At 37.3% G+C, this 107,885-nt stretch overlaps 22 protein-coding genes across 22 annotated transcripts; 9 read left to right on the top strand and 13 right to left on the bottom strand.

The window, feature by feature from the left end:
• Window positions 1-3,148: 3,148 nt before the first annotated feature.
• Window positions 3,149-4,690, top strand: EAE97_010315 (uncharacterized protein; the record flags this gene model as incomplete). Its single annotated transcript, XM_038880830.1, has 1 exon — window positions 3,149-4,690. The coding sequence occupies one exon, from the start codon at window positions 3,149-3,151 to the stop codon at window positions 4,688-4,690; it is 1,542 nt and encodes a 513-aa protein (XP_038728224.1).
• Window positions 4,691-10,511: 5,821 nt separating this feature from the next.
• EAE97_010314 (uncharacterized protein) lies at window positions 10,512-12,529 on the top strand (the record flags this gene model as incomplete). Its single annotated transcript, XM_038880829.1, has 7 exons — window positions 10,512-10,554; window positions 10,614-10,778; window positions 10,851-11,446; window positions 11,510-11,773; window positions 11,837-11,998; window positions 12,055-12,141; window positions 12,192-12,529. The coding sequence occupies 7 exons, from the start codon at window positions 10,512-10,514 to the stop codon at window positions 12,246-12,248; spliced, it is 1,374 nt and encodes a 457-aa protein (XP_038728223.1). The 3' UTR covers window positions 12,249-12,529.
• A 2,892-nt stretch (window positions 12,530-15,421) lies between these two features.
• Window positions 15,422-16,900, top strand: EAE97_010313 (uncharacterized protein; the record flags this gene model as incomplete). The annotated part of the gene is made up of 1 exon (XM_038880828.1): window positions 15,422-16,900. The coding sequence occupies one exon, from the start codon at window positions 15,422-15,424 to the stop codon at window positions 16,898-16,900; it is 1,479 nt and encodes a 492-aa protein (XP_038728222.1).
• Window positions 16,901-23,931: 7,031 nt separating this feature from the next.
• Window positions 23,932-25,326, top strand: EAE97_010312 (uncharacterized protein). Its single transcript, XM_038880827.1, has 2 exons — window positions 23,932-24,278; window positions 24,333-25,326. Exons 1-2 carry the CDS (start codon window positions 24,140-24,142, stop codon window positions 25,058-25,060), a joined length of 867 nt encoding a protein of 288 aa, XP_038728221.1. The 5' UTR covers window positions 23,932-24,139; the 3' UTR covers window positions 25,061-25,326.
• Window positions 25,327-26,615: 1,289 nt separating this feature from the next.
• On the bottom strand, window positions 26,616-28,479 carry EAE97_010311 (uncharacterized protein; the record flags this gene model as incomplete). Its single annotated transcript, XM_038880826.1, has 3 exons — window positions 26,616-26,843; window positions 26,904-28,013; window positions 28,069-28,479. The coding sequence occupies 3 exons, from the start codon at window positions 28,477-28,479 to the stop codon at window positions 26,616-26,618; spliced, it is 1,749 nt and encodes a 582-aa protein (XP_038728220.1).
• Window positions 28,480-30,240: 1,761 nt separating this feature from the next.
• On the top strand, window positions 30,241-32,825 carry EAE97_010310 (uncharacterized protein). The gene is made up of 4 exons (XM_038880825.1): window positions 30,241-31,059; window positions 31,116-31,216; window positions 31,274-31,443; window positions 31,529-32,825. Exons 1-4 carry the CDS (start codon window positions 30,494-30,496, stop codon window positions 32,636-32,638), a joined length of 1,947 nt encoding a protein of 648 aa, XP_038728219.1. The 5' UTR covers window positions 30,241-30,493; the 3' UTR covers window positions 32,639-32,825.
• Window positions 32,826-33,621: 796 nt separating this feature from the next.
• EAE97_010309 (uncharacterized protein) lies at window positions 33,622-35,552 on the bottom strand (the record flags this gene model as incomplete). The annotated part of the gene is made up of 2 exons (XM_038880824.1): window positions 33,622-35,340; window positions 35,394-35,552. The coding sequence occupies 2 exons, from the start codon at window positions 35,550-35,552 to the stop codon at window positions 33,622-33,624; spliced, it is 1,878 nt and encodes a 625-aa protein (XP_038728218.1).
• Window positions 35,553-37,779: 2,227 nt separating this feature from the next.
• EAE97_010308 (uncharacterized protein) lies at window positions 37,780-39,622 on the bottom strand (the record flags this gene model as incomplete). The annotated part of the gene is made up of 2 exons (XM_038880823.1): window positions 37,780-38,629; window positions 38,688-39,622. 2 exons carry the CDS (start codon window positions 39,620-39,622, stop codon window positions 37,780-37,782), a joined length of 1,785 nt encoding a protein of 594 aa, XP_038728217.1.
• A 1,083-nt stretch (window positions 39,623-40,705) lies between these two features.
• EAE97_010307 (uncharacterized protein) lies at window positions 40,706-41,984 on the bottom strand (the record flags this gene model as incomplete). Its single annotated transcript, XM_038880822.1, has 3 exons — window positions 40,706-41,476; window positions 41,660-41,791; window positions 41,868-41,984. 3 exons carry the CDS (start codon window positions 41,982-41,984, stop codon window positions 40,706-40,708), a joined length of 1,020 nt encoding a protein of 339 aa, XP_038728216.1.
• Window positions 41,985-42,785: 801 nt separating this feature from the next.
• Window positions 42,786-46,260, bottom strand: EAE97_010306 (uncharacterized protein; the record flags this gene model as incomplete). The annotated part of the gene is made up of 3 exons (XM_038880821.1): window positions 42,786-45,835; window positions 45,886-46,160; window positions 46,229-46,260. 3 exons carry the CDS (start codon window positions 46,258-46,260, stop codon window positions 42,786-42,788), a joined length of 3,357 nt encoding a protein of 1,118 aa, XP_038728215.1.
• Window positions 46,261-50,841: 4,581 nt separating this feature from the next.
• Window positions 50,842-52,184, top strand: EAE97_010305 (uncharacterized protein; the record flags this gene model as incomplete). Its single annotated transcript, XM_038880820.1, has 5 exons — window positions 50,842-50,985; window positions 51,040-51,144; window positions 51,192-51,580; window positions 51,640-51,707; window positions 51,763-52,184. The coding sequence occupies 5 exons, from the start codon at window positions 50,842-50,844 to the stop codon at window positions 52,182-52,184; spliced, it is 1,128 nt and encodes a 375-aa protein (XP_038728214.1).
• An 885-nt stretch (window positions 52,185-53,069) lies between these two features.
• On the top strand, window positions 53,070-54,410 carry EAE97_010304 (uncharacterized protein; the record flags this gene model as incomplete). The annotated part of the gene is made up of 3 exons (XM_038880819.1): window positions 53,070-53,440; window positions 53,509-53,986; window positions 54,069-54,410. The coding sequence occupies 3 exons, from the start codon at window positions 53,070-53,072 to the stop codon at window positions 54,408-54,410; spliced, it is 1,191 nt and encodes a 396-aa protein (XP_038728213.1).
• A 2,556-nt stretch (window positions 54,411-56,966) lies between these two features.
• EAE97_010303 (uncharacterized protein) lies at window positions 56,967-57,566 on the bottom strand (the record flags this gene model as incomplete). Its single annotated transcript, XM_038880818.1, has 1 exon — window positions 56,967-57,566. The coding sequence occupies one exon, from the start codon at window positions 57,564-57,566 to the stop codon at window positions 56,967-56,969; it is 600 nt and encodes a 199-aa protein (XP_038728212.1).
• Window positions 57,567-59,123: 1,557 nt separating this feature from the next.
• Window positions 59,124-60,793, bottom strand: EAE97_010302 (uncharacterized protein; the record flags this gene model as incomplete). Its single annotated transcript, XM_038880817.1, has 2 exons — window positions 59,124-60,472; window positions 60,670-60,793. The coding sequence occupies 2 exons, from the start codon at window positions 60,791-60,793 to the stop codon at window positions 59,124-59,126; spliced, it is 1,473 nt and encodes a 490-aa protein (XP_038728211.1).
• A 1,283-nt stretch (window positions 60,794-62,076) lies between these two features.
• EAE97_010301 (uncharacterized protein) lies at window positions 62,077-63,045 on the bottom strand (the record flags this gene model as incomplete). Its single annotated transcript, XM_038880816.1, has 1 exon — window positions 62,077-63,045. The coding sequence occupies one exon, from the start codon at window positions 63,043-63,045 to the stop codon at window positions 62,077-62,079; it is 969 nt and encodes a 322-aa protein (XP_038728210.1).
• Window positions 63,046-63,389: 344 nt separating this feature from the next.
• On the bottom strand, window positions 63,390-66,032 carry EAE97_010300 (uncharacterized protein; the record flags this gene model as incomplete). Its single annotated transcript, XM_038880815.1, has 2 exons — window positions 63,390-64,748; window positions 64,809-66,032. The coding sequence occupies 2 exons, from the start codon at window positions 66,030-66,032 to the stop codon at window positions 63,390-63,392; spliced, it is 2,583 nt and encodes an 860-aa protein (XP_038728209.1).
• Window positions 66,033-66,576: 544 nt separating this feature from the next.
• EAE97_010299 (uncharacterized protein) lies at window positions 66,577-67,938 on the bottom strand (the record flags this gene model as incomplete). Its single annotated transcript, XM_038880814.1, has 1 exon — window positions 66,577-67,938. The coding sequence occupies one exon, from the start codon at window positions 67,936-67,938 to the stop codon at window positions 66,577-66,579; it is 1,362 nt and encodes a 453-aa protein (XP_038728208.1).
• Window positions 67,939-68,231: 293 nt separating this feature from the next.
• Window positions 68,232-70,601, top strand: EAE97_010298 (uncharacterized protein). The gene is made up of 7 exons (XM_038880813.1): window positions 68,232-68,610; window positions 68,665-68,745; window positions 68,821-69,253; window positions 69,305-69,544; window positions 69,608-69,973; window positions 70,023-70,147; window positions 70,206-70,601. The coding sequence occupies exons 1-7, from the start codon at window positions 68,461-68,463 to the stop codon at window positions 70,239-70,241; spliced, it is 1,431 nt and encodes a 476-aa protein (XP_038728207.1). The 5' UTR covers window positions 68,232-68,460; the 3' UTR covers window positions 70,242-70,601.
• A 456-nt stretch (window positions 70,602-71,057) lies between these two features.
• EAE97_010297 (uncharacterized protein) lies at window positions 71,058-72,510 on the bottom strand (the record flags this gene model as incomplete). The annotated part of the gene is made up of 3 exons (XM_038880812.1): window positions 71,058-72,301; window positions 72,354-72,436; window positions 72,491-72,510. The coding sequence occupies 3 exons, from the start codon at window positions 72,508-72,510 to the stop codon at window positions 71,058-71,060; spliced, it is 1,347 nt and encodes a 448-aa protein (XP_038728206.1).
• A 572-nt stretch (window positions 72,511-73,082) lies between these two features.
• On the top strand, window positions 73,083-74,324 carry EAE97_010296 (uncharacterized protein; the record flags this gene model as incomplete). Its single annotated transcript, XM_038880811.1, has 4 exons — window positions 73,083-73,126; window positions 73,194-73,372; window positions 73,431-73,528; window positions 73,869-74,324. 4 exons carry the CDS (start codon window positions 73,083-73,085, stop codon window positions 74,322-74,324), a joined length of 777 nt encoding a protein of 258 aa, XP_038728205.1.
• A 3,077-nt stretch (window positions 74,325-77,401) lies between these two features.
• Window positions 77,402-78,470, bottom strand: EAE97_010295 (uncharacterized protein; the record flags this gene model as incomplete). Its single annotated transcript, XM_038880810.1, has 4 exons — window positions 77,402-77,814; window positions 77,894-78,217; window positions 78,285-78,387; window positions 78,438-78,470. 4 exons carry the CDS (start codon window positions 78,468-78,470, stop codon window positions 77,402-77,404), a joined length of 873 nt encoding a protein of 290 aa, XP_038728204.1.
• A 3,727-nt stretch (window positions 78,471-82,197) lies between these two features.
• On the bottom strand, window positions 82,198-83,792 carry EAE97_010294 (uncharacterized protein; the record flags this gene model as incomplete). Its single annotated transcript, XM_038880809.1, has 2 exons — window positions 82,198-83,331; window positions 83,382-83,792. The coding sequence occupies 2 exons, from the start codon at window positions 83,790-83,792 to the stop codon at window positions 82,198-82,200; spliced, it is 1,545 nt and encodes a 514-aa protein (XP_038728203.1).
• Between the last annotated feature and the right edge of the window lie 24,093 nt (window positions 83,793-107,885).

The raw sequence follows: 107,885 nt of genomic DNA, 5'->3' as shown, positions 1-107,885 counted from the left end.
AGTTTGTGTTGCTTTTTTTGTTGCGGGATGTGTGTGTTGTTTTTATTGGAATGGATGGATGGATGGATGGATGGGTCGATGGAAGGCTGTGGTGTAAGCGAATTTTTGTGTGCTGGTGGGTGTGGGTGGTGGTGGTGGTGGTGGTGGTGGTCAGGTTTAGCTTACCTGTACGGACGGATAGATGTGTGAAGAGAATTTCCGCCCCCCGCTGTGAGATATTCCGCTCCTGCACCGAGGTACGAAAACAATATTCATGTGACAATTAATTAATTATACTTGTTTCATTGTTGTATCCAACTGTTGCAATTGGCTGTTATTGGCTTTGACATCAATGAAATAAAACATGACAACAACACGCCCGAAATTTCAACTATCCAATACAATCACGTGGTTCAATGGACGATTAAAATTTGGGAAAGTATGAAAAGGAAAGGTCTCTAACGATTTAAATAATTTTCCTCAATTATTAGATGTGCAACAAAACAGTGATTTTCCAACCTAAATCACGAGGTATGATGTCGAAGGCTTGAAGAAAAACCTGAATTAGATCTTGTCACTAAACTTAGCGAAATATACAGATTTCAGTTCGGCATCTCTCTATTAGGCAAATCGGGACGATGAACCCTTCTCAAGATTGAGAAGAAAATATTAAGACTTTGAGTGGTCCCGCTTGATTGAACAGTACACGATTTCTCGAGAAACTTCAAAGCGACTCAAGAATCATGAAGCCAAAGCCTCATTCATGGTCTGGAACCTTTTGAAAACTTCAATCGGTTTATGTCCAATCCCGTGACATTTAGAGGCTCGGCGAAAAATACGATCTGCAACAAAAACAACAAAGTATGGAAGAATATCGGATGGGATGAAGCAAACATCGTGGAGAGAAGTTTCAAAATGATTCTTTGATTGTTTCGAGTCGATTGTTTGCATTGGATTGCAGGGAGAGAAACACGACTAACAGGAATGGTGGAATGGTGGAATGATTGAAGAGAGAATATAGTCGTGAAAGATACTAGGCTAGGTACTTGGTGAAATCACAAAGGCTACTCCATCAATTGAGATCAACCAAAACTACTGAGACCATCGAGTATAGAGGCAAACTATCAATATCATTTTCCCGTGATCAACAACTGTGGAAGGATGATCAAAACACCAGATCGTCAAACTCAGAGTCCCAAATTCGAAATATTGTCAGATTAGATCAAGTTAATTCCATCATATAATCACGAATGACCCGAGTCAAAACCACAAGCTAGGTGAGTAGCTGGGTTATGAACTTGGGTGTGATCTCCGGCAAGCTCTTTGTTATCATCATTCAATATCTGGAGGGTTTCAAAGGAATGTATGGTTGAGGGTGAGGTATCGTCGCTTGAAGATACAATGGTACATATCAAGGGAGTACCTATGGATGAGTAAAGGGCGACGTGCTTAAAAGTTCCGACTCATTTTCGAGAACGAAAGCTGGGAAACAAAAGATGGCCTGATCCGATTTATCGTAGGCAGATACTTTTGAAAAGACTCGGTGGTTTCTCATAATGGTGTTTGTTTCCACGGGTTTGTTCAGTAAGCCACAGTTCTCGACGCGTTTTTCGTGTAAGCTTCGAGATCGAAATGCCAAGATTTGAAAGACTGTTGTGTAATCCTGGATGTTTCTCCTGTTCTCGAATGATACAGATTGGTAGAGTTCGTAGAGTTTGTAAGAGAAAGATATCAATTTCCGTGAGTTAGGTGCATCAAAGTTAAAAGATTGACTTGTTGTTCAAAATACACACCCGTCTGTCTAGATGAATGTTTTGTGATGTAAACATTTTGATCAACAATAAATTGAGCCGCGTTTTCCACATGATATTCTGAGCAGAGGATGATTATGATACTAATCCTATTCACAATTAGTCAAATTTCTCATCCTAGTCATTTTCAAATTGTGTACATAAATGACCACTTCAACCCGGCTCCAAAGCTTTTCATTTCCATGCACATCACATATCGGATTCGCATATCGCATAGCATAGCACATCGCTCGCACATTGAAGAAACTTTACCTGGCTCGCTTCCATTGTTTAGGAAATTTTATGGAATGTTCGGAATGCTCGACCAATGACATTCCGAAAAAAATATATGAATTTGATCAGAGTTCATCCATCTACGAATTTGTCCTTTTATTCTTTCATTTGAACCAATCAATTTATTGTGTTGAATAATATACGAAATTCTTTTCGACTTCTCCTTTGAGCTATTGTCGTTTACCAGCCCAGCCTTCCTCGGTCTTCCTCTCTTACATACTTCCTCTTTACTGTTATCGCCTCACTCATTTCACCGCTCTACGATAAACGAACTTTGAAATCTCATCACAAGTTGATGAAGGAGAACCTTGAAAGTCTTTGATGAAGAAATCACTATCCAATATCTACCAGGAAAGAAAGGAGGAAGAGAAGAACAAAGGAGAAAGAATACGCACGCACACCTTCATCAATCTTTTCGCCTCCTATAGAGAACCGAGGTCCTTTCCTTCAAATCCAAAAGGTTGATACATGATAAGTATCAAAAGAGAGAAGCTCCAGAGAAGACTGATTGGCCCAAAGCTATTTCTCTCCTACTGTTTGTACTCGTAACTCGAATGAATTGAGTTCATCAAACAAACGAGATCTATTTCTTTAGTTCAGTACAGTTCAGTACAATATAGTACAATATAGTACAATATAGTACAGTACTGGTACCGGTATATATATACGGTGTACCTACCTAGGTATATATACATCTAATAAATCTTCCAGGAACCAGCTCACGGTCTGGTCCGTACTAGATACCATTCACAGTGGCAGAAAACAAGAGATCTTCACATCGATAATCCTTAACAAGAAGGCGAAAGGAAGACACCAAGATTTATTCTTTCATTGACTTCCTTCCTACTTTACAATCATTGGTCAAACATTAAAAGTCTTTTTCCCTGGTTATCGCTTTCCACCTTCCACCTTCCATCTTCCACCGTGTTATTAGCCTTGCATCAAATCGGATAATCTAACCTTCTTGACCTCTTATTTTACTTTACCCTATACCGAAATTATATTAACGTCGAAAATTATTCCTTTGAAAAATTCATTAAAAGAAAAAGAGAGAAATTAAGAAAAGAATACCTGGCTGGGTAAAAATGGATTCAACTTATACACCTCAATCGCCCGATTTATCAGGTTTCTTACCACCTGATGCCAATCCCAATAAACGTCAGCAAACCTTTCATCCATTCATCACTTCATCGGGAACATCATCATTATCATCATATGCACCTCGATCGCCGGGAATTCATCATTTTGGTAATGGCACTATAGGAACACCAACATCATCAACACCAACACCAACACCAACATCAACAACATCATCAAGACTTTCTCAACCAATACAACACCTAAATTATCCCCAAATTCAATCAAATCAATCACAGCAAGCACATCATCCACGATTCACTGCCAATAATCCGGGAAATTTAATGAATGAATTTCCAGAGTATAATACATTTCATACCACAAATCAATATATGCCACCAATTCCCGCATTACCACCTACACATTCTTTCGGAAGTCAAGGAACAAATTTAACCACTATTGGGACTCCTCCGACTACTGCGACAACTCCAACCACGGCCACGGCTCCACAATTTTACTACCCCTCTCATTCTCATTCTCATTCGGATTCTCTTTCTCTTTCCCATTCTCATTCTCATTCTCATTCTCATTCTCATTCTCATTCTCATTCTCATTCTCTTTCTCTTTCTCTTTCTCATTCCCACTCTCAGACCATCAAATCAAATTTGGTCAATAATAATAACAATTCACCCATCATTACATCTTCTTCTTCTTCTTCTTCCGCTTCTTCTCATTCACAACCACAACCACAACCACCACAACCTCATTCACAATATCTCGATCAATTTCACAATACCGAAGCGACATTATCTACTCAATCCCCTTACGATCATCGCATCCCTTCACCATTCACGCTGGGCAATGATCCAGTAGAGATATATCAGTACAACAATAACCCTCAAAATCCTCTCTATCACGAATCATATACAAATCAACTGGATACAACAACGCGACAACCTCGTCAATCACACGTCAAATCTCAACCCATTACCACCGCTTCATTCAATCAATCTCACACTCCTCAATACCAACCCAAGATGTCTTTCGCCATAGCACCTCAACCCCCCGCGGCTCCTCCTTCGAATAAAAATCCAAATCCAGATGGAATAGAAATCCGCACAAAGTTCCCTGTCGCCCGCATCAAACGTATAATGCAAGCCGATGAAGAAGTAGGCAAAGTCGCGCAAGTTACTCCGGTCGCGGTATCGAAAGCGTTAGAACTATTCATGATATCGTTAGTACAAGGCGCGGCAAAAGTGGCGAGGGAGAAGGGAGGAAAAAGAGTTACGGCAGGTTGTCTGAAGAGAGTGGTGGAGGAAAATGATCAATTTGATTTTTTGAGTGAGATTGTGGGGAGGGTTCAAGAGGTTGTGCCGGCGGCGAAGGAGGAGAAGGATGGAGAGGGAAAGAAGAGAAAGGCATCGGCGGCGAAAAAGGAAGAGGGGAGTGACAGTGAAGTGGAGCCGGAAGTGGATGCGGGTGAACCGAAGAAAAAAGGAAGAGGAAAGGGAAAGGGAGGAAGAAAGAAGAAGGTTGAGGCTGAATCTTAATGAAGAGGTTTCCGCCAAGAGGAAAGAATAAAATTACAAAATAACCAGTGTGCGAAATCAATACTTGGGATTGATAGAAGATCAATTTGCTTTTAGCTGGATGGATGGCTGGATGGATGGACGGACAGGCAAATGGGCGTTGGATGGGTGTGGCATATATATATCATACAGTACATAAATACATGTGGCGCTATGCGGTGGACTTTTCGACCTTTCGACATTTCGATTTCGATAATTGAAGAGGACATACTTGTGCCTTGTGCCTTGTGCCTTGTGATGCTATGATCTAGCGGATCAGCACACATGATTGATTAGCTAGAGCTATCTAGGTTGGATTTATATATTATACAATTCTTCACTACTTTATGTTTGGTTCGTTTGAAGTTTTTTTCTGGTGAAGTTATGTTATTGTTTTTGTTCTCTTGCTTCTTTGTATTCAGATTGATTTTTATTGAGTATTTGCTTGGTATTTATATCTCGTTCTCATTGCCTCCGAAGAGAAGGGGAATAGCGACTCTGCATCACTTCTCGAACCTGAAGGAAGAAATCAATACACTTTAAGGAGCTAATCAGTGAGTTGCAGGTTTCTTTTCTCTTTTTTTCTTTCATTTTTTACCTTTACGATGTCTGATGCTTTGTTTGTGGTTCTTGATGAAGATGGGGATGGGATGAGGGTGGGATGGGATGAGGGAGATCTGGATCTGGATTTCGATCTGGGATTTTGATGGTGTTGATGTGGATTTTGGTGTTAGGGTGAGGGTGGGTGTGAAGTGATATATGGATGAACGCATTTGCAGATATGTATATATATATATATTATTTGAGATTTGAGTTGAATGATAATTGGTAATTGGGAAAAGGGAGGAGGGAGGAAGAAGGGAGGGAGTAGAGGGAGTAGAGGGAGTAGAGGGAGTAGAGGGAGTAGAGGGAGTAGAGGGAGTAGGGGAGCTACATACTCTAGAAATTCGGATGGGTAAGAATATGGGTAAGGTTTGAATGAACACGGATGGTTGGGAATGAAAATGGGAATGAGAATGGAAAGATGAGGGTGAGGGTGATGGTGAGGGTGTTTGAGATTGAGATTGAGGTTATAGTCAGGATGGCGAGGAGAAAGAGGAGTAAAGGAAGGAAGGAAGGCTTAGTTTGGTTTGGTTTGGTTTGGTTTGGTTTGGTTTGGTTTGGTTGATTGATTGGAGAGAGGTTCAAGAGGCCTGGAAATGAGACGAGAGGATTGGTGCTTTGCGATGGGGAATTGACGCAGGAAGTAGTGACAAGTATTAGATTGGTGATGATGATGATAGTAGAAATATTAGATGTGATGCAATGTGATAATAGTAATAATTACTAATGGGAACACGGCAATGAAGATATTTAATCCGCTAGAAATGGTGATCTGATATCTTGATGGTTGTAGATACCTATATCATATTCTAATAGATTGATTTATTTCGTTTACATCATATCATATAATATCATTACTTCTACCTTCTAGCTTGAAATAAACCGCGTATAGGGAAGGTTATCTTTACTGAAAGTAATGAAGAGTGTGATTCATGAGTGTGTTTAGCTACTTAAGTTAAGTTAACGATTGTGAAGAATACTACGGTACGCAATCCTAGGTCTTCTAGTCCGTTGGGGTTATAATTTCTGTTGATCTTGATGGAGAGTGTGATGGGAGTGAGGTTGGTGTGAGATGGTGTGATGTGGGTTAGTGAATGGATTGAGACTTAGAGACCCAGAGTGTGAGGAAAACAGTTGTGAAGGCGCTGCATGGAATGCTGAGTGGTAAGCTATAAATCATACAAGGCTGGTAGAGTGGATTCGTCATGGAGTTTGCATGTGTGGAAAGTGAGCACGGAGGATATATAAAGAAAGGAACTGGGGGATCTAGATTCTTTTTGATATGAAGGGGAATAGATTTTATATGGAAGATTTCTCATGCTGCGAAGTGTGGCGATGAGATCTAAAGCATTTGTTAACATTGTTGATTTGAAATGGCATGGGAGTTTATGGGAGGTGGGTGTGGAAGGAGTGTCTGTATGAAATGAGATGAGATGAGATGAGACTTCGGTGGTAGTGGTGGTGGCAGTAGATATTGAGTGGCCAAGATAAATTAATCGACAATAAAAATAACAGCAGATAGAGAATATCATTGAATCATGCTCACACGGTACCCATTTCCTACTATTGATATCATTTTAATTCACTTTTCCATGTAAATCATGCTAAACTTCGAAGGAAACTTGTTTGGGAAGTATAGATGTTCTCATCAAACTGGTTATCCATCCATAACTTCAACGATCGCTTGGTCACCAGATGCCGAAGGTGGCGTTTCGTGAGCTCGGAGACTTCTGCGGAGATAGAGCTGTGGGGATTGAGAGTGGGATATATTTCAGAGATAGATTTGAGGACAAGGTCGTTGGTGATAGGGGGAAGAGGGGAAGGTGGTAGATTTGTGACAGCGGGGATAGATAAATCGATAGTGAGAGCTAGAGACAACTAGACTATTGACTATTGACTGCAAAGTCAATCCATATATTTCGACAGAAGTAGAGTCAAATATTGACCGTCAACAAACTTTCCCTACCACCCAAACCATTCATATCTTCTTCACACCTTTCGCCTCCACCCTCCAAGGATCAAACAAATTGTGAGTATCGTGTATACGTTCCTCCATATCCACAAGGTCCAGACATTGAAATGGTCTGTTCATTTTATAAGACTTGCATTTATTTCTGGAGTGAACACTGCAGGTGGCTGATATTTGTACAATAGTGTGGATTGTGGAACTTGAAGAGATGTGAAATAAGGTTACGGATATGTTAAGCGAATTCTCAAGCGGATGTCTATCATCTAGTACAATGTTAGTCGCAGAATGAATACATTGAGTCATTACTTACACACCTCACGCCCGAAATTTTTGGATTGTAGGTATAAAATCGTCTTAATAGCATTCTTCCACTAGTGCGCACAGATTTGCAGAGGAAATAGAAGCAGCAAAGTGAAACTTCATTGCCAAGGTATGGGGGTTGGTTTGAGAAGTGTGGAGTTGTCATGCCAGGTGTGAATATCGAGTATGGAGGGGAAAATCAAGTGGATATGATAATTTGATTAGCTTCCGTGAACAACAGGAAAATAGATCGGCGATGAAAACTTTTCGGTGAAGATGAAATGTATTTACCTAGTCTCTTATCTAATATTGGCAATGAGACTGAGAGAATTGTTATTGAAGCAGTGAGGATCTCACCGAGAAATTCTGGTTCTGGAATATGAGGTTAGGGGAATAGACGGTACTTCATCTCTCCGCTTTTGAATACAAATCCCTCGTAGTAACACATTGCTCATTCATTAATATTCGGGCTGGGACGATCTAATTGTTGACAAACGGAATAACGGGGTAAAAGATGATTTACATTTCGGGCGAGGGAAATCTGGGGAATCCAATTCTACTATACAAGTAGATGAGGCAGTATATTGAGCGTTGGAGTGTAGAATCATGGTTTTTTTCTCCTTTCATAATAGATCGGTGAGAGTATTCACTTGTAATGACTTAAATGCCTACAAATTGTTGTGTATTGGCGTCCGTTCCATACTACACATTATTTGGTTCTCACATAGACTCCTGGAAATTCATCTAAAATGTGAATAAATAGGGACTCTCATGGTAATATCCAAGCATCAAACCCCCTTCAAACTGAGCGACGTGCCTCCGTATGTACCAAAAGATGTCTACCAGAAGCAAGAAGGACTTTTTATATAAGGCAGATAGATCTAAGGAAGAAAACTTGACCATAAACGATGTTTAGATATGGCGAACTTATCAATGAATATTTATGGCGGCGAAAAGGAAGGCGGGTGGTGAGCGACAGTAAAATATGTTGTAGGAATCAAAAATTCCACTGCGTTCTTCCTTGCGATAGTGACTATTTCTCTCGACAATAAGGGTTTAAAATATCAGAAGTCAGTTGTTGAAGCACCTGTGAAGTATTCCAGACAAAGCTCACACACAAATTCATTCCGCTATTCAATGCAGTGCAATCAGTTCTTGTCAAATACCAGTTCCACAATGCTACGAAGTAATCGTCGAGCGATGCAAGTTTAATTTGGAATGAAATCATTGGCCACTACTATTTATATTGAGTTTATAGAAAGGGAGTAGTGCTGAGCCCGAAGTTCTGCGACTCTGGATAAATGTGACTACTCAATTATAGAGGTTTACAATATGCGCAAAAGTTTCCTCTCTACGAGGACTGAGAGCTATTAACTGGAAGGTATCACGCAACGGCCTAGAGCTACATAGATTACAACAACATCAGAAATGCCTCATAAACCATTCTCCAAGTCAAACTAACCGCATTGTCCTATTTTCTAATTCGCAATCGGTCAACCGCCCTACCCCACCAAATTTCAATAGTGAATCTGTCCCTTTGATATACAATTCCAAACAATTACGTCCTCTCAATGAAACATCCTGACTGATGGTGCAGTGGTTAGCTTGGCTGGCCACCTTGAATTGCTTCTGTAACTTCGACTTGGATGTTCATTGCCACAGACAACGATTTGCAAGGTTTCTGGGTCTCACTTGCCCGGGAGTGAGATTTCTTTTGCCATGTTTGTCAGTTCATTTTTTTTTCATGACTTTTTTCCCTGAGAAAGTGTAGACTTTTAGATGGTTTTTGGAAAGAAGATTTGAGCTTTGGAGCTTTCAAGCTACTATTTCGTCTTTTATTGTAATTTTTGGTTAAGTGATGATGAGTGGGTCATGAATGAGAAGCGAAAAGTAAGAGCGGAGTTTAAGGGGAGTGAATATGATGAGATGTGGGGCTAGCTGTGGCTTTTTGTATATTGAGAAGAAGATGTGGCAGATATGATTTTGATAATAGGTAAGTAATACAGATTCATCGTGAGATGCAAACAGCCAAAGGGTATCGCGAAAAGGATGTAAAAAGCTGAGTTTCCGTGAAGGATCTTCACGTCAAGCTCTTCGTGCGAACACCTCACAGTATCATAACGACCATGACCAAATTCCGCAAAATATTTGGTTCGATGATTGACCCTTGCGCCACAGTTAAACTACATGGATAAGAGCGTTTTCTCAAGAGCACCGTTGTTTGATTAGTCTCGAGATATGCAACAGATTACAAGACCCAGAATCTCTCATTCATATATTGCAGATATGATAAAGACTATCCACATGAAGCTTGTGCAGAAAGCCTTTCTGGTACTTGAGTAAAATCTCAAAAGGTATTTCGCCCTGTGAGGGCAAGATTGTAAAGTTTCCGCATATGGTGATAGCGCTGTCATCGTTAGCTAGCTGTATCCTTTATTTGACAAACTAAACGGTCTTGCGCTGGTCACGATTCTTATTCCTTCAGTCCGAAATTTGATACTCTCGGGTACGATACGATCTTCATGTACTGAATAATCCCAGGCGCAAGGTTTGAGATGACTGGGATTAAATCGTGGCTCATCAGACGACCTATGCCTAATTACAAAACCATGTGATGTTCGTAGCTTACAGTGCATAAAGCGTCCGCAGATTAGCCTGTCAAATCTGAATCTATATGTTCAAACTATAATGATGCCAACCTTGGAACCGCTTAATAAACGTTGGCCTCTTCGTAGATCAGAAGCGTTATTGAAAGTTCGTTTTCGGAAACAGCGCTCGAATATTAGTCATGCGCATCTTGACGAATTGTACCCCGAAGGGCGTAGCCCCACTACATGTGCAGTCAATAGATTATATATCTCATCACCTCATCATTAATCATAAGATCTTTCCCAAGCTCCCACGGCATTATCTTCAATTCAGTGCTTCAATATGGGATCTCAGACCCCCGAGGAACATCAACAAATTCCCGATGGTATGATTTTCAATCGCAAATTATATAATCAGAAATCGAAAGCTGACTTCGGAATCTAGCTTCTAATTCCGCCGAGCTCAAATCAGCCAACCAAAATCCGAAACCTTCTAACAAGGGTTCAAGCTCGGCTGATTTGGATCGTGGAATTATTGGTGACGATGATGGTGATGATGATAATGATGGTGTCGAAGAAAGATCTGGGGTGAATGGGCTTTTGTCTAATGGTGAGTTGCGATTTTCCGATCGGCAATCAACCATAACATTGACCTCAATAACAACTAACTATCTGTGTACAGAAAAGAAGAAGAAAAGAAAGAAGCCAAAGAAGAAGAACAGGCAACCAACGGAGCTTAAACAAACCAATCCACCACGTGTACTTGTTTCTAGCTTGTTTCCATCAGGATTTCCAAAGGGAGAACTTGTGCCATATGAGAATACGTCCCGTGTTACGGACGAGGAATCACGTTTCAATTCACGTCTCTGGGATGAAGGTTTTCTTGACGATTATCGTGAAGCTGCAGAGATTCACCGACAGGTTCGTCAATATGCGCAAAAAGAGCTCATCAAACCAGGAGCAAGTCTTTTGTCAATTGCCGATGGCATTGAGGATGGAATTCGTGCATTGTCTGGACATCAAGGATTAGAAACTGGAGATGGATTGAAAGCAAGTATGGGATTTCCCACCGGGCTCTGTCTTAACAATGTTGCAGCCCATTGGACACCAAACCCGGGTGGAAAAGATGTCATCCTGAAGAATAGCGACGTACTAAAAGTAGACTTCGGAGTGCAAGTAAATGGTCGCATCGTCGATTCAGCATTTACTGTCGCTTTCGACCATACGTACGATAATCTCCTGGCTGCTGTGAAAGATGCAACCAATACTGGCATCATAGTGCGTCACATCATTTGAAAGCATTAACTTTCATCCGGAATACACAAGCTAATAGGGTAATAGCACGCTGGTATCGATGCAAGAATGAGTGATATCGGTGCTGCTATCCAGGAGGTCATGGAAAGCTACGAAGTGGAGATCGGAGGAAAAGTTTTCCCGGTGAAATCCATTCGTAACATCACCGGTCATGACATCCTTCGATATCATATACACGGCGGCAAGCAAGTTCCCTTTGTCAAGAACAAGAATCGAGATAAGATGGAAGAGGGAGAAGTCTTTGCAATTGAGACTTTCGGTAGTACTGGGACGGGTTATCTACGAGATGATGTATGTACTGCAGTTGGCTTTCGTTTCTTGATCTCTTGAGGATGTGTTCTAATGATATGATAGGTCGGTATCTATGGTTACGGACGAAGTGACGATGTCACAAGCGCCAATGTACAGCTTTCGTCCGCCAAGGCTTTACTCAAAACCATCGACGCCAATTTTGGAACCTTGGTATTCTGCCGCCGCTATTTGGAGCGTCTTGGAGTCAAAAATTATCATCTCGGGGTATGTGACTGATCGTCGCCGTTATGCGCTGAGAGATTATTAATGACTGTGCATAGATGAGACATTTGATAAACAATGAGATAATCGAGTCTTACGCTCCACTTGTCGACGTAAAGGGCTCATATACAGCACAATTTGAACATGTAAGAAAATTCTTGCAGAACTATCTTCTAAAGCTAACCATTGGTCCCAGACAATTCTGCTCCACAGTGGTGGTAAAGAAGTTATCAGTCGTGGCGACGACTATTAGGCACTGGCATTTTCACTTGCGATTGGATCTTTCATTTACATACTTTTCATTCTTAAATAGAACTTGTGTATTCAACATACTCCTGTTCGCTTACTTCCAGCTATCATATCCATGTTCGGATGTCGGTCATTATCTCTAGCATACCTATAGCCTTTGTTTTCCAGACTAGCTAAAGCACAACTGCGCTATCCACACATCGTCTCTATTTCTCTTCTTTCTCAATCTTCCTTTTGGCCGAACACCCACGGTAATATGGTTGCTATGTTCATGAAGTTCGGTGATTTGGTGAAGTTTGGTGATTTGGTTAAGTTTCATGATTTGGAATGATGCTGTCACAACCCCCGAGCTTTGAAGTATTTCAAATCTTTTAATCCCATTTCCGGACAATGATAAAGCTATCTCTAAGATGTCTCCACTTAAGGATCTAATCTTACAATGATTAACTTGTTTTCATACTAGCTTTGCTCACATACAATCAATACATCTAGATCCACATCTACTATCTATGCCAAGATCTCCATACAAGGGTTCGCTACTCTATCTGCGTAATCAAAAACCAGCATGCACTAGACCCTGCCACACAGATCTGTAGAAATACCGACAAATGTGTGCTGATGTTATGGGACAGGGTCTTGCACAGCGATAGCGTGATCTAGAATGTTCACAAGCAAACTGCACCTCGCCGTAGATCATCCTTCATACACGACTCACGTGATGTATAGGATGTATAGTGCCGGTGTGTAGTACCGAATAGGAACAGTCCTTGATTCGAAGGATGGTGTCATCCTTGTTTAGTGTGCAAGGTTGATTATGAAGCAAAGGCTGACTGTGGGTACAATTTATGTGCATATTACTAGTTGGGCTTCTTTTCTCCAGAATTATTTTCTAGTTTTCTCACTGTCCTTAGTTTTGATCTTAAAGTTAAGCTTAAGCTTAAGATATCGACATCTATAACACCATTTCGACTTTTCACGCTGAACAGCCCACAAAGATTCACATAAGTTCCAGTAAAGGTGGTCAGACTTGAATGATTGTTTTATTCAGCGGCAAGTAAATTCACTTTGCGTCTTTCATGTTTGATGATTCCGAGCTTTTAGGAATTCTCGTCTTAACCAAACTTTTCGAGTAGTTTGCCATGAGCGGAGACAGCTCGTGCTTCCGAATCAATAGGTCAGGGCAATTCATTTGATGCCGCGATGACACGAAATTACGATGCATTGGCGTCAACACTTTTAGGAATGTCGCGATATTGATGTACAGGAAAGTGAACAAGATTTATCGTTGATTGTTCCCGATTCATACACTTGCACTTCAAGCTTGCGTGTACATCGTCTGAATACCCAGGTCTCTAAGATCTGCCCTGATATTGATATTTAAAATCTCGGTGCCGAAATAAACTCAAATTGCGATATACCCCACGTCCATGATGTGTAGCTCCCACTCCCTTGGCATATATGAGGTAATGACATGCCTGTTGTCAAATACTTTTTTCTTCAACTTTCACATGGTGTTACATGAGGCCGAGAAAACACCTTTAAAACAAGAAATACTTCACCACTTGCAACATGTGAAGATTGTTAACTGCAGGAACAAGTTAGATAACCAACATGTTTGTTATGAATTGGAAGGTGGCTTGCGAATAGGTGGGTCTTGGTCTCTATAAACAATGTGGTCGTTAGAAGTGCCGAAACGATGCGCGAAGTAACATCGTGATAAGATGATCCTCAAGTTGGAAGGTAAGCGCGCGAGTTGCAGGGTATAAGCTTTTGACAAGGGTTGGCAGCGAATGCTTAAAAAAGAACATGCTCCACTTCACAAGAAAAAATGTAGTTCTAAATGCATCGAGATCAACAAGTGTAATAGAAATGGATGTGAGGGGTCGTGCGAGTTCTTACTTGTTGGATAATTCAGTCCTATGAATTCAAAACTAGTTGTTTCGACGCAAAGATCAGATGTTATTGAAGAGCCCAAGGAAGGACTCCGGAGGCTACAAGGTTGACATCCTGCATGGTGTTAACTCCCCGGTAACCTCTTGACCATTATCAGTTGGGACTTCTGCTTCAAGTATTTTGGTTTGGCGTGAATATATGTAGATTTGCCTCTCGTAACAACGTATGATTGTCTTACGCTGCAAGAGCGGACGTAGAAACAAAATTGAAAGGATTCAAAGGAACGTCCAAGCTCAATTGGCAAGCATTATTTAACACAACGGTGAAATTTGTGCTCGAACAGAATAGAACAAGTGCTGCTTGTGCCTTACGCACATGTAAACCAGGATCATGTGCAGAGGTCCGACTCGGTAGCGCAAGGGAAGTTCCTCTAGTATTTATTTTATTTTTTTTGACTCGAGAACAACCCTTTGACGGAGTTATTTGTTATACTAGACCAGGAGGAAGTGCTGGCAAGAGCTCTATCTCCTTCCTACAATTCGACCTTGTAGCTTGGCATTCAAATGAGCAGAAGGAGATAGAGATGGAGATAGTATCTATCGGGCAAAAGAAGCTCCACTTCCGCAGCACCACTGCGATATGAAACTGGATACTATAGACAATGGATTATTGGTTGATATGACGTGGTGAGTGGCAAGAAGGAGTTACTGAACTGGAGGGTAGCATTGTGAGCACGTTTTCACCCAGTCTCGACGGGGGTACTCCTTAAGGTGTTCGATGAAGATATCAATCTCGTACCACCATTGTATAGAATGATAGCAGTATCGGAGAGAGCGAAGGTGGAGATCAACTATTGGGATTGGATCTCATTAACTCCTCTCATCCGAATCATACTTCATTGTACATTCTCGTCGCATGAGACTTCACTAGCCCCTAGTGAAACCCTTACCCTGCTCCATTTGGACTTCCTAATGGAGCGTTCGGAGTCCTCCTTTTCGGACGGAAACCATATTGACTAGTTCGTCATGGCCTGCTCGAGGACAGACCAAAAACTTTATATATACTCTCATCTTTCGAGCTATTCAACACATCCAGTTCTCTTTAGAAGTATCAGATCTAGCACTTGCTTTCCAGATCCAATTCATTCTACGCCTGCACTTTCCAACGTCTGAATCCAGCAAAGACGTGTTCTATTATCTTCTCTCGAGGACTTCCTCAGTGATCAATTTACTACAACTCAAAAACTTCCTCTACCATTAGTTGTTACATCAACAGATTTGCAAGATGGGAGAACCAGAAAAGATAATTGAGTCGCCAGACAGTCGTAGTCTGACGGACTCCAGCGATACTAGCGAAATGAAAGAACTACCACCATCGCCATCCTCTCGCAGTATAGCAGAATCGGATAGTTCTGGAGGCTCAAGCCTGATGAAAGTATCTGTGGATCCCAAAATTCTGGAAGATGTTGCAAGACAATCTGCCACACCTATCTTGAGGTTTTATCGTTTCATCACCTCGGAATATCGACTTTTATTTACAATCGTGTTTTGTCTCAATTTGGGAGGCGCCGTGGGATTTCTGTATGAATGGGCTACAAGTGGAAGACCGAGTCAAACAACAGCTGCTCTAGCAACCTCAATCAACCTTGTTGTCGCAATTCTCATTCGGGAGGAGCATGTCATCAATATTTTGTACACCATTTTTGCATCTGCGCCAAGGTCATTTCCTCTATGGCTTCGCAGACGTATGGGAAAGATCTACCACTTGGGAGGTCTTCATTCCGGATGTGCTTCTGCCGCGACATTTTGGTTCATTCTCCTCTCTATTGAAAGTAGCTGGAGGGGACCATACAACGCGGAAAAGATCATCTTGCTCATTATCATCTACATCTTGGATATCCTTCTCATTTCAATGATCGTTATGGCTCATCCATCTATTCGTGCAAAACTTCACAATAGCTTTGAGATCATCCATCGATTCGCGGGATGGTCAGCACTCGCTTTGCTATGGACTCTTACCGTACTCACTAGCGATCTTCAGCGACCAGCAACTCAAAAACTATCGAAGGCATTACTAGTGAACCCAAACATGTGGCTTCTCGCTGTTGCCACAGGTAGTATCATTATAACGTGGCTCAATTGCCGAAAGATCAAAGTTCAATCAGAACAACTGTCAACTCATGCATTGCGCGTGTATTTCGACTATGTTACTCCTTCCCCAGGAACAACTATCCGTATATCCAGCAGTCCTCTCTTCGAATGGCATTCCTTCGCCACAGTCGCAGATCCCAAAAGAGATGGTTTCTCCCTCATCATCTCGAACGCAGGTGACTGGACTAAAAAGTTGATAAACGAACCACCAAAGGAGATTTGGGCTCGTCGCACACCCACATGTGGTGTTTTACGAATCGCTCCCATGTTCAAAAGTATTTTGCTTGTAGCTACCGGTTCAGGAATTGCACCATGCTTACCAGTAATTCTTGCACAACAAACCCGAATTAACCTCTTTTGGTCAACTCGAGACCCATTGACGACTTATGGTGATGAAATCGGCGCCATTATCAAAGCACTAGGACCTAATGCATACATCCACAATACGACAACAATGGGAAGACCCGCGACACTTCCTCTTGTGATCCAGCAGTATCGGGATACTCAGTCGGAAGCCGTTATTGTAATTTCAAATCCTAAATTGACGATTAAACTTGTACAGGATTTGGAATATCTTGGAATTCCAGCCTTTGGTCCTATCTGGGACTCGTAGAAGGACTGGACGTTATCAATTCCGCACCTCCGCGCCTCTCTCCAGCCACCCTAGTACGACTGGATATCACGATAATGAAACAATGAGCTGTGAATTTCTATTGATTAATATAAGCCCCGGAGGAGGGCATTCTTTCGTTTGTTTTGGCGTTTGTTGAATTTGGTCCTCCTTTTCATACGATATACGACTTTTGCTTGGGCTCTGAATCTGTTTTAGACATAGAAGGACGGAGTAGGAAAAGTACAAGTACACGTTAGTCAATTAGATCAATAGAATAGATTATCCTTATCGCTCGTCTTGACGTCTGTCCAATACTGTGCTGTTTTCTGACAACCTAATACCGGAGTTTCGATACTGGATTGGCCTTGTCTTCCCGTCATATGTATGCAGCTACCTAGGTAGGTACCCATCTTTCTTCAACGCCATCTCACAACGGCAGGGAAGAAATCTAAGCCAGTGATCACAGAGCAAAATTACACGTGCGCCACATGCGTATATTTGAATTTCCAGACTCGAATACGTGAATATGTGTATGAAAATAAGAATGCAATTTAGATTTATGGGGTGGCCACTTTTCCGTGCGCATTTTGTGAAGTTGTGAAGTTGTAAGTTGTGAAGTTGTGAAGTTGTGAAGTTGTGAAGTTGTGAAGTTGTGAAGAAGAAAAAGATGTAAAGGAGATGGAATTGAGACCAGGCAGAAAGAATTCATTATTGTGGCTACCTGATCCCACCATGTCCGCTAGTGCTGCAACTCAAGGCCAGGTAGACTCGTGGGACTATGTACGCACGGGCCATATCATGTCGTGATGAAAACATTGAAGCTCTCTATTCAGCCTCACACCTCACTCGCATTGCACTCACATTTCACTCCCACTGCATTCATAACGAATTATCACGTCTCTCGCCGTTAGAGTTTGCTAGAGTGGATTCTATATCAAAAGTAATCCGTTGGTCTTAGCACTGGAGAAGGAACTAAATCGCACCCAAAACTAAGCGATGATCGCGCAAGAAAATGGGGCGGCATTGCAAGATACTTATCCGGATAGTACGCTCTCCAGATTCAGACGATAAGACTGTTTGTCGAAGTTTGACTAGCTACCAAATGAATGGTACGGAGTAATGGAATAATTATTTGGAATCGACCTTTGAGGAAAATGTATGGCATGCAAGCCATCGATCCTGAGAAGGATCCTAATCCTTTCCTTGCACGTGATCCAACTCGTCAGTTGTGGGTCTTCCCCCCCTGTTTATCGCTTCTTCATGGAGCTTTCGGAGGAAGATAGTAGATATAGATAGTAGATACAGCGGAGACAGCGAGAATACATCTTCTATCAGAGCCGAAACCGAGTATCCTTGGCTGGCTGGTTACTTGCGGCTTGTTTCAGGCGCCGAGCATGTACTTCCATATGTACTTCTACTCAGTGTATGGAACGTTTTAAAACGGACTGCTGAGATCGTATGATTTCTTGTGGCGAAGACAGCTGCAGTCATAGTGGGTTCATCTTCAATGTCGATTATTCTTCTCCGGAGCAAAAACGTACTGTATAGCTTACGTTCCACTCTTCTCGTCATACATTACCGTTTCGACATCCTTCAATGAAATCAAGTACAAAGTAGGATTATCGTCAATTCTGGCATGCCCTGAGACCGAAACTCCATTAAGTCGCTGGATTTTTGACTAGGTCACCTATCATTGGGCATTATAGGAATTATACAGCAAGTATTATGATTCGCTGACAGTGTAACCTTGCACATAGCTTGGGTCATATTATTCTTCCATCTGAAATCTCGGTATCGAGACTACAGCTCATGCCTCAGTCTTCAAATGATTGCGACTGGCAAGATCTTTGAACCTGAGGAACCACATCAATGGATATTTTTCACTAGCGTGAGGAAAGTCTCAATAAATCAAAGTCTTGACAGCGTTGATCGTCTTCAAATTTTAGTGTATTCATAGATTCCATGAGAAGTAACTGACTTCTCACTTGCGATTTGGAGGCGTCTCGGATTATTTGGCCTCACATATCCATATTCTGTATATCGTTGTAAACGAAGATTTAAAAATTGAGTTTTGGTTTAATATCGTATGGTTGTTTCCCTAGATCGTAGTTCAATTTCCTGCATAAATCGATAGCCCTGTGAAAGCTTAACACATTTTCTTGGTCGCATCCATTGTAGATCTCACTTTACATCTTGCGGTCGCTACTTTTAAAAAGTTCCATTTTGATTCATCGTTAGCGACGCGCAGTGCGCATTTTCCTCAATGTTTCTAGTCTTTTCTTCTCGTCAACATCCATTTTTCGGTGAGCATACGAGCTTCAAGGTCAACTCCCTTTCATGCATATTGACTTATTTCGATTGTACGTATGCTTGTCAAACTGAGTTTTGTGAACACCACAGATGTTGATGGTGCTTTGAATATCTGGTTGCAACTTCGCACATATCCAGCTCAGGTCGTCGGCTTCTTTGGAATAATACCAGGCGTCAGTGTTTTTACCTTGGATTTTTAATACTCAACGCTAAAGATTGAAGCGGGCGAGTGATGGATTGTCTCATCATGCGATTGAGCTATAAGCATGTAGAAAAGGGTTATTAGAAGCTTCGAATTGATCTAAAATTCAGCAAACTGTGCGTACAGATTCACAGCGGCGCTGACAGTGTTCAATACTATGTTTTAAAGCAATCGAACACTGTTTTCGTATACGAAGATGTGCTGGATCAGCCGAAGTGATCTACTAGAGCTTGAAATCTTAGATACCAATATGGATTATTTTGTAAATCCTACGCGTGTATTTAGATACCATGAATAGTCAAAGGCCCCGACATGTTTTGGATGGTGGCAATGATGCAAGCATACCAATCGCGGTATAAGGTCTCTTGAAATGCACTTTGCAAGAAGGTACTGCAAACACTAGATCCCGCCACCTCTGTGGAGTCAAATCATTTCGCTCAACTCAGTTTAATCCAAAAAGCTTACTTTAACACCACTTCAGCTGTCGACAGCAGATATGTATAAGACCTACCCTAGAAACTTAGCTTTTGGATACTATCACCAAATAAGCTCAATGAGTCCGGATATACTCTGACTTTTCTCTCCACAATTTTCTAGCCTTCTAGCCCCTTTGAGATGGTCTCTATCTGAAAAATCATGTTCGCTGAACTTGCACACGGTGAAATTGCTTGGTACCAATGATATCTACACCCTCCCAAGCGATTGGAAGAAGTAATGGCTATCAGAACGGCAATTTTAGAATCTGAATTTCGACATATCAGAATTTCTTTCAGTAGATGCGGAAAAGCATTTGATATTTGGGCAGCCGAGGAAAATTAGCTTGGTAAAAATTGATTCGTGATGATATCGGTCCTTTGGCAAGAAGTTAGTATATTTTTATAATGCTCACTTTCTGTCTACACAAGATATCTGCACATCACGAGAATTCAGATAAACTATCTACGCACGCATGTTTGTATGGCAAGTTTCATTCAGAGAATTATGTACGTCTATATTCGCGGCTCTTCATAGCGCTACTACAAGTACACCATCCATTTAGGAATATTCCTTACATCCTTTGCTTGTCTCAACGAGTATTTTTAAAACACTTCACTTTCCTTTTGCAACGTTTCACTTCCCAAAGATCACTTTTCTCGCGGACATAGCAGCTCAAATCAGCACAGTATTGCACCACAATAAATATAAATTACCCTATCTTTCTCTCATCACATCGTTGATATCCAATCACGCAATCCCCCTCACACATGGCGTGATAGACGACATGCTCAGCCCTATAGCCCTACGATAATTACTCCAAGTATTATCCCAGTTTCCTACGTCTCTTAATTCGACGTCCATTCTTAAATCTCGGAAAGGGATAATGTATTTGAATAAATGTGTTACATATCTCGAAACTGAATGTCTATATATTCGACAAACCATCCTATTGTGTAACCACTAGACATGACATCAAATTGAACTCTAGCCTCTGATTTCTCCTCGAACTTTGCATAATTCCGATCACTCGTCCCTGTACAATCAGCCTTTTTTTTTCACCTCTCAAGTTGACCTTTCAACAGTTTCCCGGCATGATTCCAATTCTCGGAAGTGCTAAACCAAAAGAAACAGAGCGCAAACATCGGGAGTTTACCAGCCAAAAGTTTAGCCTTGGGGAATGAATCAAATATGATCTGTCAATGAGGCATTGGTAACCCTGCTCAGGTAGTTGACGTCTACATTTCAACATATTAAAGCAGTAAATCAATAAAAACTACGACATACGGTAAACTACGTCAATGAAGGTACGGATGGTATCCCTTCAGAGAGCGATCTTTCGGGAAGGGAAAGATCAGTCTCATAGTCAAACACATTATCATGCCAGGGAGATTAAAATGTAAGAGAAGAATTGTAGTTATGAAGCCGGCGAGTGATACGTTTGAAGTGCCCAAGGAGAAGTGGTGTCCCTGGATAGAGTAAATATATCAACACTGCAACGGGAAAATCTGCGTACCGACTTCAAAATACTTGATAATACAGTCATAGCCGCGTATCATCACTCGAATGTATTTTGATTTCCTCATTTTGGACCATATCGAGCTGTCCTCGATAAAATTTTAATCATTTACAATGTGCAAAGTTCTCCCTCCCCTCCCCACCCCCTCCCCATTCCAACTCAGGAGCCAGCGAGCCTCGAATATCCTTATGAAACGTACCAAACACGATAATCAATTGGAAGATTACAATCTACCATTCTCACAATCTACGGCAACCCTAGGAATTACTTCACATCATTACCATTCTAATTCCCCGACATCGGGAGTATACAAAAATATGCTCCATTTCCTCCAAGAATCATGCCGAGTGGGCCAAAAGTATAATGAAGCTAAGATTAGTATATTAACGATCAGCCCGAATGTCGTTATCCAAAGCTTGGAAAAAGTACTTGGCTCCTTGGTCGACGGTTGTGTTTCGCTCGTACCTATACGCGCTTCACATGGTCTGAGAAAACCCTTGATCACTGATTCATCCGTTATTTCAATCTTCGATGATCGCGGGAGTTGTGAGGTCGATGTAAATTGACAGTTCTTGGCATCAATCTTCTTCTGCTGATAAGGTTAAGACAGACCTTGATGGGGTTTGATTTTCAAGGTTGGACCCCAGGTCCTCACGTTTCAGATGTGACCCTCAAATAGAATATCAGATGATGATGCTGATCGACCGTTTATATTCTGGTATCCACAAGACATTCGGAAGACTGTGGTAAAGTGTGATTTACTCCGGATGTCTTGGAATTTGTTATGCTCTCATGCCATTGAGCAGTGAGAAGTCTAGAATTGAGAAACTCGAAGAGCTAAACCGGGGAAATGTATTTAATAAACAGAAGGTCAAAATTGCGAAACGGAACACCAATACATAAATAGACATCAAACGTAGAACACTTACTTGAGTATTTCGAAAATTCACCTATCAGCCCCCAAATACATCGAGATTAGAAGAGGAAGCGGAACTCAATTACATTAAGAATCCGATCTTTACCATTTGAATCGTTGACAGATTTCGTAACGCCCCCCTGAGTCGTAAGCCAAGCCGTCATTCATATTGTATTTCCCCACTAACCTTAAATGAGGTTAATCCCCTTCGACGAAACATCAAATATCTTATGAATATAATAACAACAATAACAATAACTATAACGATAATATATGAATGTTCAAAACCGGTAAGATTGTCTCCGTGATATTGACATGTACAAAGTAAGAAGTTTATTGTCTGCCAGCACCCGATTAATAATCCCAACATCCCCGATTCTAACCTCAATAACATTGTAACAGATTAATGAGATATCCAACGATTCCTCGTCAAAATCTCTGTCTCTGAAACTTTTGAACTTTGAAACTCCAAAGCTAACATAAGATCATCAACAAAAGAAAGCTTCTCTGGTCCGATTAAATGCTCGCTGATATTGATACAAATCAAGGCATGAAATTAGATCCTTGAATATTACCTAAGGTAGAATAGTCATGATTCATGATCAAGCTTTCAAGTATCCTTTCCCGAAGCCGGGGGTGAGCCATACCAACCGGTACTTAGTCTCTTGGCGATTCGAGAGAGAGAGAAAAAAGATCGAATCCTTGATGAATTTCTCCATCCTTTTCTTCTGGACGCGTACGGACTCCAGAGTTGAGGAAAAAAAGACCACATGGAATCATGGAATTCACATAGATCCACTTTTTGTTTAATGAAGAGAGACCTCAGCTATAATTGAATGGGTTCTGAGTCCTATCACTGGGTATCATGAGCGATGAATTTCGTTTGGATTATCAGGAGAAAATGCGTATGGTACCATATTAGCAAATCATTCATGTATTTGATACGCGCTCTTGAATATCTTTTCCTTGGATGAGTTGTACAAATAAATGATCAAGGGGCCAAATTGTTTCTTAATGTTTTTTTTAAGTTTTTGAGGCTCATATAATTCGTACTACGGAAAGAGGGATGTACGTACGAATGTTACGCGCAAGTAGACGCTCTACCAGAATATCCTCCATCACAAGTCACGACATCCTAGTATTTTGTTTTCTCCTTTCTAGCTGGCAGCTTCTGCTTCCTGGTAATTATGGCTAGACCAAATGCCAAACAACGGTAGAGATAGATAAAATATCAATTCAAGGATATGCACGGTTGTCTACAGCTTCTAGTGAAGATAGTCTGGAATTTCCCTCCAGAACTCACAGACGAACGCGCGCTTCCCGTCAATCCAATATTCATCCCAATCTCCTGAAATATCCAGCACCCCCACATTTCCTCCCTATATCTCTCCACCTATAGTCCAGACAAGATAATCAAGCCGCGAACCTCCAATGTTACATGTTGAGATTGTGGTATGGTCCAACCGGTCTATCCTGGCTAGAAGGTCTGTCTACGTAATTCTAGAGGTCCCTGTTCCTGAAAATCCACGAGAAGGGGTTGATATGCTATTATGGATCTACCCGCCAGAAAAGACCTGGGCCTTAAACCTTCTTTATCAGATAGATATAGAGGTTCGTTTGTAGGTTTATTTCTTCTAGAATTCTTTTTTTTCTCACCTCTATCTGCTTTTACATCTTCTCTCACTATCTCTCTCTTGTATCTCAGTCTGCTTTTCATTTCTTAAGATACCCATTTACTCGTTCTTTGAATACATCATCTATTTCAATTGCTGTACAATACCATTTTTTCACATACAAATCATATCACATCTCTTCACAATGGCGAACTCACGTCTCTACACACCAAAACCTATCACGGATATCTTCACTGCAGACACCGATATCAACCGTCGCAACTGCCGCCGTACAGTACCTATGAAAGTTCTCATTCTCGGTCTGGGTAGAACCGGAACTGCATGTTAGTATTCTATTCTAGAATTAACCTCTTAACAAATACTAACAAACCCACCAGCAATGAGAGCAGCAATGCGCGAATTGGGCTACGTAGACACCTATCACATGATGTCAGCCAGTATCGAGAACCCTCCCGACTGTCTCCTCTGGCGCGATGCCTTCGACGCCAAATATCACAACGGCCCCGCCTTCACGCGCGCAGACTGGGATCAGCTCCTCGGCCACTGCCAAGCTGTTTGCGACTGGCCTGCCGTTGCTTTCGCTCCCGAACTCATCGCCGCGTACCCCGAAGCTAAAATCATCCTCACAAACCGCGACGTCGATTCCTGGCACGCATCTACTCTCAAGACTGTCAATTGGCGCGTCAAGGATTGGGAGCTTGAGAAGTTAAAGGGCTGGAGTTGGGCCGCCAGCATGTATAAACCCATGTTGCAGGAATTCTTCGATTGCTTCTTCAAAGGCGATTTTGAGAACCAGGGAAAACAAATCTATACCGAACATTATGAAAATGTCAGGAATATTGTAAAGGCCATGGGCCCAGCTGGTGAGGGAAGATTATTGGAATATAAGATCACGGATGGATGGGAAAATTTGTGCGAGTTCTTGGGAGAGGCAGTTCCCAAGGATAGACCATTCCCAAGGGTGAACGATAACAATGATTTCATTGATCGTTCGAGGTGGAGAAACAGATGCCAATTGATGAACGTCTTGTTCAGATATTTCTGCATTGTGGTTGGGTGCGGATTGGCATACGTTTGTTTGATGCGCATTTGGAACATGTTGTAGATCAAGATTCAAGGGGGATGATGGAGGGGTAGCGGAGAGACTTCGGAAAAGAAGATAGGAGCTACGAACAGGTTAAAAAAATCGGGATTGGGAAAACGGCTTGTATATCTTTACATCGAGCATCATCATTGGGTTTTGGGGTTCTGGCTAGAACAATACATACAATACAGGCTTGTATATGGTATATTCTAACTTTCTATTTTGTTGGGTCATTTGTTTGTTTTCTGTATATAAGTGGTAGCATACCTATATCCCACCTTTCGAGGTCGTTTCAATTTATTCTTTTAAAATATGAAAAGTCGGTTCGATGTTAAATTATCTCATTTTAGATATCTTTCTGGTAGGTATCATATCTTGCCGTCCAGTATCGAACTTGTGTAATATGTACCTAGCCTAGTAGCTACCCAGGTACTTGCACACTAATAATTAGCACAAATACAATCGCTTCGGACCACTAAACTCTCAGCTCCGACCCAAGCCAATATTTGATAAATACACTCCGTACTATTTACACAAATCAATAATTAGCATTAGCATTAGCATTCATCACAACATACGGATCCATGCACCCATCACTCATGCATTAGATTAGGAGAACCTCGGATCTTATAAAACACTATAAAGCCCGTCCCGAACTGCAAAATTCTGACAAGTGGACACATAACACACCAGCACCTATCCTTATTCGTAACGTCTAGGGTAAGCCTAGAAAAGCGATGCAAAAGATCGATAAGATAAGATTTGAATCACTTCTCGGACCCGAGAAAATACGAGGACGCCTCAGACGTCAATTTCAATTTCGATCTCGAGATGAAATAATAAACTGTGTAAACAATCACATCTGAATGAACTATACTTGTATGCATAAATATCGATCTATCTACGAACTAAGTACCTAGACATATCTTCCCAATCAAGTATACACATCGTTCATCGTCCATCGTCCATCGTCCATCGTCCATCCCCCATCTCCCAAACCATACTCATACCACTCATACTCATTTCCTATCCATCCAACAAAATCGCATACTCCATATTCCATATCCTACCGCCAAAATGACGCGGCCAGACGACGAATAATGGAATATACTAAACCAACAAGAGCTCACGATTCGTGTTTCCTGGTGTTTCGTCTGTGCTTTTCACATGCATGAGTCGTTCTGTTTTGGGCATGGATTTCCATTGTGTGCGATTTCTGTGTTGGAGGTAATTATAATGGGGTATGGGTATATGATAGGATAGGATGTGTGATTGCAGTCGATGTTGGGCTATTAATGGTAAGGAGTGCGATCACGGTGTATCGGATGAACATCGTTGGAATGAAACGGTGCACCAAGTGCGCAGGTTTGAATTATATCGCGATTTGAATTTATCTTCAAACGGGTATCTATGTAAACATATGCAATGGTATCTCTAGCTCTCTCCCTTTGGAGAGATGACTATACAAACAAGTAAATCTTCGAAAAAAAGATGTGCCCTATATACAGAAACAAATTCCCAGCCAAAACTCCCCATATGTTCCCAATAATATTCGCCCGTTCCCAAAACCCATGCGCTACCCAGATAACAATGGAACCCCCAAGCCCCTAAGCCTCCACCTCAATAAACTAGTTCCCCTCTTCTTTCTTCTCCAAATCATTGCTTCTCTGATTCCCACCACTAGCCCAGTGACCCCCCCAAACGCCATTAATGTGAGCAATGGCCAACTACTCGACCCCTCTAATCTCACTGGTTTCAATGACCAAATCTGCATACCAGTATTAGCATTAAAGATTTTTGAAGTCTAACAAAAGAGATGAGTCAGCCTTACCTGTTCCAAGTTTACGTCCAAAGATGAACTTACCCCCAATAACTCTTCCTCTCCCGTGACGTTATTGTAACTTCCTATTCCCTTCACTCTCAAAAATCTCGGATACAAACGATGAATTTCGAACTCCGTCTCAAAAGTAGTTTTGTCGGCATAATCCAGAGTCGTCCACTCTTCCTCTTCTGCTTCAGACTCATCGGCTCCTTGTAATAACCATCTCGTGACTTCCGTTGCTCCATTCCAGCTCACATAAAAGCTCAACCAATCATCTCCATTGGTCAATATTCGCACGTCAGGGTCAGTCGTCGGCCATCCATGCCAATCGAATTTAAAGGTTCTATATGATTGGACTTCTCCTGCGCCAAAACGACTTTGCGGTCCGAAGTGTACATCACAGATCGCGGTTCCATTGGGATCGTATTCAGTGAATGCGCCCGTGTTTCCATAACCCATGATTACATGCCCATCTTCGAGCATTTGGAAATTTCCTTGTGAGATGGCGTGGACACCGTTGGGATTCATGTATTCACGAATGACTTCTACCGTCATGTTGGTTTCATCGAGCGAGACGAGGAGTCCACGTGTAGCATTTCCGGGATGAGCATCATCTCCTGCGTTGTCGAACAGAGAAATGGCGGTGCGATTGTGACGCCAGCGAGCATCATGTTGATATGCGAAATTGGTAGCTAGACCCCCAGAAAGATCCGTGAACATGTTTTTCTTGCCTCCTAGAATCCAAATAATATCCCCATTTGTCCCATTTACGTAGGTGAGGGAATGAAAATATCTGCTGGAAATAAGATAATTGCCTTTGGAATCCTTGTCGATACTGTTTATATGAAAGAAGTCGAAAGCAGAGTTTACTCCTCCATTTCCCGCTGGCATTTCTCTGTATGTATCGGAGATCGGATAATGATCTGCCGCTCTCCATTGAAAAAGGAGCTCTCCGGAGGCCAAATCAATTTCCTGTATAACACAATCCCAAACATATCCTTGTGGTATTCCAACGTATGATAAATCAGTTACAACAACATCGTAAATGGTAATCAAGGCTGTACCATTTTCGGTGATGGTGAAGTCGTGTAGATCGCCTGCGAGACCGTTTGCTGCAACGACGTGGTGAACCTCCTTGTAGTTCTTGTCGAGCTGCGCAAAGTTAGTTAAAGCAAAAACTTACAGATACGAGAGAACTTGTACTGACCATATAATAAATTCCTGCACCATGTCCCTGCACAGCATCTGTTCCAGCCCAGAATGTCAAATACTTTTCCCCCATGTAATCCTGTACCTGAAGATTGTAGACTTGATCATAACCTCCCTTGGTCCAAATCAAATTTCCTGCTGAATCCAAAATCATTGCACCCGGTTCACTGACAGAACTCCCGCGAGGACTAAATACCCAATACAGATCATTTCGGCATAATGAGCTCGATCGCAAAATATTCAAACGCGGGGAAACGACATCGGTTGACATGTAGGTACGGACTGGATAAGATCCATAGCTGCCGGCATCAAAAGCATCGTCACCATGGAGAGCACCCAATCCAGCAGCAGCGAGGACGGGTAAGAAGGAGGCGAGAAGAGAAAACAGCAATAATATTTTCAACCCCATGGTAATCTGGTGGAAAAGAAACAAGAGAATAGAAGAAAGTGTGACATTTGCTCATGGAAGTATGCAAAAGAATGAATAATGATACACAAAAGGAAGTGATCGGATCAAAACCTACTAGGATATAGAGGGCAACCGGCAAGCAGAAATACTTTACTCCATCGCAGCATGAAAAGCTGGACAAGTCCTACTATGTGTATGTGGGTCCGAAGGGTGATTAGAACTTTTGTTAATTGCGAAGTGGAAGTTAGACCTTGGAATTCAGGAGCTTCAAAGCTTGGATCCTGTTGTATGAGGAAGACATAATGCCATACATCAGACAGTAGTCTTGAGGATGGTGCGTATAGGATCGCGTACAAGATCGATCTACTAAGTTAGTAGAAAGGAACATGATTGAAGTAGAGCGTACAGCGTATTCCGTAGATATACGCATGCATGCTAGCAATTGGGAATTCGTAATGGATTGCTCGGAAATGTCATATTAGGAGTAGCGTTGGATGGAATATAGATAGATGGGTCCCGGGATTCGAGCGTATGTGCACTGGGAAGGGAGTTTCGAGGAGTCAAATGTGAAGGAAAAACTTCTGGAAAGCAAACAGGGGACGTGAACACGGTGGAACCAATTACGACGCGCCAAGACTTTTCGGATGGGCGCTTGTCTTTTCGCGCTTCTCATCACTGCCATTGATGGTTTCCAGCTATCATGTTGCCGACGTATATATCAATTGCTACAAGATAATCAATTTGATGTATCAGGTGTGCTAAGTTCCTCCCATACAAATTACAAATGTCTATCAATAGAAGAAACACAGTTAAGCATAGAAGCGTGGTTTGATGTCCTCATCCTTATTTAATTCTCATACAAAGTTGCCCATCGTTTCACATAAAACCATCTTTTGGATTGAGTAAATTAGTATCTATTTCAGACAAATTATAACGGATACACGTCAAATGATCGCCGTGAACAACATCCCCAATAATTTCAACCCAAGCAGTGGAAGGTTTCTTGTTCTTCGGTCCCGGAAGCAACCACTATCATTTGAATTGAGATATTCAACCTTCATAAACTTCCATAAATTGCCCATTGCACGTTAGATAGGAGAGAGGTGTGTCTTTTTCATTACCTATGGGGTTATAGTGGGGATTCTTTTCGAATAAAATCTTAGTGCCGCGTAAACACTAATAAACACTGGCTACTGAGGACTAATAAGCATTGAACATTGGAACACCGGCCAACCCTTGAACTTCTTCCCGATCATCTGTGACACTTTCATTACCTTGCTACTGACTTACACTAACGGAGACCCTTGCTTATCTGGTTTTTCTTATGCTTATCCCCTTTGGACTTGGACAAATATCAAACAAGAACTCTTGAGTGGTGATCCAAAAAAAGAAGAAACAAGCCGAGAACCAAAGGCCTTTGCGAAAATGCAGAGCCATGGGAGGCTTGGAGAGTTGGTCCTTGGATGCAGGAACTTGGAATCTCAGGTGGATCACAAAGGCAACCAACCATTCTCTCGCTCCATGAAGCCTCACCTAAAGAGTACAAAGCTATGGGGCAAGCTTAATTTTGAAATTGACGATGGTGTATATCCCATACGCACACATTTTCACACCACTAGCAAGGATAAAGTAAGTATAGAGTAAAGGGAATTTCAGACTGTCCGCGAGGAAGAAGGTTAATAATAATAACCTCCCGAGTAGAGGAGGACGTCCGAAATGGTTGATTGATGAAGATCGAATAACAGAATTTCTTTTCTACTACTTTTGACATGTACTTTTCTTTTTTGATCCATCTTTCCTTTCCGTTCTATCCTTTCTTTACATTCATTTGATAGCTTGGCAGAATTCTGGACCGAGCCCGCTCCATTATTTTCCATCCAACATATTTCTCTGCTCTGGTTGAGTTGTTGACTTGTACCATCCGAATTTTGGCTTGTTGATTCTTTTCTTCTGTATTTTGGGGTTCCGTTCCGTTTCATTTCATCATCGGTTTTCAATTTTGGTTTGAAAATTAATGACTATGTCGGAAAAAGCCAATATCCCAACACCTCTATGGTCACCGGCCTTGCCCGAGCATAGAGGAGGGATAAGTGGGTTTCATCGCAGACACACCTCTCTCGTCCCTCCATCCCCACGTGAGGTCTTTGATTCACGACCTAGTACTGCCTCTGAGCCCGATTCAGAAGCATCTGGTCCCAAACCACAAGCAGTGACATGGATGTCACTACCTCGGAAAGATCAATTAGCCATCCTCTTCTTCTCTAGATTGGTAGATTTCTTACAAATTGCTTCATTGCAAGCTTATATGTTCTACCAGCTGAAGAGCTTCGATCCTGGCTTGTCTGATGCTGCTATTTCGTCACAGGCGGGGATCTTGCAGGGGTGTTTCACCGGAGCTCAGGTCTGTACTGCGGTGCTATGGGGTAAAGCCGCTGATACCTGGGGGAGGAAGGTGGTTCTCATGATTGGGTTGGTTGGAACAGCCATCTCATGTCTGGGATATGGCTTCTCGACGACGTTCTGGCAAGCGGCTTTGTTTCGTGCCTTTGGTGGTGCTATCAATGGTACTGTTGGAATAATGTTAGTTCATACATTCTTCAATCTCAAATCCACAATAGCTAAACTTTCTCAATTAGACGTACCATGGTTGCAGAGTTCACCAAAGAGAAGAAATATCAATCTCGGGCATTTTTGCTCTTGCCTATGAGTTTCAACGTGGCTGGTATATTGGGCCCAGGTATGTTTATATATATATTGCATCAATCACATCATCATGTACTAATATTGCTCATAGTTATGGGTGGATTACTTGCAGATCCAGCAATGACACTCCCTGGTCTTTTCGGTGACCAAGCTGCATTCGGATTTGAGTGGCTTAAATCATATCCCTATGCTCTTCCTGGTATTCTCAATGCCGTCTTCTTAGCAACTACCGGCGTCATCGTATTCTTGGGTCTAGAAGAGGTACGTGCTCTTGACGTGGGATACATCTCCATGTGTCCACCCCCGCATGTACGGATACGGATGCTAACCTGCGGCTTCATCTTAGACTCTTCCTTCAGCACGTGGCCAATTTGATTACGGAATCGATTTGATGAATCAGATCAAACAATCAATAGGCGTTGGAACTATTGTTGCCCCGATTGATTATTCTCATCTTGAGACCTCAACTAATAGCCTCGAGAACTTCGAACCTAAATTAATTACTCGTCCCACCGCAAATAAATTGCCCTTTAATCGCATCTGGACCAAAAACGTAATCTTCACCCTGATTACCGGCGCATTCTTTGATTTCCATCTTGGAGCTTTCACAAATATCTGGTCACTTTTTCTCTCTACTCCACGACCTACTTCCAACGATTCACGATCTCTTCCCTTTGTATTCACCGGAGGTCTCGGTATGCCTGCCGCAACAGTCGGCTTTGCAACATCCATTCTCGGCGTCCTTGGCATGGCTCTACAAGTTCTTCTCTATCCACCTGTGCACGCAAGACTTGGTACCCTCCTTTGCTTTCGATTTTTTCTAATTTTGTTCCCCATCGCTTATTTTGTTGCTCCGTATTTGGCCGTATTGCCTTCCAGTACTCTCGCACCTGCGCCTGCTGCCGGGCCTGCGATCTGGATTGGAATTTTCTTTGTACTTTTACTTGCTGTTTCAGCGAGAACTTTTACGCTCCCCGCTACGATTATCTTATTGAATAATTGCTCGCCTCATCCTTCCGTTCTGGGTACGATACACGGAATTGGACAATCAGTCTCAGCGGGCTTCCGCACAGTGGGACCGGTGGTAGGTGGAATTTGGTATGGACAAGGGTTGGAAAAGGGAGTTGTGGGATGGGCATGGTGGGAAACGGCAGTGGTGGCCGCGGCGGGATGTGTAACAGCTATGTGGGTTTATGAGGGAAGTGGACATGAAATATTCTTGGAAGGGGAGGAAGATGATATGGAGGAGGTGGAAATGCAAGGACTGATGAAGGATAATCAGAGAGAAAGAGAAGAGGGAGTTTTTGCCGAGAGGCAGGGGTTGATGGGACAGATGGGTGGGAGTACCAGCTTGGATCTGAGAGATTTGGTGGATGATGGGGTGGAACGGGGAGTGATGGCTGGAAGTAGTAAAGGGGTTAGTTTAGAAGTTAGGAGGAGCTTGGCTCTGAGGTAGGGTGGTGATTCCCAATGGCTTGGATATGGCTGGCGTACAGGCGTTTGTGTTTGCGCATCATGGGAGAATAAATACCACATATTTGTGCTGAGCATCAAAAGGTCGGATAGGCGGATAGCGGATCCATCTCTTATTATGTTATCTATGAAAAGTTCTTCGACGAAAACATATTATTAAATTCCCACGCTATGTATTTTTTTCAAGAAATGTGACTGACTGAATCAAAATTGCACATGCTCACCCTACAGACAACTATCAAGATTGATGGGATTTCCGCAAGCATTGATCATTCCAAAACAACTGATTGAACACCATCATACTCCTGAAAAGATGGTTGCTAAACAAAGATTTTAGTACTGATTAAAATGCATTGATTGAAATTGTGTGATCAAGTGATGTACTGTTACACATACAACATGAAGATCAAGAGGATTGAAAGGACATTCGAAAGGGTAATCCTCGGAATTGTCGGAAAGTTTGAAATCTTGTTCCGACGTCATCTCTCCATCTTTACTTTTCAACAAATTCAACTAAATTCGCATTGTAATACTTTTTATTCTGGTTTCTATCAATTGTGCATTTTACACTAAAGAAATCCCATTTCGGTTCATCATTATTCAAGCTTCTGAAGATTCTCAAGAGGAAAGACAGAGGAGATTTCCTTCTGTGATTAGCTTTCTTTCCTTCATCGCAAAGAGCTTTCTCTGTCAATCATCCCATATTATTCCTCAAGTCAATCAATCCATCAATCCATCAATCCATCAATCCATCAATCCATTCATTTACCAAGGCCACCATCCTTCAATTTCTTATCAACTTTTAAGTGATCTCGGAACAAAGAACGTAAATACAAAAGAAAGAGAAAAGGAGAGTCAGTAAAAGCTCCACGAGAAAAGTTTCTGTTTGAATCCTCCAACGCCTTTAATGCTTCACCGCAGTGATCATGTAGTCATGACTTCGTTATCATTACGCCAGCGAATACTTTACATCCATCCTCCAAAACTATTGTCTTTGTCAACCCGTTGGATTGAAGTTCCCGCAGCTGTTGTAGTGTAAGAGACGTTGTGGTTAGCATCTGTTACTGTGCCTGGTACAGGTGCTCTCGCAAACGGAAACCTGCTTTGGAGCTCTCTTCCTCTACCAATGCTTCTTTGTCTAGCTCTCTTCACGGATTCATTGTATTGTCTCAGTTGTTCGTTTCCACCAAAGATGCCAGAGATGCTTCCAGTTACATGGGCTGTTTGACGGCCCTCTAGCATTGCCAAGGTGTTGTCGCGTTCCGCGACCGTACGCAGAGTATCAGCTTCTACCGGGGAAGGTGGGATAGCATTGTGCGCACGACTTCTTGTTCCAGTTGTGGCACTAGAGGTTGGTTCGATCCATTGCTTTGGACTGTTATCGATGCTGTCATTTGAAGTTGCATTGGGCGAGGTAGAGCTGTTTGAGGGAGTAGAGAATCGTGATGGTGGTTCGACCCATGCCTTTGCTGGTGTTGTAACCGAGTCATTTTGAACCTGAGGAAGCGCGGGCGCGAGAACTTGCGAGTTAATGCCATGCGGCCATGCTGTAGTTGGCGTAGAAGGGGATGCGACTGCTCCGTGTAGTTCAGAACTTTGGTTTGACAGATGACCGTCAAAATTGAACCACCGTGGCAATGATGAATCATCAATGCTCTTTTTGACATTTGAAAGTTCCAATCCAGGTGAAGCATTTCCAGTGGCATTTCTTCCATACAGCTTCAGGTCCCTATCTGGAGACTTTGGTGGGATTGGCGGAGCCATAGATGTGTCATTCAGGGGTTGATGTTGGTGTACTGTTGAATCTTCATTCTCAGATAATGTTGGATCGCCTGGAAGTTCTGCTGGCCTAGGACTGGTGATGAACTGCAACTCATGCTCATAAGATCTTACCGGTCGTGATGGTGTTGATGAAACTGGTACTGCAGCTCCCATCATAGCTTGCTTGATAGCACCAGTGCCCAAGGTCATCTTGTCGCCGAAAGGCCAAGATGGCCACAACTTTTTGTCCGTCAAGCCCAAGGTATCTAAGACACTTAAACAATCCTGTCGTGAATTTCCTACTTGGCATGAAACCCTATTTCCTGTGTTTAAGCATTGGCTATTACCATCATAAATATTTCCTTGTCTTAATGCCATGGAGTTCGACGCGTTATTGCCTTTCTTCTTCAAATTTCTTCGGCGTAACCACCATGCAAGCAAACCAAGTGCAGCGATAGCGAGGATGGCGCCGACGATAGCAGGCACTATAATTGCCACAATTGGAACCGACTTATGGGAATTGTTGTTTGGCGGAGTTGATACCAATGTGCCAGTTGCTATTGCCGATGATGATATTTTGGAAGAGGTCGGTGCAATACTTGGCTTACTTGTCGAAGTCGCCGATCGAGTGGAAGATGCTGTTGGCCCAGTGCTTTTGTCAACATTGTTCGAGCTACTAGATTCGACAGTACTTGAGCTATCAGTCTCAATAGTGTCTGAGCTATCAGTTGTCTGTGGGATGGGAAGGCTCGTAGTGCTGGTTGATAATGTTGCAACAGTTGCAGCAATCGATGGAAGGTATGTAGGGTATGCAAATTCAGTTGCAGTTCCTCTTATTGGAGACTCATTTTCTGGATAGACGGTATAAATAACTACCAGTGCAGAAGTCAAGGTGACAGGAATCTGGTCAGCTGGAGTCACAAACTAAAACATCTGTTAGCATTGAACACATCGGTCTGTTATCTCGGGCAAGATACTTCTGAGGATGTTACGACAATAGGAGTGGGCGAGACGGTAGTATACGACGTAAGAGTAAGAACGTTGATGCTGATACTCGAACCTGAGCCATCTGCCATGCTCAAAAAAGAACACAGGCAGATGATCAAAATCGTCAACATAACTTGCAAGTGTCGCATCTTGATACCGGGCAGCAGAGTATACCGAGTTTTATTGAGATTCTAAGAAGTTCAAGGTGGGTGTTGTTGGCGTGTGGTAAAGGACAGAGAGAATTTATCGGCAGAATGCGACCGCTTGAAAGTGATGACCTTCGGCAAGGTGAATAAAACGATTTAAGAACGCAGCCGAAATCGATTATATTCGAGAAAAGATGTATGGTGATTTCCAGAGTATAGAAAACGACAAGGTTCTGGAACGCAGCCTTGCAGAATTGATGAGAAGTCCAGGTCAGGCGTCAAGGTCAATAAGAGGCAGCGTGTAAATTCTAAATTGTATCTCAATATTATTTTGAGATTATGGAAAAGTTCAAAATGAAAATTAAGCTAACTCTTTTGAACAGGCTAGAGTCTCGGCGTTGAGAAACAAGTAAGTCGTTCAAGAGTTTGAGTGATGCTGCTCAAGGTTTGATGTTGTTGTTATCAAAAGTTCATTCAGACCACATATGTTACTTAGGAACTTTAGTTTAAAGAGATGATGATGGGTGTCTGCGTGTACCCTTCTGCTGGTGTCCAGATACCTTCAAAACTCAGTTGTATATATGAGGCCAGCTGTGAATGGTCTCCAAGAATGCAATTGTACCCTTACCTTGAATTATGTTGTGTTAGATAGTACAAAGGACGCTGAGATCGAAAACAACTTGGAACAGAAGATATGCTCGGAATATGGATTCACTTCCCTTGACATACATATGATAAGATGGAATCTGATCTGTGAATCAGTGACTTATAGTTTTCATGAAGGGATATGAGCAGATGATAGATGAACTCCTCAATGACCTTGGGAATTCTGTTCTTGAACTTTGTCAAAGTATTCAAGTAATTTGTTTGCTTGTTGAAGATCACAAGCTTCTGATCTCCTCGTGTCCTGATTTCCTGGTTTAGGGAGTCTTGATCCTCGTTGAGTTGAGCAATTTCTTTGATGAGGAAATGATGCATAAAGCTTGTATTAGTATATTCTTAAACTTCCTATACCCTTTATCTCTCTGGTGAAGTATGAATTCCGTGAGCTGGTTGGCTGAGCATTACCAGATTCTAGCTCCCCACAAAACAGAATTCACTGTGATGCATAACGTTCTCCGGAAGCTGGGTAAAATTGTAAAGTTTCATATGTGAATGTTAGGGTTCTCCAGATGCTATATTAGATCTGGAAAATAGATAAATGATACTCGGTTTTGGGACCCCCTACCTTGAGTACAAAAATAGATATGGTGGAGTGGTTGGAATATTATTCACAGAGGTAGGGAGGTCATTCGGAACTGCAACATGTCGTTCCAGTGGAGCAAAAGTTCGAAGATGATAGGAGGGGAACGCGCTCTGAGAAGCTGCTTTGGGTTATTTTGAGATGGTATACCACATGATTAGCCAGGGCTTGTAGTACTTGGGTCACTATCTGGATATATCAAGGACCCAATGGCGTAGGAAGAGATTGCAGAGGTCTGGCGATCGGTGAGTATGTCTTGCGATGGAAGTGATACAGTTAGTTCTGAAAAATGATGGTTCATATAACTCAGTCCCTGGTGTGGAGTCATTAAAGTGAATCTCACTGCAGTAGTAAGGCACTCTCCTCCTTGTGTTGCACATCTCATTTCGCCTTATCCGACTAGTGCAGCGGGAGAATGGCGAGATACGTGGCAAGATCAAGAAGTCTATCCGGATACTTCCTAGTAGTCTACGCCAATTTCAATATAAATGAAGCATGAATGATACGATCTTCCTTAATTCCTAATCTTCATTCATAGATCACGCCATTGTTCATTTCATCTTCGCACCTGTTCCAAAACCGACATGTCGTGGAAACATAAACCATCAGGGTGGAGCTGCGATTCGGTTATTCAGTGAGGTCCCCTTGTTCTGCGATGATGGGAGCGAATGCCATGACGGTGCTAATGGGTAGGTGTAAATGAATCGGATGAGTGATGCATCCAAGCTTCATTAGATTTCTGTGCTCTACCCACCCAGATCCCTTTGAGGACGTGAGTCGTTTACTTCAAGATGTTTTTTGACGAAAGGAATTGAAATTTTAATGTTATGTATCATACGCAAGTAACAAACATCAATTTTTATCTCCAAGCCGCTCCAAAATCTGGAAAGCGACCTCAAAATGCAAGGCAACAAGCTTTAAGTGCCTATTCCAAAAACGAGAAAGTAACGCATCTTATTACATTAAAACACTAGACCCAAAGTCCCTCTACTCACTCTTAGTTTTCCTCTCCTCTCTCTTCCTCACCACCTCCAAAAACTCCCCCACAACCCCCTTATAATCCATACTTCGATACGGCTCAAACCACTCATTCCACGAACCCTTCCAGCCCTTAACCCTCGATTTCCTCCTCGCTTCCACCCCCAACTCCTCACAGAGCAAATCACAAAGATCCTGTACCTCTGCTCCCACATTCGGTTCGATAATCCCCGCGCGTCGATATCTCCACTTCATGAATGCATTTGCCCGCGCGGTATCGAGATCCATGGCCAATTTGTCACGGAATACTTTATCGATCTCGGTAGCGTGCATGTTCTCGAGATAGGCAATACTCCATAGCGATGAAAGTTCAGCATAGGTTGGGATTTGAGGGGATGCTAAGACGCCGAGGAAAATTATAGATCGATCGTTGCGGGTAGCTAGGGTAGTGGGAACTGATTGACGATAGAGATGATATGGTGTATGGTCCGGCGGAGTTTCATAAGTCTTCGGTGGGTTGGATAAGAAAGGAAAGGTTTTATGAACCCATTGATCGGCGTCGAGATCGAGCTCTTTCCAATATTCCTTCAGAGCGGGAGGTTCCGTGCCAAATGGGATTGGAAGGTCCAGCTCAAGACGCATTTCGGGTGTGAAAAATTTGGAAAAGGTAAGATTCCATCCAGTGGCGAATATTATTGCGTTAGTAGCAAGATGAGTACCGTTATCGAGAGTGACACTGCTGGGATTGACCTTGGATATATGTGTACGCTCGACATCTATAAGTATTCCCTCATTCAGCTTTTCAAACAAGGTACTGCCTTCTTGAAGGAAGGAAGGTGCAGATGTCGACCAAAAGAGACTGTGTTTTATTAGCAAAGTAAAGTAAAGTAGAATTCACCGCTGTATAAATATCTTACTGTTGTAAATCAGGTGCGATTTTCTTAGCATTCTCGCTCTGCTCATAAAGACCTTTCAACATATAATGAGAAGCCCACTCCCAATATTTCCCAATCAACCAGATACCGGGCCAAAAGAGACCACTGTGCAAGAGCCAATACCAAAACCCGTGAGTTCGCAACAGACATGGAACCGTCAGACCAGCCCACCTAGAGAATGCAATGGCGGCGGTATGTACACCTCCCGATCTCGCTTGTATAAGCATTCCTGGACCAGCACCACCTTCTCGTATCAACCAAGTAACTTTCTTTCCTGCAGTTGCACATAAATTGACGACTTCCGCAGCCGATTTATTGCCTCCAACTACTGTTACATGCTTAATTTTGTCGGCAGTAAGTTCGGCATGTCGGGCACCAAGATAAAGAGAATGAAAGACAGGTCCATTGAATTGACTCGTATCGAGATCCGGCATTCTTGGATCAGACGAGGGTCCACTTGCTACAATCAATTTATCACACTTGAGGAATTCTTTTTCTTTTCCTTTCGTCTGCACTTCTAGACTCCACCTCTTGACGCCATCAGTTCCGATTTCAGGGACCGCCGAAAAAACCTTCGTATTAAGGCGGAGGTGCTCATCGATACCAAATCTCTTTGAAAAATTGCGAAGATAATCACCCACTTTATGACCGGGAATTATCTTCCACATTTCCAACTCCGGATCTTCATCCATACACATGTCGGAAAATTCATAGCACCCAACTGGGCTATCGGCGATGAGTCCAGGATAGCTTCGCTCAATACTCCAGACTCCGCCGATGCTACTGTCAGAGTCAATTACAGTCAGTTTGATGTTGGGTTTGAGCTGTAGGTATGTTCTAGCGGCTGCAATACCCTGCCATCCTGCACCAATGATAATGACATTATGGTCGTCTGCGGTATGTTTTTCTGGAGCCATGATTCCGTGGCCAAATCAACTGCAATTAACGATATGGGATAGCGTGATTTTCATATATGCCCAACAAACTAAACATATGCATAATTAGTATCTTTTTGTGGTAGTTATACGATGCAATTCCTTTCTCAAAATCTCGGTAAATGAGAATGATAGAACAATGGTAAGAAACAATAGGAGGTAATTGCCACAAGTTACGAGTACGAGACTATCTGTTTTGTTGTTTGAAAAGAAAGAAACGAATCTTCATTGATGCCTCTTCCTATAATATCCCGTATGTTCCTTTGTTCTTCGGAACTCAATCTTAAGAAGCTTGACAGTTTCGGGTTTTGTTAAAGCTATTATTCGACCTGAAGACTATTCGGTTCATAAAAAGTACCGAAATTCATAACCAGCATGAATATTTATTCAAGCCAATCCTATCTCCTGTGTGACAGACGCAGCCATAATACTCCCCTATAATGCCCTTATTCAATTCATCTATACCTGCCCTCAACTAACAAAACGGAAGGAGATTTAACGCGGTGCTGGACAAACCGCAAATTTTTTCAATAAGGCGAGTTTAGAATTGGATGAGGGGTAGTGTGGAACTGTCCATCGACCCATTTCAGTCCAATCTTTAATCCATTCTTCTTCGACGCTTCGGGCTTCTTTGAACAAGGACCAAGCACTAACAGACTCAACTTCTTCATCAAGATCCATGACCGCACCCAAGTACGAACCCGCCATCGACACACGGCTACAGTTACACATGAATCTCGCACTTGCGACATTGAATATCTCGTAATATAGCTGGATAAATACACGGTACCAGCCTTCAATGTCGTTGTAGGTTTAGCAGATAGCAGCACCGTCGCAGACTCCTGAGGTTTTGGTATTAATCTAACTAGTGTTATGTACTTCGGTAAACTATGGCGGAGCAGACTCTTGTGCGTCTACTATGCTCTGCAAATACTATCGAGTATCTCCAAGAATAGGTGCGCTATATACAGCGGCTCCTCCCTCAGAAGTCATATTTTCTTCCGGAACATTGGTTTGACATGTCTAAAGGCCGGTTGTTGCGCAACCCCGCCTCAAAATAATCCTTCAATTCCTTTTGAACCCTTTCGCCTCTCCCCACCTCCTAACTTTTCCGTCTAAATCCCTCCCAACGAATCCCCAAACCACGCTCGTCCCCCATGTAACCAACGTATCCAACACCCAATTACCTCTCCGACTACCCCCCCATGCGCAAGCTCTCATCATACTTCCTAGCCAACCCACCGTAATCAGATATTCTCCTCTTTCCAAGCCCCTGATCGAATTCTTCGCGACTTCATCTGGTGTTTGTATCGGATCCGTTTCCTCTAATAAATGTGTAATTTCCGGTTTGCCCTGATTCTCGATCTCCAATCCCGGGCTAGCTATTGTACCCGGAAAAATTGTGTGAATTTTTGGAGGATTGGGATATAGTAGGACTTCTTGATATAAGGTATCGCTCAAGCTTTTGATCGCAGCCTTGGTCGGCGAATATGGTGTATAACCCACGACGGAATAGAAAGCTAAAACGCTACTGGTGAAGATTAAATGTCGGTCTTTCTTCTCAGCGTTGGAAGTGGAGAGCCAGGATTTCAAAACGCAATGTGCCATATCTGCACAAGACCAATAGTTTATGTCCATTTGTGTGCGAAGTTTCTGGGGAGTCGTATCGAGGAAGAAGCCGGGGGTAGAAGTTCCTGCGATACACCAGACAATGTCTGGAGGATTAGAAGAATTGAGTCTAGTGGCTTCTTCGAGTACGCGTGCGGCTTCGGTAGGAATAGAGACGTCTGCGGAAATATAGTGGAAAGATTGCGTTGAAGGGGAGAGAGCTGCGGCCTGTGAAGTGTCAGTCGAGCCCATCTCAAAGCCCTTGCTCTTGTATTGATTCCTCCTATTAGTCCCCTCTCGAGGCTCTAATGGTATCCAAGTATCTCTTCTTCTCAACCTTTCCTTCAATTCCAGATTCCATCCCAATCTTTGCTACCCTTCTATGAAGAAACGAAAAACACCAAAAAATACCTTGATTTCCACCATAGCCTTCTCCAATTTTCCGACGTTTCTCGCAACAATTATCACATTTGCCCCCATTTTTGCCAATTGAATTGCAACACTCTTTCCCATTCCTTCTGAAGCGCCAGTCAAGAGGACTGTCTATCGAGACGAGGTGTTAGCACATCTATGCAAACATGAAGCACCCAGCCAGCGAAGATGAAACAATTGATCGTACCTTTCCTTTCACCAAGAACTTATTTCCTCCCAGCCCCAACATACCCATAATGCCCGGTGTAAAGGCCGCGAGGCCCAGTACCAACGCTGCAACGGTCCAGTAATTAAGCATCGACATGATTGATTGCTTGCATTAGTATTGAAGTTGAAAGGAAAGCTGTTGAACGGAGTCGTGTCGTCGCGTATGAATTTAGGCGTTTACGATAAGCTGACGATAAGAGACAGGGGTATACACGTGGTATTATTAGTAGAAGGGAAGCTCCCGAAGATCATCATTGATTAGTGCAGGAACGTGGATTTCTGTAAGACCTAATCATTATAGGGACCATAAGGCTGTGATGTGCAGACGATCTTCGTCATGACAGGATTCATGGCCTGTATATTTATCGGTGTTTATATATCCGGTGCAACTACATACGTCCGGAGATTTACATTTTGAAGAACTCTACAATCATTGTCACTTCTTTATTGGCAAGTCAGATCGAAATTTCGTGATAATGTTACTTTACTGCAGATGGCAGTTGGCCAGTGGACTACCCTTTGCGACCTATTCCTAATACATCTCCATCCTCATCCTTTCCAAGCAAGCCCTGCTGGATTATGATTTTGACCTTGACGGAAAGTCCCAATGCTTTTGAACTCAGCATGCCCAAAAGATAAGCATATACTCAAGTACTATGACCATGTCCCTTTAAAAGACGATATAGATGCCACTATATACGCCCAGCCTTGTATATGCAAAAAGAGACCAAAAAATAAAAACAATATCCACGAACGCCGCTTCCTTGACCATGGTAACGCCAGTATCAATCATTTCGGAAACGCCTTTTGTCCATGTATTGGGTATCATCCTCCCCCAGAAGCAATTTGCGAATAAGCACAAATAATATCTTAAACAGGTTATAAAAAATTCTGCATATCAATCTGTTCTTTTTCGTGTAAGAACAGGTCTTTTCCTCCTACTCGCAACAGGTGCCATGCCAACGAATGTTTCATCAGAATCATTGCCAAGGCGATCATAACGTTCATGACCGACAGTAACAAGTTTGACCATATTTCCCAATGCAACTACGATACTGTTCGTACCCACTTTCGTGACTGGGCCAAGTTTACCAACAAGTAATACCTGATCGTAAACCGAATTTAAGGGTACAGAGGTTTCATCTCCTCTCGATCCTAAGCTCCAAACCTCCCAGCCGTCATTTTTGCCTCCTGGGTGATCTAGATTAGACCTCCTACCCGAAACACCACGTCGTCGGAGTCCGCCGCTTCCAATCGGCCCCAAAAGTTGATTTCCTACTCCTTGTTTATGTTGATCTTGTGCCTTCCGTACACCTACCACATACCCCGATTGGAGTGCTTGCCAATCACCAGGATTTTCTATACTAAATCTCCGCTCTACAGTTTCCCGCCATAAACAACATGTTTTAGAGCCTGGTTTATCAGGATCACGGAAACATATAGTATCGCCCTCTCTGCTGGGCAAATATGATTGCATCATCATGTTACCGGTCTCAATGCAAGTATACATGAATGCAAATGATCCCAAACCAACAGATCCACACTGTGGCCTTCGTCTTGTCGAATGAACGCATTGCAGTGTTCCTGGTTTAATGTTCTCTGTAACAAATGAATGGGTGACATTATGAGTGTGTATATCAACAAGATCAACGCTGTGGTCGCGTATAGCGAGGAAGGAAGATAATGCCGGCAATGGAAGAATTGAGTTGACATCTTTGTCATCGGATACCCAAGGGAGTCTAAGATCATATGAAACCCAACCAGATTTCTCTTCAACTGCAACATGTACACAGCCACGTTTTGAGGCGGTTATGATCTTTGGAGGTGGGAGGGAGCCATTCATAACAACTTTCTCCAAATGTGGCTCAACACAAACCAATGGCGTGCGGCATATTTGTAATTCCTTTGAAACATGATCTTCCATATGAAGTTCTGACATGAGGCCATTATGGCGCACGATAATCACCGGATCAATCAGCTCAACTTCATTGCGGCTAAAGAAAAATGCTTCTGGTGTTCGCCCTTTAACGTCCACGGGCATTGTCGGACCCCATCGTCGTTCAGGAATATTCCACAAGGTGACCATTTTCTTCGACAGTATTGCGAGCCAATTCGAGTCGTTATCGATCGCCATAGCTAAAACAGGAAAAGGATCGATATCGGATCCAGGGTCTTCGACTACATAGCTTCGGCCATTATGCTGTGCATTCCAAACACGGATCCATCTATCCAAACCGACTGAAACGATAATTCCATCACGAGAAGCTGTCATTAGGACAACATCCAGAGCATGTCCAGAGCCGAATGTTTTAACCGATAACAGGGGTTCGTCGCCATGACCCTCATGGTCGTCATCGTCAGAAGGCTCATCAGACAAGAGATATTTGATAAATTGATTGACAATCACACCAGTGATGATAACAAACAAAAGAAACGGCAGGGACTGGTTCTCGATAAAGTCATAAAAAGCAGGGAGAAACGATCTCACACCAAGTCTGTTTGGTGTCCGATCTGAACCGTTCAAAACAAAAACTAAAGGATCATAAACTTGAGCAACGAAACTGTGAGCATGTGGTTTGACGATGCTTATAAGCTCATGAACAGTCTCGTGGTCTTGCAATCGAAGCCAGGCAGTTGGAGTTCTAGCTTGATGAACATCAACCTCTAGTATTGAAGAAGCCGGCGCAGTTGTTTTTAACACATGTTGATTGCTTTGCAAAATACCTTGATCGAAGTGCCACTGACAAATTAGTACTGCGATAATAATCACCAAGGTACCGACAATACGAGTCGAAGGCATGTTTCCTCCTCGAAAAATGAAATCAGCCCACGGTTTAGAAGATGATCTTTCTGGTGACGGATAGCTTCGTTCCCGGGAAGAAGCCGAGAGTGTATCGTTTAATTGAGGTCTTCGTACATCGATGCTTAGAACGGGAGCGAAGAACATTAGTAGGTAGAAGAGATCAAAGATTAGTGCAAATGTAGCGAAGCGACAAAAAGTAGCTTGCCCTTCGCCTCCAAACTTGGATACAACCCACAAAAAGAGAAGCCTCTGGCTAGTGTTTGTAAGGAATACATGTCCATTCTTTCCAAAGGCTTCTGCGGATCTAAGAGTCGGATGATGTGATGAGGGCGTGACAATAAAAGCTCTCACAAGTTGAAGCATGTTTTCCGTTCCGCAAAAGACAACAATCAAAGGATAGTACTCTCTTGGTATCATAGACAAATCTGTTTTGATAATAGCGCAGATGGTGAACGTCGAAGTAAACGTAAAGGCCAACTGAGTAGTCGCTGCAATGAGAAGACCAAGCCTTGACTTGAGAGCCCGTAGGCCCCACAAAGTTGCGACGAACCACCATGCGCCAAAAGTGTATGCAGCGGCCAATGCAATTGATTCCCAAGTAGCAGTAGGTTGAAATAAAAATTCGTAGGGAGTGCTTCTTAGCGAATGGACATCGGAAGGAATCATGCGCCAGTCATCAGATCCTTTGGCTGCAAGTTGAGCTGCCCTTCTCTCCCAATATCTCCCGACAGGCGAGTCAAGCATGTGAACTAAGGTTATGACCAAGGCATCTGCAGCCACAAGATGGTGGTCCTCAAAACGCTTCCCACTGAAGACAATAGAGTGCCTCAAGGTAACATTGACAGAGGTTGACTGGTGTAAGTTCTTGTTGACTGTCATGACGATGTCGTCATCGGCCGAAATCGCTTCCTTCGAGCATGACCAGTATTGTAATGGAGAATGAAAGAACCAAGAAGAGTTTGTTAGACCGTTTACTGCATGAAAAGTATCCCGTACATCCACTGATAATTCATTTTGTGTGTAGTCAATCTGGGCATGCTTAGCCTCTTTGCGAGGGTCAAAGTTGATAGTGGGGCCTAAGATATGATCCTGTATCTCTAATGCTGCTTGGAGAACATCGGATTGTAAAGCTTTCATATAGCTTCCTACTCCGGTATTAGCTCTCCTCCCTTCGAAACCCAGAGTAGTAACACACCATGTACCCATATCGATCGCATGACCACATCCGGTCTCCTCGAATCATCTAATGCTTTCAAAGGTTGCGCGGAAGACCATACATGATGTGGTAGATTTGACGCGCCATTGGTGAAGCCATTTGTGAAGAGAAATGGGAAGGGATATATAAGTAGGGTTGCGATTATAGCAGAGATAGTTATGGCAGCGACTGAGTGCTTTGCGACGTTGTATCCGAATTTAGTGAAGTGATCTCGAATGGGATGTTTGGTGTCGAGGTCGGGAGGTGCCGTGGTTCTGATGCAGACAAGCTTGATTAGATATATAAAATTTTGTCAAGCATGTCAGTTCATTAAATCACTTACCCTCTGAATGGATAGAGGAGGTACCAAATCATGGTATCGAGGGATGATTCTTGCCCTGGTCCTTGATCTGTTGCCAACCACTCCAAGTATGGCGGCGGTACCTTTTTTTTTCGAGAACCTTGATAGACTTCAGTAATAGATTTGCGCCAAGATATTAGATTCTTCGTCAATTAGAATATGGGTGGTATAATAAATCGGTATCGATACGGTAGTGGCGTGGGTAGACAATAGTGGTGGAATTGAAATTGTTGACGTCGTGGGGAATCTCAATCATGGTGTTATCGCATATACAGATGGTGTATTGTATTAGTGGTTGGTGGTAGTGGTAGTGGTAGTGGTAGTGGTTGGTAGTAGTGGTAGTGGTTGGTAGTAGTGGTAATGGTTGGTAGTAGTGGTAGTGGTAGTGGTAGTGGTAGTGGTGTTATTAGTGCTGGTGCTGGTGCTCGAGTGATTATAGAGCCGAATCGGAGATGTGGGTGGGAGCATTGAAAGCTTCGAGGAACCTCAAAATCGAAGTGCCGACATATTTGAATCAAGTGAATGGAAGGGACTGGGTCGATCTTTGTTGATTGATAATTGACGATTTGATCGAGGGTTTCGGAATGACTGGGTGGATGAATGAATGAATGAATTGAGGTCTACTCGAGTAGCGTTGTCAATTGCTTTTTTTTCATCAATACTTGGTAAAGTTTAAGTTTAATTTGTTGTCATTCTCATCGAATGGGCAGAATTGAAAATACCTAGGATGGTCGTAGCGTACGGACTAGGTGGATGAGTCTGTGAGTGAGTGAGGGCAGATATTGGGGGGAAAAATGGTAGTGAAGACGGTGCAGAGACTGTGGGAAGTCCGTCCCGAGCCAATGAAATATGTGGATTCTTTTCTTTTCCCTCTCGGAATCCTGAGCCGAGCAAATCAGATGGCTCGATTCTTACTTGGGTCCTTTGATACTTTACCTTGTACTGTTCAGTTGAGAAAAGGTTTAACAGAGAAGAACCAATGGTTTCCCTCGAAATTTTTATGACAGAACAAACGATGAGTGTATGTATGTATGTGGGACTTTCCTCTGGTATTCGATCCTGATCCAATTCAGTGAATGAACCTTGGAAGAGCTGGTGGAGTGAAATGGGAGGCATTAGGTATTTGGTAGAATAGAATGAATGGCAGAACGACGGGTGAACGTACCTGGTAACTACTGAATCGTAAACAATCCCATTCATTGTGTGTACTCGTAGATAATCCTGTATATGTATATCCGTATCACTTGTTGCTAGAACCTCTCCCCCTTCTCCTCTCCCATTCTCTAGCGCCTTCTCTCTTTCTTTACCTCTTTCCAAATCTGTCGATTCCACTTCAAACCATGCATGAACTCGGTACAGAAGGGGTTGCCAATTCGAATGATACTGTATGATACTTTAATGAACAAACGCGAGATGTCGATCAGGAAACGGATGTTACTTCCGAACCCCCATATGTCTGAAGTGAGTCCAATGAACTTGTCGGCGGCTGCGAGGGATTTAAAGAGATGCTCGATAACACAACAGTATTGGACCTATACAATGTCTCTCAAAATTGATCAGGTTGTACTTACATCCTTCATGTGCTGTGGTCTGGTATCGATGGTCGAACGGCGCACCTACTTTTTCTGAATTCTTGAATATCGAGGCTGCACAATGACCGCCTCTATAGTCTCTCACGACTAGACAATATAAATTCTTGTACTATACCTGGATACCTACAAGGGCTTGTGTTTCCTCAATTTCTCCTCCTTCGGACTCGAAAACTTACACCTATCGACAAGCCCTGGAATGGCTTTTGCCACAAAGAACGAATCATGTTAAGCTGAGTTGAAAGCTAGAGTATCGACATCGAGTCCAATTGAAGATCCAGACCATTTGGCAACCTGTAGAAGATTTCTAGATAACGAAAGGGGGATGTGGCTTTAAGTGCATGCAGCTGCAAGAGGTAAGAGGTGAGAGGTAAGAGGTTAGGAAAAACTAGTGATTGCGACCATTTTTTCTAAATGGAAAAGAGATGCAGCAACAGCATCATCAATAGCAATAGCAATTTTAGAAAAGTAAAAAAAGGGTCTCAAACCCTTCGTACGGAGTGGGCGTTCACTTAAATCTATACAATTACTTTCACCACCTTTTGTTAAATTTACTCCTCTTCCTTTTGTCTGGAATCAATTCAATCATCGTATGGTTTTTGGCATTCTGACATGTCCATCGGCTGATTTTGACGGCATTTGCATTGACCGATGGCCTAGTTAGGCGTACTAGAGGTGCTAAAACTTGAAAGAAGCCATTTTCAGGTCCCTTGAATTTTGAAGAAAAAGAAAAGAGAGCTGGAGAAGCCGAGAGAGGCATTTTTCAAGCGTTCACCGGTGGCTGATGGATCTAACTCTAGCTCCAATCGAATGTCCCAGGTTGTCCCCAATAATCAATTTATTATTAGCATTAGCATGAGCATTAGCATTAGCATTAGCATTAGCAATAGCATTTTCATTAGCTTTAAGATATCAAGCCACCACTGGCAATTGTAATTTTTTCCATCTGAATTTTGCGGGGGAACATTGCACAGAGTGCTTATGGAGCTGATCAGAAACTTGAGTTCTCTACTAGTGCAGCACATGTGGGTTTGGTATCTAGCGATAATGAATTCGTTTGGAGAACTAATCTTTATTCTCCATTCCAATATGACTACATGCGATGGACATGAAGGTAGGTAGGTAGGTAGATGCAATCTAGGTATTTATTCGCATTCCATCGCCCAGAATAACTCATACACCTCTTTGAAAAACAAACAAAAGAAAAAGATACTTGATGAAATACTACCAAGTACTAGGTACCTAGTCTGTAGGCGAGGTGAGAATCATGTATCTAGCTAGGTACCTAGCAAGGAGGCAAGGTAACATGTGAAGATATACGTACCTAAGGGGTAGACTGCATCGGTAAGCGATACTAGGTATTTTAGCTACGTGTTCTATGCAGGTCCTCATGTAGTAGAAATGAACAAGCCAATACCTAGCTACTTAGCCACTTAGCAGGTAATCATTGACCATCTTATAAACATCTTCGTCCTCGAAGGACTACTTATCAATACAAGCGCCAACTATCCATCATTTCGATGTTGTGGCGTTTACAAAGGACAACATTTTGATTCTGCAGACACCCGCTTTCCAAGACCTTTTTGTCGGCCCTTTGATAATTTAGGAACGGAAACATTCAAGCCATTCTATTAGGCGAAATTCGTATTGCCCATCAATAGCCTCAGATATGATATATTTGAAAGCAAACTCTTTGCTCGATTGGTATATGCGAATAATTTTCAATCAAAACAAGTGCGGTTCAATTCGATTCAATCAATACCCTTGAGTATTGTTTCCATGGCCCTCACTCATCTGGGCAACGCCCGAATTGTGAGTGAAGGCGGTGAGAAGCAAAGTGTGTGTACCTCTCTGATAAGTACATCACCAGACCTCCCAATACAATCTCAAAAGGGACTTTTCGTCACAGGACTAAAGCAACACTTGTGATTCCTTAATTCATCCATCTAGATTTTCTTCACCACCACCACCACCACCACCACCACCACCACCACTGCCGAATCTCATCAATTCAAGTCACAGCAACGTCGAGGAAAAAGGAATACAAGTTGTCAATCTCGATACTTCAAGGCTATCTATGTATTCATCGATACGTCATGATACCCATCAATAGTCGTGGGCATTATCGTATTTTTGGTGATACATGAAATCTACTTTTGGAGTCATGCTATGCGAATGCGAACCATCAGTAAGGACGGGTACTTACTTTCATGAGGCTGAATTTGCATATATATACCATGTTTTTAAGCGCCGCATGTCAGTGTTCAGTAGTCTGAAGTCTAAAGCCGATGGAAATTAGAAGTGTCACCATCGTCGCTATACCTGATTATGTACATGCCCCACGAACTTGTCTATTCCTGTCGCAAACCATTACAGCCATTTACAGAGAATGTAGGGAATTCTGTATTTGGGGCTTAGACATCAGTGAATTCATTGACTGTGACTGTTTTCAGATACTTTAGAGGTACAGTAATTCTTTGGACTCAGTATGCATGTCGTTTCGTCGAATATCGAAATGTTGCACTGCTTATTGAGCAAGCAGGTGATACTTCCCTCAAAGTTGTCTCGCCCAGAGGTAGGTAAAATTTTCAAATACTTCTACAAATATGGCATGTTTGCGTTTCTATTCTTTTCTATCTCACTTGAACTCAATTTAGAGTGTGGTAAACGATCTAAAACATTTCGTACTTTCCAGAGTTGGATGAGGTATGATCCCACATCAAATCTACGTCGCTCATACCCTTTCTCCCGCTTCAAACGATATGTAATCCTTCTCGCCCCCGATTCTTCTTTCCTTCGATCTCTCTTTACTATTGTTTTTTCTTCTTCAATCATCTTATTCCAAGCATCTGTCGGCATGCCTGCAAGTTAATTATCACTTTATGGCATGATGCGCTTCTACAACCTACAACATCCTTCAGTATACCTAAAAACGCAATTAACAAATCCACCAGGAACCATATTCCATCGTTACGAAGAAAGTCGTAACAATTGTCCCAAATGAGAATGGACTCTTATGGTCCATCCATACTGGCAACAACAATCATTTTCCTCATTCTCGGTGTTTTTGTTGTCTCACTCCGTTACTATACTCGAGTGGTAATTCGAAATACCATTGGCCATGATGATTTTCTTATTCTCTTATCTCTCGTAAGACATACCATCGATGATCTCAGTATTCGGTATTCTGACTGGGGGTTTTAGGGCCTTTATATCGTGATGGCATCACTACTCTTCGTTGGCGTTCAACGAGGCATCGGTCAACACAAGAAGGAAATGAAGACGGATGACATTGTTGAAAGCTCGAAGGTTTCAACACCGATTCTGAGATCATACAACCAACTGACAATCAACAGTACGTCTGGCTCACGGTCTTAATTTACATAAATGCTGTTACGGTGGTCAAAGCTTCCTATGCCACATGTCTCCTGCGTCTCACTGAGGCCAGCCCTTGCGCATACGCTCTTTGGGCTGGACTATCAATCAACGTTATCATATGCTTCATAGCAAGCTTTTACCTGATTTTCAATTGTCAGCCAATTTCATACGCTTGGAAGCAGGGCGACTCGAGCGTGGATGGTTATTGCAATTACGACTCAGCAGATGCTCTAGGTTATGCATGGGCCGGACTCTCTCTAGCGCTATATCTCCTCTTCACCCTAATTCCGGTCGCATTAGTTTGGAATATGCAAATGCACATAAAGACGAAGACATTCGTTGTCACTGTCCTGGGATTAGGATTGTTGTAAGTGAACACGTATATTTTCGACATCTGAGTTGTGAGATTTGCTGACCGAGTGCCAGCGCTGGTGTTGCTTGTGCTGTACGAATCGGAGTATTCGCTGTGGACTTGGATTATACAGATCCTCTTTGTTCGGGGCCCTGTCCTCTTGCCTTAACATGACCGTAACTAATCAATGTTCATAGATTCAATATCTCCAATGCTCATTTGGTCTGTAGTTGAAGCTGGTTTGGGAATCGTGGCAAGCTGCATCGCAACATTACGACCTCTCCTTCGGCACTACAACATTCAAGACCTAGAGGAGATTGAACTCGAAGACGAGGTCGGACACGGTGAGGGTGGACGAGAACAAGGTCAACGGGCATACAAAATGTCAACAGTATCCCAAATCCTTGCCAAATTTATAGGTCATGGTGCACATACCGTGACCGTCATTCACCAAGGAAGTGAAGCTACGATTCCCGCGAATGGTCAAATCAAGGAGAGAAGGACATACAACATCACTACTTTTCAGAGAAGTTCGGCGGATATGCAACACGAACGTGAAATGCAAGGAGTTGCTGGCAAAGTTCCCGAGCCAGATGACGTGAATACCGGGGGTTGGTGAGAGCAAACGAGATTCATTATGGTTCCGATAACATAGTAAAATTGGTCTTCGAGAAAAGAAGAAGATGGGTCAAGGATTCATTTTATATTCAGGTTATGGTACTGTTTTGATCAATGCGAATACATTTTCAGGTTCTGTTCTATACTGATTGCATCTTGTTTACAATGTTAAAGAATGCCTACTGGTGTGCAAGTGTACACAATCTTTGCTAGATTCCTGCTGCATTGAACCCTTTCTACCCCATGTTTGTAGGCGACAGGGTAAAATTCGGCAAATCTACCGGTCAATCTAAAATACCCGAAACATTGCAAGGGCAATGAGGTTATCCGTACGTGATCAAGGGTAAGCAAATTAATATCCGGTCGCCATGCATTCGCCGAGCCGGAACTCTCTTTTTCTAGCTAGGGACCTAAGAGAATGGTGACATCTTAAGTTTGTGTGGATTCTTCAAAGACTAATTAAGAGGTTGGGATCACAATGGGGCTTGTGGGGCAATTTGGTTTTACCACCAATAGAATCACGAAGATATCTGAGATCGGAAGACTGATAAATCCCATTAACGGTGTACGAAAGGAATGTTCGGAAAAGGTAAACTCGGATTAAGATAAAGAAAGAGTTGTAAATGAATGAATCGTCTGATAAATCCAGGAATAATATATGCAAGGTGAACTTACTGGGCGTCACTTTAGGCTTCGGTCTTACTAGTCTCCCGCATGGGTACCCTTTCTGCATGCATGATGTGAATGTAGAAGAGCTTAAGCTTATCAAGCATGCCGATATTGGACAAGGTCTAAATCGTATGTCTTGAAGGTTCATATACTGGGTGGTATCGCCGGCATGTTCGACGTGATCTCTAGGTTTCCAGACGAAACTCAAGCTTTCAATATGTTCATCTCAAAATCCCTCATCTTCATACTCGCAAGTTCTCAGGTTCTCGCGTCCAGACTATTTGTGGCTTCATATGCAGGAACCGTTACTACTTTGTCACTCGATGAAGATGCAAACGGTGCATATTCATTCGGAGTCATTGCGACATCTACGGCTTGCGCGGCCAATTCCTCGTGGATCACCTTAGATTCTTCCCGGGATATTTTGTTTTGCGCGGATAGAGGTTCGACTGCAAGCAATGGAACCCTCAATTCGTTGAAGATCCAGGATGATGGTTCTCTGGTGGCATTGGATAGAGTTGAGACTCCGGTTGGGGCAGCGGCTACAGTATTGTATGCGAATAATACTGCTTTGGCTTTAGCTTATTAGTAAGGATTCACTCATTATTTGCCGCTTGACTTGATTTTGGGACTTGTACTAAGTGACCGGTCAATAGTTCCTCAAGCAGCGTAGGATCTTTGGATGTCACCTCCGCAACTAACATCCTCCCTCTCCAAACCTTCACCTATAACCTTACAACTCCCGGCGCGGACCCCCAATACGAAACCGCACCGCATCCACACGAAGCAATCACCGACCCCACAGAATCCTTTGTTCTCGTCCCAGATCTGGGTGCCGATCTCGTGAGAATCTATCGCATCGATCAAGATACCAAGTTATTGGAACCACTTGAGCCATTGAAGACTCCCGTCGGAAGTGGACCCAGACATGCAAATTGGCTTGTTTCGGAAGCAGGAATCACGTACTTTTACTTGGTCAGCCAATTGACTAATAGACTTACGGCATATGAGGTTACATATGAAAGTGATAACACTTTGAGGTTTGAAGTGAAGTTTGAGAGGAGTCTTTTGGAGACGACTACTCCAGGCGAGGAATTACAATTTTATAGCGCTGCGTCAGGGATCCAGATTACAGTAAGTGATAATTCTTCGGAGGATCATAATTCTCTCCAAATTTTGTCACTTGAAAATTACATGAGATTAATGTGCCTTCTAGCCCGATCATAACTACCTCCTCATCTCTCAACGCAACGATACACACTTCAGTATTCCCGATCCTTCTTCCCCATCAGCCACAAATGTCATTCCCTCCGACTCTCTCTTAACCTTTTCTCTCAACCATGCGAACGGTAATTTTTCACTTGTCTCAATTGACGCTGCTGGAGGTAGTTTCCCAAGACAGTTCTCTATCAACAAAGCTGGGGACTTGGTAGCTGTGGGCTTGCAAAACGATGGAAGAGTAGCGTTGTTGAAGAGGAATGTAGATGGAGGAGACTTGGAGATTGTCGCTGGAATTGATATTGAGGGACAGGTTGTTTGTATTGTTTGGGACGAATAGATGGAAGGATTAGTGTTGATCTGAGGATGACTTCCGCGCCAATTGTTGTCGTACTGGCTTCAGCATTAGATTTAGTGCTCGGCATGAATGAAAACTTTTCTCGTACAGCTTCTCATGTGCATTTGATTGCAGAGTAGTACTCCACACTCGTTTTTTCTTTGAAAGTCATAGTTCAATTCCGTATAAAATTGGATTACCAGTTGACGTAGATGTTTACTAGAGGATAAAAACTTCAAAGTTTAAAATCACGTTTGTCAGATTTTTACAAGTACAGTTTGAATCCTTCTTCCCAGATTTTGTCGCCGGATCAATCTGAGTCTTCCCACGTACCAATTGAGCTACTCAGCTTTCTCTGCCCTCTGTTCGCATCCTTTTGATAGTCATATCTATGACAAAATAAATGAATAGCATTGCCAATAAACCTCCAAATAGCTGTGTAATTCCCTGCCGAGCCTTGTCGCGCTTTCGATTCTTTTCGAGGTCTTGCATGCGATCAAAAAGTTGAATCATCTGAGTAGATGTTTGCTAGATTCAAAGTCAGAATGTTCTCAAATCTCAGGGTATAGAATGGGGGTACCGTAGTTTCTTCATCATTAGGAAATGGAATTTTATCAAGATCCAACTTCATCAACGCATCTTGTTTTTTATTCCCTGTAAATTAATCAGATTACATATTCCACATATCATCTCCTAATTCAATCAGGAACGAGAATCCTCACATTTTTCTTCACTCTCGGGATCATAAGTACGGATTCGTTCAAACTCACTTATGTATGCTTTCATATAATGATCGGTGAATTTAGCGTTGAACCCAGCTGTATATGATCGGTTGAACGAGTCCCAACATGCTTTTTGATATGCTTCGATGTATGCCTTCCTATACATTTCGGCATAGAGTTTCTTGTAGGATTCCTCTGGACTGTACGAGGGTTCTACTGTACCAGTGTCGGCTGGCGCTTCCGGAACTTCCGGATTTCATGATTGTTCAGCTGTATCGTTGTCGGCTTCTGGACTTTTTGAATCGGTGGATTTAGGTTCACTAGGCTGAGCCCATAAAGCGGCTTTTTGTTTCTGTGTATTTATCAAGGAGGGAGGCACAGTTGCAGGAGAATAAACATTTCGTTCGCCGGAAGAGAGTTCCGGGGTCGCAGATCCTTGGTTCATGATTATTGAGTTAGACATGGGAATAATCGGTCTGGTTAAGCAAGCCTGGATTTATTGTAATTGATCTGGTAATAATGAAGTTTGCTTGATTTTGGAAAAAGTGGAAGCCATAAATGATGTTTGAAAATTGGATGTAGGTGAAGGTTTTGTCACTTTTTGTGACTGATTCTCACCAGCAAGGTGACTGTTGTGGTAGAGAATTAGAGTCAGAAGCCTTTTATGACTCTAAAGTGTGTAATGAGACATATCCCAAAGTCAAAATGCCTGAAGTGCCAACATTACATAGTTTATGATTCCCTCACAAGCCTCGATAAGGCAACTTCATGCCATTTCCTCTCATCTCTCAACCGTGGTAATCATTCACTGTTACATCCTGTTCATCTTGCTCCTACACCTTCTTCAACTCATGCCCCGCATTATATTCCATATTGCATGCACGCTCCATTGTCTAGAGATTCTCATGTAATTCATAATCTTCCTTTCCAAACAGGGATGGTAAAACCATGATGTGAAGTCATCGAGATGTGAATCCCGTTAAGAGCCGTTCTGGTTATCATGGGAATTTCCCCCTCTTTACATTTACGCCATTCACTGAATGGAAAATCTCAACAAGTAACTGTGTGAATCAGCAGTGCAAAGTTTTATTCGTATTATCAAGTTCTATCGCTACATCTTGAGGAATACTCATCAGAGGAAGGGTATCTTTTTCTGCAGCAAAGCCAAACCTGGTTCATACCACGAGCGATAGGGAAAAAAAGAGAAGTGTATCGAATCAGTGATCAGTCATTGTTATTTGGTGAACATTTGTGATCCAGATTCCCTCAGAAGCGCAGGATACCCATTCTCAGACATGTTGCAACTTGCAAGCTTTTTCGCCACATCCTTGGTACTCCATGTTCCGTGACCAAGAGCCTCCTCAACCTGACACATCTCCAAGTTTCATAGTTTGAACACTGTCGCTGATGGTCGAGTTCGTGGTAACGGGCAACACGAATGTCCTTTTCAACCCCGTAGACTCTATCATTCTAGAGTCGCAGTATCTTTCGTTTTACCCGGCATGCAAGTTTGGCATTTCCGGAAGAAACATCGCAAGCGCATGCAAATGTAAGGTTCTGATTTGCATCCGTGTTCAATATATACGGTAGAGTAGCTCTGACAAGCTTTTTGATACATGTAGTGAGGTTCTTCAAGGGATCAATCCACTCGATTGAATGGATGTCCTTCGAAATGGATGGTTTGCGAAGTCTATCAGGTTGACAAGAAACTTCCAACATTATCCACTTGAACAATGTCATCACGTTCCTGACGCAATGTAACCCTCCACTAAATTGGTAACGAGTCTTCTTGTCCCATAGCTTGGGTAGCTCTACTAACTCTACATATGAAAGATTCTTATATCCCACGTGCAAGTGGCCTTCCAATCCCATGTTTAACTCTTTCAAGTACAGTAGCTCTTCCAGATCCAAATGTAACAGAGTCTTTCACTCTACATATAGTGGATCTGTCCATCCGCCTTCCACTTTCACATGTATAACAATATCCCAATCTCGCACCATCTTTACTTTGAAGTTTAGGCATCGTGGTGGGAGAATTTGAACCACTACTCCCAGGGCAAGTTATGCATTCACTTCCACATAAAACATCCACGAATACATGACCCGTTTTCCATCCTCTTTTACAAGCCCAAGAATAGATATAGCCAACACACCCGTCTTTGCACTTGTCTCTTCTGTAGATAGAATCTTTCGATTCATTAGAGATTGGATTACTTGTATGTCCATGATGCCAAATATGCCCTGCCCATGTATAGAGCTTTTGAACTTCTGTTGGGATTTCTCCTGACGGGGATTGTGGAATGGTCTCGATGAGAGTCGCGGGGAATATTTTGACCGTGTATTTCGGCTTTGAAAGTAAAGCGTTCACGGCAGGACATTCACCGTGTGATGCGTTGTTTGAATCTTTAGAGCAGAATTTGTTTGTGACTAAATACATTCTTGAGGTTGTTGATGGAGTTGTCTTTGGAGATTTCAACAATTTTCTTGAGGTCTTTTTGAAATATATGGTCGTGTAAGTATTAGTGGATGTTGCAGTTGCAAGCAAAGGTTAGAAGGAAGGAGGATGACTCCGGTAAGATCATTTCATTTAGCCATTTGAATATTTCCAGCTGTGATGAATGATACATTGCGGGGTCAAAAGCAATCATCATTTATCCTGATTTTCTGAGAAGGACTAGATGAACAATTTGATCTCGGGCTTTGAATTTTTCGAGACTGTTTGAATAAGCCTCTCTTGAGCATAAATCGTCATGTCACCTGTTCAGGGAAAGCCCAACCACTGAAAATACAGGATCACCCACTAATAAGTCAACCACCCCATATATTCTACACCTGATGAATTCTGGCAGTGGATCTACGTTGCTATCCCACACTTTGTTAAGTTCAATAGAGATCAATGAATGACTGGAGTAACAGGCTTGAGCGATAGATCAGAAAAAGAAAATATTTGCAATCATGTTGGCTACAGTAATACAATGATCACGACGTTTATTTAAACGAAACGGTGCCTACCTAGTAGGCTCGACTCTCGAGGTAGGGTAGGCACGTGGTAGGTCACCGCTTGCACGAAATAATTAGCAATCAACCTCCTCTTTATGTGGGAATCGGCTATAAATCTTTCATATCCATCGCCAATGCCTGGCATTCCATGACGCATTGCCTCTTATGGTCATGCTACTCAGCAACCTCATTTAATAACAGGCGTCAATGATATTTGAGGATGGTATCAAAAGTTGATCAAGCATTGATTTCATGAGCCCGAGACCTCGGGAGGGTTGGAAACTCCAACTAGCATCATTGAAGCCACACCGTCAAATTTATAGAATAGTACTTGGTACACAACCCGCTGGCAATTGTCGCTGTTATTGGAAATACAGATAATTGTTAATCAGTTTTTCTTAAATCGAATCATATCAATTAGATTGGGCGATAAAATTATGATGGCATTGATCAAGATTTTGATGTTAAAAGGTCAAGCGCCAGTGTCAATTCACCATGGGCGAAGGAAATTGATTTCAATTTACATTACATTCTATTAAACTTACCAAACTTGCATGATTCTAATTACAGCGTTTTATTCGATCTTTTTGATATTACACAAATTGCTCACAAGCCATTCATACAATAGAATCACCAAGAGCTATGTTATATGTATTAGCTGAGGTGGGATTTGTAATGAATGATGATATAATTTTATATCCAGTTGAAAACCAGGCATTTAGATTATCCCTCCTCAAAATACAACATAAGAGCTACCAATCACCCTTCCCCCCCCCTTCTCAAGAAGCTTTACGACCAGAAACAATGAATATGTGGTATGGGATGCTATATATAATCTAGTCCAAGGCTAAGAAGAACCTTAAGATTAATGAGAAGATAGTGTTGTCCATTAACACCACGTCGACTCGCTTGGCTGTGGGCGTGAAATCTAAATCCTTGTATTGAATTAGCAATTCTCTATATCACAGTTCTGACAAATATACAAGAAAAGTACTTACTGTCTAGTAGATCTGTGAGGCCTAGTGTCGAATTGATGGGGAGAGCCAGGGAGAGGCTGCCCTTCAACAGATTCATCGTCGAATTGTTCAGAAGAATGGTTATCATGCCACTTACGATGGTCGCTTTTATGGTTTGATTTACGGTCACCGCGACCCTTTGAATTATTATTTTTGAATTTTGATCTGGGTTCGGGTTTGCGCACTAAGCCTTTTGAGGTCATGGCATCTACATATCCTGCGTGCTCCAAGACTTTCCCTAGGAGACTACTATCTCGGATCTGTCTAGATTTGGGATTTTTCCAATCACCCGGAAAACTGTGTTTCCACGGGTAATTGGATTTGACAAACTCTCTTTGTGAGGATGATCTTCTTCTGTCATCGCGAGGAGATGAGCTTTGCGAGCTTTCGCACGAGTCTAAGCCACCGAGATCGCTGCTATGTGCACCCGAGATCGAAGACTTATTTGAGCCGGCTTGTTTTTGACCGCGCGCGACTTCCTGTAGGGGAGGTCTACCACGAGACTGATCGCCATCTCTTAGATCCGGAGGGAACTCTGGGTCTGGATAAGGATTTCGATTTAGATCTCTTTCTCGAGATGGTCGGATTCCTTCGATTGTTATCTGTTGTGCTTGCTCGGTAGTAGGGGGGCGAGTGCCGTGGGGTGTACGAAAATTCAATTTTTGAGGGAGAGGTATTGAGTCCGCGGCAGCAGAAACTAACTGTGGGGGAATAGACTGGCCTTGACGCCTACCTTCATGAAATTGCTCTTGCTGTGCTGGTTGCCCTTGGAGATTTGATGGGCACTGAGGTATGGGATTAGAGTAGCTGGGAGCTCCTCTTTGCGGTTGGGATGGCGCTCGAGCATTCCCTGAACGAAAAGGGCCAGGATCCAGCTGCACTACTTTTCGAAGATTTGGGTGTAATCGCGCATCCGCCGAGCGATAAAAATTGGGGTAGACGTGTGTCGGATGTTCTCCTTGAGAACGTGGTGGTGTTTGGGTATCCGACGGATGATGAGGGCTGTTATTGAGATGATTTGGAAGACCTCCTGAGTGGGGCGATTCTCCTGGGTGGTATGAATCTCTCGACTGGTTCGAAACTTCTGAACCGATTCTGGAATTAGATGTTACGGCGAGCTTGGCCATCTTTTTCGGGGTTCCTTGAAAATGCTGTCTTTCATTACTCGAATACACAGTTTCTTGCTGTAATTTTGGTGCTTCTAGCGGAGAGAAAGTTTCACTGCCGCTTCTAGGTTGATCTCGAGAAAGCCGAGGACGAGGGCTGGTCTTTGCAGAGGCATCTTTCTCTCTCCAGCTACGTTGACTGGTCACATTTTCTGTGTATCCTGGAGAACGAGTATGATGGTTATCCTTAGATAATTGTGATTCTGAGTGAGACAAAGGCAACGGCGGTGGTGGGGGGCGTTCTCGTCTCTGAATCTCCGTGACACTCCGTTCAGGAAGATCCAATTCTCGACGGAGGGGTGCGTACTCCAGGGCAGCAGCAATAAATTGTCCAAAGATACGCTGATGAGGTTGTTACCAAGATGCTCTGAAACTCCTCCTGAGCGGGATAATTCTCCTGAGCGGGATTGGGGGGCAGAACGTTTGGCTGATCTTTCCCGTTGTCTTGATTTGTGTTGACGATATGGGGTTGAGCTACTCATGATTGCTTGCAATAGAGGTAATGTACTTGGAAACGGTGTTTGTTTATAGATTCGTTTTGAATACAGTGAATGAATATTTATTCGTTCAATGTAGATGTAGATGAGAAAGTGCTTGAAGCGGGGGACTTGAAGGCTTAAGAGGTGTTTTGCAGCTCTCATTCAGACCCCTTGAAATCATGATGATTCATTATCTTGTAGTATGAATATCAATGTGACTGCAACTCTTGACAGATGTGACTTGGAATGGATAAAAAGCCACTGAAAGAGCATCGAAATGACTGTAAAATTGAAAAATGACAGGAGTGATAGCGGAATCTTTGAAAACAGAATTGCATGACATTGAAATAATGTTTTGTAGTTGATATGACTATCATTCCAAGGATCAATCAAATGATTTCTATTTGGCTGCTAAATGAATATACATTTCACATTTTCATACATGATTTGCACGATGAGTGGAATAAGGTAGGCACAGTTTTTTGACTGCGATGAAAATTAAAGCCTGGATATCTGATTCCTACAAAAGACGATGACACTCATTACATGAATGCAACTGACAATCAGAATTACTCTTTGACCTCTCACAGACCTTCCCTGATAATAATCTATAGATCTTGAAAACACTGGTTCTAGCATAATGGGATGTACATTTAAAATCTTGTCGTGCTAGATGACTCGAATACATGGATAGAATGATGCGAATAAAATGCTATAGTCGGAGAGCAAAAGAGGCAGGACACTAAGCAATAGTATAAATCTTACCTGGTCTAGAAACCAAGCATGGTAAAAGGCACAACAACAAGTATAGACTCAACTTTGAGCTCGTACCACTTAAGATGCGTCTTTTTTACTGTAGAAACCTCTAATGAAGAACGATTCTATTATGTACAGCTCAGCTCCTACTGCAATTAACTTTCCGTGATTTCTGAATAGGGTCCCCCACAATCATCCGAAGCAGCCTAAAGTATTTGATTCCTCATGGACCAAGGGACAAAAGCACCCTGAATGGGTTGGAAAATCCTGAAATACTAGAGATTCGAGCTGGAAGCTCTGACACAACTCGCTTTGAAATTTCCACAACGGGCAGTATTGCCATAATTTATGATCTATATTCAAGTATTTTGTGCCACCCAGCAAAGCTTCCGTAGGCCAAAGGAAGCGCTATTCCAACAGAAACTTTATAAACACAGAATCTAGATAGTAAAATAATCTCATCTAGTCGTTTCGATCGCGGGTATTCTCATGGATGTGTCTCATTATCTTCGAACTGGCCAAGCAGCCCTTCACATCGCATGTCCTTCCGGCCCATGCATGAAGTCATTTTCAAACCTTCCCCACCCACCTGTCGGCTCATCACACATCTTCAGACTATGAATCCTCAAGTCATAATGCCCATCTTGCGGTCTTTGTCCCTGGCAAACGTTTCCGCCCATCGCTACATTTATGATAACCTGAAAATCATTCAGCCTCCTCGTTCCCTCTGGCACCGTCGCTTTCATAACGACCTTCCCATCGATATACCAGACCATCTTTCCTCCTACACCATTCTCGGGTTGGTTCCACGCAAACTCATATGTGTGTTGTGCATGATGCATCTTATGCACCGGTGTTTCCACAACCCTATGTTTATTCCAATCCTCCCCATTAAAATGACCCCAATGCAAGCAGGTGTGATTCGTCGCATCCCCGTTCCACGTCTCCATAATATCTATCTCTCCATCATTTGGCCATGTAAAAGGTTCACGCGGGAGGAGCCAGAAAGCCGGCCAGATTCCAGAGGCACAGGGTGGTGTAATAGTTGCTACGAGACTGCCGCGATCTCGGGCTAGTGTCATATGGCTGGTTAAGCGTGCGCTTGTAAATCTACCGTTAGAGGCAATGGCTCGGAGGATCAAATGGCCGTTTTCGTCGTGGAACGAGTTTTCTCGGTCTGCGACGTAATTTTGCAGTTCATTGTTTCCCCAGCCATGATCGCCTAGCTGATGTCTGAAATTGTCGGAAACGTGTGTGTGGGGAGCGAAAGAAGGTGTCCAATAAGGATGAATCGCAGAATAGGATGGTCTATTCTGAGGAATCGGAGGAGGTGCGCCTGCATTGTGATGAGGTTGAACTTGAGGATAGTATCCTGGTGGTGCGGGTTGTGGTGGTGGGGGTGTGTGCGTTGTGGATTGACCGGGGATAGAAAAATTGTGTTGAGCAGCAAAGGCTTCTCCCTTAGCTTTAGCTTTGTCAAGAATATTTTTAAAAGACATATTATCGTATGGGGTTTGGTTTGATGTAAAATGTGTGGAATTTTGCGGTGAAGTTACTCGAGTATAGCACGCATGTTACGTCAATGTGCGGATCGGCCCGCAAAAATCATAAGGCTGCGCTACTTGCGGGGTCTCTCGGTAAGTTCGATTTTTCCACCCCTAAGATCTGAAATAGTAACGCTCAGGGCAGGGATCTATTATGACCATTACGAGTAGTGATTGTACGTTTCCTTTATGCTATACTCTATTCGCACTTTTCTTCTATGACTTTCTCTCTTCTCCATCTTTGACAGCAAATACAAATGTACGAACATATATTATGCAAATCTACTCTCTCTCAGTCATTACAAAAATTTCGTCTTCTCCATACTGTTCGTGAATAACTCCCTACACCTAACTCTACTGCCCAATCTCGCACACAGTAAGAATGCCCCACTCAATTTTCGATGCAAACTATAAGTTTCTTCTGGCGGTGGCGCTAGTCGCTCTCTGATCATGATCGGAATGAGAGCCTTTACTCTTTCCGTAATGGTCTGGTCTCTGAAATCATAAATCTCAGGGGAAGACTCTAAAAATGGTTCTGCGAGAGTGAGAACAGATTGTATGTGCGCGTCTAACATTGCCTTAGATTCTTGGCCTGTAAGATACCCGAGATCGATAGACAGAGCGCGAACTGTATCTCTCTCTGATCTTGAGGCTGCGTCTAGTAGTTGTGTGTATTTGGTAATGAACTCTTCGGGATACTCGCGAGAGGCACCGAAATCGAGAAGTTCTAGTTTATTGGTTTGTGCGTTGTAGAGGAAATTCGTCCAATTAGGATCGGTCTGCATGTATTTGAACTCAGTAATCTCGCGAAGACAGAGGCGTAGAATCTGGGTTCCAATCCAGTCTCGTTGCTCCTGCGTAAAACTTTGAGCGCGAGTAACACCAACTCCTTCCATATATTCCATAGTAAGAACCTGTTTCCCTGATGCTTCAGAAAACACTTTTGGTACGACGAAAACATCTTTTTCATCCGCCAGAAGTTCCTGGAAACGCAGTCCGCATTCCGCTTCTCGAATATAATCGCATTCCCATCCCAGCTCTGTTCGGGCATTTGCTATCGTTTTATCGAGAAACAAGCCTTTTGGTAAAAGACGAGATGCTGTTAGTAGTATTGCGAGGTTATTAAGATCGGAGTCTATGGAATCTGCGACTCCAGGATATTGAATCTTTACAGCAACCTTTGCACCCGTTGATTTGAGTGTTGCACGATGGACCTGACCAATAGATGCAGCAGCCAAAGGGACTTCTTCGAATTCGCCAAATAAGTCTCTCCATTCAGGTCCGAGATTTGCTATCAATACTTTGTTTCTTTGTGAAGCAGGCATGTAGTCTGCTCGATCCTGAACTCGTTGCATTACTTCTTGGATCGGCGCCGGAAGCATTTTGGAGTCTTGGAAACTGATCATCTGGCCCAATTTCAAAGCTGCACCTCTCATCCGAGATAATTTGGTCACAAGCCTGTCCATGTTGCCTGCGCTCAACATGAAAGATCCCTCGCCGCCACCGCCACCAACTCGACGAAGACTTTCGCTGATAGCCCCTCCTACCATGCCAGCAGCGAGGCCACTATAGTTCCACAACCTTCCAAGTCTTGAAGAAGGAACACTAGATTCTCGCAGCTTATATGGGACAGGCTGTGAGCTCTTCTCTGGCTGCAACTATATCATTGTCAGATCTCAGTGTCACAAGCATCAGGTGCGAGAGGAGTTCATATTTACAGTGTTATTACTACTTTCTTTGCTAATATCTGCGGCTAGCTTTTCGATATCTTCATCGTTTTGACGAGGAGTCACGAGAACGGATTTGAGTGGACTATCCGGGGTAGTCGGTTCCGCTTGAACAGATGAATGAACATTGAACGTATCCTGGTCCTTATTTCTTGCGAGCTGGGTTTGGTCTACAGGGGTGTTTTTTACTCCCTTTAACCCCAGGGTACCTTTACCTGACCCTTGAGTTTTGCCTCCCAATAACCTAGCAACCCTTGGGCTATAGAATAGATCTGTGTTGATGCCCTCGGGCAGCTGTTCTTGCTCAGGAACTGATTCAACAGAGGGTATTTGTTTAGTCCTATCAACAGTTTCTGAGAAAGTATCAGAGTTTATAGCATCATCCCTCAAATGTCGATCATTTTCCTGTATATCGGATGTATATTTTGGTATTTTGGCCCTGGGTAGGGAAGATAAGGTAGGAGATGTGTGTCTTGATCTATCATAGAAAGAATCTTCATCGTGTCCTTCTTCCAATGGATTGTTTGAATGCCCAATTGCATCCGCAGTGACTGATGGAATTTGGCGCTCGTGTTCTTGTTGAATACGTTTTGCATTATCAGCGGATAAAGGCTTGGTTTTTGGAATAGGTATAGTCGAGGCACTCGAAGCCGCAGGATGCAATCCCTCACTATCAATCGGATCGAGCTTGGGTCCAGCTTTTGATCTGATAGGAGTTGTGTCTGCATTTAACTCGGTAGTATTGATATCTGCATTTTGGGGAGGGATTGTTCCGTCTGGAAGAGGGTAACTTTTGGCCTTTTCCTGTTGAATGTGCAAATCCCTTCTTGGAGTCGGGTTGATAGACGAATTTGACTCGGACTTTTCGTAGAAATGATCCTGCTCTAACCCCTCCTTTTTCTCTGGGGCATGCTCTTGTTCCTTCGTAGATTCTCTACTGGGTATAGGCCCACTGTCCTTCGGTTGAGAACTGGTTGTATAATCTGTTGCCTCCTTGGTCCATTCTGGCACATTATCATTCAATCTCGATGCAAGGAAAGATGCTGCTTTGGCAGTCTCCGTAACTCGGTCCGTTTGATTGCGTACTGCTCTTGCTAGAGTCGAGGTTCTATTGTATACATCAATTTGTCTTGTCTTTAGTGCAATGTGCTTCTGAGCAACCCCACGGGAAGCATTGAAGAGAGCGGCCAAGTCTAGAATCCTCTTCCCCGCCATAGTTACCAAACAATTAATTCAATGATGTTCAGAAATTCATGCCGAAAAACTAGACAATGAACTCCGCAGAGACATGTTCAAAAATTTCGACGGCTGTTAAGTTCATCGATAATTCTTGCCGAGCCTCAATCCTTGTAGATTTGGAAGACGTCACTATCGATATCATGAGATGGTGTGGCTTGTGTGGGTACGGTAACACTCGAAAGCTCTACAAAGCAATCATGAAGGATAAAATTTTAGATGTATTACAGTAATGAGACAAATGTATTCAAAGTCCATGAAGAATCATCGTAATTGTTGGTATCATCTAGCATGCTTATTAAACTCAAGGTCATTGATGTTCATAAGAATATAACCATTCTAATCTATCTTTAGCCAATGGAGACCTCATGTATCGGTAACCTGTCCTGTGTCTACTAGGTATGTGGAACCTGGACGAGATTCCTAGCTTTTGTATATAAAGAATGACTTGTTAGCACTCATAGGGTATCTTGTAATTAGTTTATCCCCCAAACGCCGTTCTATTTCCATAATCCAATGTTTTTCAACTCTTCCCAGACGGAGTCCATCTCGCCCGTAGGTTGGATTTTGCTCTCACAGTGCCTGGTGTTTTAACACCAAAGGTGTCATTAGTCCCCTTACCAGAACCACCAACACGACTCCATAAGCGTTCGGCAGCTGGTGTCAGGCCACCGGAGCCTACCCTAGGACTACTGGGAAATTTGGGCACAGGAGTCATCTCAACCTTCCCGGTCATACCGATTTTTGCAGATGTACGTTTACTTCTGGCAGTTTTATCCACCATCCTGTGATGTAGGTCCTCCCGCTTGCTTTTCTCTTTTATTATGAAAGGGTTTTTGGTGGTTTCGCCTGGGCCAAGATCGATGATCGGAGAAGGTGTATATGGTTCTTCTTCTGGTTCATCATCCACGAATGAATAACCATTTACACGTGGAGTTTCGCTTCCGTCATATCCAGACTCTGAATCCGCAATTCTTCGTTTTCCAGCTATGGCATCCCTGACAGCAGACATTGATGGGGAAGACGGTATGTTGACTTCCTCCTGGAGTGTAATCTCTGGCAACCTTGTATTAGCATATGCGACACCTTTGGGTGCTGCCCTCGAATCGTTTTGTGCTCTTTGTGCCACAGTCTCAATTGAATCTTCCACGCTATCAGGTCGAAACATTAATCCATTATTTGGCGTAGATTTCCAGGAGTCGGGTTGGGCTGGCCTCTCCCTGATGTCTTGAATCGCAAGTCTGTTTCTTTTCCCGCCATCATCCTCCAAAGATTGTCTTGACTGTAGAAGCCTTGTTTCAACTTCTTTCTGCTTTAGCATCATATTAGATGCCACTTTATTCCCGGTCCACATCCAAGCATATTTTTCAGCTCGTTTCTGATTTTGCTTGTCTAATAATTTGTAGAAGCTTTCGTTATCTTCGCTGGTATATAATGATTGGAAGTTGGTGAGACTCATGTTTGTATCGACTTCAACTTGGGGCGCCTGAGTTGCGTCGGACGTGACTGACATTGGCGTATCTTCAGCAAATCCGCCGGGTGTTTCTGAAGCTCGAGATGGTGTTTGAATAGATGTACCCCGCCTTCCAATACGCCTTCCCGGAGTCATGACATGTCGAAGCCTACGTTCAGCACTTGTGATCCAAGCTCCATCTTTTGAGTCGAGTGCATCTAAGTATTCTTGTTTCGTTTCTGTTTCGAGTAGCCCTGGAAAGAAATCTCGAGCAATGATTTCTGATATGGCATCGGTATACGTATCTTCGTCAATAACATTCTTTGGTCTCTTGATTCGTTTTGGGGGCGGTGGCATCAAAGCAGTTTCATTTGCGCGTTTTGTGAGAGCGGTTGCGGTTGATGAAGTTGATTTTGATGGTAAAAGATCCATCGCTGCGGATGTGCCAGCTACGAACCAAGGATATAAATCGACACTTTTCTTAAAGTCGTTGCCGTAAGTTCCCAACTTTGCCGGACTATAATAGTCAAGACGCTTTCATGCCGAATCAATCAAATAAGGTTAGGTGACGATTGACTATGGGGATTTGCGATAAGAGGAACGGAAATTGGATCGATGATTAAGCGCGTGCGGGCAAAATACACTACTGTACCTAAAAGCTGTATCGGTGATAATGTTGCACAACAGGGATGCTTCTGGACTCCGAAAGAATACTTGAGGGATTCGAAAAGTAAATTCATAAAAGTACAAACAACCCTCCAACGTGTACTTTTTATAATCAAATTTTGTAGAGTCTACATCTTTAGGACCTCCAGATATCAAACGGATTTTATTGAGAAGTTTTGTTACATTATCAGCATAAATTTCCTTCCCATCACTTTACTTCCACGATAAAGAACCCCGCACTCACTCACCTACCTCACTGTACGAATCTTTGATTGATTGATTGAGAAAATGTCCTCCCGAGAGGAAGAGGCAGTTGCCTTGAAGAATCAAGGAAACAAAGCTTTCGCTGCTCACGACTGGCTCGGAGCTATCGATTTATACACCAAGGCCATAGAACTTGACGACCAAAAGCCAACATACTATTCAAACAGAGCTCAGGTATTTTCACATGTATCAACATTCAAACTGCTCGCGTGATTAACAGTCTTGCAGGCAAACATAAAATCTGAGGCTTACGGATACGCAATAGCTGATGCTACAAAAGCCATTGAACTCGATCCGAATTTTGTCAAGGTTCGTTGGCTCAGGGATTTTTCCATTTTTGCCTTTCTCTTGCCCAAAGTTTGAAATCTGACAGCTTCCTCACAGGCATACTATCGTCGAGCCGTTGCATATACTGCAATCCTAAAACCAAAAGAAGCTCTCAAAGATTTCAAGGCGGTTGTCAAGAAGGCACCAAATGATAAGGATGCGAAGCTCAAGTTGGCAGAGTGTGAGAAGATTGTAAAAAGAATCGAGTTCTTTCGAGCCATCGAAGTTGGAGATCCACCATCCGCGGCGGAGGGCCTCAACCTTGATGATATGGTTGTGAAGGATTATGATGGTGTAGAGTTGGGCAACGAAATGACGACTGAGTTTATCAATGATATGCTTGAACGTTTCAAGAATGGCAAGAAAATACACCAGAAATATGTTTATCAAATTGTCATGGCAGTCAAAAAGATTGTCTATGATGAACCGACAATGGTGGAGATGGAGATCGACAGTGACGCACAATTGACCGTTTGTGGAGATACACATGGTAAGTTGTCTTTGTATGGCATTGCAGTTCTAAGCTAACACTGAGTCTCAGGTCAATTTTTCGATCTTATGGAACTTTTCAGACTCAATGGTCTACCCACAGAGAAGCACTATTACTTATTCAACGGTGATTTCGTTGATCGAGGTTCTTGGTCATGTGAAATTGCACTATTGTTGTATGCATACAAATGGTTACGTCCATCAGCATTTTTTATCAACAGAGGAAATCATGAGACCGATGACATGAACCGTGTTTATGGATTTGAGGGCGAGTGCAAGGCAAAATACAATGGTAAGTTGTCTTCCCAATGCATTTAAATCGTGGTCTTTGAGAACACAAACTAATTCTTATCAGAACGTACTTTCAAGCTGTTCTCCGAAAGTTTCTCGGCCCTGCCTTTAGCAACTCTCATTGGCAAGAAATATCTTGTCCTTCACGGAGGGTTATTCTCGGATGACAAGATCACGCTAGACGACATTCGAGCTTTGAACAGACATAATCAACGCCAACCGGGCCAGGCAGGATTGATGATGGAAATGTTATGGACGGATCCACAAAAGGAGCCAGGTCGTGGCCCAAGTAAACGTGGTGTCGGTATGCAATTTGGACCGGATATCACTAGAAGGTTTTGCGAGAACAATGGATTAGAGGCTATCATCCGTAGTCATGAGGTCCGAATGGAAGGTTATGAAGAGGAACACGATGGAAAATGCATTACTGGTATGTGAATTTCCACGGATGCATTACAGACTTAACTAACAATTTTTAGTCTTCTCCGCACCGAGATATTGCGATAGCACGGAAAACAAGGGAGCTTATATCAATATCGGACCTGATTATAAGTTGGACTTCCACAAGTTTGATGCAGTGCCACATCCTAATATCAAGCCTATGGTTCGTAGTACTAGAATCTTTTTTCTTCTTCCAAATAATAAGCTAACTAACGAAACAGGCCTACGCACAAAATTCTCCTTTATCGATGATGTAGACGAAACAACCATGATCAGATATATCAGGTGGTTTTTGGGAGCGCTCATAAAAGTTTGGATCTATTCCATCTATCAAGATAGGAGATCAATCCGTAGGAAAATATCTTACAAGGGATTTCAAAATGTACAATAGCAGTAATATCCTCACATAAAGCGCTTCAATGATACTGATGTTCAAGCGAGAATGTAGTTATTCAAAATAACCTAATCATTTACAACTCTTAGCCAATCAATCACTAAGGACGAACTCCGACCAATCCGCTGACGCTGCTTGGTGGCGTATTTATTAATGGTGTATCAAGAAGTGAAGTGGCTTAGATGAAATTCGCTACCCGCCGTGCAAGAAGCTTGACATTTGCGCAGCATATCTTCCGTTTCTACAAAACATCAGGAATCTTCGTACATACTTGCTACATGCCGTCAGCTCATTTTAATATGATATCCCAAATCCACACATTCAAAGAACGTCTCATTTCCTCCTATCTGGAGGTCTTGTCAGTCGCCAAGAGCAAGGCCCCGAATCACACCACCTGCAGCGCCTTTTTATTATAGTGTTTTATCCATTGTATGTGCAATGATTCGTTAGTTTATTGTCTTTTATACTTTAGAATGGAACGTTGAGATAAATTTGGTGGTGTGTGCTTGTCTTGAAATGACGATGATGACACGAGGAGAAAAAAGGAGGGTGAAGAATGGAGTTCACGAGAGTACGTGAGAGGTTCTTTGGTAGTCTAGATAATGGTCTTGGAAGCACATCTAAACCATGCAAATACTTTTGAATTTCGATGTCATCTAAATGTATGTGATATCATGCTCTAAGAAATAGTCTTCTCAACCAATGTGATTCCGTATTTCTTCAACTCCTCCATCAATGGATCGTTGATCTTGCTGGTCATAGGTGCAAGAATACCCTTCTCACTAATTGTTCCGTCAAGAACTTGCTTGACAGCCACACCACATGGTACACCGACTAATTTGGCCATAGCGGAGTAACCCTTTGGATCACCGTATTCAACCAATGTTGATGTACGAGTCTCCTTTTTTCCATCCTTGTGCTCAATCTCAAACTTGTGTTGCAACATGACGAGATCACGTTCTCCCTCTTCAAATTGCATCTTTTTCTCGAGAGTGGCGCAAAGAGTATCGAGAGGGTTACCACGGGGAATAATCTTTTCGTCGGAGAAGATGCCAACCCAGTTAAGACCGTTCATGATACGTTCCTTTTCTTCGGTGCTGTCGAACTTTGCCTTGGAAGCAATTGCCCACTTCAAATCATCCTCAGTACTTGATGAAGATCCAAGGACCTTCTTAGTAGCCTCTTTCCAGGAAATTGGCTCGGTGAATCCGTGGTCCTCATCACTCAAGAATCCCATATCAACCAATACACGAATGAATTCTGGGAAACCTTGGTATCTTAAAGTACCTCTGATGATAGTTTGTGCTTCTGGGATATTGTAACGCTCCTTGTAAGGGGTAGAATCTCTGTTTGGGTAGGCGACAAATGCGTATCCTGGGTAGATGAAGTATGGCTTGGCGGTACCCATCAACTCTGGACCAGCAACATCAACGATGTTTCCGTCTTTATAGAATCTTGCAGCATTTCTCAATGCCAATAAAACACCACGGGAAGACCAAGAGAACTTGTAACCGAGAGGGTTGTCCGAATTCTCTGGAGCTGGAAGACCTCCACAGTATGACAAGAAAGAAGTGATCTTTCCACCCGCCTTGTGAACCTCCTCGATGGTCTTAACAGCATACAAGTGATCGATTCCTGGATCTAAACCAATCTCATTCATAACTGTGATGCCGGCGTTCTTGGCCTCCTCGTCCAATTCGAGCATGGCAGGAGAAACATAACTAGTGGTAACAACGTTCTTCTTGTTTCGGATGGCAGATTTGATGACGGTAGCGTGGTATGTATATGGGATTAAACTGATGACCAAATCGTTCTTTGCAACTTCGGCATCGAGAGCTTTGTCGTCTGTGACGTCAAGGGCGATTGGGTGGGCATTCTTGACACCTTCGGAGAGCTTCTTAGCACTTTCGATGGTTCTGCATGCTAGAAAAAAGTCAGATTTATCTTTTGAAGAGGAATTGGAATGCTTATGTACCAACAGAAACTTGAATGCCTGCTTCACTGAGAATATCCAAGGTTGGGCGTGTTACGAAGCCCGCACCGAGCATAAGAACTTTCCTAGAATGATTGTAAGAAAACGAAACTTGGGGCTGAAATCATTCGATAGCTTACTTTGCGTCAAATCCAGCCATGATGTCTAATTTGGATGAATATAATTGAGGATAAAACGAAAATAAATATCAAGCAAAGGCTTGAAAGTTCACCGAACGACTCATGCCGATGGGTTAAATTTCTTGGTGGGGTTGATCCGTGATCGGCCAACCGCATATGTGATAAAATTCGCAGAATTTGGTTGAGATCAGCATTAATTCACTGTAAGCATGCTTCTCAACCATCATGATAGGGTTACTGAATAATGATCGTGTTGTATGGTAGAGTAAATACAGTTTTTAATTGTCAATTCAGAATTTTAATATCGTTATTATTCAAACTTGAGGATAATACCAAACATGACATTGAGGTTACAATGTATGCTAGGTACACGAAGCTACAACAACAGTAAGGTCAAGGATCCCAAGTTGTCCCGCACTAACCTAAAATGGGACCTAGCTTCCTTTGAAGCTTACTTAAGCGCTATTCGCAAAGAACACTTTTCATAAGTCGCGAAAAAGCTCTTCTCTTCAATTTTCTTCTCCTCACAACATCAAGCTTTCGAAGCTTCATTCACAACATCTTCAACAATCTTTCATACCGTACAATAACCATGTCGGCAATGGATGTATTCTGGGCAGCTCCGCCTATTTCAAGGTAAGCGCAACGCGTTCTGTGAAAGATGCGCCAATCAATTAATACTGATGCTGATAATAGTGCATAGGACTTTGGCTGCTGGTGCCTTGACTCTTTCGATCTTGGTCTACACTCATATTCTTTCAGGTTACCATGTCATGTTCTTGTTGCAACCTATAATGCAATTCCCGCCTCAATTATGGCGACTGATTTCTCCCTTTCTCGTCACTGGCCCAGACTTGGGTATTCTCTTCGACACATACTTTCGTAAGACTTGAAGGATCGCATCACAATCAGGATAGATTGACTTACATTGGAACAACAGTATACACTTATGGAAGCAAGCTTGAATCAGCTTCGCCTAGATTCTCTCAACCAGGAGATTTCTTGACATATGTATTGTTTGTTTGTGCGACGATCTTGGTAGGCATTATCTCTTTTCTCCTTTTCTTCTTTCATCGGTCTGTTCAAACCCAACCTCTATACTGCCCGTTTAGTGCAATGCTCTTAGCTACAACGGTTCCTAAAACGAGGAAGATTACCCTTACATCTTGGCTGGTCCGACATTCGCAAAACAACAAATAGGATCAGTTAAGGTGTAGGCATGGTGGGAAGTTCCTATGAGAAAACTCGTGTTGATTCCTCAACTTAACTCGGGTGGTTGTAGCTCCCTACATTTCAAGTCATTATCATTGAGATGTTGATACTTGGTGTTTCTACTTCAAGAGATGCCTTGTAAAAATCTCATCTAACAAATGCGCAGGGATTGAATGTATTCATAACAGGCGGTGTCATCTTTACATCGGCATTGGTATTGGCTTTCGCATACACATCGACACAAGATGATCGTGGCATGAAAGCTACCTTTTTTGTCGTCACCATCCCAGCACCATGGATTCCATATGCCATGCTTCTCATGACTTTTGTGATGGCTGGTCCTGGCCCAGCTAAGATTCAAGCTACCGGTCTTGTTGCCGCACATTTACATGACTTCTTGACAAGACTTTGGCCTACGTTTGGTGGTGGAAGAAATTTTGTTCCAACTCCGGGTTTCATTCAAAGAGCTTTCCAAACCACACAAACCACTGTTACTGAAAGATCTTATGGTACCGCGGTTGCACCACCACAACGATCTGCCAATTCTGCCAGCTCATCTGGCAGTGTTCTACCAGAATCGTGGAAGACTCGTGGCTCAGGACATAGATTAGGAGGTGATTGATTGAGTGAGTCAGAATGCAACAATGGATTATGCTGTAATATAGATGAGGTGCTTTCCTACGTTAGTGTTTGGTGTCGATTAAATAAAACAATAGTATTAGCCCTTGATGGCATTGTTAATATTTCTCGTGTCTATTTCGTGAATATGATTCTTGGGAAACATTTTCGGATGCTTTCACACTGTTGAGCGTAGCTTTTGCGTCAATCTCCATTGTTCATCATCCCACTTCTTATTGATTCATGCCATTCCTTTCCGTCTTCACTGTAGGCTTTGTCCACTCACAACGTACATATCGTCTATGGTCATGCGCAACAAGGAGTTGCCGTTTTCATAAAAAGAGGGCCAATTTATTTCAATGCAATGCAATAATTATCCTTACCCGAACATGACTATACTTTCCTTGTGAGTACGTTTTCCAGTCATAAATTTTGGATGGAGAGAAGATAGTCCTAGCGTTAGTTGTTACGCCTGGAGCAGGGACTGGTTCGATACATCGTGGAGAGGTGATGGATGGCTATTAGTGGAATGACAAACTCATATGTTCACATGCAAAATTCACTACGGGAAGAACCAGACAGAGAAGTCAGCGTTTACATGGTCCGGGGATGGTGCAAAACGGTGGATGAGGTAACTGAGGTCAATATGAAGGGTTCGTAGCGCTTTTGCATAAGTTGGTAGAAAATTGTTGAAAACAGAAAGTTCGAGTGCTTATAATCTACTAGCTCAGGATAGCTGAGAGGAGCTTAACGATACTGAGCCAAAGCATCCAAATATGTCAAGTTTCATTTTTCTGTTGTCATGATTTTAAGATTTTGGTCATGGGAGAGGCCATGATTTGGTGAAGGCAGTTGAATTGCGTTTGCATCACGCAGATGTAAGAAGGACAACCAGAATATAAATATATGACAACAACCTTAACGTCGGTGGACAGATACAAAGAATGATAATGATATAAATCTGTGAAATGAAGCTAGAGAGGTCAGCGAGTAGACCAAAAAAGATACTTGGCGTAATTCTACCATCGCAGCAATAGTTGAAATTGTTTCGACACTCTTGGGCGTTGGCGCTCTCTATTTAATGGCATCAAAGTATTTAATACTTCTGGGTGAATTACTCTGGGCAATCATATAAGCGGCGGCTCATGTTTAAATTGAACATAGATGGGCCTGGTTGTGCTACTAGAGATGTTGGTGACGTGCCGTTATGTTATGAGTGAGTGAGAATGTGCTTCAATCTTTACAATCGGACCAAACTTTCAATAGTCGCTCATTTACCAGCAAAATTTGCCCAAATTGGAATGTCTTTTGTCTCCGATTAAGTTTTCACGACTCCCACCTTATGCCAGGGGCCGTTGCTACGCATTCCTTGAAAGGATCTGGCCATCGCAGCTCGAGAGTTCTTCTCCTGGTTCTTTGTCCCACGATCCATTCAAATTTATCGATATTGAACCCTTCATACCTGTTGCTGCGCCCCTCCGTCAAAGAATAAATCAACTCTGGGACCCGAGTACAATGTTCACGTCGAGCGGTGAAGTTGCATGTTTAGCTAATGTTGAGATATATGAAGCATTGAGATGGTGCTGACGGCGGAGAAGATGTCATAAATGCAATCGTAGACAAGATCGATTCCACGTTTGGGAACTTGAGATCCGGTATATCTTAACTGAGTAGCGTTGATCCAAGTAAGCCGTTCAATACTACAGTATGAGATTCTATCTGTATGATCTCAAATTTGAGAGCTTTGAATATAGTGTAGCTGAACGGCCTTGAGGGTTCAATTGACATAAGTACCAGCAATAGCTGAAACTTTGGAGATGGTAGCGGGTAGATGACTTTCTTAAATCACTTATGCGCCTGAAGACTTCTTAGTCACAAATTGGAACAAATGAAAGAAGGAGGAAACTTTCAAATATCCCGAGATTAAAGATTACTGACAATATTTAGCTCCATTCACTCCATGCATCGTCGAGCGAACTATTTGGCTATCACCTACCGGATCACCGTTCCGAAGTCTCTACCATCCCTACCCCCCTTTTAAACGGGCCATTCACAGTCTCAAACCAGTAATCCTCATCACCCTTAAAGCCCATCCATCCAATCCATCACATCTCACAATTCTTCTCTAAATTTTGTTGCACATCGCACCGAATGCCGCTCCGAGCTGATGTTTTCAAACCCCTACATTGCTGGTCTCCCAAACATGCCGGTTCCGAAAATTTGGCGTTCCACGTACCGAGTTCCAAAACACGAGTTCGGTATCACAGGGGGTGAGGAGATAAATTACGCCGAATGACATTGAATGGGGGCCGAAACCCGAGATTATCTGCAAGGTTCAGATAGGCAACAGATAATTTGGGAAGTCCTTCGAGGATAGGGATTGGATGACGAATGGTGATTGCGGGTCGTATTTTTGTGATGGTTCCAGGCCGTCAGGATAATAGGGCTCGGGTGGCTTCCGAGAATTCATTTGGTTCGTCCGATTAAACAGTCACCATCAGAAAGAACTCAATGATCGATGGCTTGAAGAATGATTATCTTATGGAATATTATTGAACAATATGCATAAGTGTAAATTATGTTCTCAAATTGAGTCGGCTCATTGACTGACCAATTCGGCGCGAGCACGTCAACTTGTAGCACTTGACTATCTTCAGGACCATTAACTTTGGGATTTGTTTTTGGTTGTCCTAGGTTGAATAACAATTGGACAATGAACTACCAGGTAACAGAGCTTTTCTCCGAATTATTCGATTGGAGAAGGCATGAACGTTATAGAGTAAATCTTTTGATCTCAGAGCTTGAAATTATACTCTATGTGAAAAACGATAACCTTATCGCCGCCTCTTACTACACGTTTTGGTGCCCATTTTACACACAATTCGGATCGATATGAATTGACATTGGCAATTGAAGTTCCAATATCATTTGACACATTGAGTACTATGATCGTGGAATACTTGTAAATTCAGCTGCTGTTGAGTGTATTATTCGAAAGCCATCGACAACACGTTTTATTTATTCAACTTCTAGCGTTGAATTATGGAATTGGTTTGATGGTTGGCGAAATCAAATTTCGGTTCACTTTGTGCCCGAAATTATTTTGGCTATGGGATGCTCGTCAGTATCGACGATCAAAAGCCTTTCCTCACCTCGGCCGAGTATTCCGTAGACATTAACTTCGCCTTCCTTGATCCCCAGGACTGTGCTGGTTCCCGCATATGTTGCTTCGCCTTCAGTTCCGCACCGATTGGCGAGAACAACAATGATTTCTTCAGTGCTATTAGCTCCAATGATAGGTTTCAGTCTGGCAATCCAGTAAGAGATTGTATCCATATCAGGTTCCCTTGCTAATAGACCGTAAGGCAATTGATCCTGTCTTGTAAGCCAAGCCATGGACAAGATAACAAGATTTGCTTTCTTTTGGAGCACATGGCAAGCAAATTCACAAGTGGACCAAGGAGTTTCGAATTTGTATGGATTCAAATCCATGCCTATAAATCATGAGTATCAGTGAGTTTACTTGAATTTTTGTATGACTGGTTGAGCGAAAATGATATGCTAAATGCTTACAGATACCCATTGCCACAGTCCCGAGCCCCTTAATATTTCCATCGTAAAAGCCAGATCCTTCATGAGCCCAAGTTTCATCTGTATAATATAGGAAAGACTTTCGATAGTTGGCGATAGTCTTGCCCTCATTATCTACCGTAACTGTGGAATTATAACATTCGGGGTTTGATGATCTACTCAAAGCATCATCAACCTTCTCGGGATAACCAACTGTAACTACACAGTTGTACTTGAGAGCTGTCGTACGCGCCCATGAAGATGTGACACCAGAAGTAGTCGGCTCAAGATAAGGAGTGATTTGTTCCAAAGAGGAAAAGTTATAGCCTGTATGATGGTTAGTCATATGTCGGCAAGATCATGTCATTGAAGACATCTAGGATACGATGACTACCAGAAAAGGCCATCTCAGGCAATACTAAAAGATCGAGATCTTCTGGTTCAGCTTTCGCGAGTATTGCATCCGCCTTTGTGAAGTTATTAGCGACATCTCCGACCTATGCTACGGTATTAGCTATGCTTGTGAATAACATGACGATGTTCTTACTTGAGGATCGAACTGTAAACAAGCGATTCTCATAATAATAGCCTTTTGTGTATTCTCCTTGGAATTTGGCGAGATTCAAGATCGAACGCTTTCTTATGAAAGTGGCAAGCATGGAAAGCTCCCCCAACTATACGACAATGCGTGCTGAATTCTAGTTTATGGGCCTTCGTACTGTAGACAATATTGACAAGGATTTTAGCCGGGAAATGTCTAACACTATGCTTGTAAGTCAGCAGTTAGGAAACCATGAACGGATTGGTTGTAAGGAGGGACAAATCGAGCGACTGGATGAAGGTAGAGGAAGTGGCGAGTGCCACCTCGCGAAAGTCCAGGTTGTTTAGGCGTGGATCAACAATGTGTGTTAAGAGATAGACAAGCCATGTACCTTTACTGTAGATGCAACAGTGATATACCTCTTAAATAAAAGCTGACTACAATAGCAGCGATGTCTGCAGGTTGTTCAGCCTCTACCCCGCTATTTGTTCAACCAAGATGAGATTTCTCGAACATCAATTTTGCACAAAAGTCCTATGGAAATCTTTTTAGACTTATCAGAAGTGGAATTTCTAAGGGAAGAGAAACTTGACAAGTTTTTGGTCAATGATATATCAAATGAAATAGTGATACGGGAGTGCTGTTCAGTATCAACAAAGTTTGATGGACAAATCGCGGAAATGAGGATAAGGCGTGCCAGTAACAAAAGGGATGTGTCATTTGTTATTATGCAAGCTGTTTACTGGCTGTATAGGTGCAATTATGGAGTTGCTCGTGATTAGTCATGAAGGCGGTCAGCATTAGCTAGCTGGTGACATCAGTAAAGCCCAGTAACATCACTTCAAACAATACTCGAGTAATTCAATTGTGATCTCAGAATCTACAGTCTTACTCAAATTGGCCTCTCTCAGTGAACGAAATATAATCCAAATGACGATTTCCAATTGATCGAGGTTGCCATCAGCCCGGTTCGCGACAAAATTTGTGGATTCCCTTTCACTAAGGCTCGTGGAGGCTTTTTTTCGCACATCAACAGAAAGTAGGTATGATAAGCGTTTCTACTGAGATAGAATTGAATACATCACTTTGTTCGGGTTAAAATCTTGGTAATTTCATGGATACGTACTACGTACTTTGACTAGTTGCGCATGGGGTCTTCAATTCTCATCCTTTCCATCAGAGTGTACGCCATGGGTCGATAACAGCTTTGAAGTATCGACCTGGTCAAGCGAAGCAGCAAAATACATCGACGTCTGGTAAAAATGTATTTTGTGATCACAGGGGGTCCTATGATTCCTTGATTTATTATTCATCCTAGCATTAGTTTGAATTGAAGCTTTCAAAAATTATTTAGCCAATGCTAGAAATACTTTCAAATCTTGTGAGAATCATACCCTATTCAGTGATACCTGGCTGACTACCTGATATTGAAAGCTGTTCATGAGTATCTTAAGCGCGGATGGGTACGAAAAAATATGTCTTAGTCGTCAGTGATATTTGTGATCTCTTTTTGAAACATCCGAGATTTCTAAAGGCTCCATAGATCTCTCCCGCACGTCGAGATTCTTGACCACCTCATGAATCGAACTTAAGGTAAGAAATTCCGCCTTTGCTTGGTTTAATTCTCTGGTAGCAGTAACAGTCTTGAACAAAGTTTTTTGGCAACTTACTGCTCGAGGTGATACTATAGTAATCGAGCCTCGTGTTGTGATGGCCTGTGAGTGGTTGTAATCTTACTCTTTTCAATTCTTTCCTCACTTCCCCGCTTTCTTGGTTTACCGAACCTCACTTGAGACATGAACGACAACAAAACGAAGCGTGAAGAAAATGATATGATAATTTGAGATATCCAGTTTGCATCGTCACATAGATCACACTATTAATTTCTCTGCTGATGGTTCTTCTAGTGCTCTCACTTTTCTTCAACAGACTCCGGGCCGAGCGATGAGAATATCGTACGTATATGCAGTGTTTCATGAAGTTGGGAATATTATTTTACTGAATAAGCTGCATCTTATGAAGATATCACTTCATTTCCATCTTGCCAGTCGAATTGTTCGTTTTTCATTCTTATGGAACTTCGATATACATTGATTGCTGTATTCCTCTGCCGCCAAGGCATCCTTTCTCGACGCTCCAGCACTGAATCTCCCTTCATATTCAAAATGGCAGGGTTCACTTATTGTGCTTGAATGAGCCCGTTTTTCCCATTTTCCAGACCAAACCAGTATCTGCCGTATATCGGTAACGAAAACCTCTTAACCTGAGGAGACGGACCCCCGATCCTTTCGCAGATTGCCACCCAACTTGACCTCACAGATACTCCTACGCAAGAGCATGTCTGAGAAAAGCTACAGTAAACCCAGAATGTTTCCGTATTTTCTTTCCTAAGTGATTAGGGGCTTGTGCCACAATAGTCAAGTCGAATGCCTAATACCAGTCCGTACATGCGCAATATCCAACATTTTTTATGTTAAATGTGTCCACATTGTAGAGATTCGTTCCCCTTTCCCCTTCTCCATTCAGTCACGATGAATCTAATCATCGATTACATCCCATTCCATTGTACACAGTCTTGCTATGTGCTTGTAAGTTGAGTCCGTAGAGGCCAGGTTGTCGTCATTTAAGGAGACTATCACGAACAACATGTTAGCCTGATATCATAAGTCTTTAGAAATACTGTACAAGATAGCAAATCATCCTTAAGATCTGCGATTGCCGGCTCTTAGTTCAACGGTGCCCATGTACCCATCTCAGTATCATCGTGTGGTATGACCCTTAAGGAACTGGTTCTAGACTCCGTTCTGTGCTGCCAACTCTGTGAACATCTATGCTGCCAGATAAAATCTGTGAATTGTGTCATACACAATGAAGCGCGCTGACCTTTATCATATGAGAAGAGAAGATTGCGGAGCATCCCTTCTCCATTTTCTACTCATTGTCCCGAATTGATAATCTTCTGCAATCCCATCAAACTCAAATAGTCCTGCCCCCGTTTTGTTTTCTCTGCTCTATCCTTTCCGCTTTAGTCATGCCATCCATGGAGCCCATTGCGGAGTCGCTTCCAGCCTATCTTATGTTGCCTCAGAAACTGCGCCACGATTTTCATCAACGGTGTTGTGTTTGCTGAATATTGATTGATTCTGTGGTTCTCAGGTATTCCTGCGTCGGCATAATCTCCATCTCTCGTATCTCAACTTGGTGTGCTAACTCCCACCTCCAATCAGACCTATACGCTTGAAGCGCCCATTGTGTAGCTCTGGTCATCGAGACACTGTAGTATTGCTCGAGTAAGCGCAATGATCAGTATTACGAATCTAGGACTCAGCTGTGAATTGATGTCTCAGGTTGAATTTCGATTGAAGGTCGATGGTTTGTATGATTCATTTGTGAAAATTATGTAGAAACCCTGGGTATTGGGCAATCTCTAGACCGCAGATAGTGAGGTGCAAAGCTTGTCTTGATGAAAAGTATCTTCGCAATGAATTCCAATGGAAAGAGTGTAGTTGAATGTCGTGTTTTCGATTCCTGGGAGATTGGGATAGGATGTCGGCATAAGAGGAAACTGGCTCTAGATTCACTATTACTCACAATTTAGAGCAAGAGGAACAAGATTCTTAGAACGGGACAGAGGCTTACACTGATGAAAACATTTACGGCATGATAATCACTGCTTGCTTCATATATCACGGAAGATGCATTGAAAACGAAAAGTGTGTTAGAAAGTTTGTCATTCATATAAAACTAACAAATAAAGTGATCTTGATCACTGCTGGTTTGGGGCACCTCCTGGATTTTCGCGATTCTGGTGCGGTATATCTCGTAGCCTAGATGCGAAAGATTGCGTCCCAGCAGGTAGAGTATATGCATCTTGTCCATGTGCTTGATTCCCTGATTGCAAGCCGTGTGTAAGACGCTCTGGAGTGAGCGACCCTCTTCTGAGATGATGACGATTGACAGGTGCATCACTCCCACTGTGTGATGGTAGATGCCCAGGATATTCCAAGCCATGATTTTCACCACGTCTTAAATCGGCATCCAGTCCAGATGTAGCACCACGAACTTCACCAAATGTACCCTGTATGCGGTCGATGATCTCGCTCACAAATATGCTATGTCTCTCCTTCTGCGTTGCCTCAAACCTGTTCAGCATGTTGTGCCGTTCTCTTGTTTGTTGCCGATCAAACTCGCCCAGCAAGAAATCGAACTTCTTTTGAGAGGAAAGGGACGGAAGATGTGGACGCTGCGTCTGATCAAACCCATCGAAGTTACCACTGCCTCGTGGTGCAGCTTCTCTTCCATGACCAAAGCCTCCACCGCGATCGCTTTCTTCACCACCACGGTCTCCACCACGAGCTTGAGTTTCCCGACGTGGAATCTTGGCAATTCTGCCACCCATTGTACCATGGAGAACTGAGTCTGTAGTATATTTGCCAGCTTTGCTTTTTCTGCTTGGCTGCTCGGCTTGTGATGTTGAGCCAGTATTCTCTTGAGTTTGCGAAGGATGGTACCATACAGCATCGCAACATCTATGCTGGCCACCAGGGACATGATCAGGATGAATTTGAAGACCCAAACTCAGACCAGTGTTGACGTCCAATTCGTTCCAAAGGTTGAGATCGAGTCTTCCGGGCAGTGTACCATTTAAGACTCCCTCTCTGCGATGTCTTGCAAGCGCTGGAGTCTGTGGATACTCGACCTCTTTTTCCCATCTTTCTCGATCAATCACGCGGGGATCTACCTCAGAAATTGCTGGTGGCAGACCCTGACGAGAAGTGACCAAGAAAAAGTATAGGTCCTTGATTTTCACCGGCTTCTTTCCGTTCCAGGTAAGGCGAGGGCAGAAGCTAACGCAGTGGTCAAGGCTACCACATCTAGCACATGCTTCCATGAGACCATTCTCAGCAGCAAAAGGACAAGATCTTGTCCAATGACCCACAAAACCATTACCGGTTCTGTTTTGACAAGGACCGCACCAAGCTTTGTCACCGATTTTTTTAGTGTTCTCGGGTGCTGGTACTGCGGGTTTGAGACTCTCGAAACAGGCTCTTCTGGTGGATTCTCTGCATCTGCCATATCCATCTCGTTTGCAACCTTGGGTGATTCAAGTCCTTGACTTGGGAATTGTTTTTGGAATTTAGGTCTTGGGCCTGGGACGTGTTTTTGGAGTGCAGTCTGTGGAACTATAACCTTCATTGCGCTACCAGATTCATCTTCTTGATCAGTCACTGCAAGCAATGCACTGGTGTCAGAACTATAGAAAAAATTTCCTTCAAGCAAATCTTCTGGCAGGGAATTAGAATTCGAAAGCGAACCTTCTTCGTCAAAATAATCATTTATACCTCTTCTTGAAGAAGTCATTTTGAAATATCAACAACGTTGAGTGTTTAATGGTTTTGATTGTTTCTGGAGAGAAAAAGAAAGTTCGGAAGATTTTTTCAAATCCAAAGTCTTTTATGATGGTAGCCTTGCGATTTAAGCGAGCAATACTTAGTCTGAATGACGATGGCCTCGCAACCCTGATCTTTCCTTATCTCACTTGGGAGTGAAGTTTGATATATATATGAATCAGCTTCGTTTGTTGCTTCAGTGCAAACAATTAATCTATATCGTTTCTACGCTTTTCAATATTTAAACCCTTCAGCCCCCTTCTCGAATTTTATGTCGAATGTCCTAACTATATGATCCTTTGGCTTCATCCAAAGACAGATCTAGATTGTGATATGAATTTAACACACCTTCGTCCCGCCATATTTGCTTTCTACGATGATCATATCACTGCGTCCGAGTATCATCTGACCAAGGAAAGCTGTCCCAGCGTATCATTTCACAACTTAAGAATCAATCCAAGAATTAAATTTATTATTAAATAAAATGGATTTAAATCTAATCTATAAGAGATTAGACTATATAAATAAGAATTATATTATCAAATCATTAAATATTCAATTAGAAGAAGCTAAATCTGATTTAGAAGTATATGAATTATATTTAGAAAATAAGCAAGGAACCCTTGAAAATCCCTAAAATAAGCTTTAAATTCAAAAAATTCAGTTTAAATATAACTAGACCCTTTAAAACTATAGAGATTAAAAACAAAAAATAGTTTTTAATATTTATTGATTAAACTATTAAAACTATTTGGGTATATTCTATTAAATTCAAGTCCTAGGTCTATAATATTCTAATAAATTCTATAATCTAATGAGAAATCGATTTAATATGAACATTGAAATATTAAAATTAGAGAATGCTCTTGAATATCTTTTTAATAAATGATTAGATTTTATTTGAAATTATAAGATTATATACAAATATATTAATTTATATATTTATTTTCAAAATAGAATAACTGTCACGGTGTGGAACTACGTGATATATTGATCCTATCGGACAGGACCGAAATGAGCACTTACGCCGGAGTGCAAGTGGGCTAGGGCCTAATCGGGCTAGCTCGCTTATAAAAATTCTATATATCTTCAACTTGAAAGATTCTATATTATAGCTCTTCAAGCTACATCTTAATCTTCAATTCGAACCTATTATCTAAATCAATATAATTTTGCTATATTAGAGCAAAGTTACTAGAGCCCTATTCTTGCCTGTCTGCCCCGTGATAATAATCAAAATATTAAATAGATCTATAATCAAAAAATTAATTTAATTAATTAAAGAAAAAGAGATATTATTTTATTTATAATTATATCTAATTAAAGTCATTGTTTATATAAAGAATAGAATATATATTTATTAGAAGGATTTAATAAACTAAAGAATAAAGCTTTATATAACCTAAAAAAATTAATTAGAATACGATATTATATCTTAAAAGATATATTAACTAAATTAGATTTTATAAATCTGATTTCTAAAGAATACATTTTTATTAATAAAAATAAGGACATGATTCTGAATGTATATATTAGTAATATTACTATACATTTTTAAATTATTTAATAATTAAATGATATATTTCTAAAGTATATATGGGATAAATTTTTTAAATACTAGATTAATATACATATTAAATTACTAGAATATATTGTTTATAATATTAATATTAATTTTTTAAAAAAGAATTTCAATAATATATTATATTAATATTTATTTGAACAAAAAGAATTTTTATAAAAATATATTATTTTATTAATAGTATTGAAAGATTTTATATATTATTATATAAATCTTATAAAATTATTTATAATAAGATTTATAATTTAAATATTAATAAAATAATTATATTTCAAATAATTATTAAAACTATTAATAACATTATTAAACTGAATAATTCAATATCTATTCTATTAGTTTTTGGTATATTCTCTTATATTATTGAGAATAATCCTTTAATATCTATTATTTAATAATAAGTTATTATAATCTCTAAAATTATAATAAAAGTCTAACGTGGTTTATTATCGAGTGAACTATATCATCAAGTAGGCTATCATTTTTATATATAAAACTCGTTTATATATAACTATACACTTTCTTTATTTATTGATAGAATTTTCTAAAAATTAAAACTATAAATTTTAATTATATAAATAATATGAAAATCTAATTATTTATTGAAAATTCAAATAATTATAATAGTTATTATAGAAATATTTATTTTATAATGAAAATCGTAACAAATTCCATTTTTTTATATAAAATAATAGGAGTTTTTATATAGATACTAGATTTATAAAAAGCTTATTTTTTATTATTATTTTTGTTCTTTTTTTTATTCAAAATAATAATTGATTATTAAAATAAAAATATCAAAAAAATATTAGTTTTAGTGTATTTTGAAATGGCCCACTCGATGATAAACCACGTTATAAATTATATAGTCTTATATAGATACAAAGAACCCTGAATATATATAATAGTTTCTTTATAATTATACTTTATAATTTATTATTAAATAATATTATTATAATTTAAAGAGAAAACAATAGAATAATTTCTAATAAATAAAAAGGATTATTCTTATTATTCAATATAAATAATAAGATATATATATTCAACTTACCTTATAAACCTACAAGATTCAGATTTATATTAGTGAAGTCTTATTATTAAATTAATTTAATTAATCAAATTGATTATGTTTTAAATCATTCTAATGAATATGAGATAACTTTGTCAAAATCTAGTAAAGTTAAATTACTTGTTTTTAATATAATAATTATATGTATTATAAATCCTAAGAAGTCTTTTTTGAATTTATTCAAAAACAATCAGATATTTATATCAATATCTTTTTTATGAATAATTATATTTCAAATTCGAGTTTATATATAAAATCAAACTTCTGATTATTTTGTTATTGATCTCAAGAATCTAATTAATATAAAGAACTTAGAAAAAAAGAGATTAATGGACTAATAATTAAGGGTATATTCAAAATTATATTATTATTAAATATTTCTTTAAGTATATGTATTTTTAAATCCTGATTTATTGATGAGATCAAAAACGAAGGTATAAATATCAAGTTTTATAAATTAAAACTAATTATTCAAGTATATAATAATATCAATAAAACAATTATTTTAATATAATCATTGATAATTTAATGATTGTATTAATACATTTTAATATCATTAATTATAAATGCTTGAAAAAATAATACAAATATATATATTCGAAATATCACTCAAATATATACTCAATTTATATCAAATCTATATTTGTTGGAATAGAAAAAGGATATTGTTACTAGCATACTGCTTAGTAACCGATATCCCTACATCGTGCACGCCCCTATATCGTGCACACTTTTATTTCTTTTAAAAAAGATATTCTAAATTCAATATATAATTAATCAATCATTGAGTTCTATTAATAATTATATATAATATATTATATTATTATTTATTTCTTATAAAGTAATCAAAATATAAAAATAATTATTATATATAATATAATTTCAATATTAAAATTATTAATACAAGAATATTATATATTAATTTATTTATTAATAGAAATAGCGAAAATTGATTTTCAATTTCTTTTTTATAAATTTGAATATATTTTAATATAAAGAAATAAAAAAATCAAGTTTTTATATTATAAGTTTGATATTATATCAATATATTATTTAAGTTTTTATAAATAATTTTTTCTTTTAAAAAAAATTGATTATAAATCAAGTATTTTATGATGATTTTTGATTTTTTTTAATTATATAATATTATTAATAGATTAATTTTGATTAGAATACTAAAAATAATTATATTTTATTAAATATATATATATATTATCAATTATTAAAAAAATTATAAAATTAAATATTAGGATTATATAATTAATAATAAGATATTTCTAAAAAAGATTTTTTTTTAAAAAAATTTAAAAATAGAATTAATTTGAATATTAATAAAAAACAGAATATATTATAATATTAAATTATAATTATATTTAATCTGTAAAATTATTAGAAATATTATAAAATTTGAGGATTTTTTTTAAAAAATAAATTCTTTTAAAAATAGATTTATAATATTTTTTTAGTTTTTTAAAAAAATAATAGATTTATTTATTAAAAAATTAGAATATTTTATTTCATTTCTTATTTTGTCGTTTTATATATTAACTTATAATATAATAAGTTATAGTTTTAATTATTTATTATTTTTTTATAATTTTATTATTATTATATTATATATTTTCTAATATATAAAAATTCTATTTTCTAATTAAAATCCAATAATAATTTCAAATTCTTAAAATCTATAAAAAAACATTTTAAAATATTTTTAAAAAGAATTTTTAAATTCTTTTTATTTTTTGAATATTATACATATTTTTGAAATTATATTTAAAACTTAATTTTTTATATTTTTCAGAATTTCAAGCTTTTTTTCAATAATAATAATATAAATTAATTCAAAAAACTTTATTTTAATAATATAAATTTATTCTAATATAAATTTATATTAAATTATTAATATCTTAAAATATTATTTTTTAAAATCAATTAATATTCTATTTGATATTTCAAATTTATCAAAAACTTATTATTATATTTAGCTGATCTTCAATCTGTTTTTTATAAATTTTAATATTATTATAAGCAGTTTTGGATTTATAATCAATTTTTAATTCAATAAATTAAAGCGTGCAAGATACAGGGTCGTGCACGATGCAGGGATATCGGTTATTATATATATATGATTTCCAATATGCTTATTTAAATAGTATGTCCTATAGCTCTATGGAGCTAGCTTCTATGTATCTTCTATACAGAGCTTACTAATACCGATTTCGGTTATATATAATTATATGAATTATTTCACTTTTTCTATTCAATTATAAGTTATAGAGAAAAGGTCTTTGTGTCTTATGATCTCAAATTATATACTTTATTATTGTGCTATTCGAGCTTATAATCTATTGAAATAGAAAGGATATTATTATTAGTATATTACTTAGTATCATATATATATGATTTCCAACAATATTATACTTTTTATTTTATTTATTTATTTTAATTTACATTCAGGGGGCAAGCCGCAGGGGCTTACTACAACCTCCCAGGGAATACTATAAATGAATTATATTAATAGAAATACTAACATAACCACATATTCCGTTTTTCTATAATTATAATATAAATTAGAAAAAATGCGATTAGGAATACTATATACACTTTTGTTATTTGTTTCCCATTTATAATATTAAAGTTATTCAATTTATTTTATATTAAATAATTTAGATTTGAGATTAGTTATAGAATTTTATATTATTAGTTTTTATTTAATATAATTTATATATAATAATAAAGGGGAAAAATAATTTCAGAAAGGGTATAATATTCTAATTAATAATATAAAAATAAGAGATTAATGAATTTTTAAAGAAATTAAATATATTATTCAAAACAATTAATAATTATTAAAAAAATTATAAAATCTATTAGAATTTCTAGAAAAAAAAAGAGATAATTAATTATATTCTTTATATTTTATAAAACTGAGACAAGTTTATTTAATTAATTATTGAATTAGGTATAAAAATATTAATAGAATACTAAATATTTAAACTTTTTAACGTGTTTTATCAGTGAATAGGTTATATCAATAAGTGAATTACTTTCATCTCAATTTATTCTCTTCTCTTTCAACATATATTTTATCAACAATCTATAATAAATTCGAATAATCAAAAAGTCTATATATTCCTTATTATTAAAGCTATTCAAAAAAAAAAAAATTAAGTTTTCGAAAAGCTGCGAAGATATATAATATTCTGAATATAATATTATAATATAGAATTAATGGTTTTATTCCTTATTCTGAATATCAATCTAAATCTAATAATCTTTTAAAATTAGAAAAGAATATTATTTCTAAATATATAATTGATATAGATATAAAAGGATTTTTATTTAAATTAAGAAATATAAAAGATATAGTGAATTATATTCTTAAATTAAAGAATATAAATTGTATTAGAAAACTCTAAGTATATTGATTTATAAAATATCAAATTGAATTAAAAATATATTTTAATTATATTTATAATTTTCAAAGAATTCTTTATAAAGATTTTAAGTTTATTAAAAAGTGATTTCAATTGATTATAAATATATAAGCGAAATACAATATTTTGGATAGCGATTTCTATAATTTCAATAAAATAGATTTTATAATAAATATAATATATTCTAGAATAATAGTAATTAATACTAAACAAAATAATAGAAATAAAATAATATAATTAGATAATAGAGAATAAATTATAACAATTATATATAATAATAAAAAAAATAAAACTATATTTCTATTTCTAATAATTCAAGAAGAAATTTATTTTTTTAATTAATATATCAAAACTGATTTTCCTATGGATTAGGCTATTAAATTTATATCTAATAAATAAACAAATAATAAAATAGATTTAAAATAATTAAAATATTTTAATAAATATATTAAAAATCAAAGAAAAAGTAGATATCGAATATTAATATTAAATAAATATAAAAGTTATAAATCAAAAGCTTTTCAAATATATTATAAAAAGAATGATATTATATACTTAAGTTTATTATTATATTCAAATTATTTAATTCAATTATTTAATATAAACTATTTTAGTAATCTGAAATGTTTATATAGTAATCAAATTAATAGATTTATTAAGATATATATTAATTATATTTCAAAAATTGAATTCTTTATAATTTTTAAAATTGTATATAAAGAATCAATTACTTTTCAGAATATGAAATCAGGATTTCAAAGAATAGATTTAATTTCATTTAATTCTAAAATTATATTCTCAAAATTAAATATTCGAATTTATATATTTATTCTTCTTTTTTTTAATTTAAATCAATAAATCTCTCAAATTCCTTATAATTCAATTAAAATTCTTTTTTAATTAATATTAATCAAATCTCGAATAACTTATTATTAATTAAGCTCCTTTATATTTATATTTGAGATTATATTAACTTTAATCAAAAGTATAAAGAGATTAGTTTATAAAAATACATTTTTAAATATAAAGATTTATATACTTTAAATAATAAATAAAATATTAAACAAATATTAATATATAAAAAAAACCCAATTATATCAAAAAAGAATACTTATTAAATAAAAAGCTTTTGATATATTATTTTAATAAAAATTGATATTTAGATTTAATATAATAAACATCAAAAAGAAAGGAATCCTAATAAGAAAGTATTTTCTAATTAATATTATAATAAATATAGAAAAACAAATTATAATATAAAAATCTATCAAAATAATATAATAGATTCTAGATTATTAGAATCTTTATAATTTCAATTAATTGATATTATTATTATTGAATAATATGGTTTTGAATAAGTGAATTAAAATGAAAATGATCCACTTATTGATATAACCCACTCACTGATAAAACACGTTATTATATTTATAAAAATATTTTGAAATAGTATTATTATATTAAAAATACTAGTGATAGAATGTAAAATCCCTATATTCAATTCTAAGTATTATGAATTACTAAAGAATAAAATAGAGAAAAATAAATTCTTTAGATTTTTTAATTTAATAATTAAAATATTAGTAATAATATCAATTCATGAAAGTAATCTTGTTTCATTTTTATTACTTTTATTCTATACTTTATTTGAGGGTTTTGATTATTGAGCTTATTCTATTGATAATGAAAAGTAATAAATTATCATTTTCGATATAATCACTATAAATACCTAGATTGACGAACCAATTAGTTTTTTTGTTTCTAAGGATTTTAATATATTCAAATAATTATTAGATTACTATTTATTTATTTCTTATAATCTTATAATAGTATAAAAATATCTATCAGGAGAAATTAGAGGTATTATTCCTAATATATCAAACAACTAAGGTATTATCAATATATATAGTGATTTGTTTAGTTAACTTTAGTTGAATAATATATTTCAAATTTCTTAGAGTATTTATTATCTTAATATTAAAAATATATAAAAATCAATTAATTATTTTATAGCTGAATATTATTGGAAATTGTTTCTAGTAGATTGTATAATTATAAATAATTATTTTTTGCTCTCAATAATATTATTTAATATTGTTTTGAAAGATTGTAATATAATTATTAGGTAGATAATTCCATTATTATATAAATTCAAATATAACTATTTTTTAATTTATATTTCTAATAAAATTAATATAACTTTCTATAAAAAAATATAATAGAAAAAATATTAATTTTAATATTTTCAGAATTAATTCAATTAGTTTATAAAGATTAAGATTATTCATTTTGTATTGAAATATTTATACTAAATGAATTATTAATAAATAGTTTCTATTTATTTTATAAAATTAAAGTATAAATCTTATTCATATTTGTTTAAATATTAATTTGCTGGGTGGTAGTTTAAAATCTCTTAGGATTATAATAATTAGAATTGTATACCAAATAAATAAAACTTTTCTTATTACTAAGATAATTATTTAATTAATCTTAATAATATAATTATTCAATTTTATATTTATTATTGTATTACAAATAACTTCTTTTACTTAATTTGGCTTTATTTGGTCTATATATTATACCTCGGATTTATAGAGGATAGAGAATAGAATATAGGTAATTATTGTTTTATATAATACTATAGTTGGTAAGTTGTAATATATTTATATAAACTCTTTAATATATTTTATAGCCTTATAAACTTTTGTTTTATATTTTACTATATATCTTTTAAAAAAAAGCTTTTAATTAAATTAAACTTTTAGTTAATATAGAACAGGTTGGATAGCTTTATTATTTATTTTATTATTCATTTTTAAATATAGAATATATATTTCTCTCCTTTTAAAAAATATAACATTTTTAGCTTTTTTAGTACAAATATTATACAATTTTGTTTATCCCACTAAAAAATCTAATAAAGATTGTGTTTTAAAGAAATTAATTTTTTTATACATATTCCTCAATGTTAGAGTAGATACTAGCAATGAATCAACTAGGTGAAATGTAGCACAAAGACTTTTCATTAATTCTTCTAAACTTATGAAAACTATACAATTTATATGTGTGTGCGGGCTTCCTTCGGCACACGGTAGGGCCGAGGGCTTACTATCACGTGCCTAATGGAGCCCTTTAGTCCATGACCGTGACACTCAATATATAATAGATATAAATATTATTAATATATTTAAAACATGATTGATATCTTAATTCAAAAGTTCAATAAGATATACAATATATAGTATAAATAAGAATAGGGAGTTTTATAAAGTATTAAATAAAATAATTATATTCTATAATTGTATTTTCTAATCAAACTTTTATTAAACAATTATTCAAAAAGATTTAAATTAATTATAAAAAGGAATAGGAGTATCCTTATTAATATATATATTCTAATAGTATATTTAATAAGAATGTATTAAATATATTTTATATATCCAGTATAATCATTATGATTTTTTATTTATAAATAAAGATCTTTTCAATATTATATATAAACGAAATAATTCAATTTATTATTATTAATTTAATAAAATTTTAGTAAATCTTTAAAAAATGAATAGTAATCTAATCAGATTTTAGTGAAATATTCGAAACTTCTATAATACTCTTTTTCATTTTTTTTAAAAAATACTTTTATGTCACGGGATCACTTCTGGGAGTATTCAAAAGCTTTATCGCTGTGCTAAAAACCCAAAAGATTAGGAGATAGAATTAAAAGTTCTATTTTATTTTTATATATATAATAGAATAAAATAAAATAAAGAAATCTAATATTATTTTGTAACACTGTCCCTCTCTTTAAGGTATAATTTCCATATTATTATTTAATTAGAAGATTTCAGGATTAATACTTTAGATATTTAGGGAGATGGGATTTATATATGCTAATCCTTAGATTAATAAAGGTTTATAAGTTACAAATGAATTTTTTGTATAATTCTATATTTATAATTAAGGATAATTTTATCTAATATTTAAAAACTTTATCACTAAGCTAAAAGTCCAAAAGATTAGAAGATAAAACTAAAAGTTCTATTTTACTCTTATATATATAGCAGAACAGAACAGGACGGAAAGGGCGACATTTTATACATTATAAAAGTTTATTGAATATATAATCTAGCAAGAATAAGTTTATTATAAGATTATTACTATCATTAATATATTTGAAAATCTCTTTTTATAGAATTTAAATCTTTTCAATAATATCTTTAATTACTATATTATTAACAACCAGAAATAATACTTTAAAATTAATAATAAGCTTATATCAATTAATTACTTTATATATATATTTTTTTTTTAATTTACCTCATTAATAATCCTATATTAACATTAATATTTTGCTTTTTTAATTATAACTATTAATCCCTATTATTAATATTTTATCTAATTAATATTCTTAATTTTAATTATTCTATAATCTTGATATACTGTTTTGTATTTATTTATTCATTAAAAGATAAAATGACTAAAAGCATTTTTTTTCCTTTTTATTAAATAAATTACTAATTTAAATAAAAAATCTAATTATTTTTATTAGTTTATTAATTTGTTTAATAAATATATTTATTAAATTTGAAAAATAAGGAATTCTATTTTTTAATAATTCTTTAAAAGATTAAAAGATCTTTTTTATTTATTATATAAATAAATGATTTAATAATAAATGAAATAAGATTTAGGATTATAATTATTTGTATTTTATAATTGGAATTATTTCTTAAATTATTATTAATAACAATATTAATATGTCGAAACGTACGATCACGTGCTTAAGCGAATCACATGATTCTTCCCATTATATAGAGTGGGAAGAATCATATCTTATTCTAGATCATTTTAATTCAATAATATTCATTTTATATAGACTTTTTATAGTATTTTATATAGTAATTCGAATCAATCTCATTCAAGTAATATCTAAATACTAATTAGTATTTATTTTCTTTATAAAAGTACTACAAATTAAATTATTTTTTGAGAATTTCTATAAAAATATTTATATAAATATAAAGAAAGTGATTTAGGCTATTTAATAAAATATTTTTTGAAAAAAGAAATAAGATTGTATTAGATTGTATTTATATATAATTTATATAAAGAATTAAAATATCATATTCTTTATATTATTTTTTTCGATTTATATATTAAAAAGAGATTTCTATTTATAATTGATTTCTTTAGAATAGTTTAATTTTATATTAATTCTATTTAAATTTATTATGCTTTGTTTAGAAATCTAATATGCTTTTTGAATTAAAATCTCCTTTTTTATTGTGAGCGGAACCTTGTGCTGGTCATGTGGTCTATTCCTGTAGCTAGTATTTATAGTTCTTTTTTCTGTAGTTTATAAATAGTAGTTGGTTCTTATTTAACTTCTAGTATATTTTGTAAAGTATTATATAGAGCCTTTCTCTTCTTTTCTTTATTTGAGGTATTATATTATAATAACTTTTCTGTGGTATATGTAAAGGACTATTTTACGATTCTATTATCTTCTACTCTTTTATATTATATAAAAAATCACTTGATTATTTTTCTTTTATTAAAAATCTTTTATTAAACTCTTTTTTCTCTATTTTATAATATAAAATATTTTTCTTTATATAATTATTAAGTCAGAAAAAGTTTGTTCATTATCTCTAATAGATCTAATTTATTTGATTTAAAAGAATAAAGAAAAAAGATTATAAAATTAAAGAGTTTATTATAATACAATTTAATTGTTTAATAAAATAGCTATAAATTCTATATAAATTCAATCTTTATTTATATTCTTAGAAGAATATACTAAATTGAAGTTTTGTAAGCTTCAAGTTGTTATTCTTTTATTAAGAAGCAATTTTTTATATTTCAAGTTTTGTATAAGAATAAAAGAATAGCTTATTTCTAGTTATCTTTGTATAATAATTAATCCCTTATTTTTAATTCATCTTTTTTAAATTCAAATTGAATATAAATACGTTATTTAATCAAATCAATTCAATAACTCTTTCTTTAATCGCTTTATTAATAAATAAGAATCTTTTTTATTTATATATAATTTCAATTTGATTTGTTCTTTTTCTCTTTCCCCCTATCTTTAGTTTTATTATAGAATGGAGGAGAAAGGAAGGAGAAGGAGGAATACTTTTAATTCAAATTAATCTTAGATTTTAAGGGATTTAACTAATACAATTTACTATGTTATACATTCCGAATTCTTATCAAAAATGAAAATTCTGTCTGTATCGGAATGTACGATCATATACTTAAGTGAATTATATAATTCTTTTTATTATATAAAATAAAAAGAATTATATTTTATTCTAGATTATTTTAATTTAATGTTATTCATTTTATATAGGCTTTTTATAGTACTTTATATAGTGACTCAGTCGACCTCGCCCAAGTAATGTCTAAATATAATAAAAGAGATATTAGAAAAGATTAAATTAATTGTGTAATCTGCTTTATGAATAAGAACCCCTAAGATCCTAATAAAGTCTATTTTATCTAGAAGGGATTATTCTATGAGAAAAGCTCCTTGACTAATTAATATTATATTAAGCTTGAATAGGTTATACTTAGTATTAAAATTGTCATCTATTATTATATAATTAGAAAATATTATAAGAATTATTAGATTTATTATCTTCTTGATATTTAACTGTTGATATATATTAATAATTTATATATTATTTATTCTATTTAAGAAAGATTTTGATATAATTAAATATATTTTTATTAAATATATAACTATTTGCTTTTATATAACGCGGTTTATTAGTGAGTAGATTATATTAATGAATAAATCACTTATTTTATATATAAAATTTGTTTATATGTAATTGTATACTTTTTTTATTTATTAATATATTTTTCTGAAAATTTAATACAAAATATTTAAATATAAAATAATTTTAAAAATCTAATTAGTTTAAAGAAATTTGAATTTCTAAAATTTTTTATTATAAAAATAGTTTTTTTGTAACGAAAATCGTAACAATTTCCTTTCTTTTTTGGAAAATAATGAAATTATTTTATAAAAATTAGATTAATAAAAAATCTATATTTTAATTATTTTTTATGATTTTTTATTCAAGAAAATAATGATTGGTTATTAAAATATCAATATTTTAAAAAGCTTGATTTAGATAGTTTTCGAAATGATTTGTTTATTAATATAACTCACTCACTGATAAACCACGTTATATATATTATTATTCTTACTTTTTTTTAGAATTATTCAGATTATTCTAGTTGTTTATTAGTACAAAGAGATTATATTCCAAATAATTCTGGATTCAAGATTCAAAATATATAAAGAATTTCTAAATCTTATTTGTATATTATTTATAACCCTTATAATATACACTTCTATTTTTTTCTATATATTTGCTTAATTAATTCATATAGATTAGATTATAGTTATTTAGTAACTAATATTATAGTGTTAAAAGAAATAATTATTTATTTAAATTAATATTAATATTTATATTAATATACTATAATAACATAATATTGAAAAATATCTTTTTATTCAAGCTATTCTTATTTAAATACTTTCTTTGAAGTAATAAAGGTTTTTAAGTAAGCTATTAATTAAAAAGATATTTTAAAGAATATATTAAGAATTATTTAGATTTTTGTATATGATAACATGTTTTATTAGCATATGACTTATATTACTATACAACTCACTTTTACTCTAATATATACTTTTAAACTTATATTTTTCTATAATTATTAAATCAATTAATTAAAACTTTTAAGATTCAAATAATTTAGGATTTATTATATTATTTTAATAAATTCTTCTATTATATTCAATTTTTCCATATTTATTATAATATTAATTAAAAAATACTATAAAAGAGTAGAAGGTGGTAGGGTTGTAAAGTAATTCTTTGTATATACCACAGAAAGGTTACTGTAATATAATACCTCAAATAAAAAAAAGAAAGGAAAGACTCTATATAGCACTTTACAAGATATATTAGAAATTAGATAGGAATTGATTATTGTTAATAAACTATAGGAAGAAGAACTATAAATACTAGCTACAGGAATAGACTACGTAATTAGTACAAGGTTCCGCTTACAATACTTTTTTATTAGAATTCCTCTCTTTCTAATATCAATTCAAAAACATGATTTATTATATCTTTTGTATTTCTAAATTTAAATAAAAAATCTTTTATATTTATGTCAAATATATATTTAGAAATAATATTGTTTTTTATTTTTAAAAGATTATAAAATATAGGTTAATATTGTAAATAAAAAATAATATCATTAATTCAATATTATAATATTATATATAGAATATTATATATCTTTATAATTTTTTATATATTCATTTTTTTATTTCTTTAAATAGCTTCAATAACAAAAAATATATAAGCATTTTAATTATTTGAATTTATTATAGATTATTAACAAAATATATATTAAAAGAGAAAAGAGTAAATTGGGGTGAAAATAGACTATATAATGATATAAGCTGTATACTAATAAAACACATTAAGATATTCACTATAGATAAAAAGAAGTATTTCTATTATTATATTCTACGAAATTATTATAATCAGAATAACTATTTTATTGACTAATACTTTAGTAATTAAATGAGTTTTGTGACTATATTTCTTAATTTTATAAGCTTTGGATTTTGTAAAACATATGACGTGGTTTATTAGTGTATGGCCTATATCAATGGGTGACCTACTTTCACCTCAATTTACACTTTCAAATTCGTATTTCTTAATAATTATTAAATCAGTTAATTAAAATTATTATAAATCTAATTATCTAGAATTTATTATATCATTTTTATAGATTCTTATATTTAATCTCTCTTTTTATATTTGTTATAATATCAATTAAAGGATACCTTAATATTAGAATTTCCTTTATTTTGATATCTATTATATTCAATTTGGATATCAATTTTTTATTGAAATAATATATTTATAGTTTTCTATTCAGTAAATACTCCTTTTTAATATAATTAGGTTTTTTATATATATTAATGTTTACTTAATATTTCATTTGTTTTTTAAAATGTATAAATCTTTATACTCAAAAGTGTATTCTTATATACTAATCTTTTTATACTTTTAATTAAAACTAATACAATTTGAAATAAAGGTATAGGAGAACTTAATTGATAATAAGTTATTTGAAATTTAATTAATATTAATTGAAAAAATGTTTTTATAGAATTGTAAAATATTTGAGAGATTTAAGATTCTGAATTAGAAGAAAAAAAAGTAGATATATGGATTTGACTATCTAATTTAGAAAGTATTACTTTAGAATTGAATAGAATTAATTCTATTTTTTGAAATTTTGATTTTATATTTTGATTTATAATTAATTATTAATATATAATTTTGAAAACTATAAAGAATTCAATTTTTGAAATATAATTGATATATATCTTTATAAACTCTTTAATCTGTATATTATACTTTTATTTTAAGATATTAAAATATCTAATATTAAAAGATTAAATTAAATAACTTAAATACAATAATAAATATATATATTTAATATTATTCTTTTTATAATAATTCTAGAATAATATTGATTTATAGCTCTTATATTTATTTAATATTAATATTTTATATTTGTCTTTAACTCGATTTCTTATATATTTATTAAGATCTTTTAATTATTTTAAATTTATCTTATTATTTGTTTATTTATTTATTATTTATAGGTTTAATAATTCAATCTATAGGAAGATTGGTTTTTATATATCAATTGAAAAGATGTATCTATCCTTGAATTATTAGAAATGAAGATATAATATCCCCCTTACTATTACTGTATATAATCACTATAGCTTATTTTCGATTACCTAATTATATAGCTTTATTTATATTGTATTTTTTAATATCAATAATAACTATATTAATATTTATTATTTCTATTATAAAGTTTATTTTATTGAAGTTTTATAAATTGTAATCGAAAATATTATATTTTGTTTATATATTTGATATAAATCAGAATTAATTTTCAATAAATATAGAATCTGTATAAAAAGCTTTTTGAAAGTTATAAATATATTTAAAATATATTTCTAGTTCTATATAATATTTAATAAATCAATGAGTTTAGAGCTTTCCAAATTTTTTTATATTTCGAAATTCAAAAATATGATTTATTATATTTTCTACCTCCTTTTATTTAGATATCAAATCTTTCGAATTTATATTAATTATATATTAAATAATAATTTCCTTTTCTAATTTCAAATTTTTTTAAGATTTAAATTAAATTTCTATATAGGGAGGTATATCGTTAATTTTATGTTATAATATTAATTATAGAATATTATATAATATTATAATCTTTCAAATATTTAGTTTTTTATTTTTCTAAATAATTATAATAATGAGTAATATAGGGACTTCTTTATTATTTGAATCTATTATGAGTTATTAATAAAATATATATTGAAATAAGGGAATTGAATTAAGGTGAAAATGGGCTACCCACTGATATGGGCTATACACTAATAAACCACGTTAACTTTCCTATTGATTTGATATTGTTGTAAAACACGTGATATAGCACGTGATATGGCACGTGCACATCCTATAAAACTCCTCCGTCCGGGCTTTCCGGATATATAGACTCAATCAACATATTCAATATATCACATATATATGCGTAACTTGCTGTCTATTTCTGACAGATATAATATCACAGAATAATTGTTATGTCTGATTGGGAATGGTTTTATATAGTTTGTATATTTAGCCTTGATTTTATATTCAGATCTAAATAAACTATTGTGGTTTATTTATACAATATTATAATTATTATATTTTAAGATGCTTTTATATATTACTAAATTATAGAAATTCTAATGTTCTAGATTATAATAAATGATATACTACTTTAACCTAATATATTAAGCTTGTTTAGAGCTATTAAAGAATTTGAAAAAAGAAACTTTTCTTGATAGACTAATAATTCAGATTTGTTTATAGAAGTTAATTATTCAAATAATAGTTTAATAATTCATTAAGGGAATATTTGTTTTTATTGATATTTCCTTAACTACTATTTTTTAATAATTAATATTCTATTCTTATTTAAATTAAAAAAGGAGATTAGAGTTCCTTTTAATATATAATAATATCAGATTATAAATTGTTTTAGATTATTATAATTTAAAATCTTTTTGATTTTCTTTGTATTTTCAGCTTTGAAAAGTTTATTATATATAATATTACTAATAGTGTATATAATTTATTTAATAGCTGTAAAAGTAATAATTATAATATTAATAATTTTTAAATTAAGAATAATCTTATTGATTACTCTTTTAAATATATAGATATTTGAGTGATTTATTATTAATATAGCAATTCTTATTATTAATAGATGAGTATTCACTTTGATTTTCCGAGATTGAATTGATTTTTATTTATTGATTTATTTTTATATTTATATGATTATGTTTGTAGATATATTTGAGTTTTTCAAGATCTTTATAATATTTATATAAATATAATTTGGATTATTATTATTCTTGCTTTTAGTTATACATTATATTATATTTTGTGATAATTTAGTTTTGATATTATTTATTATTATATTATATACTTTTTTGTTAAAAACTATTTTCTTTAATATATTATTAATTTCGAATTAATAAAGTATTATTTTAAATACTTTATAAATCTTACATTTGAGTTATATTTATTTATTAAGAGTATTAAGTTAGATTATAATAAAGAATCCTTTATTATTAATAGTTTTAATATAATAACTCTTATAACTTTTATATTATAGATATTTGTATTACTATAATTAAATAATAAGGATAAAGATAATAATTGATTATAGGTGAACTGGGGATTGATTATAATCAACGCTCTTATAGAGATAATAACCCTAACCCTAACCCTAAACCCTAGTAATGATTGTACCTGTATTTGATACTAGAGCTTATGTAATCGGAAGGTGCGGCTCACCAGTGGGTGCACAGACTCACGGGACACTTAAGAGGAAAAGCACAATTTTACACCAAAAAGAGCTGTTTTGATAATTCAATTAAAATTCAAAAAATTTATATTTGACTTTGAAATTAAGAATTATCATTTTCAGATATAGAATTTTATATAGTGAAAGTTTTATTTCAAAATTTTTTTTTTCAAGTTTATATAATCGATTATATGATATCCCACCAAATTTTTTGGTGGGATATCATACTATTTGATTTTTAAATTCAATATTCATTTTTAAGATTCAATCTTTATATATTATATGAATTTTATATTTATAAATCATATATCTTGATTTGAATGATATTAGATGGAATTTGGAATTTTGATTGAGTTTTGAAGTTGATAAATTTGAGTGTGAAATTGTGCTTTCCTATCACGTTGTCCCGTGAGTCTGTGCACCTACTGGTGGCTTAGTACGATCTAAGCTCGCAGATGTGATTGTTGTTAGAAGTATTAATATTAGGTTATGATATTACACTTTTTATAACGTAGTTTAACACCGAATGGGCTATATCACTGAGTGGGCCACTTTCACCTCAATTTATACCTTCAAATACAGATTATTCAACAACTATTGAATTAATTGATTTAAACTATTAAGAATCTAATAATCTAAGATCTATTATATTGTTTTAATAGATTCTTATATTATAATCTATTTTTTTGTATTTATTATAATATTGATTAGAAAATACTTTTTTATTAGAATTTCTTCCTTTTTGATATTTATTATATTAAATTTGAATATTAATCTTTTGTTGAAATAATATATTAAAAGCTTTTTATCTAATAAATATTTCTTCTTGATGTAATTAGGTTTTTTTCGTGTATCGATATTTGCTTAATATTTTATTTGCTGTTTGAAGTATATAATTCTTTATATTTAAAAGTATATTTTTATAAACTAATCTTTTTATATTCTTAATTAGAGTTAATACAATCTCAAATATAGATATAAAGAAGCTTATTTGATAATAAGTTATTTGAGATTTAATTAATGTTGATTAAAAAAGAGCTTTAGTTAGGTTGTAAGGGGTTTGAGAGATTTATTGATTTAGATCGAAAAAGGGGGGGGTAGATATACAAATTCGAATATCTAATTTCAAAAGTACAACTTCAGAATTAAATAGGATTAAACCTATTCCTCGGAATTCTGATTTTATATTCTAAAAAGTAATTGATTTCTTATATATAGTTTTAAAAATTATAAAGAATTTAATTTTTAAAATATAATTGATATATACCTTAATAAATTCATTAATTTGATTACTATATAAACATTTTAGATTGCTAAAACAGCCAATATTAAATGGTTGAATTAAATAATTTGAATATGGTGATAAATATAAATATATAATATTATTCTTTTTATAATATATTTAAAAAACTATTAATTCATAACTTTTATATTTATTCAATATTAATATTTAATATTTACTCTTTCTTTAATTCTTAGTATATTTATCAAAATGTTTTAATTATTCTAAATCTATTTTATTATTTATTTATTTATTAAATATAGATTTAATAATCTAATTTGCAGAAAGATTAATTTTGATATATTAATTAAAGAAATAAACCTATCCTTAAATTATTAGAAATGGGGGAATAATTTTATTCTCTCTATTCCCATATATTATTGCTATAGCTTATTCTCAATTGCCTAGTTATACTAATTTGCTTTTACTATGTCTCTCAATATTAATAATAATTATTATTATATATATAATCTTTATTATAAAGCTTATTTCATTGAAATTATAGAAATCTCTATTCAAAATGCTATATTTCGTTTATATATTCACAATTAATTAAAATTACTTTTTAAAAAGTTTAAGATTCTTATAAAAAGCTTTTTGAAAGTTATAAATATAATTAAAATATATCTTTAATTCGATTCAATATTTTACAAATTAATATATTTAAAGCTTCCTAATATATTTTACATTTTTCGATTTGAGAATATGATTTGCTATATCTTCCATATTCTTAAATTTAGGTGGAAAATCTTTCGAATTTATATTAAGAATATATTGAATAATCATTTTCTTTTTTAATTTTATAATTTTATAATAATTCATTCAAATTTCTATATACGAAAATAAACCATTCATTTTATAGCTAATTATTATGCGAGATATATTATATAATTGAATAATCTGTTGAATACTTAGTTTTTTATTTTTTTGAAGAATTTCGATAGCTAAAGTAAACATACTTCTTTATTTATAGATTCTATAATAAATGGTTGATAAAATGTATGTTGAATATAAAGAGTGTAAATTGAGGTGAAAGTGGCCCACTCGGTGATATGGCCCACTCGGTGTTAAACTACGTTACCTATATTATAAAAAAAATAGATTTATTAATTAATATAATTCTATTTATGATTAAATCATTATATAATATTTTAAAAATAAAAAACTATTGATTTAGAATATAATATATTTATTATTATAAGAAATTTAAGATACAATAATCTATATATAACTCTTATCTTTTATATACTAATAATAAAAAAATTAAATTTAATATTATAGGATTTCAAATGAATAATACATTTATTATTAGGAATAATACATTTATATAAATTGAAAATAAACAATTCAAATAGATTATTTTTATAGTTAAAGATTATAAAAAATCAATTTATAATTTGTTACGAACATCGATATAAAACCGGCATTAGGCTGATATTATTCTGATACTAAAGAATTTTTATATATATATAGTTTCAAAAAAAGGTTTTAAAAGGAATTAATAAAAAGTCTTACTCTAAACCTACACCTATATTTATACTAATCGTCACCTTGCATCCACTCTAACACAATAATTTATTGAAATTTAATAATATTACTTTTATAATCCAAAATAATAAAATGTATTTCAATCAGAAAAAGCAATGTAACAATCTATGATCTGTTTTTAAAAAATCTATAAATACTTATAGAATATATAATAAAATTCGAAAATACATTTCTATATATAATTAATATATTATATAATAAGTCTGTAGAGTATACATTATGATTATATACCAATCTAAAGTATTTTTTGATTTGTTTATAATAATATAAATAACATAATCTAATAAGAACAATATTATAATATTGAATAAGTATATTAAATAGCAAAAAGAAAGTTTTATTGAAGGGTTTGACTACATATTACTAGATTTAAATTTATTCAAGATTATTGTTTTCACTAATATTTCTTTTACAAACAATAAAAACTATTTATTCCAAATAGACTATGTAATCACCATAATAAACAAATATAACAATACTAATATTATTTATTAGTTATTCATTAAGTATAAAAAAGTTATATATAATATTCTAGCTTCAGAATTATATAAATTAATCCAAGAATTCGATATCAGAGTAGCAATTATTTCTATAATCAATATTATTTTCAGTAAGGAGATTCTATTAGTTTTATATACTAATTTAAAGTTATTATATAACTTATTTATTAAATTAGATATAATTAGTAAAAAGAGATTAATAATTAATATTATAATATTATATTAATTCTATAAGAGAAAAGAAATTATTAAAGTTATATAAATTAATGATCTAGTTAATTTAATTAATGCAATAATAAAAGAAAAACTATATCAAACTTTTACTGATCTAATTAATACAAATAATTGATATTAAAATAATGAAATAAGTAGAAAGAGATTAAAAAGGAAAATGATTCTATTAACAAAAGATTAAAGATTTTTATTAACAAATAAAGGATTTTTATAACTTTATGAATTTCTTTTTCAATTATATATATTAAAGATTATAAAAGAGAATCCCGAGTATATAAATAAGAATATTTATTTTAAAGAAATGATTACAATATAATAATTACTATATTAAAGAGATTAAATAAATATAAAAGAGATTAGTTTTTTCAGTAATACTTATATAAGGTTTATTACTTTTCTATATAACTAGTTCTTTAGATAGAATACAATTAGATATATAGGATCTACAATACGTGGGTACTACGTCTTCCGTATCCTTCTCGAACTAATAGGAATGAAATAAAAGCATATAAAAGATTATTATTAAATTAATTAAATTTGATTGGTTGCACTTTCTTTTTGTTATTAAAAATGGTTTTATAATATTTGATTTAAATCGATTTTATTTATAAATATAGAAAATAATAGAATTTCATTATAATTCATATAAACCTAGGATATTCTTCAAAGAAAATCTAGAAAAGTAAGCAATTTTATTTTAATTCAGTTTAGCTCCTATAAATTGATTTTAATTTAACTCTTATTATATATATATTCGATTCGTCCCTTAAGCCAAAATTGATTAGTTCTTTCACTATTATTATAATAATAATTATTCTTATTATTATAAATTATAACCTCCAATAGTATCCGCTGTTCCCAATGATTCGAAGCATTGGCTGGTAGTTGGGTTGTTTCCCGATGCCCAGTTGATCAAAACTCTTGGCGCAGCATTGGAAATCATGCTCTTCTAAAGGGTGAATCATTGTGTAATTATTTATGGTATTATGCTATCTACGGCCATCTTCTAGGGATCTTTCAATTCGCCTCCCACGCCGATGAACAATATCCGAAATCCAGTCCGCTGTGCCCGAGCATAGGTTTGCAAAGCCCGCAACAACACCGTTCTGGCACCCCTCACTCATGTCCTGGCTCACCTTGAAGCTATCACCTATACAGTCAGTCTCAATTCGAATCTGGATACCACTAACATGAAGGATTCCGGAGCGTCCGAAACTTTTCATTCAGATGGTCGAACTGACTCTCCTGTATAACCTATAGTTTCAATCTCGTTGCGATAGTTTAGGTCTTCTATCTGTTTCTTTAAAGATACCGACGTCGCAACCAGGCGAGAACCAAAAAGTGTCTTGTCTTTCCCATATGCTTGTGCCGCTGCAAAATTACATGCTGATACCACTTTGACCGGTAACAGGATTTGTCTCTATGTAAAGTTTTGGTGTTGTATAGCAGTGGGAGGATGCATTAGAAGGCGCGAGAACTTCCTCCTCAAGGAATTCTCTGATTTAGGCATTGCGGTCAGTGCCTCGATCATTGCTATGTGGGATTTGTCAAGCAAGATGCCCCTCAGCGCTATTTATATTTAAGGCCGAAGCCTTGTTCATTTCGAGCTGTTAAGACAATCGGCTTATCTTCCAAGTCATATCGCGCCAGAGCTGCGGATCCCAATAAAATCTACGGATTACTCTTCTTATCTTGGCTTTGATAACCGATATCCCTACATCTTGTACAACCCTGCATCTTACACACTTTTATTTCTTTTGAAAATAATATTCTAAAAATGATGTATAATCTATCAATTATTAAATTCTATTGAAAATTAAAATAAGAATATTATAATATTATTTCTTTTATATAAAATAATAAAATCATAAATATAATTAACAATTGAATAGAAATCTCGATATCAAAGCTATTAATATAAAATTATTATATATTAATCTATTCAATAATAGGAATAATAAAAGTTTATTTTTAGAATATATTCTATAAATTTAAAGATCTTTAATTATAAGAAATCAAAAAAAGATAGGTTTTATATCAAAAATTCGAAATTTTATCAATATATAATAAGAGTTTTAATAAATAGTTTATTTTAAAACAAAAATCTTTTATAACTCAAATATTAATAATATTCTGAATATAATTTAATTATATAATATATTATTTATATATTAATATTGATAATTAAATAATAGAATACTATATTTTATTATATATTTATATTTATATATATATTTATTTATTTTAAAAATATTAATATTTAAAAATTCAAATTATATAATCAATAATAGAGAATTTTTATTTAAATACTTTTTGAAAGAGAATTTTGAATTAAATTTAAAATTTAAATTAATAACTAGTATTGAATATTATAAAATGAATTTGAAATTGAATATAAATTATAAAATTCTTAGAAAT

Source organism: Botrytis byssoidea (assembly GCF_014898295.1).
Source record: "Botrytis byssoidea strain MUCL 94 chromosome Unknown BBYS_027, whole genome shotgun sequence".
NCBI lineage: Eukaryota > Fungi > Ascomycota > Leotiomycetes > Helotiales > Sclerotiniaceae > Botrytis > Botrytis byssoidea.
The sequence above is the reverse complement of the archived record's forward strand: the minus strand, read 5'-3'. Positions and strand labels throughout refer to the sequence as shown.

Excerpts from the sequence above, each read along its gene's own strand:
- EAE97_010298 (XM_038880813.1), top strand. The coding sequence starts at position 68,461 with ATGTCCTCCCGAGAGGAAGAGGCAGTTGCCTTGAAGAATCAAGGAAAC. Across the intron at positions 68,746-68,820 it reads TCGATCCGAATTTTGTCAAG|GCATACTATCGTCGAGCCGT; the intron begins GTTCGTTGGCTC and ends GCTTCCTCACAG. Across the intron at positions 70,148-70,205 it reads ATCCTAATATCAAGCCTATG|GCCTACGCACAAAATTCTCC; the intron begins GTTCGTAGTACT and ends CTAACGAAACAG.
- EAE97_010312 (XM_038880827.1), top strand. The coding sequence starts at position 24,140 with ATGGCGAACTCACGTCTCTACACACCAAAACCTATCACGGATATCTTC. Across the intron at positions 24,279-24,332 it reads GGGTAGAACCGGAACTGCAT|CAATGAGAGCAGCAATGCGC; the intron begins GTTAGTATTCTA and ends CAAACCCACCAG.
- EAE97_010310 (XM_038880825.1), top strand. The coding sequence starts at position 30,494 with ATGACTATGTCGGAAAAAGCCAATATCCCAACACCTCTATGGTCACCG. Across the intron at positions 31,060-31,115 it reads AATGGTACTGTTGGAATAAT|ACGTACCATGGTTGCAGAGT; the intron begins GTTAGTTCATAC and ends TTTCTCAATTAG. Across the intron at positions 31,444-31,528 it reads TATTCTTGGGTCTAGAAGAG|ACTCTTCCTTCAGCACGTGG; the intron begins GTACGTGCTCTT and ends GCTTCATCTTAG.